Genomic DNA, 118,030 nt, shown 5'->3' on the forward strand with positions numbered 1-118,030 from the left:
TCTATCAGATCAGCCTTGACGAGATCAGCATCTAGCTCCTTCGGGATTCCACGTATGACAACGCGGAGTTCGCGCTCCTCCTGGAGCGTATAAGTGTGGAAGCTTATACGCTCCTTTCGGAGGTAACTTGAGAGGGCCCTATGGTCGTCGGGTGACGTTACTTTTATTTGAATCCCGTTAGCGAGATTACGGGCGCTGACAAAATTAATATTTTTGGCCTTAAGGGCCAGGGAAACTCGGTCCCAAGCTGCCTTCTCTTGAAGGATTACCGGGGGAGGGGTCTGAGTTTTAGATTGTGCCACTGGACGCGGCGACGGTGTTGCACGGACAGCGGGAGCGACGGGGGTTGGAGGGCGGGGACGCGACGCGTTCGCGGCTTTGCTTACTTTAGCGGCCGCGGAAGCTCGGGCCTCCGCAGCGCGCTTTTTACCTTTTTGGACTACTGTGAATCCATCAGTCGTGGCGGCGGGGGAAGGGTCGACCTCCATGTCCGACTCTGAATCGGATGAGGAGGGCGCGGGCGACCTGCGGGTGGGTGTTTTAGCGGGCGCAGTGGACGACGCGGGCACGACGGAGGCCGTGGACGAACGCACGGAAGCAACGTAGGTCGCCGACGAACGCACGGTTGAGGCGGAAGCTGCAACGGTCGACGCAGAAGTTTTGGGCGTGAGTATCGGGGACACGGGATCGGCGGGCGTGATGGAGGCCGCGATGGACGACGCAGGAGCGATGGGAGCGACAGAGACCGCCGGCGAGTTCGCTGCGTGATGGGTCTTGAATTCTAAAAATTCTGCCGATAGCGTTGGGTACCTAAGGCGAAGAAATTCTGCAAACAGATCGACCGTGGACTCCATTATAATAGACGAGTGCCCAGGGGGGGCTGCCCCGGGACTTTAAAAACACACTCGCCTTACGGCGAGGCCCCAAAAATTGTAATAATCGCAATTAATTACGGCACACAGCCGTCCGCTTGCAAACGGGCCACTAAGTTACCGAACGAATTCCTGGAATTTAGGGGTCCGGCCGCTCACAGATGGCGATGCGACGCAATTAGCACAGGTAGTCACTTCCGAGAAAAACACTTGGACGCCAGATGTGCCCCGAACCGAGGTCGGGCAATCGAACGGTCGATGAGCACGTCAGCACGCGACGGGTGCCTGAATCGGAATGATAGCGCTCTGACGCGCGCTAACTACGCGTTCTGTTTGACAAAGCCTTAAGTCCTCCTAAGCTCACAGTGTAATGCTTTTTCGCCTATGAGCAAAGCTGAGGGGATAAGTCGAGCCACGGCCCGTCTGGCGACTGTTGAGCCATCACATTGAAGTATCATTTGAATTGTGTAGTTACCATCCTATTCTTCAAATCCAAACGCATTACTGCTTCACGGCAGAAATTTGTAGGATTGTCAGACCAATCGTGGTGGCTTACAGTACGCATTTTTTTTACTAAAGATTATTTTATATTATTTTTTATTGCTTAGATGGGTGAACGAGCTCACCATCAACCTAGTGTTAAGTAGTTACCAGAGCCCGTGGGCCCGTCGGAAGAAAGAAAAATAATTTTGATATCAAAAATCACTGGCAGAGTAATTAATGTATGGAACATTTATGTTCGATAATATGTACACGTTCGTTCTCCTGCACTATTTGATAGAGTTATGAGCTCACAGCCCACCTGATGTTAAGTGGTTACTGGAGCCCATAGACATATAAAACGCAAATGCGCCACTCACCTTGAGAAATAAGTTCTAAGGTCTCAGTGTAGTTACAACGGCTGCCTCACCCTTCAAACAGAAACGCATTACTGCTTCACGGTAGAAATACGTATGGTATATAGGTATGGTAATGGTGCCTACCCGTGCGGACTCAAGAGGTCCTACCACCAGTAATTACGCAACTTATAATTTTGCGGCTTAAAACTGTATTTGCACTTAGAACACTTCACAAACACTTTAAGATTCTCAATTTGCTTCTTCCGCTTCGCTTCAGGTAATCCGTTCGCTGTTTCGCTTCGAGTAGTTCCGATTACTAACTGACTGCGTGCCATTTCTGCAACGCTTTTATAGCCACATTCCTAGAATTATCGAGAATATCCCACATAAGTTGAGTATTGTTTGTTTCCGCTGACAATAGATGGCGTTGTACTTCTCGAGCGTTCTAGATGCTACTAGATCCTTCGATTCTATTCGGCGATAGATGGCGTTACTCTTACCGGTGTAACGATAGTTTTATTCTTTCTGCAATACACGTACACTGTGTCAAAGCCAAGCCATACAAACCTGTCCTTAGGGGCGGCGACTTCTTCAAATATACATTACATTCTTAATTTTCACAATAAATAGCATTTTGTCTTTTTAGATACAGGGAGTTGCTTTTGTAAGCATCAATAAATTGGACGGTGTTACGCGTGAAGGAACCAGACGTGAAACCATTAAAAAAGTAACATGCTATGCTTGGTATCTTCACTGGTGGTAGGACCTCTTGTGAGTCCGCACGGGTAGGTACTACCGCCCCGCCTATTTCTGCCGTGAAGCAGTGATGCGTTTCGGTTAGAAGGGTGGGGCAGCCGTTGTAACTATACTGAGACCTTAGAACTTATATCTCAAGGTGTGTAGCGCATTTTTTTATTTTTTTATTGTTGAGGAAACTAAAGTACAGTACATGTATATGGAGGGGTGAAAGGCTATTAAAATTGGTTTAAGCGTCATTTTTGCAACTTTACAGAAGAGAGCCATTAAATTACTAAAATTGGAAAAAATATCATGACAAAAGAGATTCTTCAGTTATTCGAATTTAGGAAATATGAAGTTCGATATTCGAATATTGAATTGAAGTTCAATTAAAAACATCGATTTGTTGATACTAATAGCAAATCAAAAGGACCTTTAATTACAAAGATAAATGCCGCATTACTGAATAGCCATTTAAAATTTGGAAAAAATATCCAAACAACAATAGCTATTTGTATATAACAAAGTTTTTTTTTTTTTTTCCGCAGGAGAAAATCGCCTGATCCCCACCCGCGCGGCAGGTGGGGTATGTGGGAGTTGAACCTCACTAAAAACTCCTGCCGCTCACAACCGGCGCCCTACCTCGGATCGGGCCGGAGCCCAGTCGGGGCTATTAAAACGGCGGGACAGGGTTGACGCAGAGCACATTACATCCATCCCACCGTCCCACGGACGCCGGATCGGCGGCCGCCAGCGACACGACCACCGGTTCCCTCGTTCAGCGGGCCGAGAGCCCGCTTTGATGGCGCCGCGTTACACCTTCCCCCAGAGCGGTCGGGGGAACGTGGTCTACCATCACCCGGCTTCCTACTGCGGGTGAGCGTGCAAAGCACGCCACCCCACGTCTGGGTCTCTCCCCGCACAAAACGGGTGGGACCCCTAGCTCTTAGGGGGCCAGGTCACGGATACGACCCCGGTCCCGACCCCCTGCTCGGCGGCGGCGGGTTTCTGCGTAGTGAGGAGAGCTTTGCCTCACTCGCCCCGCCGCCTCCTTCTGCGAGATGGTGCACTCGCAGAAGTCGAGCATAGCCTTCCAGGACTCATCGCCGCCAAGCATCGATGCCACGACGCCAGGCAGCGACAAGTCAGGTCCTATCTTTGCGACCAGGACACGGCGCTGCACCTCCCACGCGGGGCAGACAGCGAGCGTATGCTCCGCCGTGTCCAGGTCGTGTCCACAATGGTGATATAATAAACTTAATTGAAGTTCAATTAAAAACATCGAACTGTTGATGTTTATGGCAAATAAAACACACTTTTGATTAATTACAAAGATAAATGTCATTTTTGATATATTTCATGAAAAGTGTCATTTTTCTGTTTACCTACCTATGCTGATAGCCTTGAGAGGCTATTTCAGCTTGTCCTTGACGTGTAGGTGAGCTCACGGGACTCAAACTGGGAGTGTCGCTAACACTAGAGCCCTAGCAAGAGCAGTGCTTCGCAGAATCTAATTACCGGTGGTAGGAGCTCTTGTGAGTCCGCGCGGGTAGGTATCACCACCCTGCCTATTTCTGTCGTCAAGCAGTAATGCGTTTAAGAAAATCCGGCGAGAAGCTCATCATTCTGCTGCCCTGCCATTCTTAAAGAAGAAAAAAATCTTAAAATTACCCTGCGTTGTTCGATAGTACAATCACGTATACAGAGTGTTAAGGTAAATCTAGACAAATATCTTTTGCGTCCGACTGTTTTCATTACGCCCGTCCGAGTGAAGAATCGTTTTGTTTTATTTACGTTTTTGATTAAAACACAATCCTGAATAAAACAAGGCCATGTTTTAATCATTGAGAGCATTTCTTTTTTAAATTCAAATGCAAAGATGAAACCTTTTAAGGCGCTGCCTAACCACGGTTCTTCTTCTTCTCAATTAATTTATCGGCTCGGCAAATTAGTTATTCAAACATTTAACACGGATAAGAAGAAAAAATAATTGGAAACTTACTTAAAACCACTATATTTGGAAACTGCCTACCTTCATTTTCTGCCACGTACCATCCGGCTTTGGAATGAGCTCCCCTCCACGGTGTTTTCCGAGCGCTATGACATGTCCTTCTTCAAACGAGGCTTGTGGAGAGTATTAAGCGGTAGGCAGCGGCTTGGCTCTGCCCCTGGCATTGCTGACGTGTATGAGCGACGATAACCACTTACCATCAGGTGGGCCGTATGCTCGTCTGCCTGCTCGGGCAAAAAAAAGACTAGAGAGGACATACAACACCGCCCCAAACGAACACTATAACAAAATACTGTTAAGCCGGTAAGCATAACGCCATCTATCGCCGAATAGTCGAACGAATATCGAAGGATCCAAAAATGTTCGAGAATTACAACGCCATCTATTGTCAGATAGCGGGAACTACAACTAGAGCTGTGTGGAATATTCTCGATGATTCTAGGGATGAGGTATCGGCTATAAAAGCATTGTAGGGATGGCGCGCAGTCAGTCAGTAATCGAAGCGAAACAGCGAACGGATCACCTGAAGCGAAACGGAACGAGCGAATTGAGAGTTTTAAGGTGTTCGTGAAGTGTTTAAATGTTTTAAGTGTTGAATACAGTTTTGAAGTTGTACTTTAGTGAAATTTTATTTATCCCGAACCCCAGCGCGTAACAATACTTTATTCGAAGTAGACATATTAAATTGATAGTACATTCTTGCAATTTCCAATGGAATTCCAGTGCAATATGCGTGAGGCAATATTAAATCTCGGATATGAAATTTATAACGTTTTTGAATGAAAGTATTTCGCTTATAATCCGAGCAGAGTTAAAGAAGATCAGTCGTTTGGGTTTTTATCGCCGGTTCTTTTAAGATTGTTTTTTTTTCTTACCCACTGGTACTTCACTGGTAGTCTAAGAGGTTATTCGATCTACGTGAGGCGGGTAGGTATCACCACCCTGCCTATTTCTGCCGTGAAGCAATTATTAATTAATGAGACCTCCTTTAGTCCACATAGTGTTCGTACGAAAAAGGTGGTCAAAGCAGTAAGGGAAAAAATTCGAAGAAATCCTGGCCTAAAGCAAAAGATTTTATTTCGGGAGATGAAGATAGCAACTAAAACCATGTCGCGTATTTTAAAAGATGACTTAGGACTTTCAGCCTATAAGAGACGTACTGGTAATTTCTTAACTGATAATTTAAAAGAGAATAGGGTGGTAAAATCGAAACAACTACTGAAGCGGTACGCAAAGGGAGGTCATAGCAAAATTTTGTTTACGGATGAGAAATTTTTTACAATTGAGCAACATTTGAACAAAAAAAATGACCGTATTTATGCTCAAAGCTCTAAGGAAGCTTCCCAATTAGTCGACAGAGTGCAACGTGGGCACTATCCGACTTCAGTGATGGTTTGGTGGGGTATTAGCCATGAAGGAGTGATTGAGCCATACTTTTGTGAAAAAGGTATCAAAACATCGGCACAAGTGTATCAAGACACCATTCTTGAGAAGGTAGTGAAGCCCCTTAACAACACCATGTTCAATAATCAAGAATGGTCCTTCCAGCAAGACTCGGCGCCAGGTCATAAAGCTCGGTCTACGCAGTCTTGGTTGGAAACGAACGTTTCGGACTTCATCAGAGCTGAAGACTGGCCGTCGTCTAGTCCCGATCTTAATCCGCTGGATTATGATTTATGGTCAGTTTTAGAGAGTACGGCTTGCTCTAAGCGCCATGATAATTTGGATTGGCAGTGAAAAATTTTCCCATGGAAAGAGTGCGTGCTTCTATTGATAACTGGCCTCAACGTTTAAAGGACTGTATTGCAGCCAATGGAGACCACTTCGAATAAGCTTTTTATACTTTAGATTGTTTTATATTTATGTATTAAACTAACACACTGTAAAAGTAATAAATGTTATTTGCAATAGAATTTTTTTTTCCTTTGTGTCAGTATTTATGGCAAGACTAGGTATATAACGTTCTGTTGATGCGACTTATATACCCCTACGTCTCTGATATGGGTACTGATGAGAGCACGATAAATACGAACTTTTCCGAAAAATTACGAAGGAAAATATTTTCTCACTATATCTGTACTGATTAGCCCGCGCACTGCGCAAGCGTAGTGAGCGAATGAGAAAAGGTCGAATTTACTAGCAAGTCATAATATATCGTACTTCTACAGTTTTATAGTGTGATTTTGTTTGAATGCAATCATTTAAATCTTTTAATCTTTGTTTATATTCTGTCAAGTATGAAGGGAAATCCAGACCGCTATTTACATTTTACAGAGTTAATATCACTTTATTAACCCATCTTGTCTGCAATTTTCACTATTCATTCACTATAAGATACAGAGTTAAAGATATAAAACAATGATATTTAATATCTAATATACATACATCTTTGTATCCAAAAGATATATATCTCTTGTCTTTTTGCCTCTTGGTGACTGATTTTGCCCAAGATTACTATTAATTGGCTTTTATTTAATGACAATTGACATGAGATCCTGATTCCTGAATAGTGTCACACTATTCGCCACGCTAATGCATCCTAGCTATTGCGAAACGACAAAAATTGATAAGAATTAGTAGGAGGAGTTATATTTTTAGAAAATAAGGTGGGGCGCGAGAGAAAGGCAGCTGATTATATATTTTGTTCAAACACAAATCTATGGCGCGATTCAGTAATGCATATAACGCCATCTGTCGAAGACAAAGGGAGTACATGCCTGGAATTCTTCCAACAGTGCCGTGAAAAATAAATAACAATGGCATCACAAGAAGCCGATTGTCATCCTAAAAAAAGAATGAATAGTGTAGTTTAGAAAAATTTTACAACAAGCTGAGTAATTTTGCTCATGAGTACCAACCCACGGGCATCCCGAATCGCGTATGTGATTCACTTCCAATGTCATCAATAGATGGCGCTACGTGTACACGACTGAATCGCGCTTTTGATTTATGACCTGAATATACACAAAAGCGGTTGCTGACGGAAATGAAGTTATTACTTTCAAACAATCGAGATTAGCTCGACATAAATCAATTTTTGGAGACCTCACGCCTCGCGATGAATGCGGGGGCCTTACAATTTATTCACGAATTAAGATGCTCAATAGAGATGTGAAACGTTTGCAAATTTTTAGCTGCGGTTTAAATCGATATAGTTTAGAAAAAAAAAAACGGTTTTTAATTGAACATAAAAAGGTACTAATAATAATAATAATTTTATTTATTTTGTCTCTTAAAGGTATATTACAAATACAAATAGAAATTAACCTTATAATTTATTTTGTGAGTATTTTATTTTGTAAGTAATATACAGTAAAAGCTCGTTATACGCCCTTCCTTCATTCGCATTGTCACTTTATGCGGATTAAAAAAATGCGACACAATTCCTCTATACGCGGCTAAAGATTTCTTTATTCGCAGATCTAATCGGTAAATCGGTAAATACACATTGTTAAAAAGGATTCTAATATGTAGGCATAGGATCGAATGTCCTTTGTAAACGCGCTTTTCCATACTCACGGTTTTTGTATTCGCGGCATAGAGCTTTTACTGTAATGAAATTTTATTAATCAATGGATATAAGTAATTTCTTTTTTTTTATTGCTTAGATGGGTGGACGAGCCCACAGCCCACTTTGTGTTAAGTGGTTTCTGGAGCCCATAGACATCTACGACGTAAATGCGCCATCCACCCACGGCAGGCTGGTTTTGACCCAGCGTGGTATCCCGGAACACCAGCGGCATCGAACGGGCAGCCGTACTGCGGAGGCCGGCGTCGCTGGTCGTCGACTATCGCCTCGATGACCCGTCGATTCTCCTAGGGATGGCACCGCGAGTCTGATTGTAGTGTTGACCGCGGGAAGCCACTACTCTGACCGGGTTCTGAACCCGGGCGGTGATCGGATGTCGGGTGTGAGAGTGCGAGGAGAGTCTCTAGTGGTGCGGTAGGGCCCTAAAAATATCTTTGTGACCGCGGTTTTCTCCCAGCATCTGCAGACCTTCAAGTCCGAAATACCCTGCGTGCGCTTTAGACGCGAATCGTCTAGGAAGTAAAGACACATTGTCCCAAAAAAAAAAGCCTATCAGTAATGCTATGGAATAAAGTAGCTATTTACTGCGAAAATGAATCTATATTGTTGAATTTTTGATACTCTTTTAATAGCTTGGTGTACGTGGTAACGGACACCCGTATCTTTAGTCGTTCACACGAGCACAACTCGACTCGACTCAACCTCCAACGCGCGTTTTGGTATGCTTAGTCGTAAAAATAAACTCCACTCAAACGTCCTTGGAAAATTTTCCTAACCGGAGTGAAGTGATCGAACTGTCAAGTTAAGGTACGTCGCGACGTACCTTGAACGTTCCTCAAGGCTGGTTTTCTATCAATGACAAATAGTATGTGGACCGCAAATGGAAATATATGATATTGTTGTGCAATGGCCTGGATCTGTGCATAATTCGCGCATATTTTGATAATTTAATTTTGATAATATTTATTAATAAAGTAAATAGTTCGAGGTTAGACATTTGAAACTCTTTATTTTATGTACCTACATAAGAGACATATTTTGCTTACTACCTGATAAATAAAGTCAATGCGATTATAAGTTTTATTTATATAATAATAAACTGGTGGTTGTGGAAAAGCACTTCAACAACACGATGCAACCAAAATCACACAAAAGCGGCGAATAAAAATACAAAGCCGGATCCGAAATCTAAAATAATATTAGGTTAGAAAATAAATAATACACTTTCAGATTTACCGCACGCACACATATTTACGAATAACTCAGCAACCAAAACATCAAACAAGTTCATCTAGTGTCAAACAGACAGCGGCAGCTTGACTTTGACATTAAACAATGACCATAGACTACAGAACTCTATAGGTTTGATGCTAGCTTGATAAAATTTTCATCATTATTACCTCACTCGAGGACAGTTGAGGAATATTGTAATGGTCGACTAAAAATACCAAACTCGAGTAAGTTTGGAGGGAATTCTTGAGCATCATCGGATGAGTTAAGAGTGGAGGACTATTTTACGAAACGTCTAAAGATACGGGCAGGAGTCTTTGAACCTAATTTTCATAGAAGCCACGACGTTAAGTTAAAAAAAAATATAGCACACGGATCAAAGACCGACAACAAAACAATAATTGAATAACATCGCTTCAATATCCTGAACGGGGGTACCGTCAACAAGATACAAAAAATTAATTGATTGTCAGTTCGCTTTCCTGTGTGAGCCTGTTTTCTTTTTAGTTTTTAAATTAAATTAATTTTAATATTTTTTATGTTGCGGATAGATTGTCACTGACCATAGAAGGCGGTGTGGAAAAGATTCGTGGCTTTATAGTAGAACTCGTCGAATGCGACCAAGGGATTGATGTGCAATGTAGCCCATAGACACAGCCCATTAGTTTCTCGCCGGATCTAATCTCACTGTACGTAGCTTCTCCTGTCATTTAATTCCAACCTAATTAATTAATTTCTGAAATTAATCAACTTCATTTCGTTCCTTTTTCATTCCTTTTATTTTTCACTAGCGGCCCGCTTCGGCTTCGCTCGGGTCTTAACAAAAATTCATAATAAACAATTATAAATGTTTATAAAAAAATTGTAAGAAGTTTGAATATTATTATTTTAATGAACTTTTATTTTCATTTAGATGATACATTTTTTATCTATTTTTTCTATTTTTTGTAAAAAGTTTATAGATACAAAAGAAAAGCCATTGAGTTTATCAATAAACTCAATGGTTGACTCAAGCAATATTTGACGTTGTTTCATTTAAAAAAATAAAAGGACACTTATAGTGGTATAACTATAATAGCTATACATATCGCACCCTTAAAACATAAATGGCACTATACAAAAAATGCTATTTTTTAGTTAAGTATAGTGCCAAAATGCGTAAGACGAAACGCGCCTAATGCAAAGACCCCTGTAGCTCTAATGCGCTTAATTTTCGCTAGATGTTGCTAGTGTCACTTATGAATTTGTAACAACTTGCACGGTCGGTAATTAATAAACCGGCACTATGCCAAATCGCGACAAGTCACCGGAGGGATCCCTTGTCGAGGTGAGTAAAAAACTGGCACATTTCGTAAAGTGTCACTTATTAAATAAATATACTTTCGAATATTTACAGTGAGTAAGTGCATAAGTGGCAGTTTGAGTTTAACGTCAGTTATTTAATAACTTTAATTAGGATTTTGTTTTCTGTCTTCTAGAAGTCAAAGATAAATTGTTTGAATTTTACCTCTCTGAGCTTGCAAGACATAATACTGAATGTTTTTTTCTGGGACGAATCGCAAGGTAACCGTGGAGCAAATGAAATAGGCAGTTATGTCTTGAAATACTTGCAAAGAAATCTTCTTTAGCTGACAAAAACAGATTTGTTTTCTATGCAGATAGCTGCTGCGGCCAGCAGAAAAATCAATTCATCATCGGTATGTACATCTTGCATAGATGTACATACCGATGATGTGAACTTAACTGGAAAGTAACATCTATAGCACAAAAGTTTTAAATCCGTGGACACACACAGAACGAAGGAGATGCAGCACATTCAACGATTGAGCAACAAATAAAAAGAACACTTAAATCTGGACCCATTTATGTGCCTTCCCAGTACATAACCGACATCAGAAGTGCAAAATAACATGGCACACCATTCAAAGTAAACGAAATGGCTTATAACGATTTCATTGACATCAAACAACTGCCCGTTCCTAGACTAAACAAAAGCGTTGAAAGTGAACTTTTAAAGGTGTCTGATATAAAAGTCATGAAAGTGGTGAAAGTTGAAGATGATAAGGTAAAATTTTGTTACAAAACATCCTACGTTGATGATTTCAAAAAACTTAACCTGGGATCTAAAAGAGCCAGTGCAAGGAACCAGAGGACTGAAGAATTGCAACATCTGTATAACCAAAAGTTAGATTTATCCGAAAGAAAAAAGAGTGACGTGAAAAGCCTTTTAGATGCTGGTTTGATACCCAACTTTTACAATTCCTACTTTGACAGAGTTTTGAACTAGGTGGGTAGTGTCCACCCTTTAAAAAAAATGTAGTTGATTAATTATTATTTGTAAGAAGAGGTTTTTGATAGGTTTTTTTTTGGGATCTATTTTACGGATTTTTGTGCGAAAATGTTTTTAAGTTACTGTTACTTTATTAATATTTTTCTCGGTTCTAGAACTTGATGCTTAAAAACCGAATTGCTAAAAGACCACAGGTTCTTACATAATTCAGTTTTAAATTCAGTTTTACAAGATTTTATAGGATGTACCTACATGATGTTGATACAATATTTTTTATAATTACTTACGGTGTTTTGTGAAAAACAATATTTTTAAGTTAAGTACCTACTGTAAGTTATAATAAATAATATTTTTGCTGACTCTTGTGATTCAGCCTTTAATACGCTTATTTATACATAACTTTTACAGTTCCTACTTTGAAAGACTTTTAACCTTGGTATTTAATTTGGAATACCTCTATTAATTTGTATTGATTAGTAAGTAGTAAGAACAAGATTCTAATATTATGTTAATTATAATAAAATTACGAATTTTATTCTAACACAAATCCTAAGTTTCTGTTTTTTTGACAATAACTTTGTCTAGATTTAGACAGATTTTTTAATATGATTATTTGCGGTAGTTTTGACCTAAAACTGTGAGCGTGTGTCAAATAAATAGTATTCTTTAATATTTCAGTAATTATATTGTTTTATTTGTCTCTTTTTTATCATTACAATGTAGGTAAAATAACGACTTAGAGGTCATTAAGCAAAAATTATTGAATAACTATCAAACTATAACCGACACTATACAAAACTTTTTTTTTTAAATGCTTCTCCATTGATAAATAATCAAAAATTTTATGGTATTCCACTGGATTCTGAAACAGCGTTAGTTAAACTGTTATTTTAAGCCGATCACGAAGCTTTATTTACATTTTTTATGTTCCATATCACCCATACAATACTTAAAAAAACTTAAAACGGCCATACTGTAAAATTAACATTTTCGTATAGTGTCATTTATATTTTAAGGGTGCGATATGCTATCGCAACACTATTTGTAAATAATAATGTGTTCTACAAAGTCATAGTACATTATTTCAATCTATCATCAATAGTTTTCGCATCGATGTAATGAATATTTTAGGTAATTTTTTTTACGCCTTGGGTCACATTATTGGATTTTCAGTAAGGATCCCAAATATTTTTTTTTAAGAGATTTTATGACCTGGTAACTGAGACCTTTAAGTCATGTCTTATTTTAATTTATATTATTCATATTTTTATGAAAAATGATATTATGGAGTGAAATGAAATGAAGATGATTAATTTGAGACACTAATCAACTGGGATGAAATTAAATGAAATAAGTTGAGATGATATGAGATGAAATATAATCTCAGTAAAATAGTGGTCATTTACTAAGATTTTTTCAGTGGACTTTTTGGAGGATCCCGAGAAGTTACGTCCAGCGGCTTTGTTTCATTTTCCCACATTTGTGCACTTTCACAGATTTTAAACAATTAATAAACCACCATTACTACACATTTAAACCCGAAGAAACACTAAATAGACAAAATAAAACAAATTACACAACTTCACTCCTCGCGTTCCCGCCAAAAAGTCCGGTCCCTAATTAAAAAAAAAAAAGAATATAGCCTATGTCACTCGAGGGATAGTGAGGCTTCCAAACAGTGAAAGAACTTTTCAAATCGGTTCAGTAGTTTCGGAGCCTCTCTAAAATATTATTTTTCATAAAACAGAATGATTAAGCTGTATCGATACTTTCACTCTTTCCGTTAGAAAAATAGAAATAATACGACTACTACTGTTATGTTTTAACTGATCCTGCAAAAAGTCCATTGAATAAGTCTATTAAATAAAACCACAATTTTACTGAGATTATATTTCATCCTATATCATCTCACCTCATCTCATTTTATATCATTTTATTTAATGCCAATTGACTAATGTTTCAAATTAATTAACTTCATTTCATTTCACGGCATATTAGTATTTTTTATAAAAAAAAGTATAAAAGATTAAGCTGTATGGTATGATACATTTGCCTTTACAGTTGGAAAAATAGAACTACTACTGTTGACAGTGACAGTTGATAAATTTTGATTAACTATAAACAACAAACTGGTAGGTATGAGCATAGATTAAACACTTAATATATTCGAGAGGTATGAGGTAAATAGCCTACTAAAATAGGTAAATGAAATAAATACAAAATGAGTAATATTTACATACAAGAACCGCCTGCACTAGGAAAGGTAAATAAAAACAGTTGGATTTCTGTCATCAGTAACAATTGTTTGTAACAATAGAATTTAAGCGATAATGACAGCGATACTTAAAAAATTAAAAAGGATTCGATGATTGAATGTATTCGATGAAAATGCTGGACGTTTTATCCTTTAGGCCGTGACAATATGTCCCACTATGTGCTCAGTTATATTGTACAACCACTGTGCTTCCCTTTAAACCGGAGTACATAAACAGTTTCTGGTAGAAATAGGATTACAATATTCCCTATCGGCTTATTGCTCTTTGTAACTGTATCAGTATTCCCTACCAAAAATACACATTTTTCTTCACCACAGCACAATGAAATACTTCAGTTTTTTATAAATTTATTTAGGTTTATTTACATGTATTTGTGTATTATGAGCACATTTTTTCATTTCATAGCAATTATTATGTCTGGTCGATCTCTCAGAACTACTTCATGCTCTCTCTCTTTCTTTCTTTGTATTGTTTCTCTTTAATAATGTATTTTTTGTTTAGACTCTTTGTTAACCTAGAATTAAATAAATCAAATAAACAAGTGCAAATAACATTGAATAAAGCTGTGATATAATTTAATATTTTCAGGTTCTTTTGAAGACCACAGCAGGAGAAATTGACATAGAATTATGGACAAAAGAAACCCCGAAAGCATGTCGTAACTTCATACAGCTATGTTTGGAAGGGTACTATAACGGTGGGTAATGAGTTTACTAAATTCTCAGCAGTCTCAAATACATCATGTCAAGCTTTAGAACCTGTGCAGGATGCTTGAAGATAAACAAAATCTGCCTTTGTTTTTTTTTTATTGCTTAGATGGGTGGACGAGCTCACAGCCCACCTGGTGTTAAGTGGTTACTGGAGCCCATAGACATCTACAACGTAAATGCGCCACCCACCTTGAGATATAAGTTCTAAGGTCTCAAGTATAGTTACAATGGCTACCCCACCCTTCAAACCGAAACGCATCACTGCTTCACGGCAGAAATAGGCAGGGTGGTGGTACCTACCCGCGCGGACTCATAAGAGGTCCTACCACCAGTAAGAAAGCCTGCCTGAAGCTCTCAATACTCCCATGAAGTATCCATGATTGATTATCACTGCAAGATTTTATTCTTTCACTATGGAAGTTCATTGTTTTGTTTCCACAGTTAAATTTTTTATAGCATAGAAATGTGTATATGACTTCACCAACCACCAGGTATAAAGTATTTAGTGAAACCATGAAATAGGCAGGATGTTGGTGCCTACATGTATGGATCCACAATACATTCTATCTATGGTAAATAGTGATTGGAACAATAGTCAGGGGATTCGGTTCAATTGACTGTTCTCTGGTAAATATCTTGGTCATCTGATATTATTTTGACACCCATGGGAAGAGATGAATTGGCTCTATTTTACAATACATTCAAGTTTTACAACCACACAGACAACTCGTACCATACTCTGTAATATGTTTAAATTTGTTTCAGGAACAATATTCCATCGTGTGGTGCCAGGTTTCATAGTACAGGGTGGTGATCCAAACGGTGATGGTACTGGAGGAGAATCAGTCTATGGTGCTCCGTTCAAAGTATGTAACCAATACATGCGTTTTCCCTGACTAGAGTTTCTGAGATAGTTGTGATGGAACCATTTTTATCAATAACTGTCTATTGAAGTGAAGATTGTAAAGATTTTGAATTGTTTTAATTTTGCGACCATAATGGCTTAGGATCATTCATGAAATTTATGTTAATAAAAATTGATTTATAAATGATGCTTTTAAGGTAAATCGAATAAGTTTTCAATGACTTTTCTAGTAGATGTTTAAAACCAAACCTGCAAAATTTTAATTTGTGTAATTACTGGTAGTAAGATCTCTTGTGAGTACGCCTCCACCACCCTGCCTATTTGTGCCGTGCAGCAGTAATGCATTTGAAGGGTGGGGCAGCTGTTGTAACTATACTTGAGACCTTAGAACTTGTGTCTCAAGGTGGATGGCGCATTTACGTTATAGATGTCTATGGGATCCAGTAACCACTTAACACCAGGTGGGCTGTGAGCACGTCCACCCGTCTAAGCAATAAAATAAATAATAGTTTTAAAAAACTGACAAAATACTCTTTTATAGAAAATCCAACTAAAAAATAGAATATTTTTTTTTCATAAATTTGAATTAAACATAGTGTAAGAAAAAATAATTTTATTGTAAAAAAAGCGTGGGGTGCTTTTGAGGATATTATCAAAATAACCCTTCTACTCATATCTGTTCTCAAAAATATTTATAACTACTGATACCATGCACCCCGCGGTTTTAGTTGGATTTTTTATAAAAGCGTATTTTGTTAGTTTTTTTAAACTATTATTTAATTTTTTATTTTTTAGTTGAATTTAAATTTATTTAACTTTTTCTTAATATTGAATTGTCATCGGTCCTTAATAAGTATACCAAATTTCGAGTTAATCCGACGTTTTGAAGGGGGTCAAAATCATGTTCAAAGATTCCGTTACATACGAACATACGTCTGAAGCCAATAAAAGCGTATTAAAAAGGGCTGTGTCTTTTATTGATCTTCTTATTTCTTAATTTGGTTTTAAAATTGCAAGAGTTATAATTAGTGTGCAAAATATGGGATGTTTGAATTAAAGGATGAGTTCCACTCCCGTCTGCGCTTCAGTCGGCGCGGTCTCGTCGCGATGGCGAACGCCGGCAAAGATGACAACGGCTCCCAGTTCTTCTTCACGCTGGCATCGGCCCCTGAGCTGCAGAACAAGCACACCATCTTCGGGAAGGTCACCGGTGAGAGAGAGTTTCGTTGATGCTCCATTCGAATTTAAATAAATAAAAATAACCGGGAACAAATCGTGCAGAGCCATCAGGCCCCAAATTGGGATTCCCTTTGCTATTTATTTATTTATTAAGTTGCACAACAAAGTGATCATCAATACAAAACGTTGATCAACCGACAAAAGTTCATGGCAGATGTCACCTCAATAGGTGCAATCGACAGTGCATTGGCAACAAAAATAAATAAAAAAAACTTCAGAGGTGTCAAGGGACACCCGGATGGAACGAAGTTCCTTTCGATTAATTAGTGAAGGAATTGTAATTTTTTTTTTAAGTTATAATAATAAATTACCGCATTATGAAGAAGAAAAAAACAATACTATGAACTAAATTACTATTGTTGAAACGCTATCTCGAGAAACTGTACTCATTACGCGGACCAATCGGATACGAGCAATGTCACGCGATAAGCGCCTACACGTTGATTGGTCAGAATGACGGATCTAAAAAGTGTCGTGACAACTTTTCGTAAGAATTTTTTCCGTCTAGCCCCCTTTCACAACGCGCGATAAGGAACTTCTTTCCAAAAAAATATATGTGTCCTTGATGCACTGATGCTGATGCACTGATTAGGGAGTGTTTGCGTTAATTAGTCAAGGTTCACTCATTGTTTAGCTAAGGGTGATTACGATTTTGGCTTCTTTTGACACCGCCCACTCTCCCTTACATAAGATTCGGCCTAGTTCGCCTCAATAGTTATATCTCATCGTAAAGGATCATGAACACTAATAATACTCATAATTTGACATAAAAGTTATAAAATTCATTACCATTCTCCACGTCAGTCCCCGACAAAACACTGCAGGATTTTGTATAGTAATTAAAGTTTAGTTTTTCTGCTAAATTATGGGGCGACACAACTTATAGGATCAAGGCGGTGCTGATTTGGTTTCAAATGCAAGAAATAATTACATCATCTAAATATACATTTGTTTCACCCTGTTTAGCGAGCGTCTTTCAGGCCAAGCAATTTCTGAATCTTTTTATTATTGTTCTAGGTGAGACAATATACAATGTACTGAAGCTAGCTGATGGTCTGATCGGTCCGGATGATAGACCGGAACACCCCCACAAGATTCAGAGCACCGAAGTTATTATCAACCCCTTCACTGATATAGTCCCGAGGCTGACGGAGACCAGGGTCGAGGAGTTGCCGAAGAAAAAGAAAAGGGAGCGTCAGGGTGTCAAGTGAGTTGTACGTGGTGATGGTAGAACGCGTCGGTCTACCGGAGCTCCTAGATTTCGATGCCTTTGCCCTAATTGTGATTCGAGGTCGAAGTCTCTTTAATTTTTTTTAGGTATGGCAATATTTTTTTTGTTTTTTATTTACGGTCAATCGTTACAAGACCATACAGCCTAGTTAAATTACAAAATGTTTAAATTAAAATGTAATGTAGTTTTGTTTGAATTTGAGTTTTTAATTAATTGAGATGACATTACATAAAATTGGTTGAGATGGGTTGAAATAAAATAAAGTTTCAGTAGGACAGTGAGACTTTACTGAGATTTTAGTGTTATTTTTTGAAGAATCCAAAAAGCCTCTTCCAGCGATTTAGTTTTATTTTTTCGCACTCATGCACACTCACAAATGCTAAGGTTTTTAAAAAATCCACTATTGTTTGAACCGAAACACGTGTCTGGTTTGCGATAGGGCGCTGGTACCTACCCGTCAGAGCTTAAAATACGTTATTAGTAAGTAATGTACTGAATAATGTAATCAAATGTGTGTTTGCCGGTACGATTTGCTATCTCGCTCGCACGCCCGTAAATTATTGCCGATGACGTCACGAACCGCAACGCATATTCGTTTTCGACAACTACCCTCCTCTCAATTAAAAATTTGAATTCCGAATTAATTCTGAACACAACTGTTTTTGATTTTCTATTTTAGATCTTAACATTAGGTGGTTAGGTTTAAAAAGCAGTGATGCTATGCTGTTCTTTTATTTCTAGAAATTTCGGTCTGCTCTCTTTCGGCGAAGAGGCAGAGGAAGACGAAGGCGAAGCCCTGGAGTATAGAGGCAAACCCAAGTCAACACACGATCTTCTAGAAGATCCTAAGCTTAGCAAAAAGACTGCTGCAGGTAGGTTTAATACTAGAAAATTTATTTATTTATTGTTTTTAGTGATTTGATGATCTTACTGCTCATTTAGTGTTAAGTTTTAACTTTATTCTATAGTAATTTTTTTTAAAGGGACTTTATGACTAGGTCACTACGACCTTTAGGTCATATCTTATTTTAATTTATATTATTATTTTTATGAAAAATTATAATATGGAGTGAAATGAAATGAAGATGATTAATTTGGGACATTAATTAACTGGTATGAAATTAAATGAAATGAGATTAGATGGATCTGGGATGAAATATAATCTCAGTAAAATGGTGGTCAATTACGGAGATTTTTTCAGTGGACTTTTTGAAGGGTCCCGTGAAATTACGTCCAGCGGCTTTATTCCATTTTATTATTTCATTTTCCCACATTTGTGCACTTTCACAGATATTAAACAGTTAATAATCCACCGTTATCACACATTTAAACCTGAAGAAGAAACACTAAATAGACAAAATAAAACAAATCACACAATTTCATTCCTCGCGTTCCCGCCAAAAAGTCTATTCTATAGTAATAATAATAATAGTGTGGGATTAGCTCAAAGTAAATAACAGTTTTTTGGAAAAGTAACAAAATTTAATATGATACTTGTTTGACTCACAAGAAGTCCTACCATTAATTACATGATCACAGAGCTGGAGACGCAAGTCGATAAAAAGACAAACGTGGAAATGGCTAAAGAAATTGAAGAGAAAAGACTGGAGACAGAGGCCACGGTCAGCAGCATACGAGACAAATTGAGTTCGAAGAGGGAGAGCAGCGTCGACAGGGAGACAAAGAGACAGAAACAGGAATGCGAGAGCGAGTCGGACGGAGAATATTACATAGGGAAAGACAGAGACATCGAGAGGAAGAAAGAGAGGTGAGATGAGTTAGAGTCGAGCTTGGGAGTTGAGTAGTTCGGGTCAGTGACTACGCCCCATTGGGTTCGAAGGATCAACAATGCTATAATAAGCCCCACATTTTTTTGTTGCTTAAATGCGTGAACGATTCCACTTGGTGTTAAGTGGTTACTGAAACCCATAGGACCTAAGTCGTTAATGCCGCCGCCCTCCTTGAGATATGAGTTATACGAGAGAGAAAGAGAGAGAGAGAATACACTTTATTGCACACCAAAACACAATTTACATTGAAAAAAGCAGATAGTATTGTACAATAGGAGGTCTTATCGCTAAAATCGTTTAGTTTAGATAAATTCTGGAAAATATAATAATATAGCAGGTATGTTGCGGTGTACTATTGACAATACATTATTATAGAAAATATATACATACAATAAACAGACATTAGGTCTCAATGTTCTAAGGTCTCAGTATAGTTACGACGGCTGCCCCACCCTTCAAACCGAAACGCATTACTGCTTCACGGCAGAAATAGGCAGGGTGGTAGCTACCCGTGCGGACTCACAAGACGTCCTACCATCAGTAAAGAATTATTATAAGAACTAGTGGTCCCCAGGTAGTCGAAATTCGACTATAATTAATTGAAATGTTGAGTTTGAACATTACTATGGTTCTATTAAACTATATAAAGAATAAATAAAAGAGATGCGTGTGTGCGTCAAATACATGTTAGTCTGTGTAATGTTTTTTTTAATTGATTTAATGTCTTTTTTTTGCATAATTTAAAAATGTACTAACATTGTGCACTCCTCTTATTCTCTATAAGTGTAGGTAATTTCATACTCCTCCGTCCGCGCAATTTTCGTAAAAAGGGGTACAAAAGTTTTTGCTTCACGTATATTAATATAATATAGATTAATCGAATTTGATATTTCATAGGGATAGAATAAGGAACGAAATTAAACAGCTGAAAAAAGAAATGAGAGGTACCAGGGAGACGGACAAGAACGAGAGCGAGACGAAAGATGTGAACGACGGCGAGTTAGAGCGAGACAACGAGATGTACAAACAGTACGTCGACGAGCAAGAGAAATATAAGAAGATAAAGGAGAAGATTCCTAAGAAAGGAGCAGAGAGGTGAGTTTGTTTTTGAGTTTGTTTGCGTTATGTGAGTGGACTAAATAAAAAAAACTAGATGACGGTCCAACTAATTTTTTTATTGCTTAGATGGGTGGACGAGCTCACAGCCCATCTGGTGTTAAGTGGTTACTGGAGCCCATAGACATCTACAACGTAAATGCGCCACCCACCTTGAGATATAAGTTCTAAGATCTCAGTATAGTTACAACGGCTGCCCTACCCTTCACACCGAAACGCCTTACAGCTTCACGGCAGGGTGGTGGTACCTACCCGCGCGGACTCACTAAAAAATACCATTCTGTATTCCTTCTCTGGTTAAACTTTAGGTGTGGAAAATTTCATACTCCTCCGTCCGCGCAATTTTCGTAAAAATGGGTACAAAGTTTTTGTTTTACGTATTAGTATATAGATTAACTAGCACACCCGGCCACGCGTTGCTGTGGCTAAGGTTTCTAGATAACACGTGGCCGGCTATGCAATACCAAAAATTAACAAAGTAAGAACAATTGAATTTCATGGTATTGCGTTTACTACGAAATAAATTTCACCTTATACTTTAGCCTCAGCAACACGTGGTGTTTATGCCAATAAATTGTAGCTTATGTGAAACGTTGTTATTTTTAACACAGCGCCATCTATGAGATATTAATGTCAGACAGTATTACGATTGTCTGTAAAAACCATGGAGTTAATAAGTACCTACAACTGGAGTGCTGTCTGATGCCGAGAAATCGGTCTCGAAAGAGAATACTTTTTGGTCGCGGTGTCCTTGTCTAATGTGGTGACCATATAAAATTTATTTATAGGATAAAATTATACACATGCATCAGTTTTGAATTTACCTTAAGTAATTCTGTGTAACCCTATGTAAATACAAAACACGTGCTTGCAACGTTTTATTTATGTAAATTCAATTCTAAACATTGCTTCGTCGTCATGGTGCCTTTTTTCGACGTTTTTTTTTGGAAGTTGCTGCGTTGTCGAAAATCTAGCACTGAGTTTTATTACAAACATCATTACCTCAGTGCTATTACTTAAACTTCCTCAAACTCATGTTTAACGTCCGAATACTCAACCGCGACTTAAATATTATGTTGAACTTAATTACGCAATTCCTACTTTAGTGTACTGGCTAAGTGGGCCGTGCAAATTAATATTTGACACACTGAGTGAGACACTGCAACACACATGGTCTGCGCGTATCGGGTGCTCTTTTCCTACATTCACATCTTCAATTGATTTAAAATTACTTGTATTTTTACTTCTGTGCTATTATCATGACACGTGTATATTAAGTCTACTAGTTACATTTTATGAAATAAAACACAATGGGTAATAAAATGAAATGAACTGAAATTCATTTATTTGTTATATGTAAACAATTAAATAACTCTTAAATGACAAGTCAATACACATAACACAATACACATAGTACTTGATCTCTATTTACAAAATATTGGTTATATTATTATTATTAAGTTCAGTAAATTTTCTGTAATCTTATAATATAACATTTCCTCTATTTATTTTTAAGTAAATTCTTTTTTTTCAACGAAATACATAATTTATTTTAATCAATATCTAAGTGGACCATGAGTATCATTAAAATTTCGCAATTTAAATTTCAATTCAATTAAAAATCGCCATTTTTCTTTAATAAATCTAAAATCGACTTTATATTTACAATCACTATTTCACGACTTTTAAGTTTTTGTTTCAATACCTTAACATCTTGTCGTAATTTTGCTTTTCTCGGGGTATTTTTTATTTCTTGCGTTTGAGTACTTGATTCTTCTTGTTTGACCTTTTTAAAGGACATTTTCCAGAAATTCCAAAGTCATATTTACTAGAAGATCCTCCTCGTTCGCTTAACGTCAGGCAAATGATATACATGCTTGCGTGCGACGCTATTCAATACAATAAAAAAAGTTCAAGAAATACCACGTGATGGCTCTTATAATATGAAAAATACATTGCAAAATTATAGTTTTCACGATTGTTTTTTCAAATTTAGTATATGACATAGATAAAGTACAATTTACAAGACAAATGGTATTAAATATTATAATGAGAAAATATATCTCACATTTTAAAAATATATGCTCACACTAGTAAAAATTTATCAATGAATCTGACATATGGAAGGATATTCCACAAACTGGAGAGGATTCTCGCTTAAAACCACTTATATTAAAAGTGTTCACCATGATTACACGGAAACTTTCACGATTTTCGAAAAAAAAACAAGCCACAAGCTGTATCAGTGCCATTTTAACTTCGCACTACAAACGTAAATAGACGCCATTTTTCTTTTAATCCATTCATAGCTCTTTTTCGGTGATGCCAACAATTAATCTGGCTTCCCACCAAATTCAACATGAAAACCATCAGAAATCTACGTACCTACCATAAAATTTTCCATTAAACAGAGTTCTTATTAATATAGAACAATATTTTTTTTGTTAATGAGCTTTATTAATATATGATGTTCTATTAAAAATCAATATATATCATATAATCAATACTTCTTATATAATTTATTTTAATAAATTGTCATCATCAGAAAATAAATTCACCATAACTTTGTACGTTTATGTTGAACCAATTTAATTTTTGACGTTGATGGAAATTCTAAATTGTCGCAATATTTTCTAGTTAAGTTTAAGTCACATCGTTTAAATAATATGTATTTAGATATATTATTGTCATAAAATGTTTAAAATCCTGTAAAGTGGATTGATTTTAACCTTTTCAATAATTTTCAACAACGCCCAAGCTACTAAAAAATCCACTAACCACTAAAAGCCATTTTTGATAACTAAGACGGGGGTCCAAATTCCGAGATTTTATGGAAAATCCTCTAAGCTAGCAACACTGCTTTTTGTTTGTAAAATGTGCGAGAGGGACACCACCACTTAATAATCATTCTCTTTTCAGACCGTTTTTCCTTACATCTTTTGCTATTTAAAAATAAACTTTAAGCCATAGAGATAAAGTATATTTTTAGTTTTTATGTCAAACGAAGTAAGCACTCCAGTTAGAATAGTAACTCTATGGTAAAAACTGATTTAAGGCGCCATCTGTTTTAGACTTGTGAAACTTACAATCAATAATAATAATTTATTTACTTAGACACACCAACAGCAATACACACAAAACATTCAAGCTTAAGATTAACATGTATAAAATTAGGTACTGGTATGTAAGCCAGTTACAGGCATGTACAGCGATCTCTTGTAACACACTATGACATATTACAGCAATTTTACAAACAGCGGAAGAATAGGCTAAATTTAAATGTTAACAGTACGACAAGAAAGTAAATAATTGAAAAGAACATGAAAACAAGGGTTAACTGCTTAACATTCTCTCATCAATTATAAACAAAGGAACTGGGATACTAGGTTGTTTTTGAGACCAGGACGCGTGTCGTTAAAAATGTCGATGCCGTCAATTAATGCATATTGGTTATAATAATCAACATAAGAAATCATTTTAGGACTCTTTGGCGGGAACGCGAGGAGTGAAGTTGTGTGATTTGTTTTATTTTGTCTATTTAGTGTTTCTTCGGGTTTAAATGTGTAATAATGGTGGTTTATTAACTGTTTAATATCTGTGAAAGTGCACAAATGTGGGAAAATGAAACAAATTCGCTGGACGTAACTTCTCGGGATCCTCCAAAAAGTCAACTGAAAAGATCTTAGTAAATTATAAAATAAACCCACCATTTTACTGAGATTATTTTTCATCTCATATAATCTCATTTAATTTCATCCCAGTTGATTAATGTATCAAATTAATCATCTTCATTTTATTTCACTCCATAATATCATTTTTCATAAAAATATGAATATACATTAAAATAAGACATGACTTAAAGGTCTCAGCTACCAGGTCATAAAATCCCTTAAAAGAAATTATTTTATTGTTAATTAATAAATATTGCGACCATTAATCGAAACAAAAACCATCCTATGGCCTAAGTTGGAACATAACACATATTTGAAAAAAAAAAGTTAAAAATCGGTTCAGTAGTTTAGGTGTCCATCGCGGACAAAAAACGTGACACGTTATCACGGTGATCGCTGTAGGCAGCGGCTTGGCTCTGCCCCTGGCATTGCTGAAATCCGTGGGCGACGGTGACCACTCACCATCAGGTGGGCCGGATGCTCGTCTGCCTACATTGAAGTATTGAGAACCTCCTCCTTTTTCGAAGTCGGTTAAAAACGAACAGAATCGTGTTTGGGACCGAGATTACTTATTCCTTTTATTGTTTTTACTTTATTCCTATTATTATTATTTTTTTTTATTATTTAAAAAAAAAGTACAGAATACTTTTTTTTCTCAGCAGACGCTGGTACGTCTTTATTATTTACGGGCCTTAGCCAAGTAAATAATAAGTAATAAATATTTTTAATGCCCGTTATTATTATTATTATTCCTTTTCCTTGAGAAATGTGTTAATATTTTATACTGATTTTTAAGGGTTAATTAGTGATGGTGTTGTTTAAAAGTTTTGCGTTTACCAAAGTAAGCTAAAAAAGTCGTTAGTTATTTATTATAGCTGCTGCTATTTAGCTGCGCTTAAAACGATGCTATTAGACGCGACGAAAAAAAAGCATTAACGACAGCAACGATTTCAGACAGCGCCCCCCGAAACCAGCACCGGGACAAACAAAAAGGAAACCCTGGGTCAAGAACTTATACGAGAACCGTGAATACCCGGACAATTACACCGACGTGAAATTCCTGGAAGAGCTACGCAAAAATATTAACGTAGAGAAAGTTAATTTGCGACAAGCCGTGTACGGTTCGTTGCGGGTCGCGCTCAGATTGTGTTTATGCACACTGTACGCCCTATTATACGTCTTCATGCACAACGATTGGATCCAAACGTACACGGTCATATATTTATTTATATTCATAACGTTAACCTGCTATATTCTGTACGTTATAATAGCAGGCAGCGATATTTTGAGGCACACCAAAACGGTCCTAATATATATAGTTATAGGTTATCTTTTGTCGCCGGTGCTGCACACGCTAACGGATACGGTGAGCACGGACACGATATACGCTTGGTCGGTTATAATGATGTTGATACATTTGATATTTTTCGATTACGACGTCCCGGCCGCCGTTGTATCCGAATCGCTATCTATAAACGCTGCGATATTCTCGTCTGTTTGTCTCGTGTCGCGTCTGTCGACGCCATTCGATGCCTTCGTTTTGCTGACCGTATCGGTACTGTTCTTCGTTCTGAGTCCGCACCTGTTCAAAGCTTATTCCGGTACAACACTATTTAACGGTATGTGTTTCGTTGCGTTATTTTTAACGCTTATAACGTTATATAGCGTTTCGAGTGTTTTGTTGTGCTATTTTAGCTTTTTTATTGTCGTTCTCTGCGTATATTGCCCGATGATGTTTGTTAAGTGGCAGCGTTACAAGGATAACATATACGGGCCTTGGGATGAAGCTATTATTAATAATTCGGACGACTTGGACGAGTGCTTGAAGGATTTGTGTTGATCGTTTTGTGATTTTTTTGAAGTGAAAACTTCTTTAGAATCGTTGTGATTTCAAACCGGATGCAACAGAAAAAACGACAGGTAAGAGACACAAATACAAAAATGTGTAGGATGAAGCCAGCAAAGAATGAGACAGAAATATACATACTATTTAATACAGCGCCATCTGTGAGATTTTTTAATACTAACGTGTGTATGAAAGCTCTTGTAGTGAATTTTAATTTAGGATTATACGTGAAATTAAAATATCAATTCACAGAGGGCGCTACCTTACAATTATTTACTAATGACAAAATTTTACATATACTTAAGACGTTTAGGATAATTGTATTTTAATTTTGGAAGGTTTCACTTCTACCACGTGTGAATTGCACACATTTTGTTTTTTTTTTTCTTATTGCTTAGATGGATGAGGTCACAGCTTGCCTGATGTTAAGTAGTTGCCGGAGCCCATGGACATCTACAACGTAAATGCCGTAACCTACCTTGAGATATGAGTTCTAAGGTCTCAAGTATAGTTGCAACGGCTGCGTCACCCTTCAAACCGAAACGCATTACTGCTTCACGGCAGAATTAGGCAAGGTGCTGGTACCTACCCGTTCGGACTCACAAGCCACCAGTAATTACGAAAACTATAATTTTGCGGGTTTTATTTTTATTACAGCATGTTATTCCTTCACCGTATGTGCGAAGCTTTAAATTATCTTTTTCTCCTACCTACGCCAAAAGTTCGGTTTTCCTCCCGCTGTACAGGGAAGAAAGTGTAACTTTTCCTCCCTGGGTACAAGTGCGCATGCGCGTTAGTGTTTACGTCTGCTCTCACGCACCTAAAATTCTCCGCCATTGTTGTGCTCGGGTAATTTGCAAAATCGTGTTTAGTATAAAAGTGGAATAAACAAAATGCAATAAAATTTAATAGTGAAGTATCAAACAAAGATGAGTTCATCAGACAATTCTCATTCAATTAGTTATTTAAAAATAAATAAAAACAGTTAAATTGTTTTTTAAGAGTATGGGGGTTTTCGCCCCCCCCTACCCCCGGCCAGGGCTTCGCCCCTGGACCCCGGCTTGGCACTCCACGAACTTTCGGCCTAGTAGGAGAAAAAATAGTATGTGGACCGCGGGAAAGAAGTAGGACATCTCATCCCGCGTATTTGCCAATTTTACACGCGGCAGGAAATGTCCTACTTTTCTCCCTTGGTGCACAATGTACTATAGTGTTGTACGATCCTAGTCTTGTATGAAATATTGTTTAGTGTAAGAGAATCGTGTACAAGCTTATTCGAATTCCGGATACTAAAAGTTTTTAAGAAATACTCTATCTGCGATCGGCTATCGCGTGCTGTGATACAACAACGAAATGACAGTATTTAAATAAATAAATAAACTAAATGAATAAAACCGTTTGTTTCCTTTTACAATATCGTAAGATCTATCACCGAATAAAATCTTTCACCGAGCGGGTGATATTGCTCGGTAGACCGACGATCAAATTGTTTTTCGCAGAATCTACACCGGATCGGAAACGCGACCCACTGAGAAGATCCGGCGAGAAACTCAGTGGGCTGTGTCTGTGGGTTAATTCGCTCGTCGAGCCCTTCGTCGCAAGCGACGGGTTCGACGAGGACGATGACCAGTGCTTGAGGTACCTAAAAGCAAAGTTAGTGGATCGGGGGGATCCGTAATGACGTGCTTGGGGCGACGTCGACTGTTTAACCATTCGGTCTACAGGATCGGGTATGTTGTTGTTCGGAGCTTGTATATATACAAGCTTATCTTGAAAATGTCGTAAGCGAGATTCAGACATCTGTCAAATACCTTGTGTTCTATTATAGCTACTGCCACACTATCAATCAAAATATGCACCGATGGTATCTGAAGATCTCTGTCAGTGCAGTGGTGATTTTCTAATGCCATACTTGAAGAAGAAGAACTAAGGGCTCGGCGAGTAAATTAACCCACAGACACAGCCCACTGAGTTTCTCGCCGGATCTTCTCAGTGGGTCGCGTTTCCGATCCGGTGATAGATTCTGCGAAGCGCTGCTCTTGCTAGGGCAAGTGTTAGCAACGTCGTCAGGTTTGAGCCCCGTGAGCTCACCTACTAGTTAAGGCGACGCTAATATAGCCTCTCAAGTCTACAAGTATAGGTAGGTTTAATAAAAAAAACAGAGGTACGGGAGCGAATAGATTCTTCAAAGGCATTTTGTACTGCCTATTTCGGCCATTGAATTTTTTCCCTGTCAAGAACTTGTTAAAATTTTTAAAAGAGCATACATCAGCATCATTTCTGGTGTGTATGATGAATGGCGAAAAACTTCCATCATGTAGCTTAGAGTCCGTCTGTTGTGCCGCATCAGGTCGAGCGTTATAGTGTAGGGGGATGAGCCGTTGACCAAGGCTTGCCATAGGTTCTCTACTGGTGGTAGGACCTCTTATGAGTCCGCGCGGGTAGGTACCACCGCCCTGCCTATTTCTGCCGTGAAGCAGTAATGCATTTCGGTCTGAAGGGCAGCCGTTGTAACTATACTGAGATCTTAGAACTTATATCTCAAGGTGGGTGGCGCATTTACGTTGTAGATGTCTATGGGCTCCAGTAACCACTTAACACCAGGTGGGCTGTGAGCTCTTCCACACATCTAAGAATAAAAAAATATATATAAAAAAAATGGCCAAACCTTCCATCATGTAGCTTAGACTCCATTTCTTGTGCCGCATCAGGTCGAGCTTTATAGTGTAGGATGAGCCGTTGACCAAGGCTTGCCATAGATTCGCGAACTCCTTCAGCATTGTGTCCAGTTCCACACAGTACGCATCCGCAATAATGCTGGTTCCATTTGGCAAGAAGCTGTAATTAATTACACCGATACTAGACCACCAAATAGTTACCATGAAGGGGTAAGTTTTGGTTTGGGACATTATCGATTACGACGAAGAGTCGAACTACCGAACTAACCCATAGACAGCCCGTTGAGTTTCTCGCTGGAACTTCTCGCGATTCCGATCCGGTGGTAGATTCTGCGAAACACTACTCTTGCTTGGGCTAGTGTTAGCAGATTCTCTCAGGCTTAGCCCGTGAGCTCATCTTCCTGTCCGGGCGTAGCTAGAATAGGCTCTTGGCTATCAGCGAATAGATAGGGAAAGTACTGAAATAGGGTCTAACCAATATGACCGTTAACGATTATTAAACATGATCCTTATCGCCAGTGACAATACGGTTCAAAATCCTTTCCTTTCTGTTAAGTAACGCAAGGTGTAACTTACCGCGTTTGTCGCGCTGGCGATCGTTGTTGGCTTTAGTTTTTGAGCGACCATGGGGTAAGTTTTTAGTGGAAACTTTTCCATGGCACGAGTTTTACGATCGGTTGTCTGTCTGACGTCATCCCTCCTTTGGTTAAAACTCTACCAATAAGCCGAGTGGTAACTATTTTGTGTGATAAGACGATAAGACGTCCGGTGCATTCGTGTTGAGCGATGCACCGGTGTTCGAATCCCGCAAGGACCAATTTATCTAATGAAATACGTACTTAACAAATGTTCACGATTGACTTCCACGGTGAAGGAATAACATCGTGTAATAAAAATCAAATCTGCAAAATTATAATTTGCGTCATTACTGGTGGCAGGACCTCTTGTGAGTCCGCGCGGGTAGGTAACACCACGCGGCCTATTTCTGCCATGAAGCAGTAGGTAATGCGTTTCGGTTTGAAAGCTGGGGCAGCCGCTCTACTCTAAAAACTGAGCTCTTCTCATGTCTCGAGGTAGGTGGTGGCATTTTACGTCATAGATTTTTATAGGTTCTGGTAACTACTTAACATCAGGTGGGCCGTGAACTCATCCACCACTTTAAGCAATAAAAAAGTCTTTTTTTGGAATTAAATTCAATAATTATGTGCTTTTAGTAGCCGCCACGTGGTACCTGGAGTCATCGTCTGCGTTTTTTCCCAAATAAATCAGTACTTATCTCCCTGAGTCATTAGAGGAGCTTCAAAAAATTACATTCTATTACAGCCCGACTGTCGAAATAAAACGATCCAAGACGTTTATCTTAAATTTAAACGACATTAACATCTTAATGTATTCGTTGTGCATGTACATAATAATATATTTTGTTGTAAACTTAACGCCATTTCAAAGCTAAAGCGTTCGCTCGGTGGTGAACGCATTCATTCAGCGGCGGCATGATGTCGTATCTTTCCTATAACTTCATTCAATGCCCGGACTATAATGTTTCCTATAAAGCAATTGTTCATTCAGTGGTCGGACTATAATCTTTCCCATTGCTTCATTCAGTGGCCGGACTATAATCTTTCCCATTGCTTCTTTCAGCGGCTGGACTATAATCTATCCCGTTGCTTCTTTCAGCGGCTGGACTATAATCTTTCCCATTGCTTCATTCAGTGGCCGGACTATAATATTTCCCATTGCTTCTTTCAGCGGCTGGACTATAATCTTTCCCATTGCTTCATTCAGTGGCCGGACTATAATATTTCCCATTGCTTCTTTCAGCGGCTGGACTATAATCTTTCCCATTGCTTCTTTCAGCGGCTGGACTATAATCTTTCCCATTGCTTCATTCAGCAGCCGGACTATACTCTTTCCCATTGTTTCATACATCGGCTGGACTATCATCTTTCCTGTTGCTTCGTTCAATAGCCGAACTATAATTTTGCCTATTCCTGAGGTGGGCTATTGAACTCATAGTCTCCATTTCCAGGGAGAACTTCACGCTGCAGCTCCTGGCTAAATTCAAAACGAAACTTCACGCCATTAAGGAGAAACCACAGACCGGTGACGAGATGGAATCGAAGGACGACGAGAACCTAAACAGTGATGATTGGTAAGGATAGCGTTTCCTTTTTTTAAAGATCATTCCGCCTCACCCCAATATCCTAGTGTTCAGTTCAAAATTCAGGTCTTTAGGTACTAGCCAAGCGGCGGGTTTTTTATACCCATAATCAATATCATCAACCCACAGTCTTACACTGCGGAACATAGGCCTCTATCAATCCACACATCAAAATACCAAAGCGATGGTACAGATTTATTCGCGAGACAGAGAAAGTTTTGCGGCCATCTCTCTCAAAGGTGAATGAGGATTTTCGATCACTATTTCCTTAACTTTAGCGATGTTAACTTCAGAAGTTGTTGGCCTACCAAAGCGAGGCCAATCTTCCATCACATCTCGACAGCTCTTAAATGCTTTTTATTTTACCGACCAATGTACGTGAGCACGTGTTTTAGGTAAAGTCGATTCATTGTAATCGATTCTTAATATATTCAGTGACTCCAAACACGAAATCCCATTTGCGATGCAAAATTTAAGACGAACTCTTAGTTCGATGTTCTTGTCCTAGACTAGACTATAAGAGTTCCGTTTTTGATTATATACATCTATCTAAATCACCGATTCAACTTTAACTCCGCGCCAAAATGGAAAACAGTTGGGCCAATCTAGCAAATCGTCCATTCCCGTTTCTTGACTGAATTTATTACCTTTTTTTACTGCTTAGATGGGTGGACGAGTTCACAGCCCACCTGGTGTTAAATGGTTATTTGAGCCCACAGACATCTAGAACGTAAATGCGCCACCCACCTTGAGATATAAGTTCTAAGGTCTCAGTATAGTTACAACGGCTGCCCCACCCTTCAAACCGAAACGCATTACTGCTTTACGGGTTTTAAGGGTTTGATTTTTATTACACGACGTTATTCCTTCACCGTGGAAGTCAATCGTGAACATTTGTGAAGTACGTATTTCATTAGAAAAATTGGTACCCGCCTGCGGGATTCGAACACCGGCGCCTCGCAAGATACGAATGCACCGTACGTCTTATCCTTTAGGCCACGACGACCTTTGAAAAAATGGTAGCTGCGTCAGCGTTGGTGCACGTGCTCACGGGCCACCTGGTCTTAACTGGTCACTGAAGCCCATAGACATATGTAATGTGAATGCCGCCACCCATATTAATACACAAAGTCGTATTTTGCGAAGAAAAAAAGCGTTACCTGCCTCATGGATTTGAACCTTGATATAGCCGTCAGATGTACTAGGCCAAGAAAACTACTAGTACAACAAATCATATCAAAATATCGTATTGTCTCTAACTCCACTCGCCAAAAACTTCAAGTCCAATACCAAGCAAAACAAACAAGAAAATTAATCATGCATGTGTCTTTGTGTAAAACTCTACATGAATTAATATTTCATTAGGCTAGCACACAAATTGAGGTTTGAGGATAAAGGCGCTGTTCTGGCTAAAGACGCGTCGACTAAAGGGGACGACTGGTTCGACATTTACGACCCCAGGAATCCGATTAACAAGAGGAAGAGGGAGAAAAATGAGAAAAGCGCTAAGAAATAAAGTTGATTTTTAAAATAACCGCCTTTTGATGTTGCTACTTTTGTTTTCGCCCATTTCTTGGCCTGCACGGTTTGTGCGTCAGCCACGCAAAAAGGTTAGGAAGTGTGTTAATGGATTTATTTTATTGGATTACAAATTGGAACGAAATTTGGAAAAGGATCAAGTAAATTTAGTATATAAATACATAAATGGTTACAAATTTATATTGTTATGAAAAATTAATCTGGCTAAAATTCTATATATATGACGGAGGAGAAACGCTGACGGAATGTTTTTAAAAACTGTGACGTCAGCATTGCCGACGTCACTGTTATTAAGTTCTCGACGATGACTCATGTTTGGGCTTCCGAAACAAAACTTCACGAGAACTTGGTGAGCTGCGTATAATTCACGGGGAGCGTAACAATGTTCCAGATGTATCCGTACTGTACGACGGCTCGGACACGAATGACCAAGCGCTTCTTTTTTTTTCTACCTAAACTGATAGCCTTGAGAGGCTATTTCACCGGAACCTTAACTAGTAGGTGAGCTCACGGGGCTCAAACCTGACGAAGTTGCTAACGCGAACCCTAGCAAGAGCCGTGCTTCGCAGAATTTACCACCGGATCGGAAACGCGACCCACTGAGAAGATCCGGCGAGAAACTCAGTGGGTTGTCTGAGGATTAATTTACTCGTCGAGCCCTTCGTCGCAAGAGACGGGTTCGACGAGAACGGTGACCGGTGCTTGAGGTACCTAAAAGCACCGTTAGTGGATCGGGAGGATCCGAAATGACGTGCTTGGGGCGACGTCGACTGCTTTCCATTCTTTCCGCATTTTTGTTTTTATTTTTTTATGATACAGCATACAAAATTACATACAACCCTAAATTTTCACCCCTCTACGAGCAACCCTTATTTTTTATATGTTAATTAAAAACTTTAATATTTTGGCAAGATTTTTTTCGTTTTGTCATGACTTAAAATAAAAAATTTCATATTACTCTCAATTTTCAGTCTTATACCATCAACCCCTATTTTTTCATCTCGATTTTTATTTTTTTATTCTATGCACAGATCGGCAATAAGGTTGCAAGATGGCAATCAAATATTATAATTGTAGGAAGATAAATTCTTATTCAGAGTTTATAATTGAAAGTTCCTTTAATTATGATTTTTTCTTTAATTCAATTTGATCTCCCGCCCTCGCCGGTCGACTACTGATCAACTATCAATCGATCAGCTATCCCCGCCAGGTGTCACCACTCATCCAGCAAACATCACGTAGTAGGGATGAGGACGAAGCCGGTCTCCTGTCTTACTCACTATACATTTTTCAGCAGTGTTTTTTTGGTTTTATTTGTGTATCAATAGTATGTTCAGTAGGTCTGAGAATCAGCTACTATCTATCTATTTTTCATATCCCTAAGTGATATGGGTTGTCCACCCAAAACATTTATTTTTATTTTTTTTGTTATAATGAGGTAATATGTGGTTGAATGAGGTTTTTTTTCTACACTAGAATTTCCCTAGAAATCTTATTTAAGGCAACACAACGTTTGCCGGGTTAGCTAGTTGATCTATACTAATATTATAAAGAGGAAAGATTTGGTTGTTTGTTTGTATTGAATAGGCTCCGAAACCACTGAACCGATTTGAAAAATTCTTTCACACTTGCTTGTTGACTGTTTTTTTTAAATGTTAATCGTGTTCTCTCTCTCTCTCTCTCTCTCTCTCTCTCTCTCTCTCTCTCTCTCTCTAAAAATTAACGCGAGATTTCATTATTGAAAACATTCCGAAACTTGTATTTCTTGTTCAGTCAATAAATAGTCTCTTTGAACAACAGTTAGCGATGACTCATAATCTGCAGGGCAAGCGTTACAAGACAATGAAGATTTTTACAACGCACGCTAATCTCATCTGATTTCCATAATACAATTAAAACCAACGGATATTAGGTGCATTCACCTTTTTCCTTCGCGACGGGGACTACTCCAAGTTTTTTTTTTTCTCTAATAAAGAATGAAGAACCATTCATATGTTTTAATCGATTTCAAAGAAGGAGTTTCTCAAGGCGGAGCGTGTCATTTAATTATTGTTTTATGAAGTCGCACTATTTGACGACCGATAGAGGAAAGTAGTCTAAGAGGCTATTCCAGTTACGCGCAGACGGGTAGGTGAGCTCACGGGCTCAACTTGAGAGAATTTGTTAACATTAGCCCTAACAAGAGCAGTGCTTCGCTTAATCTACCGTCTTTTTTTCTTACCTTTTTTTTATTCCTTATATGGGTGGACGAGCTCACAGCCCACCTAGTGTTAAGTGGTTACTGGAGCCCATAGACATCTACAACGTAAATGCGCCACCCAACTTGAGATAAAAGTTCTAAGATCTCAGTATAGTTACAACGGCTGCCCCACCCTTCAAACCGAAACGCATTACTCCTTCACGGCAGAAACAGGCAGGGCGGTGGTACCCACCCTACCGGTTTCCTGGTAGCCTAAGAGGCTATTCCAGCTACGCGCAGACGGGTAGGTGAGCTCGCGGGTTTGACCTGAGAGAATTTGTTAACATTAGCCCTAACAAGGGCAGTGCTTCGCTTAATCTACCGTATCTTTTCTTAGCTAGCAAGAGCAGCGCTATATATAACACCGGATCGGAATCTCGACCCACTGAAAAGATCCGGCCAAAAAACTCAGTGGGCTATGTCAGTGGGATCAGGAGAAACTAACTCCCGTTACGCTAAGCTCTTAAGAGTAATTAATTAAGTAATTCTTACGTATTAACATTTCCATTGTCCTTACGCAAAAGATTTTCTGATTTTTTTCACACCCTTATTATACAGCTCCGGACTTTAGTGTCCCTGAATCCTAAATAATCTATTTTTGAGGGTCACTTTTCAACCAACCGTCCCACTCTGACACTCTTTATTTATAAACCTACCCACTAACTCGAATGCGATTCGCGTTTAAATCAATTTAATGTTGACCCATAGTAGCACCCATTTGACATCGCTAACAAGGTTTTAGACATGCTGCTGCAATCTCGGATCTTTAACACCACCAGTTCGTTATACATAAATAAAAGCCACGGGCCAGTGAAATCGATGTTTCGATGGAAAATCGATCAGATATCGATTTCGAACCGATACAAACTTAGTGTTACAGAGGCGACGGCTTGTTTATGTACGAAAGATAAGCTTGGAACTTTTGGTTATACGATCCCTCAAAATATTTAAGAATTACCTATAACTAGTAAGCTGAAGTGGAAATGGGCCGGCCTTATTAACCGGAAAACCTATAACCGTTGGAGTAAGCGTGTACTTGAGTGGAGACCTCGAATTCGCAAAGGCAGTGTTGGACGCCCTCAGGCTCGGTGGAATTATGGTACGGTGCCTATTTCTGCCGTGAAGCAGTAATACGTTTCGGTTTGAAGGGTGGGGTAGCCGTTGTATCTAAACTGAGACCTTAGAACTTATATATCAAGGTGGGTGGCGCATTTACGTTGTAGATGTCTATGGGCTCCGGTAACCGCTTAAGACCAGGTGGGCTGTGAGCTCTATGCAGGGTGGCTGGCAAGACCTGGATGAAAGAAGCCAAGGGTCGTGTTCAGTGGCGTGCTATTGGACAGGCCTATGTCGACAATCGACTGGTATAGGCTAATGATGATAATGAATTCGCTTTAAAAACTAAGATGGAACTTTTATGCAGTAAAGAGTAATTTAAAATCAATGACTAACTAACATGAAACGGAATAGCGATACTAAAGAGAGACAAACAAATAATACCTACAGGATTGTGCATTCTGAGATATCGCAACTTTAGAATTGAAATGGCTTAACTAGAAACTATAAGAAAATGAGTTTTATATATAATACTTCGAACGACTTTTAAAATTAAACAGTCTCTTTTAGTCGAGAAAGGACAAATGTACTCTTTCCATTTATAAAGAGCATATCTCAAAGTATTAGATATAATCAGGGACGTCTTAAACTAGGATGGGGCCCTTGGGCACACAAGAATTTGAGGCCCTTTTGGAAAGTAAAAAAAGCGAGTTATAATAACATTTTTTACTGAGTATGAGACCATTTATTATAGGTAATCAAATACAGTATGATATTAGATGTCATTAATGATATTAGAATGCTGCTGGTTTTTTGGTTACGATTTCGATAAGGGTTTCTTTCGGGATGTCTGTTGAGCAAAATCTTCTATCATAGTCATAGTATATGCCTTGTAAATACCTTCTGATTTCTGATTTGTGAAAAAAGTGTAATGTGCTCGACAAAAATGTTTTGAGAATAGGTAAACGTGTGAGAGAAATTGTCGGTCTTTCGGGGCCCCCTGAGAATTGGGGCCATGGGCACGAGCCCCGTGTGCTCATATGGTAAAGACGGTATTGGGTATAATCGAAAAACAAAAAAAATACAATAAAAAAAGAGTGCGTGTACTTATGTACGCGCTTAAGAAGTTATACTTTATTTTTATTAAATTTATTTCTTTTTTTTTAAATATTAAATAATTAATAATAAATATTTAACGTTAAAAAATTAATGCTAATAACACATTTTTTTTACAAGTGTACATGCGCAAAAGTTCACCTGCGGCTATATTCAGGCTCGCCAAGTTACGTCGGTCGTATTGTAATGAGCGATTTAGTGGGCAACTTCATTTCTGTTAATTTTGTGTCACGGTGCGCCCGCATCGTAAAATTTTACTCTCATCAATTTTTCATTACGCGCATATGGAAGTATAACTTCAAAAATAAATATTTTTGGCGCTTATCAATAAATAAGAATTTTGGATTAAGCCACTTCAATTCTGAAGGTAAGCGTAGCCTTGGGCGTCCCCCTGCCGGGTGGACCGATGACTTGAGCGATATGCTGGAGAAGATTGGATGCGGAAGGCACAGAATCGTACCTACATACATTGTGGCGGACTATTGGAGAGGTCTACATCCAACAGTGGAGATATACAGGCTGATGATGAATTCTGAAATTGCGATATATAGAGGACAATTATTATGCATCTCACTGCTACTAGAATTGTTCGTATGATTTATCTCTCCAAATATAAGCGTTGTGAGAAAAATGAGTGAGCTATACGCATTTAATGCATGGACATTCAGAGATGAAGAACACTATCGGAAATATACGTATGATTAACCCTTTGAGCGCGTCGTTAGATCGACTCTCTATTAATGCGTATAAAATGCGAAGCATCGGAATACCGACTATTGCCGGTACATGGCTCAGCGCGCGCATGTACTTAAACGTTTTTAATAAATTACTAACCATTTGATATTTTTTTTGCTGTGCTGTTAGCATTGATTTTTTCATAATCATTTTTTTTGTGTTAAACTTTTCTATGTCACTTTTTTTTTCAAAAATTCCTTCTCTGCAAAATATTTGAAAATAAGCTTAAACTAACTGAGTAGCACTAAATGAGGGTTTTAAGAAAATAATCATCGAATAAAAGGAGCTTCAGTTCGGGCAGAAGATGTCTGTTAATAAGCTGAATTCGAGACGGTACAGTTATTTCTAAAATGCACTTTTTTATAATTCTAGTTTTTTTCCCTACCTATGCTGATAGCCTTGAGAGGCTATTTCAGCTTCGCCCTAACGTTTGTAGATGAGCTCACGGGGCTCAAACCGGAGAGATGCTAACACTGACCCTAGAAAAGGCAGTGCTTCGCAAAATCTACCACCGGATCGGAAACGCGACCCACTGAGTAGATCCGGCGAGAAACTCAGTGGGCAGTGTCTGTGGGTTAATTCGCTCGACGAGCCCTTCGTCGCAAGCGACGGGTTCGACGAGGACGGTGACCGGTGCTTGTGGTGCCTAAAAGCACCGTTCATGGATCAGGAGGATCCGTAATGACGTCCTTTGGGCGACGTCGACGGTTTACCATTCAGCCTACTGGGTCGGGTATGTAGTTTCCAGCGGCCTCGATGAGAGGGTTCTCATGTCGTGCCGCCTTCTCAAAATGGCGCAGCGATGCCGACTGTAGATACTTACTAACGGAAAATTCTAGTAATATTGCGTATGTGTTGTTTCTGTATGGACTAACCGTGTTTCCGTGGTTCGTTAGAATCAGTTTAAATTTGTCGTTGAAACGCAAATCGATTTGAAATATCGATTTAATTCGCAAAACGTTATCTCTCCCCTAGTCAACAACTAGCAATTATTAAATTTATAATGATTTTTGCGAACGTCGGCAGATAGAAAGATAACAGTGTAATTACATGCGTTACGATACTCTTTGTTCTCCGATTACGTTGTCTTAACATGGATAATATTTTAGTGTGAAGCCTGCCCAATATAGCTGGAGTCTGTGCACTGTGTTTTTGAAGTCGGTGGTCAAACTACTTTGAATCAATTTAACCTTATATAATAAAACTTCTATTGGTTTAAAATGCGATGAAAACACATCGTTTCCCTTATCGCTGAGAGTCGCGAAAATCCCAAGAGAGATTAATTTCTTTTTGATTAAGTTCCATCTGTATCTTGCCTTGGCGTGATGTGTCATGCATCTTGGTGGTGGAAGTCGAGAGAAACTGGACCATTGCTTAGGCTGTGATTGGTTTTCTCCTTTCAAACTTCCCAGCCACCATTAGCTGCTGCTGTTGCCGTCTTTTTGTCCCTGTATTTATGCTTATCAAAATAAATTCAAGATATAACCAAGCTATTACGATATGACCTTCCGTTATCATATCGAGAATCATACGTCCCGTATAGTTTTCGAATACGGAGACTGATGGAAGTACTAATGTTAAACGGAACATAAATATACCTCGATTTATGAAATATAATAACTCAGTACTGTTTATGTTAAGCTCCACCTTATGTTAGGGTTTTATTGGCATTTAATTTAGCTTAGGAATTTCAAACTTGTCTTTTGTTACAAAGTTGACGATTTATTTTAATGTCACCATTGTCGAACTATAACTATTGCTAAATAACATCAGTTGGATCATATTTTTGTTTTTTTATGCCTATTAAGAAAGTTGGTAATGTAATTGTGATTTTTTAAGTCTAGTGGTAGGTTCCACTGTGAGCCTAGAACAAGCACCGTGTAATAATTTGTGTTGCATCATGCCAACGTCCATTAGAATATGTCATTCATACTTCGGTCTCATGTATCAAGGTGATCGGCAGTATTCACATTGTGATCACAATGCTTCAAGTGTTCTAATGTCTTCTGACGGGGGTATGGCAAGGGCCTCGGGGAGACCCATATGCCCGGACTTCAGCTGCCCGCCCTCTCGGCGGCGATGGTGTTTCTGCTTAACGGATTAGCGATGAATCGGTGTTGGTTGGATGATCGATGTAAGATGAAACGAAGAAATGATTAACATGTAGATGGCATACATTTGAGGCAGCTTGCTTTTACTGGTGTGTCCGTCCAGATCCCGGTCCTCTTCTTCTACCTCTTTACCGACGCTCGTTGCCGAAGAGAAGAGCCGCCATCCGTTTTTTTCCCTTGTGGTTTTACCCGCAGGCATGATTCCTATGGATTTGGGTAACCACTTAAAGACGATTTGGACCGTGGCTCACATTTAGGCAACTACAAAAAAAACAAACGGTACATCCATACTAAGCGAACGTTATGCGCAATATATAAAGGTACGTTGACCCGCTGAATTTCAAAGTTTTTAAACTAGGTTTTACAGATTTATTGTGGGAACGGATCCCCCTGCTGTATTCACACACAAAGACTTATTGTGTAAGTGACCGTTAGGATTGAGAGGAAAGATGATGAACCCAAATCGGGTTTCGCAATTTTTGATGATAACGTAAACCGATATGATAAAGCAGTTATTCTAGTTTTTTTTTTTTATTTATTTTTTGCTTAGATATTTAAAGTTAAGTGGTTACTGGAGCCCATAGAAATCTACAACGTAAATGCGCCGCCCACCTTGAGATATAAGTTCTAAGGTCTCAAGTATAGTTACAACGGCTGCCCCACCTTTGAAACAGAAAGGCATTATTACCTCACGGCAGAAATAGGCAGGGTGGTGGTACCTACCCGTGCGGACTCACAAGATGTCCTACCATCAGTGACATTTTATATTATAAGAACCACTAGTGTCCCGATTTTAGATCTCCCTGCATCCTAGCCGCAATCTTTAGTCTATAAATTTTATATTAGGTATGTTATTCCATGTGAAAAACATGGACAGAACCCATTTCAAGACTTTTGCTTTTTTTTTTAATACACTAATACTGGAGTCGAGAAGCCATCTGACCTAAGTCAATAATAATTGAATTATCAGAAAGAATGTGTGCATGCTGGAACTTAAAACTGATTTCGACATTTCATATTTCAAGGCAACTGATTACCCGCCATTACGAACGTCAAACGTCAAGGCAAAGGCTTACTCTGTAATCTTCGAGTAAGTACAAAAAAAGAATCCGGCGATAAAAAAAGCTTTAAGGTTCACATGAGACGCTAAGGAGGTTTACACAGGACTCGCCGGACCGTGAAGTTGTTAGCCACACCTAAAGATCCAAGCCACATTTTATTTGCTAATACAAAACAGTGTGCACGTCTTGAAATAGAAAAAAAATTAGATGTATCTTTATCTGTGCGAATTTAAAATTTGAATTTCAATAGAAAATTATTCGAATTTCGAATTGTTTTCATTTCCGCGTTTTGTTTACGAACCGCTGGTGTACCATTGTGATAAATGGCGGGAATATAATGACAATTATCAATTTAAATTCATTCTTGATTAAAATGTCAATTTTAATAATTCTGTGTCCGGTTCTGTTGGCTGGTGTCCAAACGCTGACTATTGATTCACAATTGGGAACATCCATTGAAGGTGAGTGACGACATAATCCCGCCACCGATAGATGGCGTTGCTTTATTTTGAGTATTGCATGTAGGGTTGGAACATATACTAACTTTTTTATCTAACCGAAGAATCAAAGAATACGTAATGTTTATTTTAAATCTGAAATCCTCGCCACTAACTAGGGTTGCCTAATAACAAAATAGGGCCTTTGATTGCCGTAAAGCAGTAATGCGTTTCGGTTTGAAGGGTGCGGCAGCCGTTGTGACTATACTGAAACCTTAGTACTTATATTTCAAGGTGGGTAGCGCATTTACGTTGTAGATGTCTATGGGCTCCAGTAACCACTTAACAACAGGTGGGCTGCGAGCTCGTCCACCCATCTAAGCAACAAAAAAAATACTAGCTTCATAATTAGCGACGTAACTAATTGTACAGTGTTGATAAAAATCGTGATCTCTATAATACAAGTTCCTATAAATATATTTGTTAGTAGTAATTAAATACGTTTTTATGTATGTATGAAGTCATCGAGTAGGTTTTGGTGAATCATCGAAAAAGTTTAATTTTATTTATTTATTTATTTAAGGATTACCGACAGGGTTTACAGTAAGACATAAAATAATATTGACATGTATAGAGCAATTGATAACTGCAACTCTAATTAGAGGAAATCACAGCATGCATTACATTAATATATCAATAGAGATTTAACAATACTATTAATAATAATAAAAAATTAAAAACAAAAGAAAGACAACAAGGACAGTAATACCCGAGCACTCAGACCAAGACTGAGGCTGAGGTTCAACAACAACCTTGCTACTGTAATAACTAGCAGAGTAATTAGGATAGTGGTTTCAAATTCTCGTCGGGTCAACGTGACCCCAAAAAGGGGCAACCCTATCTGCCCGGAATTGATCTCCCAGTACAGCAGAGGAGATCTTCGTGGCAAATAAATACGTAAATTTAATAATAAGGGAATAATTAAATCGACTGGTGAAAGGTTATTTGGTCTATGCGACATTTTTGCAAATCGTTAGCGTGGTATGGACATGTGATGCGTAGAGAGAAGATGCATGTGACTAAATAGATGTATGGAAATAGTAGTGCAAGGTAGAAGGGGAAGAGGTCGACCGAAGAAGATATGGATGGATTGTGTGAATGACGATATGAGAGAGAGAGAGGAGTGAGTGTTTTTTTAATTTTTTTTATTGCTTAGTTGGATGGACGAGCTCACAGCCCACCTGGTGTTAAGTGGTTACTGGAGCCCATAGACATCTACAACGTAAATGCGCCACCCACCTCGAGATATAAGTTCTAAGGTCTCAGTATAGTTACAGCAGTTACAGCTGTTGAGCTGCGGCTGATAGAAGAGAATGGAAAACTATTGAAGAATTTAAAAATTAGCTGTGCCGACCCTACCTGGTGAGATAAGGTGAAGAAAAAGCGACATTTTTGCAAATTTACAGGAAAGCCAAAAAAAAATTCAAATTTGGAAAAAGTATCATAACAAAAAAATTTCTTCAGCTATCTCAATAAAATAACTAAAGTTATTTGAAGTTCAATTAAAAAAATCGAACTGTTTCACTATTTGGGTCGGAGCATAATGACATAGGTCAGCAGCATCATCTCTGCACTCACACCCTTCTCTCGCACATCCTCTGTCATGCGGCACGTCCAAGTCTTTTTCCAGTCAAATCCAAGCCAGTCAAGTTGCTGTTATTCCTACATTTTGAAATTTATCCGTTTAAATGAGCAAAGTACGTAGTACACACTACTGGTGGTAGGACCTCTTGGGAGTCCGCACGGGTAGGTACCACCACTCCGCCTAATTCTGCCATGAAACAGTAATGCGCTTCGGTTTGAAGGTTGGGGCAGCCGTTGTATCTATACTGAGACCTTAGAAGTTATATATCAAGGTGGGTGGCGCATTTACATTGTAGATGTCTATGGGCTCCAGTAACCACTTAACACCAGGTGGGCTGTGAGCTCGTCCACCCATCTAAGCAACTAAGCAATAAAAAAAAACTTTAGCATCGTACGATACGTTTACACCGGACGATTTATCCTTTAGGCTACGATAACTTCCATCGAATTTTGATTGTCCCATCCCTCATCCCTCATCCCTGCTTAGTGCGAGTTTTTTAACGTTCTCGATAGCGTAAAAGTTAACTCAAATTTGTATGGAGTTGGAACAGCGCCCCTAGCGGCAAACGTAAGCAAACGTTCCAACTCCATACAATTTTGATTTAACTTTTACGTTATCGAGAACGTTAAAGAATTCGCACTAAGCACACTGGTAAGTACGACTGCTTCGACCAGTACGCACTCATCATCATCATCATCATCATCATCAGCCTTTATCTGCCCACTGCTGGACATAGGCCTTCCCCAATGCCTTCCACATAATGCGGTCCTCCGCCTTCCGCATCCAACGACTTCCCGCCGTGCGCACTAAGTCGTCAGTCCACCTGGTTGGAGGACGCCCCACGCTACTTATACCCATCTTATATCATATTATTATATCTTATATATTATATCTTATATCTTATTATTATAGTACGCACTCGCATACAAAAAAATCATAGTTTCAACATAGGAAATTGTGTAAACAGATAATTTCGAAAATTATATTAATAATGACTACATTAGATAGCGGATCTTGCGAATAGAAAATGACCAATGACGTAATATAGTGATTAATTAGCATTAATTATTTATGGTTCAGAGGATTCGTGCGCTTTTTTATTGCACAGATGAGTGCACGAGCTCACAGTCCACCTGGTGTTAAGTGGTTACCGGAGCCCATAGACGTCTACAACGTAAATGCCGCCACCCACCTTGAGATACGAGTTCTAAGGTCTCAGTATAGTTACAACGGCTGCCTTCAAACCCAAACGCTTCACGGCATAAATAGGTAGGTTGGTGGTACCTACCCGTGCGGACTCACAAGAGGACCTACTACCAGTACATTGGGATGTCTTCTTTAAACAGGTATTCAAATAGGCAAGGTCAATGCAGTTCAGTGTCTTATGCTTGTTAGCCGATTTTCACGTTAGCAAACCCTGTGTTTGCTTGGCCCGTTAGGAATGGAATCTTTGGGCGTAATTTTAATAGACTTCATGAAGTCTGATTAACACATTAATGACAATTCACACACGCTCCAAGGACCAACGACGATACCATTTTGATTTGTGGTAGGACGTCTTGTGAGTCCGCACGGGTAGGTATGACCACCCTGCCTTCTTCTGCCGTGAAGCAGTAATGCGTCTCAGTTGGAACGGTAGGGCAGCCGTTGTACTTTAAAAACTGAGACATTAGAACTCATATCTCAAGGTGGGTGGTGCATTTACGTTGTAGACGTTTATGTGCTCCAGTAACCACTTAACACCAGGTGGGCCGTGAGCTCGTATACCTGCAAGGGCAATAAAAAAACCGCCAATTGCCGACTTGACTTGGTCGGATGGTCATAGCTTACTTACGTACTTATATCTATTCATTAATATGCCTAAGTAATCATGGCTTTAAGTTATAGATTTTGACAACGTAACATTTTATTACTTGCACTACTGATTACTTTAAACTGTACGAAAGACGAACAAAAACAGCTTTTATTACTCTACGTAATTTATTCATTCGGTTTTTAGCTTTAGTTTTTTTTTTCTTTCAGATTGCTTCATCAGGCTGTCGATAGGTGAACAATTGCCAAGTACCGCCATCTATCGAAACGTCACCGAACTAATGACGCGAGAATGCGAACAAATTTGCAAACAGGATAAACAATGCCAAGCTTACGATTATGGGTAAATTATTTAATAATGAGAATTAGTATTTTGATTTATCTAAACATCTATCCTTAGTAAGAAGTTAACAGACTTAATTTCAAGAAAATATAACCCTTTAAACATTAAAAACAGATTAGAAATTGACTTGTTAGGATTTAAGTTGTTAATGTGACATTGATTGAATTAAATCGGTTGTCTGATTGATAGTTAAGCATAGCCAATAGTGCCCAATAGTATGCTATTTAATAGAGTAGTACACAATCGTTCCTAATATAATAACATCGTGTTTTCTATTCCAAAAAGAAAATATATTACATCATCGACTATGCCTATATATTGTAGACCTCAAGTTGTTTGTAACTAATATAATTATTGTGTCGCGTGTCGCGAAATGATTTTGATTTGTTGAGTTGTTGGTCGCTAATAAGTTCTGAAATACAGACGTTAAAATGTTATTAAAGCGCCCTCTCTTATTCCCTTTTCGCATTATTAAAATCTAAAATTTAATGAATTGACTACATATAGATGGCGCTGTTAAAAATTAAACTTTAAAGTCGGACATCAGTGATTTCTTCAGTTTTTCGAATTTTTTAATGCAGATTATCGAGTAATTTACATAAGCAATTGAAAATTAATTTCGTAAGCTTTTAAACATAAGAATTCTTTAGATTTCCCATAAGTTAACAGAATTAAATGAAAACCCACTCAGAATTCACAAGACGTTCGCTGGTTGTCAAATTTTTTAATTTATCTTTCGCAGTGTTGGAGCTAAAGGCAACGCCACATGCAACCTGAGTAATATAGACGAGAAAGAGATCAAAGAAAAATCGATACTGGGCCGCCACCCCGACTACGACGTGTACGTGCGGAGGTTCCAATGCGAGCAGTCGCCGCCTTCACCGATGCCGCTGCACGACGACCCAGGTCCTGACGAACAGAAGCGCCCAGATAACCCAGACCGGCCCGAAGGTCCCCTTCAACGCCCAGTCTTCAGACCGGACGACGAAATTTTCAACGATGATTACCTCATCTCCGCTGACTTGAGGCCTTTCGAATCTGGTAAACCGTACAGGCCTGATGATTATTCCAATTCGAAACCGGATAACGATGTTCCTCCGAGTTACGGGTCACACAGACCGCAAGAAATACCATATGAACCTATTAGGCCTGATCACGGTTTCAGTAGACCTCAAGATACGCAGTACAGACCCGAAAGACCAATTAAAAATCAGTCATATAACCAAAAACCATCGGATGAACTAAACTTTCAAGGGTATGGACAACCTAATAGACCAGAAAAACCGGATTATAATTACATAATTAGACCGAACAGGAAGCCTTATCAGAACTCTCAAGACGAAGGTTACGGAAGGCCAGATAGGCCAAGTGATATTGGACATCCTTCAGGACCAATCGGACCTCCAAGTAGACCGTATAGGTTCGACAGACCGAATCGTCCTAGACCGGACAACGCCGGACAATATGCAAGCAATTTCGATCATAGTAGTCAAAATGACAACTCAATTCACGTTGAAATATATGATCCACCACGACCATACAGACCCATCCGTGGTTCCTATTATGGTCATCAAGGATACGGCTATTTAACCCAAAATAGCTACGCTCAAAATCATGGAACTATTACGGAAATCGGTGGCTACAGCCAAAACCCGCCGCTTGATGATAATAGACCCGATCCGACTACTAAACCTTACGGCCAATACGGATATAATGGTTATCGACCTCAAAATTCCAAACCAAACGACCCAACCTGGAACCAGGATTACGATAAACCTGTCAAAGGGTACACAAATCAAAACTCATTTACAGGACAAACCGGTTATGGTTCAAACCAATCCATTAAAGGTAATCAATACGGCAGTCAAAACGAGTATTATCAAAGCCAGAGTGATCAGTCGTCATATAATAGCCATAATCATCATATTGGTTACGGGGACCCCGGGCAAAATGAGCCATACAAACCATCGAAACCGGATAGGCCGAACGATTATCATCAAAGCCAGAGTGATCAGTCGTCATATAATAGCCATAATGATCATATTGGTTACGGGGACCCCGGGCAAAATCAGCCATACAAACCATCGAAACCGGATAGGCCGAACGATTATCAAAGCCAGAGTGATCAGTTGTCATATAATAGCCAAAATCATCATATTGGTTACGGGGACCCCGGGCAAAATGAGCCATACAAACCATCGAAACCGAATAGACCGAACGATTATCATCAAAGCCAGAGCGATCAGCCGTCATATAACACTCAAAATTATCATAACGGTTACGGAGATACCGGGCAAAATCGTCCAAACAAACCTTTGAAACCGGACAGACCAAACGATTATGGCCCAGCTGATTATGGACAGAATTCGTATCAAAGCCAACATTCATACAGTTCTAGTCAAAGCAATTATCACAGCAACCAACATGTCTACGAAAGCCAAGTGTATGGTAGGCCAGATCAAAGCTATAGCAATAGACCAAACTACAAACCTTCTTATAACGACTATGGGTCTTACGGGCAAACGAATGGTCAAAATCATGATCAGGGCAATCACTATGGCGAAACCAACCATGGCTCATATGGTTCTACTCAAAGCTCTCATGGTCAGCAAGATTTTTATAATTCCAATCAAAACTCTTATGGGAACACCCAAAATGCATATCAGGATGATAGGTATAAAGGTAGCAAAGGGTCGTATGGGGGTTCGCAAAGCTCATACCACGGAGTTTCCCAAGGTATAAGTCATGATTATCATTTATCAAATGGAAACAAAGGTTCATATGATGCATATCCCCCTAGTCAAAGTGGTTATGGAGGCCAAAACTATGGTACCCAATTTGACCAGGGTACTAAGGGCAGCTATTCAAATCAAAGCTCGTATGGAAACAAAGGGTCTTATGGAACAAATCAGGACTATAGCAATAGTCAGAATGTTTATGGAACCAGCCTGAATGACGACAGCTACACGACACCGAGCTATGGCTCAAACCAAAACGCAGAGACCAGCCACAAAGGACGGCCCCAAAGACCTAATAACAAAAAACCCAACGATTCACCAGCTTATTATAAACCAAATACAGAGTCGGAGAACCCTGGATATAACGTGAAACCGGTTTACGAGAATGAAATGGATCGGCCCCATGCTCCTGGCTATACAGCTGGGCCGGGGGGTGAGGTGGTGACTTCGCGACCGGTAGCTGTCGGGGATTACGGAGCCGGATACAGGGAACCGGGTAAAGAAGATTCCACCAAAGGTGAGTTTTGTAGCACATATCTTTTTATAACACTCGGCGATAAATATTGCACATCGGCTTTTGGAAGAAGAGACTTTTCGAGTTTTTGAGGGAGAGAGAGTACAGTCGTACTGGTTTCATGAGTCGCACGCATGTATCTCTTAAAACCGCACCCACCGCTCTTGAACAATGTCTGCGAAGCCGAAGTTAGCCGATTCTCTCATACCAAAGGTCGATATGTAATATTTATTGCCGGGCACTGTACGCGCCCATTTTATTTTGAGCGTTATGTATATAGGATGGAGCGAGTGAGATGAGATGAAAGCCTATTTTCCTCAGAATAAACTTGGATCAGCAGTAGCATATGAATACAGTTTTCCGTATTCCTATTTCAACATCGGCAATGTTTATACAGGGTGTGTGCAAAAGGGGTGTCAGGAAACTGATTACTGGACGACGCGCTTTTAGTATCCGGTCCGATCACATGAAGAACAAAGATTAGATCCTCCATGGAATGGGTCTCATTGCTTAGTAGGCCGAAGGACGTTTTTGTTCTTGGAACTTGTCTACAACAAAATCTTGAAAATGTCGTTAGCGTTATTTTTTGTCTATTGCATAGATGCGTTTGATTTTTACTTCAATTTCGAAAAGTTAATGGTCACTGATAAAATGAATGGAAAAAGCGCTTGAGGTAGAAATCTGACAGGTTGGACTCATCAGATCCGTACTACTCCACGATGCTCCACACTCAGCGGCAGATAGGAGCAAATGGCGTCGAGTGATCCACAACACTCTTGTTGCGAGGAAGTGGTCACGACCATTTCTTGGGACTGCGTCCTCTGAAGTTTGCTCTGCATATTGCCTGTCGTAACGTAAACTTTAAAATATTCGATAAGTCGATAAAAATAAAACGCTAGATTAAGCTTCGAAAGTGCTCTGAGGAATTGTTTGAGATGATCGCCTCATCTCCTTTTTATCATCGCACCTCCCGCCATCGGAGCAGAGTTCATCCACATTATCTGGAACCGCTGCGTTCATCGACAGTGCGTTTCCAGAGGTCTTTTTTGCCACGTACCATTCGGCTTTGGAATGTGCTCCCCTCCACGGTGTTTCCCTAACGCTATGACATGTCCTTCTTCAAACGAGGCTTGTGGAGAGTATTAAGCGATAGGCAGCGGCTTGGCTCTGTCCCTAGCATTGCTGAAGTCCATGGGCGACGGTAACCACTCACCATCGGGTGGGCCGTATGCTCGTCTGCCTACAAGGGCAAAAAATAGTGTTTTTAATGATTGTGAATAACGAAATGCACACGTACAGGAAGCCCGATGGTATGTCTCTGTCTGCGGATACGCTGTCGGAAAACTGCCGAACATTTTCCCGTGAAATCAACATGACCTTTAATAACCGGACACAGAGCAGCTGAACCGGACTCGGTCTATTGTTTTAAATCATTGTACTGATTTGTTTGGTATTCGACATTCACATTGCTACGTCTGATGGCCACTCGCTTTGGTTACGTGTTTTAATTCGGTTTTGTTCGGTCAAACTTTAATGCGATCAGAGATAGAAAAGCTTTGCTATTGGTAGAGGATCATACAGGATTGCTGTGAGCCATTATGGGCGATACAAACCATCCGTAATCATGATACTTATTATCCAAATTATTTAAAAAAAATTTTTTTCCTATCTAGCTGAGAGCTTTGGGAGGCTATATCAGCGTAACCTTAACTAGTAGGTGAGCTCACGGCGCTCAAACCTGACGACGTTGCCAACACGAATCCTAGCAAGAGCCGTGCTTCGCAGAATCTACCAACGGATCGGAAACGCGACCCACTGAAACTCAGTGGGCTGTGTCTGAGGCTTAATTTACTCGTCGAGCCCTTCGTCGCCGGGTTCGACGAGAACGATGACCGGTGGTTGAGGTACCTAAAAGCACCGTTAGTGGATCGGGAGGATCCGAAATGACGTGCTTTTTAAAGAGAGTAATCTCCAAAGAGCTTCTCGCCGGATCTTCTCAGTGGGTCGCGTTTCTGATCCGGTGGTAGATTTTGCGAATTACTGTCCTTGCTAGGGCTAATGTTATCACGTCCTAGCACAAGCTAGAGCCCCGAGAGCCCACTTACTCACTCGGTGACGCTGACATAGCCTCTAAGGCTACCAGCTTAGGTAAGATAAAAAAATATTGAAAATGACATTCAAAAATTTCGTTACATACATATCGTTTTCTCGCATTACAACTGTATAATCTCAAAACTTACTAATTTTACAGGAGAGTGTTTTAAAGGTTTAACATGTGATATTTTTAATATTAATCTTCTTTGCAACATTTATTTTTTATTTTTTACCAGATACATTATCTCTCTTTTAAAGTAAGATAAATAAATAAATAAAATAAAATAAAAAAGCCTGTATTTCCATATCCTTAACTTTCATTTCCAATGTGGTATTTATTTGTTAATGTTTAGTTACTTTTTGTTATTGGATATAGACTCCTCCTCGGGTGAAGGCCTCCCCCAGTCCTTTTCACTGATCTCTGTCCTTGCCGATAGTTTGCCAGTCCTTTCCTATTATTTCGGTTATGTCGTCATCCCATCGTTTTTTTCGGTCTCCCTACCCTTCTTTTGTCAATTGGCCCTTTCCAGATTGTAGTGTTGACTGTCCACCTGGTGTCTGTGTATCTCAATACGTGACCTGCCCACTGCCATTTCAATTTTAGAGCTTGTGTGAGGGCATCTGTTATCTTTGTTTTTTGTCTAATTACTTTGCTCCTGACTTTTTGAATTTTTCTTATGTTTAGGGTACTTCTCTTCATAGCTCTTTGTGTTGCTGTGATTCTTTGTTTTGCTCTTGTCGTGTATACCCAAGTTTGGCAGCCATACAGTAGACAAGGCAGTATACACATAGATTATACACTTAATATATTTGTATACAGGTATGTTTGTTCTTCTTTCAATTTAGTCTTCATTGTGCGTTTTTAAAAATGACTAGAGGTCCCGCAGTAGTCGAAATTCGACTATAATTAATTGGAATTGTAAGTTTGTACACTATTATGATTGTATTTTATACTTCTATAATCACAAATTTCGCCAAGACTACACTATAAAAAATATTAACAAAGACAAACAATATTTAATCTATTTTCAATTTGACAACAGACGCCAAGAATAAAAGTTTGTCAATAAATAGTATGCATGCGTGTGTGCATCAAAGACATGGTATGTAGTGTGTGTAATGTTTTCTTTATTGATTTAGTGCATCTTTTATGCATTATTTAAAAAAAAAATTAGCATTGTGCACTTCTTCTCTATATTCTCTATAAGTGTGGAAAATTTCATACTCCTCCGTCCGCGCAATTTTCGTAAAAAGGGATGCAAAGTTTTTGCTTCACGTATTAATATATAGATATTTGTTTGCCTAGATAGATGTAGCTGTGTACATATTCTATAGTTTTTCCTTTTACATTGACGGGTCGTTCTATTCTAAAGTAAGATAAAATGATGTAATAATTTTGATAATAGTAGTCAAAATATAGGAAAACTAAAAAAAAAACAAAAACTTCGCTCTTTTGACAGTATTTATGAGAAAAATACTGGTGATACCAAATGATTCCGCATATTAACTCAGTTTCGAATATTTTTGGAAATTGTACACTTTTAATGCGAAAAGACGATATGTACCTAGCCAATGAGAGCGCGTTAAAAATATTCATTTTTTAAACTAGTTAGTGTAGTTATTACTACTTAACTTAGGAGCTAGTAAGACAAATTGCGACTCGAGAAATAATTTGTCTACGTTTTAATGCGAAACAATTCTATATGCTTTGATGACATAATTCGTGGGCAGCCTTCGGAGCGGCCATCACGCCTCAAAGCACAATCGAAACATTAGTACGTAACGATGTGCTTAGTGCGAGTTTTTTAACGTTCTCGATAGCGTAAAAGTTAACTCATATTTGTATGCAGTTGGAACAGCGCCCTCTAGCGGCAAACGCATTTTTTTCTTCTTTTTCTTACCTAAGCTACCTTGAGAGGCTATTCCAGCGTAACCTTAACTAGTAGGTGAGCTCACGGGGCTCAAACCCGACGCCGTTGCTAACACGAACCCTAGCAAGAGCAGCGCTTCGCAGAATCTACCACCGGATCGGAAACGCGACGCGAAGATCCGGCGAGAAACTCGGCGAGCCAATTCATGGGTTAGGTTGCACGTCGAACTCTTTGTCGAGTTCGACGAGTACGGTTACCGGGGTCCCTAAGCCTGCTCCTAGTGTTAGAGCTGAAGGCGTCTAATGCAAAGGTTATTGGATCTGATGGATCCGTAAGGACGTGGAATTCAGAGTTTCGTTCACTAAAGAGTGTGTGTGTCTTTGAATTGTATGTGTGGGTTTTTAAAACTGAGCGTATAATGGAAGGCCAAGCTTTAGAGAACCATGTCCCTGCCACGATTTGCGTACTAAGCCTATTGTGGTCCAATTGATTAGATTCATACTCTGTTGTAAGATGTGATTTTTTTATTGGCGTTTTGAGGTGGTTGGTTGGCCTTAAGCAACTTGCAGCTTACCAGGTGGTAAAGAATATTCAAAACAGATCATACGTGAAGCAGTGTACGGTAGATTGACAATGGCGAGGTTTTTATCACTTATATTGGTCAGGTCGATTTTACATAGCACAGCTTACAAAGTAGCATTTCTAATGACGTTTTTTTACTGGTGGTAGGACCACTTGTGAGCCCGCACGGGTAGGTACCACCGCCCCGCCTATTTCTGCCGTGAAGCAGTAATGCGTTTCGGTTTGAAGGGTGGGGCAGCCGTTGTAACTATACTGAGACCTTAGAATTTATATCTCAAGGTGTGTGGCGCATTTACGTTGTAGATGTCTATGGGTTCCAGTAACCACTTAAGACCAGGTGGGCTGTGAGCTCGTCTACACATATAGGCAATAAAAAAAAAGTGCATACTTCATTACTTCACACACATTCACAAATGACTTCCATGATGAAGGAATCAAACATTGTGTATTAAAAATCTAACATGTAGAAATTATAATTTACGTAATTACCAGTGGTAGGGCGACTTACGAGTCCGCATGGGTAGGTTCCACCTCCTCTTCCTCCTGGCGTCGCTCTCCTCATTTCTGAGGGCCGTGACTCCCCCGCTGCATCATCCTCTCATGTACAATTGTCCTCCATCTGTTCCAATTCTTGATTTCGTGGAAGGCATCGTGAAGCTTGATGTCCAAGCAAGATCTACTGTAATGGGAAATTTGTTAGGTACCACCACCCTGCATACTTCGCGAAGCAGTAATGACTTTAAAAGGACATCTGTTTTATCATAAAATTATGACATCCACCTCGTCTTCCAAGATAGCTAGGCAAGTCCATCCATCATGCTCCTTCAATGTTCGTTGAACAAAGGCCCGTCTACAACAGTAAAAGATCACACAATTTTGACCCGCTGGTGCTACACGTCACCATGAAGGTTACCTATCCATTCGTTTATAGTTTATTCAGTTGATTAAAATCCAAACTGCGAAGGCAGCTGGTAGACGTGGTACAATGTTAACTGCCAATAATTTAAGACTTTTGAGTGTTTAAGACGTTTGAGGCCAAGACTTTTGAGCAGTTAATCACAATTGAAAATCGTTTGACGTATGGAAGCTGCAGTCTCGGCGATTCAAGGGAGCTTAGGAAGAGCTTGGCTTCTTGGGATATCTGCTCACAACTCTCACTGTAACTTGGAACAAAATTTGGAAAAGGATCAGGCAAATTTAGTGTATATAAATACATAAATGGTTACAATTTTATATTGTTATCTTAGGTTTTTAATATTTTTTACTGGTGGTAGGACCTCTTGTGAGTCCGCACGGGTAGGTACCACCACCCCGCCTAATTCTGCCGTGAAGCAGTAATGCGTTTCGGTTTGAAGGGTGGGACAGCCGTTGTAACTATACTGAAATCTTAGAACTTATATCTCAAGGTGGGCGGCGCATTTATGTTGTAGATGTCTATGAGCTCCAGCAACCACTTAACATCAGGCGTGCATCCATGGTGGCGATCACATGAAAAGACCGATGTGGTAAATATAAATCAAGGATGCTAATTTGTCTTGGATGCAATAAGGCTAACCGGATAACAATAGGGAGCTTAAGAAACTGTGCTTTACTCGGTAAGCTTGGCGCCCATGGATTCACATCGCACCTTTAGATCGAAATCTCTATTGTTTAATGACTACCCCACACTTCAAAGTGAAACGCATTACTGTTTTTATTATTATTGCATAGATCGATGGACGACCTCACAGCCCACCTGGCGTTAAGTGGTTACTGGTCACCGGAGCCCATAGACATCTACAACGTAAATGCCGCCACCCACCTTGAGACATGAGTTCTAAGGTCTCACTTTTAACAGTACAACAGTTGCTCCGCCTTTCAAATCGAAACGCATTACTGCTCCACGGCCGAAATAGACAGGGCGGTGGTACCTACCCGTACTGAGAGGTCCCACCAGTAACGGAATATAAACTAAACTCGCCCTGTCCCACTAATCCAGTGGTTACCAAACTTATTTTTTCTACTGCTCACTTTGAGAATAAATTATTTTTTAGCGTCCCCATTTTTTCACCAACTTCAAAACCACTATAGCGAGAGCTCAGCCGGTGTCTAAGAGTCCTTTCCTAGATGAAATTAAAAATCGCCTCTCAAGCCTCTACACAACGCCCCCATTTTCTTCTGGGTCTCTTACCGCCCCCCACTAGGCCTACAGCCCCCACAAGGGGGCGTTATCGCCCACTCTGGGAAAGGCTGCACTAATCGAATCAGAAAACGCTTCCCGTTCATAGCTTAGACCCAATAGATAGATATCTGTTATCGGACAGATCTTTCACGAAACTTATTGTTGAAGTTATATAATATGTTTTGACCTTCGCTATCGTAAAACAAGAAGATTTATGTTTGGATTAGTAATTTTCTTAATGGATTTTGTTTACTATGTTTTTGTTAAGTCAAACGGTACGGTATAAACCGGTCATCGTTCTCGTCGAGCCCGTCGCTTGCGATGAAGGGCTCGACGAGTAAATTAACCCTCAGACAGCCCACTGAGTTTCTCGCCGGATCTTCTCAGTGGGTCGCGTTTCCGATCCGGTGGTAGATTCTGCGAAGCATAGCTCTTGCTAGCGCTCGTGTTAGTAACGTCATCAGGCTTGAGCCCCGTAAGCTCACCTACATGTTAGGGCGAAGCTAAAATAGCCTCTCAAGGCTATCAATGCTCAAGGCATAGGTAGGGAAAAAAAAAATGTAGGCAGCGGCTTGGCTCTGCCCCTGGCATTGCTAACGTCCATGGGCGACCTTAAAGAAAACGATATGTTTGTTACGGAATTTTTCAACGTCATTTTCAATATTTTTTTTATCTTACCTAAGCTGGATAGCCTTAGAGGCTATGCCAGCTTTACCGAGTGAGTAAGTGAGCTCCCGGGGCTCTAGCTTAAGGACGTTGATAACACTAGCTCTAGCAAGGACAGTGATTCGCAAAATCCCGAGCGCCATGACATGTCCTTCTTCAAACGAGGCTTGTGGAGAATATTAAACGGTAGGCAGCGGCGTGGCTCCTGTCCCTGGCATTGCTGACGTCCATGAGCGACGGTAACCACTCACTATCAGGTGGCCGTATGCTCTTCTACATACAAAGGCAATAAAAAATTAATATATGTCGATGCGTACATGTTCCCTGTAGACTCCGACACGGATTTACCAATGTCGATGAAAATTTCAGGAGGTATTTTAATTAGTGTTTGATTCCGGTAACAATTGGAGGCAAGGTCAGATTAAAGATCGGACAGCAACCCGGCCTGTTTGACTAGTAAGCTATATCTTCAAAGAAAATTCAAATTGGCGTGACTGCTGACCACGGAATTACTTTAAAAACCCTAGCATGGCATAGTAGACGTTTATCAAGCACTAGGTACGGCAGAATTATTATAATTTTTTTTTATTGCCCTTGTAGGCAGACGAGCATACGGCCCACCTGATGGTGAGTGGTTACCGTCGCCCATGGACTTCAGCAATGCCAGGGGCAGAGTCAAGCCGCTGCCTACCGCTTAATACTGGTAGAGTATTTTGTAAGGTTGCATGTATTGGCCAAGCATAGTTTCGAAGTTCGGTTTGAAGTTTGAGACAGCCGATATACGATGTAATTGTGTTTCCTGGTGGTAGGACGTCTTATGAGTCCGCGCGGGTAGGTACCATCGCCCTGCCTATTTCTGGTGTGAAGCAGTAATGCGTTTCGGTTTGAAGGGTGGGGCAGCCGTTGTACTGTAAAACTGAGACTAGAACTCATGTCTCAAGGAGGGTGGCGGTATTTACATTCTAGATGTCTAGGGATTCCGGTAACCACTTAACACCAGGTGCGCCGTGAGCTCGTTCATACATATAATAAAATAAAAAATCGATCTCACAACTTAACTCAGTCTCGACTTTAGAACAGGAGGGCCGTGAGCTTGTTAATCCGTCTCCCCAATTTGGTTACCTTGGCAACGTAGCCTGGTTCGTCGCCATCATCACCACCGCTGGAAGCCAGTTATTACCATAACAGCGGATGGCCCAAGGTCGAAATCGTTAAGACAGAAAACCACTGTCGTTTTTTGTGCTCGACTGAGTACTGAATTAATCCAAAAGAGGGTTCTGTCCATTTTTTAAAACGCTTTTATTAGCTTCAGACGTATAATAATGTTATATGTAACGGAATATTTGAACATGATTTTGACCCCCTTCAAAACGTCGATTTAAACGTCGGATTAACTCGAAATTTAGCGTACTTATTAAGGATCGATGACAACTCAATATTTAAAAAAAACGAATTGATAACTAATAAAACTAATAAAATACGCTTTTATAGATTCTTATATAATAATATATATTTTTTTAAATAATCTCCCTTTTTAAGTTGGATTTTCTATAAAAGCGTATTTTGTTAGTTTTTTTAAACTATTATTTATTTTAATAGTAGCTTGTAAAAATCGCCTCTTATATTCATTATACGCACGGGCTCCTCGTTGTTAAGAGGTTATTAAGTCGGTCGGCAGTAAAAATTGGCGCGAATTATCAAATTAATTAAACTATTTAAAAAAAAAGGGTGGACATGTTTTTTTCATGAGCTCATCCAAGAGGAAGCATGTCATCTGGGTTTCTCCTTCTTCTTTTAACTTCTTGACGAAACGTAGGGACACTGTTCCAATTCCATATAAATTTGAGTTAAGTTTTACTTGTAGGTATAGTACTAATTTACTTGGATCCTTTATATTCTCAATAAAAAACGCAAGATTAATTTGTAAAAGTAGGTATTTATTATTAAACTAGCTGACCCGGCAGACTTCGTAGTGCCTCAATAGATAAATAAAAGACCCATTTGTTCTTGGCGTCTGTTGTCAAATTGAGAATACATTAAATATTGTTTGCCTTTGTTAATATTTTTTATAGTGTAGTCTAGGCGAAATTAGTGATTATAGAAGTATAAAATACAATCAAATAGTGTACAAACTTACAATTCCAATTAATTATAGTCGAATTTCGACTATTTTTTTTTTTTTTTTATGATTGAAAGTTTACTGGTGGCCCGAAGGCCTTTCCAGTTTCACCAGGACAGGTGGGCGAGCAAAGGCTCAGCCAAGAGGGGTGGGATTTGCTAACAACTGCCCGAGCGCCTCCGAAGGAGACCTAACAACTCAAGAGCAATTGTTTCGCGAATGAATCTACTACCGGATCGGAATTGCGACCCGCTGAGAAGATCCGGCGAGAAACTCAGCGGGCTGATGCATGGGTTAGGTTGCACGTCGACCTCTTTGTCGAGTTCGACGAGTACGGTTACCGGGGTCCCTAAGCCTGCCCCTAGTATTAGAGCTGAAGGCATCTAATGCAACGGTTATTGGATCTGATGGATCCGTAAGGACGTGTCTAGGGCGTCGACGGTGACTGGCTCCTGCATGATCAGGATTCGGGGAGTAGTCAGCGGCGGCAACGATAAGGCGATTATCATGACGCATAGCCTTATCGAAGTATCGTTCCGACGCTGACTTCATGTATTTCCGAATTGATTCGAGGCCCAGGTCGTCGTGTAGGTCAACGTTCCTCACGAACCACGGAGCCCCGACAGCTAACCTGCAAAAGCGGGATTGTAGGGATTGGAGGGTGTCTATGTGTGTGCGGGCCGCGTGAGCGAACACCACACTCGCGTAAGTCATGACGGGCCTTATGCAAGTTTTGTAAAGTGTCACCTTGTTCCGAAGGGACATTTTACTCCGCTTACAGATCATGGGGTAGAGTCTACCGAGAATAAACGCGGCACGGTCACGGACTGATTTTATATGCGGGCGGAATGTCATCGATGCATCCAGGGTAACGCCCAGGTACTTGACCTTCCTGGCCCAGGGTATGGGTTGTCTAAAGAGAGTAATCGGGGGTGTGAGATTCCTCCTCCTAATCCGGGAGGAAATCCGTGTGGAGCTTCCCCTCTGAAATAGCACCGCAGTACTTTTCGCTGGGTTGATGTCTATGCGCCATTTTCGGAACCACTGTCCTAGGGCTAGGGCTGCGCTCTGAAGCTTCTTCGCGATTAGGGACTTATTTCTACTAGAATAGTAAACAGTCGTGTCGTCGGCGAATAAAGCTAAATGGGTCGGCGGCGACCGGGGAATATCGTTGACGAATAAGCTAAATAGGAGGGGTGAGAGGACAGAGCCTTGCGGGACTCCAGCTGTGAGAGGTCGTGGGGAGGAGCGGGTTCCCTCGACTCGATATCGAAAAGAGCGGTTCGACAAGAAGTCCCGTATGATGAGCACGAGACTATCCGGCACGCCCATGTTGAATAGTTTGAAAATCAAACCATTGTGCCAGACTTTGTCGAACGCTTTTGCGACGTCGAAGAAGAGAGCTCCCGTGTATAACGGTTTTGGTCGATTAAGCCCCACAAGAATGTGCTCCGTGAGGCGGTGCACCTGTTGAACGCATGAGTGATTTGTACGGAATCCGAATTGTTCATCGATAAGAATGCCCTTGGATGAGACGAAGTCTCTGAGGCGTTTGTAGAGCAGACGCTCATACAGTTTGCCTAGAGACATGAGGAGGCTAATCGGGCGGTAGCTCGTCGGATGATTTTTTGGTTTACCGGGTTTATGTATGCCGATAACGTCCGCTTCTTTCCACACCGCGGGAAAGATACAGTTCGCCATAGCGGCATTGAAAATAGATGCCAACATCACGATGAGTTGGACGGGTAGAAGTTTAATAACGCGGTTGGATATACCGTCGGAACCGGGAGCCTTGCGAGGACGTAGGTCTTTGATCAAGTCTTTAACTTCCATCGGGGTGACGGGTGGTAGCGCATCAGAGGGTGGCAAGGAGGCTCTGCGTTCTACCTCACTGTCTACTAATTCTACATGAACAGGGTCCACGGATTGAGTGCTGGGCGTGCACTGGGTTTGCAATGTATCGGCCAGCAGCTCTGCTTTTTCGTCATCATCGAACGCCGCGAGTCGGCCTGAGGGGCCTACGAGGGGGGGCATAGTTACTACCGTATCCGATTTGAGAGTACGAGCTAAGCGGTAGTAAGACCTTTGGGAGGGCGCGAGTCCTTCTAAGAAATCAGACCATCTGGCATCTCGGACTTCGGCGATGCGAGACTTTACGTCGCGTTGTAGGGCACGCATTCGAATACGATTTTCCGCGGTAGGATACCTGTCGTAGGCGCGTATCGAGGCGTTCTTAGCTCTAAGGAGTTCCCTAATATCGTCGGACAATTTGAAGCGGTGAAGGAAGTCCTCCGCTACAACTTGTTTCGATGACCTATCTAATGTCGAGGTGATGTGTGACGTTAAGATGTCTATGGCTTCAGCGGTATCCTGAGGAGACGGGATAGAGTCCGGGTTAAACGGGAGCGATGGTGGATCAGATTCAGCCAGGCTGATGCCCAGCGTGTGCCAATCCACCACAGTCCTCGTGACGGGAACGGAATCGGGAGCGCGACCGAGCTTCATAACGACGGGACGGTGGTCTGAATCTAACTCTGAAACTACTTCGATCGAGTGTAAGCGCAGAGTTACGTTTTTTAATAACGCTATGTCGAGTATATCCGGGCGATGCGCGATATTTAGCGGGTAGTGAGTCGGGGTTAGCGGAGCGACGATATCGAAGGCGAGATCATCGACTAACGCGTCAAGCCGCCTGCCATTCGGGGTTGTGGTGTGTGAGTTCCACCTGATGTGTTTACAATTTAGGTCGCCCGCCAGAATGACAGAGCTCCCCATACCGAGCAGCGCCTCGATATCACTGCTTAGAACGATCTTATCCGGTGGAAGATAAACGGACGCGATAACGATCGGCGCGTGTCCCGTCAGTGAGATTCGGCACACTGATGCTTCGATATTAGCGAGCGCGGGAGGATCGAGCGGGACGCAATGCAGGGCTCTTCTATAGTAAATGACGGTACCACCACCACGGGCAGAGAGCCTGTCGTTCCTGACCATGTTATAGTTCGCGATTTTAGGGTCACGGCGCGCGGGCTTAAGTAGGGTCTCCTGCACTAAAAAGATATCAATTTGGTGGTCACGCAAAAAGTCAGAAACCTGATCACGTTGATTTGCGAGACCGTAAGCGTTAAAAAATCCTATCGTTACGGATAGGGGCTTTATTCTACTTATATACGCCATTGATTACCGGCGGAGTGAGGGGAGGACGTACGTATTTAATGACGCGTATACGTCGGCGTATTCCTGCACAACGGCGATAAAGTGTTGTGCAGTGGAGGCAGCGCGAATGGCGTCGCCCAAAGCGTTAACGCGCTCAAAGTTGATCGACTGAAAGAAGTCGATCGCTAAAGCGAGATTGTCGGACGCGGTCGGAGGGCAAGTCGCGGGAGAGGGACGAGTCGCGGGGGCGGGACGAATCGCGGAGGAGGGAGTTGTAGCCGTGTTCGTGTACGGCAGCGGTTTTGCCCAGGCCGAGACACTGGGCACCGCCGCCGGAACGAACGCTGGCTTAGCCTGCGACGCAGAGGGTGCCGAGGCTTTGATGTCTGGGCCGGAAGCTCGGAGGCGGTTTTGGCGGGCGACGCGGCGATTTATTTTAGGGGCTCGGGGGCAACCACGGTAATTCGCGGGGTGACCCTGTGTTCGACACAGGACGCAGCTAGGCGGTTCCGTCGCGGTTTTTTGGTCGCGAGCGCAGAGGGCCGTGGCGTGATCGCCCAAACACTTAACACATCGGGGGCGCGCGTGACAGTTACGGGAAGAGTGCCCGTACAATTGACAGTTATGGCACTGGCTAGGAGTGCCTTTTTTATGGGGGGCTTCGACAGCGATACCAGAGAGCCTACAGACGGTCTGTGTGTTAAAGATTTTCTTACCCTCGGGGGTAGGCTGGAGAGCGACTAGAACCATATTATATGGCTCCCTACCGCGACCGGTGTGCATACGGTGCACAGAATTCACTGGTAGGCCTTGTTCTAACAGGTCGGCTTTTACGAGCTCTACATCTAACTCTTTAGGGATTCCGCGTATTACAACGCGGAGTTCGCGCTCCTCCTGGAGCGTATACGTATGGAAACTTATACGCTCCTTACGGAGGTAAGAAGAGAGGGCCCTATGGTCGTCGGGTGTTTGAACTTTAATTTGAATGCCGTTCGCGAGGTTACGGGCATTCGTGAAATTTATATTTTTGGCCTTAAGGGCCAGGCAAACTCGATCCCAAGCTGCCTTCTCCTGAAGGATAACCGGGGGAGGGGTCTGGGTTTTATTTTGTGCCACCGGACGCGGCGACGGAGTGGCACGGGCTGGGGGCGCAACGGGAGTCTGAGGGCGGGGGCGCGACGCGTTCACGGCTTTGCTAATTTTAGCGGCCGCGGGAGCTCGAGACTCCGCGGCACGCTTCTTACCCTTCTGTACCAGGGTGAATCCATCCGTCGATGAGGCGGGGGCGAGGTCGACCTCCATGTCCGAGTCAGAGTCGGAGCACGAGGAGGCGGGTGCAGGCGACCTACGAGCAAGTGTAGGTGTTTTAGAGGGCGCGACGGAGGCCGCGGATGATCGCTCAGCTGAAACGATGGTCACGGCGGACGACGCAGCAGTTTTTCTCGCCAGTATAGGCGACACGGGAGCGGCAGGCACGACAGAGGCTGCGGTGCTCAATGCAGAAGCTCTGCACGCAGGTACAGGCGACGCAGGAGCAGCGAGCGCGGCGGAGTCCTCGAGAGGGCTCGCAGTGTGATTGGCCTTGAAGGCCAAAAACTCCGAGGCGAGCTGTGGGTGGCGAAGTCGGAGGAATTCCGCGAATACAGCGTCCATGATCGCTGAGTACCCAGGTGGGGCGGCCCCGGGTCTTGAAAACACTCGCCTTGCGGCGAGGCCCCAACTTCTCGGACCTGAGCGGTTCTATTGAACACAGGTGGCAATGCGGCGCGATTACTACAGGACAAAGAAAAAGCACAACAAAACAGAAATTACGAAAAGAAACAAAACAAATAAATACTTGCAGGAAACCACTTTGTCGGCAGATGTACCACGAACACAGAAACAACAAAAGGAAACAAAACAAATAAAAACTTCCAGAAAGAGCACTTAGTCGGCAGATGTACCACAAACACAGGCCGCGCGAACAATAGCCGGGCTAACAAAAGCCGGGCGAACAAAGACCGGGCGATCGAGTGGACGATGAGCACGTCCGCACGTGACGGGTGCCTCTATCGGAATGAATTTCGACTACTGCGGGACCTCTAGTATGGATAAATACATACTATACTATTTGGATTCATTGTAACGAATGTGGAACTCCGATCAGTTCGCTTAAATCACAGACTTTGTTTTATTACGTGTAGCGGAAAATGCTGATTTTGTGAATTACACGGAAGAGACGCGTTTATTTTTGGCCCCATTAAGTTTATCTGCGAATGTGTGTCAGGCGAGGACACGACCGAAAAGTGTGCTTAGTGCGAGTTTTTTAACGTTATCGCTAGCGTAAAAGTTAACTCAAATTTGTATGGAGTGAGAACAGCGCCCCTAGCGGCAAACGAAGGGAAGCTGTTCCAACTCCATACAAATTCGAGTTAACTTTTACGCTAGCGAGAACGTTAAAAAACTCTCACTAAGCACACTTGGTAGCGGTCAGGGCCCGTTGATATCATGACAATACCGACAACCTCCTGTTGTACTAAATAGACTGTCTTAATATTGAGAGGTAAAAGGCTATTAGGTTCATGCGATATTTTTACAACTTTACTGGGGACCCATTTAAAGCTTTTTGGAATACATATCCATATTAAATAAAAAACTTCTTCAGATATTTGAACGGGGTAAACTTAATTGAAGTTCAATTAAAAACATCGGACTGTTGATATTAATACCAAATAAATGGGCCTTTAATTACAAAGATAATTGTCGCGTATTAAGCGAAATGTCGCTTAAACCGCTTGTAGGTCGTGTTCCTATCTACCCTAAAACAATGTCAGCGTTAAGATACATTTGCATAGTACTTGAGCATAGTTCACAATAGTAGGATGCATTAGGTATTAACAGCGAAAAATACATTTAAGTTCAACAATGGGACGGCTTGTTTATCAGCTTAGATCAATTCAACGTAAGAATAGTGTGGATATGTCGCTTCTTAACATTTATTTTGAACTGTCCAATCCGACTTTGATTTTGACTGTGGTATACTTTTTTATTTGTTTTAATGTTTGGGCGGGTAAACGAATTTACACCCCATCTAGTCTTCAGTGGCTGCCGGAGCCAAGAGAAATCACGATTTGAATGCTGCCGCCCATCTTGAGCTATCTGTCTTATGTCTCAATTGAATAGTATAATGGTTGTGCTATCCCACGCGTTACTACTTCACGGCAGGAATAGGTAGGATGGTGTTGCCTATTGGGCCTCCAGAAAGCCCTGACATCGACGCATCCTGTGGTATCAGCGGCGTTACTTATGAAATTCGGAAAGAATTAAACCAGTCACCAGTAGACTGTTAGATCCATTACTCCGTATTATATCATCGCGAATCTGCGAACAGTACAAATTTTCACAGCAAACATACCCGATATTCCCTCATGTCATTATTACAATATATTATGTAAGTCCGTGTTGAGCTTGTGCGAAATTTTAACCGATCAGTCATTTTCGCGTAGCAAACATCCAAACGTGCAAGCACAATATTAGCATACGTATAATCTATGTTTTGAGGCTAAATTTGAAGTATTAAAAATAAATAATAATAAAGATCATTTATTGCCTTTCACATCATAAAATGAAATACAAAAAAAAAAGAAAAGCAAAAAAAAGAGAAAAAGGCAAAAGGAGGTGGCTCAGCTATTGCTGTTCAAGGTTGATAAATTGAACAGCGCTGATTTTCAGTCACCCCCGTTTCCCTTTGGTTCTTTGCGGGAATGAAGACTCCGTACGTGTGTACATACTCAGAATATGATATAAATTAGTAAAATAAAAAAATAGTAAATTAGTAAAAAGTGTATTTTTTTATTGAATCCTATCCACATTATTATCTCTTCGTTGCTCTGTTCTCATATAAGCTTACGACTGATACGAACTCTGTTCAGTCGTGCCATGACACGCGACGTGACCCCATTGACACACATACGAAATTAATTCAGTTGAAAAAATATCTCTTTAAAAATCTCTCAAAATAAATAAAATACGTTCGTTTGTAATTGGTATTTAATTGAAGAGATCAGTGTTTATGTTCAAGTTATAAAAAAAATAGACCAGTGAATAATGTTAATGGTGAACAGTGAAAATGCGTGTTTATGTGACGTTGCTTGCGTGCCTGTTTGTTCATAACACTTTCGGGACCCGGGTTATCCTCGTGGAAAACGCACCGAGTACGTAACGACTGAACTTCATTAACTTCACAGGGAAAAGCAGGCAGCGGCCTAACTCACAGACACAGCCCACTGAGTTTCTCGCCGGATCTTACCAGTGGGTCCTGACTCCGATCCGGTGGTAGATTCTGCGAAGCACTGCTCTTGCTAGGGCTAGTGTTAGCAAATTTCATCAGGTCGAACCCGTGAGCTCACCTTCCCGTCCGGACGTAGTTGGATTAATCCCTTAGGCTATCAGCTAATAGGTAGGGGAAAAAAAGCGGCGATTAGGCTTTGTCCCTGGTATTGCTGGCGTCCATGAGCGATGGTAACCGCTGACCATTAGATGGGTTATACGCAGCCGGGCCTACAAGGCCGATAATGAAGAACAGACATTGCCTGGAGTATACAAATCGGTTAATGAGCCAATATTTTTGTTGCAAAAGGTTTATAATCTCTTGGCTTTTTGTATGGCGGTGCTCTGCTGACTGGAGGTGGAATTAAAAATGTTTTTTTTTCCAATTAATCAAGATGAATACAGCAACTAAATAAGAAACCCATCAATTTGATTCTTTCAAAGATAATTGATTGATCTAATGTTCTTTGAATTCATCTGGTGTGAACTGATTGAGCCAATCCTCGTCCTCCTCCTTGGGTCAAGTTCGTCAGTGCTGAGAGTCGTGACCTTTACGGAGCACTTTTGTTTGGACTATGTTCTTCCATTTCTTCCTGTTCTATGCGCGATGGATAGCGACATTGATGCCAGCATCAAATTAAGCATTGAAATTAAGACATTAGAAATTTTTAGAATATATTATTAAGGTAGCTCGAACAGTAATAAATAAAAATAAGATCTGAGAAAACTGGGATGTTAAATATATAACCAATATATATTTGGAACCCCCCAAAACCCCCTAAGGACAGCTTTTCTTTGGAAATGGAATTACCTTTTTGGATATTAACTTAATAAAAATTTTGTATTTAAAAGAAATTGAAACACCTTTGATAACATTTGATCAATAAATAATATAACCACATTAATTTGATAATTTGATACCAAGAGCTCTGACTACATTAGAGGACAAGTTGTTTTATTTTTCTATAAAAAATATAATAATTAATGTCTTAATTTGATCGGACCAGCGCATGGGACCAATAAGCCCATAGGCACCATAAAGTGAGAGAAGAAGGGTCGTCGTACCCCCTTACGGGGGTACGGAACGGGCCTCGGGGCGAACCCCACTGCCCGGGCAGAAGCTCCCTACCACATAGGGCAGGGGTGAGTTGATGCAGGGGAGAGTGGGAAGAGGGTTCGTATGCGCGTTCGGCGCACTCCACATCGACAAAATATATACATATACATAATACGATGAGCTTGATGTAAGCGACGGATTGATGCCCGCGGAGGTGGCACCCCGGCGCCGGCTGCTGTCCTTGGCTTCGGTTTTTTTTTTTTTTTTTTTTTTTTTTTCCCCCTTACAATCTAACTAATTCTAACTAAACTAACTACAACTAACTATACTACTATATACATCTATATACAAGAAACCAGGGCAACAGACAGCAGACGAGGGGCCCGCCACCGGCCCCATGCCGCGGCCCCACCTCTACAATTCAGAGGGGGGGCCGCGGCACTAGTTTGGCGCTCACCCGCTAAGAACTCCCCAAAAGGGGAAGGCCGTCGCGGGGAGGGACCGACGTATAGTCACTCCCCATAAGGGGGAGTGGTCCACCCAACGGGGTGGGAAATGGGTCCCCATAAGGGGGCACCCCAACAATGTGGGGGGAACTGACGAGTGTGGACAGCTCAGTCCCATGGGGGCACTCATTATGAGCACTCCCATATCACTCCGGTTAAGCCGACTATCTTACCATAGAAGGGGGTTCTAGTAGCTCCCTTGGTAGCGCCCGACCATCAGGTGGTCTGGCGTGCAAGGGAGCTAAATTGTGGAGATGCTCGTGGGGTCCACCGTCAGCCCGCTCGTAAAGATTACGAGCTAGCCTCCGGATGAACTCCTCGAGCGACTCCACATCCAGATCCCGGGCGATTACGGCATTACTGACGTAACGCCCTGCTCCGACTATCGTGCGAAGAGCCAGATTCTGCTGGGCCTGTAACTTCACCCGCATGACCTGCGGGATGAGGTGATACCAGGCCGCAGCTGCGTACGTGATACGGGAACGGACATACGTCTTATAAATGCCGAGCTTAGTCCTGACCGGCAACCCGGAGGCTAACACCGGCCGGAGGAGGAATCTCGCATAGCGAGCGGCCGCCAACGCCGATTTGGCGTGGGCGGTCATCCTCAAACTCCGGTCGATATCGACCCCCAAGTACCGGACGCTGGATCTAAACTCGACATTAGCGCCACGGAGACTGAGCTGTCCCGGGACGACTGTTGTGCGGACTGGACCGAAGAGGATAGCCGCAGTCTTCCCCACGTTGACCGCGACCCTCCATCGGTCCAGCCACTGGGGCAGTAAGTCCAATAGCCTCTGCATCCTCGAAATGGCCGCAGAGGGGAAGTTGGATGACGCGAAGTAGGCGCTGTCGTCGGCAAACAGCGCCAACTTCACGTCGGCTTCCCACGCTTGGAGGTTGCCCTCAAGCGTGGGAATGTCGTTGGTGTAGAGAGCGTAGAGGACTGGTGCCAGGACGCTTCCCTGGGGAACTCCGGCCGTGACTGGGCGCACCGACGACTTTGCGCCCTCGACCGCGACAAGGAAGGATCTTCCCTCCAGGTACGACCCCAGCAGTCGCACATAGGCGTGCTGGAGGTCCGTGTTCTGCAACAGCTTGTAGATCAGTCCCGCATGCCAGACACGGTCGAAGGCCTTCTCGATATCGAGAAAGACTGCGGCCGTGTACTGGCGCGCGTTGGACCGATCCGCCAAGTGATGCATAACTCGGACCAATTGCAGCGTTGTCGAGTGACCGCTGCGAAACCCGAATTGCTCGGGTCTGAGAAGGATGTGCGGCGACACCCTTCTCAGCAGCAGCCGCTCGAACAACTTGCCCACATGCGACAGCAAGGTGATCGGACGGTAACTGGAGGGATTTCTCCTATCCTTGCCGGGCTTGGGCAAGGCAATGACCTTGCCCAATTTCCAAATTCCCGGGAAGTGTCCTGTGGACAGAATGGAATTGAACAGCCGTGTCATGTATGACACGACCGTTTCAGGGAAGTGGAAGAATGCGAGGGAGGGAATACCGTCCTCACCCGGCGCCTTGCGCCTCTTCATCCGCTTGATGGAGAGGCGCAATTCGCTGGGAGTGATGAAATCATCATCTCCCAACGGTGGCACCGGGGAGGAGAGTAGGTTCGCTACGCTCTCTTCCACCGATTGGTGGAATGCGGCCTCTGAGGATACAGAGTCATTTGGAGCGAACTGCCGCTCCAGCATTGCGGCCAGGACATCGGCGCGGGCCTGAGCCGAGAAGCATCGGTTGCCCCTCTCGTCCACAAGTGGACAAGTGGGGGCAGGCCGATTTGAGAGCTGGCGGCAAAGTCGGTGGAGGGACACGGAAAAGGGGTCCTCACGGGCCTCCTCAATCCTTTCCTCCCACGCATAGCCCCGAAAGGAGCTAATCTTCGCCGCCAACTCCGCTTCCAACTCATTAAGCTCGCGCTTGATCCTGGGACAACGAGTTGTCGCCCAGAGCCTCCTCAGGCCCCTCTTCCGGCGAATGATCGCTTTCAGATGGGCCGGGAGTATACCTCTGGGCCCGCCGCTGGGCACAAGAGTCGTCGCCTGGTCGATCGCTCCCCTGATGGAGTCGACAAGGCGGACCGCCGCGTCGTCGACCCCATCAGGGGTGTTGGGGTCCTGAATTACGGGAAGGTCGACCAGTCGTCTCTTAAAGAGCTCCCAGTCGACCTTCGGTCGTAGGGGCGAGGTCGCAACCCGGGTGAGCCCCATACCCAGTGTCACCAGGATAGGGAGATGGGGGGTACCCAGGTCGTACAGTGCCTCGATCGTTACGGGGCACCGTAGCCCCTTATGAACACACACGTCCAGTACATCGGGCTGATATCGCGCGGCGGACGGGACGTGCGTGGGTTCGTCGGGGCCGACCACGGAGTAGTCGCCCCTATCGGCATCTTCTAACAGCCGCCTGCCCACTGCTGTGTTAAGTCGGGAGCCCCACGCGACGTGTTTCGCGTTGAGGTCCCCGACCAGCAGAGCTGGGCGGCTGTCGTAATTCAGGGCCCGTCTTATATCCTCAGGGTGGAACTCAGGCCCCGGGGGTCTATACGCGGCGTAAATCCGCATATCTCCCCCCGAGGTGTGTACCCTCACACCGACTGACCTTGTCGATGTGAAGGACAGCAAATCCAACTGATCATGCACCACGTCCCGCCTGACGAGGGCCGCAGTGCCCCTGAACGGCCGCCCGGCAGGGGTAAGCTCGTCACGTCGGTACATGAAGTAGTTGGGAATCCTGAACGCATCCTGAGGACGTAGCTTGGTCTCGCCCAGGAGCACAACCTCAGGGTTGTACTCCCGGGCGAGAATCAAGAGGTCGTTCTTACGGGATTTAATCCCGTCGGGGTTCCAGTAGATGATGCGCAACTCCTGGCTAGCCATTGAGCCGCGCAATCATCTGGTAGAACCCCGACAGGAGCGCCCCGAAAGGGCTAGCTCCCGAGGCGATCTCACGGATCACTCCGGAGATCACCTCGGACAATTTCTCCCACAGTGCGAGGAGCCATGCAGCAAAGCCAGCAGGTTGTGAGGCCTGCCGACCGCTGCGCCGCTCACGCTGAGGGCGGGGAGGGAGGGAATGAATATTTGGGCCCGAGGCCGTTGGGTCTACGGGCTTTTCAGTTGAAGGTTTTGTTGTTGGCCTGAATATAGAGGAGGTGGAGGCTACTGCCTCTTCCGGCTCCACATACTCCACCTCCATTTGTTGAGGCGCCTCTTTTTGTGGCTTGGGTTGGGCAGTTGAAGTACTGCCTGTGGCTTGGGTTTGCAAGGCTTGTTCTTGGGCCTTTGCCGCAAGTTTCTTCTCCTTTTTTTTGATCTTTTTATTTTTGTTTTTCTTTGCGTTTCTTGCAGCTTTCCCTCCGGTAGTGCGTACTTGCTTAGAAGACGCAACAGCTGGAGCTCTTGGGACGGGAGCAGAAGATGTGGAAGGACGTGGTGGGTTAGCCTCCGCCATCAGCGTTGCCGCTGCGGCGTGGGCCTCCACATTCGTAGGAAGGAGTGTGGGTTGGGAAGGAGGAAGGGAAGATTTTCCCTTCCCCTTACCCTTCCCTTGGGGGATCGGTAAAGGGGCAGCGGTGGGAGTAGGAACTGGGTTCGCCCTTGGCCGCGGCACCGGTGGTAATGGAGGGGGAGCGGTTACCCCCATCATCCTCAGCCTCCTGCGGTAGGTTACACACCGTCTGTCGACGGCGGCATGATCCTTACCACAGTTTGCACAGGTGAAGGGGCCCTCCCTCGGCCTCGGGCAGTCCGCCACGACGTGCTCACCTGCACATCGCACGCAGCGGACCGCTCGATGACAATTGTAGGAGGCGTGACCAAAGGCCTGGCAGCGGTGACACTGCGCAGGACCCTTGCCGGGACGCCAACCTTCAACCGTCACCCCCGGCAAGTATAGCAGTTCACTGACTGCATACAAGCGGGCGAGGTCGACCTTCGAGAGGTGGTCTAGAGCTACATGAAAAATGCAGCTCGGCCTACCCCTCTTGGCCTCTATACACCGGGCATAGCGCGCCGGGAATCCCAGTTCTTTGAGGGCGTTGATGACTGCTGCCGAGTCCGTGTCGGCAGGGAGGCCCCGAATCGCTACCTTAGTGGGGATGTCCTCCGACATTGCGTAACAGTACCACTTAATGGTACTGTCCGCGGCGGAGGCCCCCGACAGGTACGACTGGACCGCCCTGTATTCCTCCACGGACGTAGGCAGGAATCGAAAACCGGACCCATGGGGCCTCACCGAAGGAGCTCGGCCTAGTCGCTCCCTAATGGCGGCCATGTGGCTAGGCCAATTAGGGAGCACCTCCACCAATATAGGTGGGTGGCGTTTGAGCTCTGCGGCGCGGCCCCTAGTGCCTGGGGTAGGAGTGGCTGATGTAGTTGGGACTGTAACTCTTGGAGGGATGGAACGGATTGGAGGACGAACTGCGGCTTTGGCCGCGTACGATGTTCTTGGGACGGTAGCTGGAGCAGCTGGGATTGAAGGAGACTGCGTATGCGTACGCAACTGCGTGGCCTCTAAGTCCATATACCTCGTGGATTCGAGGTTGCCTGCCGTGCTGCTTAGGGCAGGGGCACCTCGAGGCCGAACAGAAGGGATGGGAGATATAGGAGGAGAAGGGGAACCATAAAGTGAAAAAAAATAAAAATCATCATCATAAATCATCACAAAGTGAGCACGCTTCTAGCGACGTGGACTCCAAGTTTCAATTTATGTTTAATGACTCTCTCGCCTTTTATTGTTTGACCAGAGCTGAAGGTGACGACATTCTACTTTTGTTGTGGAAGTCATCAATGAACTCGATCTAGGTACGCACAGTTCTACACGCCGCGAGGTAGATACGTTCTCGCCTTAAAGGCCGAAAATTCGTTATTATCATTGACAATAACTGCTAGGCTACGTGATTACCCACGAGGTTGAAGTGTCTATATGAGAAAATGATTCTCCCGCTGTTCGAATAGGGACGAGTGTTGGTTTAGCGACAGAAATAGACTGGAACAACCGCCAGGTCCAGTCCTTCCCCTACCTAATCGATTATAGCCTAAGAGGCTGTTCCAGTTACGCTCAGACGGGTAGGTGAGCTCACGGGCTCGACTTGAGAGAATTTGCTAACACTACCCCTAGCTAGAGCAGTGCTTCGCAGAGTCTACCATCGGAATCGCAACCCACTGAGAAGATCCGACGAGAAACTCACTGGACTCAAGTCCAGTGTGCTTAGTGCGAGTTTCTTAACGTCCTCGATAGCGTAAAAGTTAACGCAATTTTGTATGGAGGTGGAACAGCGCCCCTAGAGGCAAACGTACGCAAACGATCCCATTTCATACAAATATGAGGTAACTTTTATATCGAGAACATTAAAAAACTAGCCCTTAACACATTGATGCCTATAAAATCTACCTATAAAATCAAAGGCAGCTAAATCCAAGTCTGTCAAATATTCAGGTAAACTACAAAAATCGGCCTTAAACACGTCATTACGGATCCTCCCGATCCATTGAAGTACTGCTCTTGCTAGGGTTAGCAACACTCCCAGTTTGAGAAGCTGAAATAACTGTTCGTATAGCTACGAGATTCTTTATTTTAAAGCAGATTTATAAAGAATGAGAATATTACTAATAATCTGAATTTTAAATGATAAAGCTTCGTTTATTTAGTACCTTAGTACAGAGTAAAAATAAAATTTTGGAACTGAATTTGTTAGAGATTTAGCTGCATTTGTTATAACATGAAAACACTAAAGCGTGTCCAACCAACTAAACAAGATAGCGCCATTGTTAATCCATTTTACAACATTAAGGCGTTTTTTTTTTTTCCCAACCTAAGCTGATAGCCTTGAGAGGCTATGTCAGCGTAACCCTAACTTTAGTAGGTGAGCTCACGGGGCTCAAACCTGACTATGTTGCTAACACGAACCCTAGCAAGAGCCGTGCTTCGCAGAATCTACCACCGGATCGGAAACGCGACCCACTGAGAAGATCCGGCGAGAAACTCAGTGGGCTGTGTCTGAGAGTTAGTTTACTCGTCGAGCCCTTCGTCGCAAGCGACGGGTTCGACGAGAACGGTGACCGGTGCTTGAAGTACCTAAAAGCACCGTTAGTGGATCGGGAGGATCCGAAATGACGTGTTTTGGGCGACGTCGACTGCTTTCCATTCTGTCCGCAGGATCGGGAATGTAGTTACCGGCGGCCACGATGAGAGGGTTCTCGTGTCGTGCCGCTTTATCGAAGTGGCGCATGGACGCCGACTGCAGATACTTACTGATGGACTCTAAGTCCAGGTCGTCATGGAGGTCGACATTCCTGACGAACCACGGGGCTCCGACGGCTATCCTGCAAAAACGGGATTGGATTATTTGAAATGATTTTAAGTGTATGCGGGCCGCGTGAGCGAACACTACACTTGCATAGGTCATGACGGGGCGTATGCAAGTTTTGTAGAGTGTCACCTTATTTCTAAGGGACATTTTACTTCGTAGCAGCCTTTGATTTTATAGGCCTCAATTATTGTTCGTTTTTAACAGCATGCTTTCGTCGTGTATTGGTTGGAAGGAGGGCGCTTCGGAGTCACGTCAGGAGGGTCGTGTCTGGACAGTCGCTGGAGGATTGCAAAACGGAGTGCGCTGTAGAACACAGGTTCCCGTGCGAGAGTTTTAATTACAGGTACGCACTATTCATTTTTTTTTATTTATTTATTTTTTTTTTTTTTATTGCTTAGATGAATAGACGAGCTCACAGCCCACCTGGTGTTAAGTGGCCACCGGAGCCCATAGACATCTACAACGTAGATGCGCCACCCACCTCGAAAATGACATTATTATAATTTTTTTTTGTATTAGATTACTTTGGTATAAGGTCCAAGCTTCAAGATCATATATACGTACCGCTTGCAAAAAAAACGATATTAAACGTGTTGTTAAAAAGTACTATGATGTTGCCAGATGAATTAAAATAACTGATGTCTGAGTAAACAGGAACTTTATTCGTTCATGTAACAAATTATACAAAACACACGGATACGTAGATATTACAGTAAACGTACAATTCCTAAGGGTGGTTCTTGGAACGGGCTGCGGGGCTACCGCGTTCCTTAACCTCCTAGCTGATGCTTTTCCTGAGGGCTGCGGGGCTACCGCTCAGATCAAACTTGGGCAGACGAGTGGACTGCGGGGCTATCGCACTCGTTGCCGTCTAGCTATCGAATGTCATAACTGGCGTGCTGCGGCCTCTTAAATAGCGATCGTTGACGTCGTAGTGGGGTGGCGATGCGTAGATTACTCATGGTTATCGTTGTGTGAGTGAGCGCGTCACAGTGCAGCGTTGTAGGTAAAATGTAGCATTGCTATATCCTCCCCCTCTGGTACTCTAAAGTCGTCTCGACAGAGTATCAGCACCTTAGGTTTTACGTGGTCGTCCTCGACGACGTATTGGATAAGTCGGCTGGACTATGCTATCATCTCTCTTCTCAAATTTTGTTATTGCGGAGGAGTGGTATTTTCCAATTGATATAACTGGTGAATCTGGGTGTGCAACATCATAGGTAGAAGTACCGTGTTTCTTCATTATCACATAAGGACCATCTCGCTTTGGTGCAAATTTGGCAGAAAATTGCTTGTTAAGATTACTAATAGGATGGGATTCTATTAAGACTAGGTCTCCAACTTTATGTCCTGGGTCCGGTCTTCTCTTATAATTTGATTTATGCCGAGCTTCATCCATGTTGATCTCTGCATTTTCTCTTGCTAGCTTCAAATCCTGGGCTAGTTGTTTTAGCTTAGGTGTGATTTCTGCCAGAAAATTTTCAGATGCTACTATCGAACTAAGGTCATGAGTCAATTCGTACGGTGTCCGTAGTTCTCTTCCAAACGTTAAGTAGGCTGGTGAAAAGCATGTAGATCGACAACGAGCTGTATTCATTGCAAATCGTATAGCTGGAAGTGTTGACGGCCACAAATGGTGTTTGTCTTTAACCATTATAGCTATTTGTGTTTTCATGTCTCTATTCTTTCTTTCAACTACATTTGGTTCAGGATGATATACTGGAGTGAAAACTTGTTGGATTTCTAAGCAGTATGTAAGTTTTTGCATTACTGCCGATATAAACTGTACTCCATTATCACAAACAATTTTTCGTGGTAATCCGTATCGGAGAAATATTTCATTTAGCAAAATCAAAGCGCAGCTTTTACCTGTAGCTTCTCTCAACGGAAACATTTCAACCCATCGTGAAGCCATGTCTTCTATTATAAATATCCATTTTTCACCAGAAAGGCCTTTTGGTAACGGACCAAACAAGTCTACTGATAATACTTCAAACCTCTGGGTATTTGGAGTAGATTGATATAAACCTGCTGGTTTCTGATTTGAAGGTTTATATTTCTGACATTCTTCACACGTTTTCACGTATTTTATGACATCTTTTCGTTGCCCTTTCCAATAAAATTTATTTATGATTCGCTGAAGAGTTCTTTCTGCTCCCATATGTCCAGCAGTATGGGAATCGTGAAACGCTTTAAGGACGTTAGTTATTTCGTGACAAGGGACTACTAACTTTGCATTTTCGTCGTCTTGTTCTGGAGTGTAAAGATACAAAACACCTTTATGTAGTATATATCCTTTTTTAACATATTCAGCATAGTTTATGGAATGTCCCCCTTCTTCTAAGGTTTCAATTATATTTTTTAGAACTTCATCTTTTAATTGTTCGTCTCTTAAATGTTTTTCATTAAGTTTCGGCATCTCGAGATCTATTCGACAAATGTTACAATCGTCATCATGATCCTGACATGGTGGTCGAGATAGAGTGTCGGCCACGACATTAGTTCGTCCTGGAGAATACTTAATTTGGAAATCATAGGGTTGTAACTGGAGTGCCCAACGTGCTAGACGACCCGTTGGAGTTTTTAGATTCATTAACCACTTCAGCGCTTGGTGATCTGTTATAGTCACAAATTTTGTTCCTTCTATGTATCCTCGGAACTTTGAAATAGCCCAAACTATGGCTAATGCTTCTTTCTCAGTTACAGTGTAATTGCATTCAGCTGTGTTCAGGAGTCTACTTGCGTATTCTACTGGGTGTTCTTCTTCTCCCTCCCCCTGCACTAAAGCTGCTCCTATAGCATACTGGCTTGCATCTGTTTTAATTGTGAAAGGTAAATTAGTGTTAGCTTGTCTTAAGACTGGGGCAGTCGTCAAGGCGAGCTTTAATTTGTCGAAAGCTTCTTGTTGTTTTGACTCCCATTTCCAACTTACTTTCTTCTTTGTTAGATTGGTCAAAGGTTGTGCAATTTGTGCAAAATTTCTTATGAATCTTCGATACCATGACGCAGTTTGGAGAAATGACATTAATTGTTTCATTGTTTTGGGTTTGTTGAGTTTCATAATTGCTGATACCTTTTCTGGGTCAGACTTTATTCCCTCAGGTACAATAATATGTCCTAGGTATTTTATTTCTGTGCACCCAAATTTACATTTGTTTCTGTTAGCTCTGAGATTGTACTCACGTAGCTTATTAAATATTTCTCGCAGATTCTCTACATGCTCTTTAAAGGAGTATGCTCTTGTTATGCACTCATCTAAGTATGCTAGTGTGTACTTTGTCTTTAAGCCTTGTATAAATTTATCCATTAGCCTTTGAAAAGTTGCTGGAGCATTTCGTAATCCAAATGGCATTCTTTTAAAACGAAAATTTCCAAACGGTGATATAAAGCTTGTTTTGTCTTGATCGTCTGGATTTACCACTATTTGATAGTATCCTGATTGTAAGTCGAGTGTAGACATATATGGCAACCCCTTTGCTTGATGAAGCAGGTCATCAATACGTGGTAATGGATACCTATCTGGTTTTGTGATTTCATTTAGTTTTCTATAATCTATGCAAACTCGAACGTCGTTATCCCCTTTTGGTACTAGAATAACGGGTGCTGCCCATGGTGAATCACTCTCTTCGATTATATCATTACTAATCATTTCATCAAGTTTTTCCCTAAGTTGTGTTTGTCGAGCTGGTGACAATCTGTAGGGCTTAACACTAATAGGCGGATGTGTTCCCGTGTCTATTCTATGTACTGCGAACGGTGTGGGATTTCCGTTTTTATTAAATATGTCCCTATATTCATGAAGTAGATCATTGAATACTACTCGTTCTTCATTTTTGAATACAGAGCCTTCGTGAGGTTTCAAATAAATGTCCAAAGAATACATGTTTATAGGATTTATTGGTAAATAAGTAATGCGAGGATCAACACAAGATGCTGCATCGGCTGGTTCACGTGGTCGCACTGGTCGTGGCGGTGTGTCCAATTTTACCAATGCATAACGGGCTTTCTTGGTTGGGATGGGACTGATATCACCGTGTTCGCTGTGAAGTGGTGAAGGAGTATTTTTCATTGGTGAAAGCATCTTTAACTCCTTTGCGTATTTTAGAAAATCGCTCAAACCTGCTTCACCGCTGTCAATCTTGCAAGGTCTCTCATTAAAGGTCAGCGATCTAGCTGCCTTTAACGGAACTATGTCGCTTGACAATCTTATAAACTGAAATTTTTCTTTTGTGTCATCCAAGAAGTACCACACTCGTTGGGGTAAATTTAGAACAATTCCAAACTTCTCCAAGAAATCTATACCCAGCAGGGTTCTGTTGTCTTCTGCTTCTGGCATTGCAGAAAATGTGACAGGTAAAAGTCGACCTCCTACCACAACATCCACTGTAGCAGTCAGTAGCTTCGTTATTCGTTTGGTACCATCAGCGAGGATGACGTCAGCTGGCTTTTCGTCAAATTTAGTACCTTGACATACTAGTGTCTTGTACAAATGTGTACCTGCCATACTAGTTCTAGCTGCGGTATCAATGTGTGCGTAGCCATGTTCGCCTTTCACGTTGATTTCAATGGTTGGTATTTTGGCATTATTAATGGTAGTTTGTAGTGCGTAAAATGACACTGGTTTTGGCGGCGTTTCATTGTTTTTACACGTTTCGCAGTTGCTGCGAAATACCCCCGGTGCTCCACAACCATAACAGCTTATCTGTACTCTTTCGCTTGAGGACTTATTTTTTCCCATTGCTTCCTCTGACAATCTTTTACGGCAAACTTCTTGAAAATGGCCTTTCTTGCCACAGTACGAACATCTTTTCGGCTGCTTCCTCTCAATACCCGTGCGCAGGCTAGTTTCTGCAATTTCTTCGGCTTCTTTGGCAAGGTTTTCAATATGTCGACCTCGTTCCAATAGCTCTGAGAACGATTTGATCTCATAGCGAGGAATTTCTTTTTTGAAGCGGATATTGAGGAGTCCGTATACGAAATCCAGTTCCTCTTCTTCCTTGTGCCTTTTTGCTGGAAGATGCGATAGCAAGGCACGTTTGTCACAAACGAATGCATCAATAGTTTCGTTTGTTTGCTTCTTCGCAAACAATTCCAGATAAACTTCATGCGGTTGCATTTTTGGGGCAAATGCACTTCTGATCGCGTCTAAAGCTGGATTCCACTTTTTTATCTCACCTTTGACGCCACTCCACCACGTAGCTGCTTGTCCTGTTAGTAACAACGTTAATCCTTCGAGAGCGTCTTCGTCGGTGATTTTTTCAATTTTCTTGTAGATAGTAATATTTGTGATAAATTCTTCTACTTTATTATGATTTCTTTCTCCGTCGTACCTTTTTGTGCAACGAGCGAAACTGCTTTTGTGTTGGCTACCTTCGTTTATAATTGATAACTTGTTAATGAGTGTCGTGAATTGCTCCTGCGTCATAACCATCAGTTCAGGTTTTTCTTCTGACATTTTGTGTGGGTAGATTACAATTCTTCCAAATCCAATTTATTCAGGGTAGATCCTTGGTAGATTTTTTCTTTGCCGTTGGGCGCCAATATGATGTTGCCAGATGAATTAAAATAACTGATGTCTGAGTAAACAGGAACTTTATTCGTTCATGTAACAAATTATACAAAACACACGGATACGTAGATATTACAGTAAACGTACAATTCCTAAGGGTGGTTCTTGGAACGGGCTGCGGGGCTACCGCGTTCCTTAACCTCCTAGCTGATGCTTTTCCTGAGGGCTGCGGGGCTACCGCTCAGATCAAACTTGGGCAGACGAGTGGACTGCGGGGCTATCGCACTCGTTGCCGTCTAGCTATCGAATGTCATAACTGGCGTGCTGCGGCCTCTTAAATAGCGATCGTTGACGTCGTAGTGGGGTGGCGATGCGTAGATTACTCATGGTTATCGTTGTGTGAGTGAGCGCGTCACAGTGCAGCGTTGTAGGTAAAATGTAGCATTGCTATATCCTCCCCCTCTGGTACTCTAAAGTCGTCTCGACAGAGTATCAGCACCTTAGGTTTTACGTGGTCGTCCTCGACGACGTATTGGATAAGTCGGCTGGACTATGCTATCATCTCTCTTCTCAAATTTTGTTATTGCGGAGGAGTGGTATTTTCCAATTGATATAACTGGTGAATCTGGGTGTGCAACATCATAGGTAGAAGTACCGTGTTTCTTCATTATCACATAAGGACCATCTCGCTTTGGTGCAAATTTGGCAGAAAATTGCTTGTTAAGATTACTAATAGGATGGGATTCTATTAAGACTAGGTCTCCAACTTTATGTCCTGGGTCCGGTCTTCTCTTATAATTTGATTTATGCCGAGCTTCATCCATGTTGATCTCTGCATTTTCTCTTGCTAGCTTCAAATCCTGGGCTAGTTGTTTTAGCTTAGGTGTGATTTCTGCCAGAAAATTTTCAGATGCTACTATCGAACTAAGGTCATGAGTCAATTCGTACGGTGTCCGTAGTTCTCTTCCAAACGTTAAGTAGGCTGGTGAAAAGCATGTAGATCGACAACGAGCTGTATTCATTGCAAATCGTATAGCTGGAAGTGTTGACGGCCACAAATGGTGTTTGTCTTTAACCATTATAGCTATTTGTGTTTTCATGTCTCTATTCTTTCTTTCAACTACATTTGGTTCAGGATGATATACTGGAGTGAAAACTTGTTGGATTTCTAAGCAGTATGTAAGTTTTTGCATTACTGCCGATATAAACTGTACTCCATTATCACAAACAATTTTTCGTGGTAATCCGTATCGGAGAAATATTTCATTTAGCAAAATCAAAGCGCAGCTTTTACCTGTAGCTTCTCTCAACGGAAACATTTCAACCCATCGTGAAGCCATGTCTTCTATTATAAATATCCATTTTTCACCAGAAAGGCCTTTTGGTAACGGACCAAACAAGTCTACTGATAATACTTCAAACCTCTGGGTATTTGGAGTAGATTGATATAAACCTGCTGGTTTCTGATTTGAAGGTTTATATTTCTGACATTCTTCACACGTTTTCACGTATTTTATGACATCTTTTCGTTGCCCTTTCCAATAAAATTTATTTATGATTCGCTGAAGAGTTCTTTCTGCTCCCATATGTCCAGCAGTATGGGAATCGTGAAACGCTTTAAGGACGTTAGTTATTTCGTGACAAGGGACTACTAACTTTGCATTTTCGTCGTCTTGTTCTGGAGTGTAAAGATACAAAACACCTTTATGTAGTATATATCCTTTTTTAACATATTCAGCATAGTTTATGGAATGTCCCCCTTCTTCTAAGGTTTCAATTATATTTTTTAGAACTTCATCTTTTAATTGTTCGTCTCTTAAATGTTTTTCATTAAGTTTCGGCATCTCGAGATCTATTCGACAAATGTTACAATCGTCATCATGATCCTGACATGGTGGTCGAGATAGAGTGTCGGCCACGACATTAGTTCGTCCTGGAGAATACTTAATTTGGAAATCATAGGGTTGTAACTGGAGTGCCCAACGTGCTAGACGACCCGTTGGAGTTTTTAGATTCATTAACCACTTCAGCGCTTGGTGATCTGTTATAGTCACAAATTTTGTTCCTTCTATGTATCCTCGGAACTTTGAAATAGCCCAAACTATGGCTAATGCTTCTTTCTCAGTTACAGTGTAATTGCATTCAGCTGTGTTCAGGAGTCTACTTGCGTATTCTACTGGGTGTTCTTCTTCTCCCTCCCCCTGCACTAAAGCTGCTCCTATAGCATACTGGCTTGCATCTGTTTTAATTGTGAAAGGTAAATTAGTGTTAGCTTGTCTTAAGACTGGGGCAGTCGTCAAGGCGAGCTTTAATTTGTCGAAAGCTTCTTGTTGTTTTGACTCCCATTTCCAACTTACTTTCTTCTTTGTTAGATTGGTCAAAGGTTGTGCAATTTGTGCAAAATTTCTTATGAATCTTCGATACCATGACGCAGTTTGGAGAAATGACATTAATTGTTTCATTGTTTTGGGTTTGTTGAGTTTCATAATTGCTGATACCTTTTCTGGGTCAGACTTTATTCCCTCAGGTACAATAATATGTCCTAGGTATTTTATTTCTGTGCACCCAAATTTACATTTGTTTCTGTTAGCTCTGAGATTGTACTCACGTAGCTTATTAAATATTTCTCGCAGATTCTCTACATGCTCTTTAAAGGAGTATGCTCTTGTTATGCACTCATCTAAGTATGCTAGTGTGTACTTTGTCTTTAAGCCTTGTATAAATTTATCCATTAGCCTTTGAAAAGTTGCTGGAGCATTTCGTAATCCAAATGGCATTCTTTTAAAACGAAAATTTCCAAACGGTGATATAAAGCTTGTTTTGTCTTGATCGTCTGGATTTACCACTATTTGATAGTATCCTGATTGTAAGTCGAGTGTAGACATATATGGCAACCCCTTTGCTTGATGAAGCAGGTCATCAATACGTGGTAATGGATACCTATCTGGTTTTGTGATTTCATTTAGTTTTCTATAATCTATGCAAACTCGAACGTCGTTATCCCCTTTTGGTACTAGAATAACGGGTGCTGCCCATGGTGAATCACTCTCTTCGATTATATCATTACTAATCATTTCATCAAGTTTTTCCCTAAGTTGTGTTTGTCGAGCTGGTGACAATCTGTAGGGCTTAACACTAATAGGCGGATGTGTTCCCGTGTCTATTCTATGTACTGCGAACGGTGTGGGATTTCCGTTTTTATTAAATATGTCCCTATATTCATGAAGTAGATCATTGAATACTACTCGTTCTTCATTTTTGAATACAGAGCCTTCGTGAGGTTTCAAATAAATGTCCAAAGAATACATGTTTATAGGATTTATTGGTAAATAAGTAATGCGAGGATCAACACAAGATGCTGCATCGGCTGGTTCACGTGGTCGCACTGGTCGTGGCGGTGTGTCCAATTTTACCAATGCATAACGGGCTTTCTTGGTTGGGATGGGACTGATATCACCGTGTTCGCTGTGAAGTGGTGAAGGAGTATTTTTCATTGGTGAAAGCATCTTTAACTCCTTTGCGTATTTTAGAAAATCGCTCAAACCTGCTTCACCGCTGTCAATCTTGCAAGGTCTCTCATTAAAGGTCAGCGATCTAGCTGCCTTTAACGGAACTATGTCGCTTGACAATCTTATAAACTGAAATTTTTCTTTTGTGTCATCCAAGAAGTACCACACTCGTTGGGGTAAATTTAGAACAATTCCAAACTTCTCCAAGAAATCTATACCCAGCAGGGTTCTGTTGTCTTCTGCTTCTGGCATTGCAGAAAATGTGACAGGTAAAAGTCGACCTCCTACCACAACATCCACTGTAGCAGTCAGTAGCTTCGTTATTCGTTTGGTACCATCAGCGAGGATGACGTCAGCTGGCTTTTCGTCAAATTTAGTACCTTGACATACTAGTGTCTTGTACAAATGTGTACCTGCCATACTAGTTCTAGCTGCGGTATCAATGTGTGCGTAGCCATGTTCGCCTTTCACGTTGATTTCAATGGTTGGTATTTTGGCATTATTAATGGTAGTTTGTAGTGCGTAAAATGACACTGGTTTTGGCGGCGTTTCATTGTTTTTACACGTTTCGCAGTTGCTGCGAAATACCCCCGGTGCTCCACAACCATAACAGCTTATCTGTACTCTTTCGCTTGAGGACTTATTTTTTCCCATTGCTTCCTCTGACAATCTTTTACGGCAAACTTCTTGAAAATGGCCTTTCTTGCCACAGTACGAACATCTTTTCGGCTGCTTCCTCTCAATACCCGTGCGCAGGCTAGTTTCTGCAATTTCTTCGGCTTCTTTGGCAAGGTTTTCAATATGTCGACCTCGTTCCAATAGCTCTGAGAACGATTTGATCTCATAGCGAGGAATTTCTTTTTTGAAGCGGATATTGAGGAGTCCGTATACGAAATCCAGTTCCTCTTCTTCCTTGTGCCTTTTTGCTGGAAGATGCGATAGCAAGGCACGTTTGTCACAAACGAATGCATCAATAGTTTCGTTTGTTTGCTTCTTCGCAAACAATTCCAGATAAACTTCATGCGGTTGCATTTTTGGGGCAAATGCACTTCTGATCGCGTCTAAAGCTGGATTCCACTTTTTTATCTCACCTTTGACGCCACTCCACCACGTAGCTGCTTGTCCTGTTAGTAACAACGTTAATCCTTCGAGAGCGTCTTCGTCGGTGATTTTTTCAATTTTCTTGTAGATAGTAATATTTGTGATAAATTCTTCTACTTTATTATGATTTCTTTCTCCGTCGTACCTTTTTGTGCAACGAGCGAAACTGCTTTTGTGTTGGCTACCTTCGTTTATAATTGATAACTTGTTAATGAGTGTCGTGAATTGCTCCTGCGTCATAACCATCAGTTCAGGTTTTTCTTCTGACATTTTGTGTGGGTAGATTACAATTCTTCCAAATCCAATTTATTCAGGGTAGATCCTTGGTAGATTTTTTCTTTGCCGTTGGGCGCCAATATGATGTTGCCAGATGAATTAAAATAACTGATGTCTGAGTAAACAGGAACTTTATTCGTTCATGTAACAAATTATACAAAACACACGGATACGTAGATATTACAGTAAACGTACAATTCCTAAGGGTGGTTCTTGGAACGGGCTGCGGGGCTACCGCGTTCCTTAACCTCCTAGCTGATGCTTTTCCTGAGGGCTGCGGGGCTACCGCTCAGATCAAACTTGGGCAGACGAGTGGACTGCGGGGCTATCGCACTCGTTGCCGTCTAGCTATCGAATGTCATAACTGGCGTGCTGCGGCCTCTTAAATAGCGATCGTTGACGTCGTAGTGGGGTGGCGATGCGTAGATTACTCATGGTTATCGTTGTGTGAGTGAGCGCGTCACAGTGCAGCGTTGTAGGTAAAATGTAGCATTGCTATAGTACGCATTTTTTTGATATCAGTACCAATTATCGTTTGACATTATCAATTTGAATTTTTGATGAAGTGGATGTCCGACTTTGTTCTTTGAATGTCGAGAAATACGTTGTTAAAATGCTATGGGCTATGGAAGTGTTTTGGGTCTTTCTTTTATTCTATATTTTATTTAAGATACGGTCCAGCGTCCCGTGTTAAATAGAATGAGCTACAGCAGTTCTTGTGTAGTTTTTTTGTTTTTTGTTTTTGTGGGATTACCGCTATGTCATTCTTATCAATAACCAGCAAAAGCCCGTTCCGTTGTGACTACCCGTACCGACGGCAGAGTGCCACCATTGTGATTGCGACTTGGACACGGCAGAGCATACGCTCGTCGCCTGCCCCGCATGGGAGGGGTGGCGCCGTGTCCTCGTCGCAAAAGTAGGAAACGACTTGTCGTTGCCGAGTGTTGTGGCATCGATGCTCGGCGACGACGAGTCGTGGAAGGCGATGCTCGACTTCTGCGAGTGCACCATCTCGCAGAAGGAGGCGGCGAGGCGCGTGAGAGACGCACAATCCCGCCGCCGCCGAGCGGGGGCCAGGGAGGCGGATCTCGCCCAAGCCCTGGCCCTCTAAGTGTTTCGGGTCCCCCCTCATATGTCGGTCTGGGGACCGGCGAGGGGGGCCTAAGAAGACGACGTGCAAGCTGCTCTGCACGCGTTTTACGCAAGAGCATCCGGGTGATGGAAGGCCGGCTATCCTCGACCCACGCTGGTTCTGGTCCAGCGGGGTATTCCGTAGGATAGCTCACTCTAACCGGCGCCATCTAGGCGGGCTTCGGATAGCCTGCCGACCGAGAGGGCTGGTGGTCGTGGCGCCGACGACCGCCGGTCCGGCGTCCCGAGGGGGAGGGTGATGGGAGAGATGTGCTCCGCACTAAACGCTTCACTTTCCCCCCTCTGCCTCTTCATGAGTTCTGTCTCATGCGAGGTTTGGACGTTGGTTGTTTAGCGACAGGAGGTTTTAGTCAGTTCGACTCTGACATGCTCCGCCCTCTATCCCCAGTGGAGGGCGGAAGTCCGGCGATTTCCTCCTGACCAAAAAAAAAAAAAAACCCGCTAAACGTAAGAAAAACATTGGTTGAAAACTAATCATACTGTTATATCCCTAAATAGCATATAATAATGCTTACCAAACATCAACATCAGCATTTATTCCCGATGATGATTTCTAGCTAGCTTTTTAAAGCAGTTCGGGTCAGACTTTCATCGGAGTGGGGCGTATACCGAGTTTTCCCCATTTTCCCTATAAATAACATAAACTTAGTCTAGGGAGTATTAAAAGTGTTTTTTTTTTAAATAAGTTCCTAGTTTCAATTCTAACAGTACGCTACCTAACGTGCCTTTGTGGTACAATGAAAATAACCTTTCCTGAAATATCAATGTAATGATTTTCGGTTTGATGGGGCAATTGTTGTTCTGTAAAAACGGATACTTTAGTACTCATGTTTCAAGGTGATTAGCGACATTTAGGTTATAGATGTCTATGGACTCCGTTAACCATTTAATTAATTGAAAGCAATAAAAAAATTAAAAAAATTTTATTAATTCCCTTTATAACTGCTTTATAGCATGCTTATTCGTCTCCCGACGCTAATTACCTGCAAGCTTTCCGAGATTACTTCATTGGTGTTGTGTGATAAATAAAACTAGATGATGACCTAGATGAAGAAAAATAGTATTATTATTCGCCAATAGATGTCGGGAAGAGTTGATTATTGAAAACACGAATAAAACAACATTTTCTGAAAATAATTCGTAGCTAGATCGATTTATCGCCTCCGAAATGCCCTGTATACTAAATTTTATGAAAATCGTTGGAGCCGTTTCCGAGATTCAGATAATATATATATATACAAAAATTGCTCGTTTAAAGGTATAAGATAATAATAAAAAAATATATATCCTACGGTGTAAACATGAGTGCGTAGAGCACAAAGCACTGTGTTGTAATAATTCGCACGGTATTTCACACGATTGTCAGACGGTTTCCTGATTTTGGAGGATATATTTGATAGCCTTTAGCTGATAAATGTTACAAAACGCTGAATTCGTGTGGTTCGTTCTATGAATTTGGTCACATTAGGGCGTGATCATTGTGCGGAAGCGGGTATAAAGTACCCAAGCACAACAACTCTGTTTGCGAAGCTGGTTACGAAGCTACCGGTGGCCGTAATCAAAGGAGAAGTCGACGTACAGGTTTTTTTTATTTTTTTATTGTTTAAATCGGTGGACGAGCTCACAGCCCACCTGGTGTTAAGTGGTTACTGGAGCCCATAGACATCTACAAGGTAAATGCGCCATCCACGTTGAGATATAAGTTGTAAGGTCTCAGTATAGTCGCAACGGCTGCCCCACCCTTCAAACCGAAACGCATACTGCTTCACGGCACCACCAGTGAACGTCTTCTTCGCGCTCAACGTGGACTTAAACCCGCAGTATCAGCCTGCTGAGTATTTCACGCGTTCCTTTGGATAGATCGTGATTCTCGTGATACATACATTCGTGCTGTTAGGCCGATAACGTAAAAGTTAATTCAAATTTGTATGGAGTTTGAACGTTTGCATACGTTTGCCATTAGGGACGTTGTTCTAACTGCATACTAGTTTGAGTTAACTTTTACGCTATCGAGAACGTTAAAAAACTCGCACTAAACACACTGGTCAAAAGCAATCCTTCCGTCCTAAAACAAAACACCATAACATTAGAGTGTGTATTATGAGAACCCACTGCTAGATAGCATTCAGATATAATAATTTTAAATCACCAAAAGTTACAGTAAGAAATGGGGTCTAAAATTTCATAGGTGCTCTCTCTCTCTCACCCCCCCCCTCTCGCCATCGCTATCTCTATATCTCTGTCTCTCTCTCCCTCTCTATCTTTCTCTATTACAGAATTAAAACACATATTATCTTACTTTTGCTCCTGTTTGATATTAGGTATGAAATAACTGTCTCAGTTTCGTGGTAGTGTTAAGTATTGATCCAAGTAGAGATCTGGTAGTAGGACCTCTTGTGAGTCCGCGCGGGTGGATACCACCGCCCTGCCTATTTCTGCCGTGAAGCAGTAATGCGTATCGGTTTGAAGGGTGGGGCAGCCGTTGTAACTATACGGAGACCTTAGAACTTATATCTCAAGGTGGGTGGCGTATTTACGTTGTGGATGTCTATGGGCTCCAGTAACCACTTAACACCAGGTGGGCTGTGTGCTCATCCACCCAACAAGCAATAAAAAAATAAAAAAAACCAGTTGGACCTAACTAGGCTACTCGGCTAATGCAATAAAAACAGTTTTATTATCACACGTATTACGCACAGAAGCTATATAACACAAAAATAAAAAAAATGAATATCTGTATGTAAAAAATTCGGTAAAACTTAAAACCTTGAGAGCATTATCTCGGTACGCGATCAGCATTGTCCGCCTCACCTTGCGCTCACTGACACAGGGCCGCACTAGGAAGCGTGACGTTAGGACCAGCCCGTGGGAGGTCCGGAATCTAAATAAATAGATCAATTCAAAAGCTATGAAAAACAGACGAGCGGTTACTGGAGCCCATAGACATCTGCGACGTGAATGCGACACCCGCATTGAGATATAAGTTCTTAGATCTCAAGTATAGTTACAACGGCTGTCCCACCCTTCAAACCGAAACGCATTACTGCTTCACGGCGGAAATAGGCAGGGTGGTGGTACCTACCCGCGGGCTCACAAGAGGTCCTATCACCAGTAATTACGCGAAGTAAAATTTTCGGGTTTGATTTTTATTACACGATGTTATTGAAGTGAAACTTCTTTATCGGCGTTGGAAAAAAATTTACCGTCACATTTTTCGGTTACGCGTCACATTTTTCCGTTACGCGCCATCTTTTTTGTATTCATGTCTATGATAATAAAATCCTTTTGTTTAAACTTTATCTAATTTAACTTTATTTAACCAATTTCTAGAAAGTTGCATGTAGATCATTTTTCGAAAAATAAGGCCATAAAGAAGTTTCACTTCTTACGTGTGTACACTAGTACACGCACACATTTTTTCCTTCACCGTGTTAACCTTCCATAGATACTCGGTCTATTGAAGAGAGCGAAATAGTTATGTGATATTTTGGCTTAATAAGGCCACAGCTTCTGTAATGCAATTGGTTGGGGACCAGGGACTGCCGAAGCGTCCCACTAAATAGTTTTTCTTCACTCTCGTCTGAACTTCGCCTATGGAGAATAGGCAGCGGCTTGGTTGGGTAGGCAGAGGCTTGACTTTGCCCCTGGCATTGCTGAAGTCCATAGGCGACGGTAACCATTCACCATCAGGTGGCCGGTATACTCTTCTGCCTACAAGGGTAATAAAGAAAAACCAGACACGCGACTACCTCCAGAACGCATGATCAACAGGGCAATATCCCCTGTTATTAAATCTATACTAATATTATAAAGCAGAAGAGTTTATATATTTGAAAATGCTAATCTCAGGAACTACTAGTCCGATTTGAAAAAATCTTTTAGTGTTAGATAGGCCATTTATTGAGGAAGGCTTATAGGCTATATAACATCACAGTAAGACCAATACAAGTGGAGCAGCAATAAAGAATGTTTCAAAATAGGGGTTTCAATAGCTCCTTAACATTCTGTAATTCAAAGATATTTTCACTTTCTACCTAAGTGGGAGATAAAATTTAGCGTTATGTCAAAGTAACTATTCCACGCAGACGGAGTCGCTAATAAGCTAGTAACCAAATACGTCCCTGATTCTGAGTAATTTGCATAATACATAAACAGGTAGTTAGGTAGGGTATCTACAGGGCTTATAATAGACAGAATAATAGCGTTAATACTTATTGCTGGTGGCATAGGTATCTGGGCCAGACTCAAGGACGCTTGTATTAGGAGCATTTCGCTTGGTCGTATATTGTACATATTGTGTGTTCGCTACACAAATCTCTGCACATTTTTAATACGCTTTTATAAGCTTCAGACGTATGTATGTTTGTAACGGAATCTTTGAACATGATTTTGATGCCCTTCAAAACGTCGGATTAACTCGAAATTTGGTATACTTGTTAAGGACCGATAATATTTCAAAATTGTCCAACACAAAAATAGAAAAAAAAATTAAATTCAACAAAAAAATAAAAATAAATAATATTTAAAAAAAAAACTAACAAAATACGCTTTTATCGAAAATCCAACTAAAAATAGAAAAAAAATTGAATTAAAAATAGTGTAAGAAAAAAAAATTTACTGTAAAAAAAGCGTGGGGTGCATGGTATCAGTAGTTATAAATATTTTATGAACAGGTATGAGTAGAAGGGCTATTTTGATAATATCCTGAAAAGCCCCTTACGCTTTTTTACAATAAAATCATTTTTTCTTACACTATTTTTAATTCAAATTTATTAAAAATTATTTTCAATTTTTTAGTTGGATTTTCGATAAAAGCGTATTTTGTTAGTTTTTTTAAACTATTATTTATTTTTCTGGTAGCATATTGTTCGTTCAATTTTAGTATGTTAGTAAAAGTATGATGTTAAGTTTAAGTAGAGTAGAGAGTTGATTTTCTACCCCTCAAGTAAGTCGCAAGGGATATATGCCTAAGCGATATTCGATAAGGGTTTTTTTTAATGCCTAAATGGGTGGACGAGTTCACGGCCCCCCTGTTGTTGTTGTTGTGGCTACCAGAGCCCATAGACATCTACAATGTAAATGCTGCCACCCAACTCGAGACATGAGTTCTGAGGTCTCTCAGTTTTTACATTACAACGTCTGCCCCGATCCTTCAAACCGAAACGCATTACTGCTTCACGGTAGAAAAAGGCAGGGTGGTGGTACCAACCCGTGGAAACTCTCAAGACATTTTACCAACAGTAATTTCTTTAATTAAATAATTTCAGTAATTTCCATCCCATAGGCGTGAAGTCTTATTAATTTTCGCGACTAAGTCATCTTTTTAATCGTTTCAATCATTTAATTGTTTCGAGGCTTGCGGAAAGTATTAAACGGTAGGCAGCGACTTGGCTCTGCCCCTGGCATTGCTGATGTCCGTGGGCGACGGTACTCACTCGACATCAGGTGGGCCGTATGATCGTCAGCACACAAAGGCAATAAAAAAAGTCTTGACGGCGTGGTCGTGATCATCGTGGTGGGATATCATAGTGCTGGGGGCAGACTTGACGCGTCTCACGATGTATGGAGTATATAGTAACAGCTTAAAACACGCTCTGCTACCAGTAAGTGGCGATTGATTATCGTATCAGATCGTATCTCAAAGAACGCTCTTGGTCATTGAATTGGGCAGTTCTATTTAATACTGCTTAACCATATTTAACTATCTCCGTTTGGTAGATTGGACCCCTCGTTCCGAGGCAAAAGCCTCTGCGAGCTCATGACAAAACCGATAGAAGCTTTCGATCTCCGAAGAGACTTCGCTGAAGACAAAGACTATGATTTTTACGAAAGCGACCGGAATAGTTTGGAGCCTTATTGCCCTGATAGTCTGCGCGGGCAAGGATTGCTGCATTCTGGTTATCTGACCACTCAGAATCGGGCCGAAGACAGATGGGGTGGAGGATACGTCGGTTCTTATGGACAGAGAAAACATGATGATACGAACTTCATTCCTTATCAGATTGGTGAGTTTATTTTTTAATTGCTTAGATGTTTGACAATATATATGAATACAGTACCTTTGTGTTGAACGTTGGGTACGCAGATATCGCAGCTCGGTATGAAACTGGGAGGTTGCTTTTATCAAAATTGTATATTATGACGTCATTTGAGGCCAATTTGATAAGCTATCTAACAAATTTTAAAATGTAACTACCATTCGCAGTCCCAGCTGTAGTAAACCACGGTCATTCTTCAAATCGGAATGCGCGACTGCTTTGCAGCAGAATTAGGCAGGCGGGTGGTACCTACCTATGCGGATTTAGGTACATGTGACCGTAGCAACCTGGCATAATAATCAGAAAATTCCCATTCTCCGGGGAATATCTTAAGATCCTCACGACACCCTCTGGCAATGATGGGTGGTACTATTCTAGGTCGAGACAACAAAACAGAATCGGGTTTCATCAATGGTTTCACAAATTTTTGTCAATCTTCTTATAGCCTCTTTATAAACCTCCGATAACTCTATAATAAAAGGACATTAATATTAAAGTGTTTCTCTAAATACGTGCGCAAATCATACAGGTATAAGAAGGAAGAACGATCCCAGAGAACACGAGAACTGGGGACAATATGGAGGCTATTATGGGGGCTACGACTATTACAAGGACAGGTAAAAATCTTGAAGAGCCAGACCTTCATTGTACAGACATGATAAATTATTAGTTAGATATTTAAGAAATCAATTAATAAATATACATATCTATAAAATTTTAGAGGTTACCCAGTCTGTACCATGTTTTGGACTATTGAATCGATTTTGCCGAAATTCAATATGAATGTAGTCTTTAACAGGAAAATAATAAAGGGCACTTTTCATTCCATTTCTGAGCCTCGATCAGTGTGGAAACCGGAAACGGTGGGCGGAAAGCTATCTCTATTGTGATCGGTACAAAGGCGTTTTTGTCTGGTCGCTTTAGCTACGGCGATCTTAATAGAGCTCATCGTATCTACCTCCACTTTTAGAAACGACTACTACAAATCGCAGAGCCATTGGAACTTAAACAACGCGATCGACAGAGCCTACAGCTCTGAGGGAGTCAGGCCATTGACTACCATCATCAGGCCCCATAAATCGATGGCGGATTTCGACTATAACAAACTAGCGAAGGATACCCCGTGGAACGAAAGATACGGGTCTTGGAAAAGAGAGAAATGGAACAGCTCAGGATCGTCATTTAATAGCTTCGATTACGGGGGCTACCATCATTACGGACCCACGTTTGAGCTGGAAGGCAGAAGCGACGAAAATGATCCGAAAGGTCAGTGTTATCTGGTTTTTATTGTTCTACTTAGAAGTGGCATTTTTATATGAAAGTAAGTCTCTCAGTGCTGATAGTAGGACGTATTTGGATAGGTATGACCATCTTGTATTTTATTGTTTTTGTTTATTTATGGCTTATATGGGTGGACGAGCCTGTAAATATCTACAACGTAAATGCACCACCCACCTTGAGATATAAGTTCTAAGGTCTCAGTATAGTTACAACGGCTGCCCCACGTTTCAAACCGAAACACATTACTGCTTCACGGTAGAAATAGGCAGGGTGGTGGTACCTACTCGTTCGGAGTCCTACCATCAGTAATTACGCAAATTATAATTTTGCGGCTTTGATTTTTATTACACGACGTTATTCCTTCACGTTGGAAGTCAATCGTGAAGATTTACGTTAAGTACGTATTTAATTAGAAAAATTGATACCTGCCTGCGGTATTCCAACACCTTTGCATCGCTACATACGAATGCGCCGGACGTCTTATCCTGCCCTAGACACGTCCTTACGGATCCATCAGATCCAATAACCTTTGCATTAGATGCCTTCAGCTCTAATACTAGGAGCAGGCTTAGGGACCCCAGTAACCGTACTCGTCGAACTCGACAAAGAGGTCGACGTGCAACCTAGCCCATGCATCAGCCCGCTGAGTTTCTCGCCGGATCTTCTCAGCGAGTCGCGATTCCGATCCGGTAGTTGATTCATTCGCGAAGCAATTGCTCTTGAGTTGTTAGGTCTCCTTCGGAGGCGCTCGGGCAGCTGTTAGCAAATCCCACCCCTCCTGGCTGAGCCTTTGCTCGCCTACCTGTCCTGGTGAAACTGGAAAGGCCTTCGGGCCACCAGTAATCTCTCAATCATAAAAAAAAAAAAAAAAAAAGTCTTATCCTTTAGGCCACAACGACTTTTTTTTAAGATATTGTATTGTATATTAGAGCAGAGCATTTTTGCCTTATAGGTGACGGTATTGTTAGCCTAACTAATAGCCAGATATGCCACATGCCTGTCTATTACTGCCGCAATGCTATCACATGTTACTGCTTAAAGAAGACAACATTTGTCATACAGTGCAATTTCGACCTGATAGGTGACGATTTGAAGCTGGGGTTTGATATTCATGTCGTGATGTCCATGAACTCTTGTATCCACTTCTATTATTGCAGATTGCTCGTCTCGGAGAAGCGCCGGTATGTCTCTGAGTAGTGGTTCGATAAGGAGGTCGTTGTACGCCAAGAATGTGGTGGAATGCGAGGCATCGTGCTTTGAGGAGAGGGAGTTTAAATGCGTCTCCTACAGCTACAGGTATGGTGGCTAGGGTTGATACTCCACTTTTTTTTAATTATTGCTCAGATGGGTGGACGAGCTCACAGCCCACCTGGTGTTAAGTGGTTACTGGAGCCCATAGATATCCACAACGTAAATGCGCCACCCACCTTGAGATGTAAGTGCTAAGGTCTCAAGTATAGTTACAACGGCTGCCCCACCCTTCAAACCGAAATGCATTACTGCTTCACGGCAGAAATAGGCAGGGTGGTGGTACCCTACCCGCGCGTACTCACAAGAGGTCTTACCACCAGTAAGTACGCAAATTATAATTTTGCGGGTTTGGTTTTTATTACACGATGTTATTCCTTCACCGTGGAAGTCAATCGTGAACATTTGTTGAGTACGTATTTCATTAGAAAAATTGGTACCCGCCTGAGATTCGAACATCGGTGCATCGCTCAACACGAATGCACCGGACGTCTTATCCATTAGGCTACGAAGACTTCCGTAACACTAGACGTGTTCCGCGGTTCCGTTTGTCTAGAATATGCTCTTTAGGGATGAATGGAACACATTTACCCGGGATAAGGGGTTTATTATTATATATTCCAGAGCTTAAGTACTACACGTGTGGTCTTCGGATCCCATAGACATCACAGCATCAATGTTGATACCATGCATGACGTCATAAGTGGGTAATCATTGAGAGTGTGATATATGCTTTGTTCGGTATTTATTTTGGCCCTAAATCAAATCAAATCAAATCAAAAATTTTTTATTGAACATAAATGAAAGTACATACTTGTTGAACGTCAAAAGAACTACCGCCAATTCACAAGAACTAGCCTCCGTCCTGAGAAGAATTGGCAAGAAACTCAGCGGGCATGTTTTTTTTACATAAAATTTTTTTTTTACAATTTTTTTTTTTTTTTTGTTTTTTTTTTTTTTTAGGTACGCAAGTTGTATTTAACCGGGTCCTGTAAAGTTTTTTTTTCAAGTATGAAGACATAGCTTTGGGAATTAGAAATCAAACATCTTAATATCAATTTGATTAAAACTATGTACTAACTGTCACAGATACTCAAATTCGCGCGGCTCCGACAACTGCTTTTTGAGCGAAAGGCCGTACAGAGGCTTGGAGATGTCCGCGGACAGCAGCTCCGATGTGTACGCGATGCCACAAAGCCACGACTGTGTCAACGTAAATTATGACCCTTGGGTTGAAAGTGGTAAGGGCTTATTTCAGGACCTACGTATAATGACTGGTCTGAAGACCAGTATCCTTCAGAACATTCTCTGGTATGAGGTATAGGCTGGATAAAGAAGATCAGAAGTGTGCTTCTAAGTGGAACATTTCCTATGATATTGATTCTATTGAACAAATACAAAAAAAACCCGAGGTTAAGTATAGCGACTCCAATAAAACATGACTCTGCTTTATAGTTCTAATACAAAAATTGGTTTCCGGGAAGATGCCAGATTCCCGGGCCGTGCTGGGATCATCGATATCAAGAGTGGTAATGCATCACGTGGAAGAAATTCTTCATTTCTCTACACGAATGAACGAGCTCAATTGGTTTTTAAAAGTTACCATGGCTTATGGGCATCCCAACGCCACCATTCCACTAAGTATCATTAACAAATTGGCTGGCGGTATCCATCGATTCCAACACAACTAACCATTTACAGCTAGGTCGGCGCTGAACTCCTTTTTCTTCTCGGCCTATTAATGAGTCCTTTCAAAACGGCCTTTTACAGAGTGCTTCTGGCATGTGAGGTCTGGAGCTGCGGTCACCGGGGCCGCAGTGAGGGCCGCCCTCACCGTGGCCGGTCTGGGAGCGTGCGAGGCGGAGTGCATTCGGGCCTCCGGGTTTTTCTGCAGAGGTTTTAGTTTCAGGTGAGGGCGTTACGTTTTCGCAGCGGACCAAACGTTCAGTTTGCGTCAGGAGACGAATTATTCGTGAACAAATTGGGCTTAAAGGTTCCATAATTGAGCCTGATGGTAGCTAAAGTAAATTCTTCAATATAGCCTATATAATTATTCTCCATAAGTATTCTCTAGTATATAAGCGACTATCCTCCATCGTTCAGGGTCGCATTCTCACTTTCTTCGGGCATGTGTCACGGCGGAATGACGACTTAGTTGAGCGCCTTGTGGTGCAGGGCATGATAGAGGGTACAAGACCGCGCGGCAGATTACCGTTACGATGGACCGACCAAAAAAAGGCAGCTCTAAACGGTTCCGTTAACAAGTGCACAAGAAGGGCCGCGATACGCGAGGAATGGCGACGTCTGGTGAAGCAAATCCACCACCCGAAGTGATGACCACGACTACTCTGCCAAGAGTGTATACGACTGAGAAGAAATATATAAGACCTAAGCGACAGTTTTACTGGTTCGCTCACTAGGCCTAGGGGACTCTGATGAGCTTGACATAGGACGTATTGTGGAGCCACTAATGCTACTTCCTGATGATCTAATAAAGCGCAAATTGGCTCTAGGTTCGAGGCCCCGATTACAGGAGAGGACTTAGAGAACTGTATCCTGACTTCGTCCCCTCCCGCCTCGCTGCCCCCAAGCCGTGCGGCCCACCACGAGCTGTACGCGCGGGGGCGCGCGGGGCGGGGCTGCCAGCCCGCGCTGCACGACGCCCACCCCGAGCCCGGGACACGTGAGTGCTATAGCTAGCCTCTCTCCCTTTTCTTTCTGTGTGTAACCTCAAACATTCTTTTCTAGGTGAACCGATTCTGATTTTAAAGCTATTGTTTCTCACGTATCTCATTTAAATTTTATCAAGGTCTGATCGGGAGTTTTCGGGTTGTGTATAATAATGCATTTTAATCGACTTCGACTACATTGATGGTATACTCATTTTATGTTCTTGAAGTGAGTTTTCGTCTTTCGCATTGTAGGGTTAGTTTGCAAAATAAATAAATAAAATCAGTAGCATGGCATTTTCGGATCATGGTGGTAGGACCTCTTGTGAATCCGCACGGGTAGGTACCACCACCCAGCCTCTTTCTGTCGTGATGCAGTAATGCGTTTCGGTTTGAAGGGTTGGGTAGCCGTTGTAACCATACTGAGACCTTAGAACATAATAATATATCTCTCAAGATGATTGGCGGCAGTTACGTTGTAGATGTCTATGAGCTCCGGTAATCACTGAAAACCAGGTGAGCTGTGAGCTTGTCCACCTATCTAAGCAAAAAAAAAACTCCGCCAGAATGCTACCTCCAGTACGACAGCGCGGCTCAGCTATCCCCCTCGGCCGTGCGGGGGCGCGCGAGGGTCCGGGACGAGGGGGCGTGCGGGGTGGCGTGCACCGACGCGCCCTTCCGGTGCCTGAGCTACTCCTTCAAGTAAGTGCACCGGAAACTGTCCAACAACTACATGTACCAGGCTCTCAGGAACTCAGCATCCATACGTATCTTCTATACGATGAAGAATTATGATATCCATTGGAAAGTCTTATCGAACTAAATGTTTAATTGTATCACGTGTAAGAACTCACAGAAAACATAAGCTAATTTTGTAGTTTTCAGCATCGAAGTGTCCCTTTCGGCAAACGTGGGCAAACGCTCCAACTCCAAACAAATTTGGGTTAACTTTTACGCTATCGAGAACGTTAAAAAACTCGCACAAAGGACACTGACCGCCGATACGTTCGTAAACGGAGTCGTAGCGTTTGTCCCTCGGTAGATAGATGGCGTTGCTTAATACGACTTTTGATTACACTATCCGTGCCTTTTATTAACAACTAGCGACCCGCCCTCGCTTCGCTTCGGAAACATTAAAACACACATGAAACCAAAACAAAAAAAATAAAAAAAAAATAAAAAAAGTAGCCTATGTTCATCAGGGACAATGTCGGCTTCTAATGGAAAAAGAATTTTTCAAATCGGTCCAGTAGTTTCGGAGCCTATTCGAAACAAACAAACAAACCTTTCCTCTTTATAATATTAAGTATAGATTTAAAAAATCGAAATCTTATTTAAAGTTATATATACTTGTCAGGTCTAGTGTAATAACGTACAAATTAATTGCTTAGATGGGTATATGAACGGCTCGTAATCAATAAATCGCTATCTCACTTGCACATGATTGATGAAGACTTCATAACCGATGTCTTGATTTTAGATATTTGATAATTACTCCATCGCCAAATTATCTCTTAGTAATTTCTGAAGGGATTTATAATTCGTTAGCTATATTATTTATTACGATTATTTAGAAAAGTTGAGTAAGCTTTTTTGTTCTTCCAACAGAAATAACGCACCACCGGACCGCGATAACTGCTTCCTCTCCGAGATAAGACTGTTCGATCTTCAAAGGGGAGTGGACTACGTACATTCCACTGACGACTGGCTCTTCGCTTTCGATCTATTCAACGGGCAGTGCTGGAGGAAGATCCACGGACCGGATTATGAGTAACTTGTTTTTATTATATGTCTGATAGGAGACCTGCAATATTTGCTCCATTTGTATTTGGTCAAGGTAGGCAGCGGCTTGGCTCTGCCTCTGGCTGCTGATGGCCATGGGTGACGATAACTATTCATCATTAGGAAGGCCGTATGGCTCGTCTGCCTAAAAAGGCTTCTTCTTCTTTGTCTCCACCTTATCACACTAGTAGGGGTCGGCATAGCGAATTTTTCTATTCCATTCTTTTCTATCAGCCGTCATTTCAACACTCACTCCTCTCTCTCTCATATCGTCAGTCACACACTCCATCCATGTCTTCTTCGGTCGACCTATAAAGGTAATAAAAAAAATTGCTTTAATGCTCTTCGCTCCTCGTGCTATTATTATTATTTATTAGTTGCATCGGCATGTCAAAGAACCCGCGTCTGGTTTTAAAAAATTCATCCAGTCCATCAGAAGCGTATAGATATCACGAAAGCCTAGTTTGAAAAACTAGTGATGAGCTCACTGGTACACGACATAAATAATTAGGACGGTGGTATATATCCGAACACGTCACAACACAGTACGGGTAACCTAAGCTATAAGCCTAAGCGACTAGGACCTTATTTATCTCATCTCAACATTGTATACACAATGTGGCCTATGTAAGATTGCGAAGCAAGTTAACGATGGCGTCTTTCTGAAACACTGTACAGTGCCCATCTATCGGGCGCAATATTAAACTTTACTAGACTAGTACAATGTTACAGTGAACAGCATTGCTATCGTCATAAAAATCTCTGGCCTAGATTCAGTTTAATCCTCAATCCATAGCAGTTAACAAAACAAGTTTCTTCCAGTGAGCCTACACACGAACTTCCGAGACCGATCCTGACATCTGGTTCTGAAGAGTCCTTCCCAGTGTCAGGTCCCTCTGGTCCTGGTTACTCTGAATCAGGTAATCAAAAATTATCATAACGCATTTCAAGTAATTTACTTATGAAATTAATTAGAATAAAGATTGTTACTTTTGTGCATTTCAGATCCTCCTTACATATCTGAAGGACACATAAAGCCGTTTAAACCAACAATATACAAACCGATATATCCTGAACCAAACGGTCCCGATTTCGAACCACATTACGAAACTAGTGGACATTTTTATAAACCAACGTATTCTATTGAACCAAGTGGACCTTACAAACCGGGTTTTGCTGAACCAAGTGGTCCAGATTTCAAACCACATTTCGAACCAGTTGGGCCGGTACTCAAACCGGTATACCCTTTAAACGAACCTCCATTTGAATCCACCAGGCCCGGTCTTAAACCTCTCTATCCGGTGCAGCCAAATTTCAAACCGCGTCCGGTCGAACCTAGTGTCTATAGACCCGAGTATCCGGTTCAGAAACCAGGATACGTGCCCAAACCGGCGTACCGACCTCCAGAACACGATAGACCCTTTGTCCCTACCAGTCCACCCGGGTACCGACCTGGACGACCTGGGTTCAATCCTGGCTCAAAACCGGGCTTTGAAGGAGACAGGGAAGATGGAAGTAAGTCATTTTTCAAAATTACATTACCTTAACCCCAGTCGTGATGATTATGTTTTATGCAGTAGTACTACAATATGTTAGGATAATTAATTACCTTTCCGAATTTAGATTTACATATATTTTGATATGAGCAAGTTTTAATTCTCAGATGTTTCTCAATATATTCCGCATCGGTAATAAAGTCAGACTCAAAGGAGCATGGAAGGGGTCATTTAGGAAAAAAAAATTTTTGGTGCACAATTCATTCTTGGTCGTATGCACTTTATCATTGAACCGTTCACACATGGTCGATAAAGGCAAGATAGTGTTTATAGTTTATGTTATTTGCATTGATGAGGCTTCGTATGAAGAATTAGACTTTAATAATGTTTCGTTCTATTTTATTGGCTAGATCACGATCCACTTGATCATAAATGGTTACCAGAGCTCATAGACATCAACTAAGTTAATGCCGCCGCCTACCTTCAGATAGGAGGCCTAATTTTCATTTAACGATTGTTCCACCCCAAAGCATTTCCTACCCGTGAGAGCTCATAAAAAGCTTATACCACGGGTAAAATTTTCCAATAACGCTTCATAAATGAACTAACGCAGAAAATTGAATAAAAACATTTATTATTGTAAGTACCGAATCTAAATTGAGGGTAGTTGCTTCGTCGCCCGAGGTGCCGGTTCATTGACCCCGCGCATCATTATTGCATCAGCTGTTCTAAAGTAATGTTTCGGTCGCAGTTGCCGTATCTTGGCGCCACTACACGGTGTCCGGGTTCCCCTGCCGAGCGGGGACTTCCTGCGCGCAGAACCACGTCGCCGGCCACTGGGCTTGCGAACCGGAGGGTGGAGAAATCGGTGAGGAATAACCTCCTACCTCCCCGTAGCAGCTCGACACACGAGCAGACTATGCCACTTGCCATCTACTGGACGGATAGTAGATTCTTAAAATTTGTCGAATTTCTTCCTTTCCAGGATCGTGGGATTACTGCTGTGCGCCAACGCATCGCTGTGGGTACAGCGAAGGTTTCAATAAACCCTGGTAAGTGTGGTAGCTATTAGACTAATTAAAGGGACATTTCGGTCAGGAAGCAGTTACGTGTACCGACAGCAAAGCAATTTCGATCTTATATCTCAAGGTGGTTAGTAGCTATTATGACGGACTACAGACTGCCACTCACGGCCAAGTGCTAACTTGATGGTGTGGGTACCGTAATCCTAGACATTGATGGTTTTGGATGCACCAGTAATTAAACAAATTAATGAATTTAGTACTCAATTTTTCTTTTCACTGCACTATGTTGTTTGTTCATCGTAGCATCAGATACGTATTTCATTATAATTGAGACTTTTCTAAGGGATATGAATTGTTGCATCGCGCCACGGTCATTAAGAATAATATCGTTCGTGCCGCCATAAATAAATAGGTAAATTATTCTGTAAGGTGCTACGTGGGCCCAGAGAGCGACCAATGGCGCCCGTGTAGTGAAAAATACTACCCTTACCATCAACACAACGTGCCGCATCCCTCTCAAGCAAACAGAGGTCAGTACCGTGATTTTTAAAACATTTTTAGAATTTAGATAAGTTTTTTAACCGAAGCTGTATCTAACGCCAGTTTTCTAGGGCTTACTCTACTTAAAGAGTTCTCGCCAATGTTTTTTGACCCTTATATCAGTTGAACCACATACGGACTCAAAGTCTTGGTTGTGGTTGTCACAACCTAATATGTATCACACGGAAGAACCCTAGTTTGAGGATAATAAAAAAAATCAATCATTGCCTAGACATTCACTTCTTGATTTGACATTCAAGGATTGGTGTTAGATCTTTAGAAACTTCTATAGGCTTTTCTCTGTAGTATATACAATTATGTACATATAATTATGAGCCCCGCATAATGCGATCCATTGAGAGTGTCCATGGGCCGCTAGTTTCTATTCGGCTCAAAGGAACAAATCGACCTGTTCTTCTTAGTTCTAAGCTAGCGATTATTATCTATGACTCAACAAATAATATAGCGCCTACAAAAAACATGTCTTCCAGATGAAACCTCTCGACCTTCGGGTTCGAGCCATCCACACACAAATAGACCTGGTCCGTACCTATCTGAAGCTGATAGAAGATACTGGGATGAATTATACAAAAACGGTCCTCAGGCGTATTACGATAGATACGGGAATCCCTTACCAGGTATTTTTTGATTTACTACTTAGCGGTAGTTTGTGAACCATTATATATATTTATGACTCGAAGCAGGCATACATTTCATTGAAAATTGGACCTCATATCTCAAGGCGGATTGTGCCACGCCGTAATAGCCCACGTGAGAACTATCAACTGCGGTGACCATTGACATATCAAGTTAGCCCCGAGCTTATCCCCCACTTGAAGCTGTAACACAAGCGCTGCGCATTAAAACACTTCTTATTTCAAGGGTCGTCGGGTGGAAGGTAACCCTTGACCTTGATGGGTAAACCGCGTTCAATTACCTCCCTAATGTAGTTAGTACCGACTTTTTAACTCGAACATTCCAGGGTATACAAGAGTACCGACATCAGATCCGCCGCATATAAAACCAGAATATTCTCGACCTGCTTCCGGATCCTGGGCGCCAGCACAGGGAGGAGGTACGCGTGATGGACTCGGTGTGCCGAGGTATGGGTCAACCATCAATCTAAGCCTACTTTCAAAGTAAATAAGATGTGTGTCCAAAGTCACTCGAGCATACCTCAAAATCATCCAGATAAAATAAAATAAACAGGATTTAAGTATAAATATTGAATATTGCACTTATAATATTTTTCAATTCAAACCTAATGCCCTTTCGATTTCAGGTACTGGCCGGTGGCCTACCTACACAAAGGTCCTCCACCAAACATGACTTATTTTAGATACAACGAAACGACAACTACTGAAATGCCAAAACCCGCGGAATCCAGAGACCTACCAGACGATAGGGACTCGCCAGATCAACAGACACTTATCGACAAACCAAAAATCATCGACAACCATAGAGGCGAGAAGAAACGTAATATTAGCGATCATGACGAAGAACTTCATATCGACATCGACAAAACGACAACAGCTAAAACTGTTAGCGAAGTCACTGAGATTATTGAAAGAGTAAATAAGAGCGAGACAGAAAGCACAACTTCTGACAAGGACGTAGATAAAATGGATCTTATCGATGGAATTGATGATAAACTATTAGATTTCTCTAAGTCTATTGAAGTATTTGATATAGAAGACGCTAAGAAGAGTGCGAAGGCAGATCTTAAAACTCTACGAGCGGAAGAGAGACAGATAGAAGAAATAGGACGACTGTTGGCTTCAAGGCGCGACGGGAAAGTTGTCTTGGAAAAGCGATCGCAGAAAGAATTGGCCTCAAAGAATATTGCGGTCGACGAAGATTTGCTGGACTTCAATTTCGGGAATAAATTCCCAGTAGAAAGGAGAGGAGTCGTACGGAAAGTGACAAAAGACGAAATAGAGAGGGACAGGAATACCGATAGAAGCCTAGAAGTGAGCGAGACAACGTTCGTTAGACCACCAAGAGTACTAGCTACAACTGAAAACATACGCAAAGCAATTGTCAACGGTAAAATATTTTATGACGCCACAATCAGAGAGCAGAGAGATGTGCTAACGAATGCCACTCGAAGATCCAAATCTCTGAGGCCTCTGGAAGACAGAGCCCCATCAGTGATTAATTCTGCTAATTTCGGAAAGAAGAAAATTATAAAAACTAGAAACGTAAATCCTGTGAGGAGAGTCAGAAGAGTTTACAGGAAAAGATATAACCCGGAGGAAGTTAGAAGGAGACTGTTGGAGAGAGATAGAGCTAAAGAGAGTTCTGTTGATAGCAGTAGGAAAATTTAAGCTTAAAGACATATGATTAATAAAATTGATCATAACAATGAATACGTTTATTATATATGTATATAAAAACGTTTAGGACAGAGCCATTAGGTCAGATGAAAATATTTCAATTTCAATTTTATTTATCACGTTTATCCATAATAGTTCAGGATCCCTGGTACACTTTTCATCATTTATTACTAACAAGCTGATTTTTCGTGCGTAGCTTCCTTTTGACTAGACGCCCAACTTTTTTCCTTACAGTAACGTTGGTAAATGGTAGCTTACTAGGGATAGCAAGGATAAATTATGTTAATTTCACGAATTTTCAAAATTTGTTACTAACCGAATTTTTCTTTGTTAATTATCGAGATAATTATCTAAATAGCATGAAAATATATTTGACCTACAAAATATAAGGTTTTGTTAGGGAGTCCCCCCCCTCTTCAACATGTATTATTATAAACAAGGTCATGAAAAATAATTACTAACCAGCTGATTTTTTTTTATTGGTTAGCATTTTTTGTCATTTGCATACTTTACCACCTACATTGTCCTACAAATTGCGTAGTATGTCATCTTGGTCCTACGCTCAAAAGTTCTCAATACCACCGGACTTGTTGTTTTATTAGTAACTGTAGGACAAAGGTACACGTGATAGGTTAATAATATATTTTTTGTCCAAATAAAACAATGTCCTACAAAAAAAGGTATGCTTTATTAGTCCTACAAGATTTGTAATTTTTGAGTATACAAAATGAAATGAAATTTATATATATCAACGCTTGAAAGGAAAACGTGACTAAGCGACAATGCGTGAACTTTACAGTAGACTAATTTAAAGTTGAAATACCTGAAAACAAAATTTATTTTAACGAATCTAGCTGTAGTAGAATCTAGCTAGTAGCTGTAGGATTGAAATGATTTTAATACACCTAGAAATATATTTTTTTTACGCATCGAATATGGTTATTGCCTATCATTTATGTACAATGCAGTTATTGACGCTTAGTCACGTTTGCCTTTCAAGCGTCGATATATATATATATATATATATATAGATTAGAGGCTATAATCCTAAACATAGGACTAGCAATTAACAAAAGCAAGACAAACACCCAATATGTCGAAATAAAATAAAGATATTAGCCCATTCTGCAACGTATATATTTATATTTTAAATAAAAATAAATTTTCTCGGTTTGATTTCGATTCTGCTTCTGTGCAATGGACCCTTACTGCCGCATATTCCTATGTATCAATATAACAATAAGTTTTGCTTAGTGAAAATTGTCAGTTTGACACAAAATTTAATATATTTGGGTCAAAATGACGACGCAGAGTTTCGAATTAATCCTAATTTAGTTTTAATAAATTACTCGCGCTTAAGATTCGAATTTACAAATGTATCTAAATATATCTTTTGTTTATTTTAAGTTACTAAGAATAATAGCTTTGTAATATGTAAAGCATTGACAAAATATCTTGTTCCTTTCTAATGTTACATTTAAAATCAACAAAGCATCAAATGTGATAAAATTAAACTTTTTAATACCTTTTGTTGAATGTTTGGTGCATCAGAATACTCCGTATCGATGCCTGAGCTTCAGATACGACACAAAGAAATATCTTTAAGATTCATTTTAAATGTAACTTAACTTAAGTAGCAATATATATATTTTTTTATATTCTATCTTTTGTTTCATTTCATATCTACGTCTCTGAGCCCCTTCTTCATCTATCCTCATCCGTTTAGGACGTTTTTTAATTAAATGAATGAACATATGAAAAAATGTCCTGGTTACTATTGCCACTATTAAGAAAAACCACAAGACACCGGTCACCGTTCTCGTCGAACCCGTCGCTTGCGACGAAGAGCTCGACGAGCGAATTAACCCATAGACACAGCCCACTGAGTTTCTCGCCGGATCTTCTCAGTGGGTCGCGTTTCCGATCCGGCGGTAGATTCTGCGAAGCACTGCTCTTGCTAGGGTCAGTGTTAGCAACACTCCGGCATGAGCCCCGTGAGCTCACCTACACACGTTAGGGCGAAGCTGAAATAGCCTCTCAAGGCTATCAGTACAGGTAGGAAAAAAAAACGGTGTTCAACGCCATCTAGTGATCCGGCAACAGACATGTATATCTTATTTACTACTCACAGATCGCGCTGACAACACAAAATAAAATGCACGCAAATCACAAATGACCGTGTGTCATGTAATTCGATTTGTATTGACTGGCGATTAATTTCTTTATTAGTGTCACGAATTTTTGAAATTGGGTAGAAAAAAAAAACGCTCGTATTGTGATTGTATCAAAATGAGACTGCTTATTTTGTTTGCATACGACCAAACGACAGTCGCGTTCCGTCGCCGGTGTAACGTGACGTACTATAATTAGGTACTAAAATATATTTCTTAGACAATTAGCACAAAAAAAAAATATACAATTTATTTTCAATATGGTATCATCGTATCCTCTCAGGGCCCTGAAACTGTGATACTTTAAAACAAATATTTTTTTGTATGGAAACTAGCGACATCTTGTAGCGGATGCCCTAAACTTATATGTTGTTAAAGTTAAGGTATTTAATTATTGTATAACTAAACACACAAAATAAAACATTAATAAATCATACAAGTCCTTATATTTTTTTGTGTGGAAACTAGCGACATCTTGTAGCCCATGCCCTAAACTTATATGTTGTTAAAGTTAAGGCATTTAATTATTGTATAACTAAACAAATAAAATAAAACATTAATAAATCATACAAGTCCTTATATGTTATAGACAAATTGATTAAATTTTATCAATTTGTGATTTCTGAAAATTTACAAAAAAATCCTTAATTAAAAATAAAATATAGGATAGGTAATATGTTACTGCCACCTACAAGAGCAATTAGTTAGAAACTAATCGAAGCGACGCCATCTAGTGGCCGACGCCCGTAAACATTTTTGTTGAGTGCTTGAGTTGGTTATCTATAACTAATTTAGGTGTATTATCTATGGTCGAGGTCGTAATTCAGTATCATTGCTGTGGGTAGATGTTGTGTGTAACTCACGAGTAATCGCCACTTCTCCCGGCTTGGCTTATGGTATTTTGTCAATGTCTTTGTAACTGTGTTTTTTTTATTGCCTTTGTAGGCAGACGAGCATACGGCCCACTTGATGGTAAATGGTCACCGGCGCTCGTGGACGTCAGCAATGCCAGGGGCAGAGCCAAGCCGCTGCCTACCAAAGCCAAGCCGCTGCCTACCATAGCCAAGCCGCTGCCTACCATAGCCAAGCCACTGCCTACCATAGCCAAGCCGCTACCTACCATAACCAAGCCGCTGCCTACCATAGCCAAGCCGCTGCCTACCATAGCCAAGCCGCTGCCTACCATAGCCAAGCCGCTGCCTACCATAGCCAAGCCGCTGCCTACCATAGCCAAGCCGCTGCCTACCATAGCCAAGCCGCTGCCTACCATAGCCAAGCCGCTGCCTACCATAGCCAAGCCGCTGCCTACCATAGCCAAGCCGCTGCCTACCATAGCCAAGCCGCTGCCTGCCATAGCCAAGCCACTGCCTGCCAAAAATGTGTATTTCTTTTAAAAAATCATAGTATTCAGTTTCAAAGTAACACACATGTTTCACAGTAAATTCGACCTCAGGCAACAAATGCCTACTCCCAGGAAACTTCGACCATCAGATTGTTCATTCAAGTATGCACTCCGTGAAAGTGAAGTGAAAACAGCTTAGAGTTTGTCTGAGCGCTCCCTTGGGCTCGAATTCGCAATGTCGGAACGCTTACTGAATTATTATGGTACATTAACTATCATGATGGTCGTTTGCAACAGAAAATGATTTCTATTTCGAACCAAATCGAATTTTTAGAGTGCTGATAAATTGCTCTTAAGCATTGGACAGGGTGAGCGTAGAAATGGAATAGTCACAAATATAACAGGTTCATCGAGAATGCCGAGGCTGGTGACCCCTGACACCGCTGCCCTGTACCATAAGTAAAGCCAGCTCTCAAGGGTGTAAAAGAGCTCACATCCCTAATTTTAGTGCTAAACAAGCCAAAGCCCATAGATAAATTGTACGTGAAAGCTACCCCTTATGTCAGCCAAGTCTCTGAATTATAGTGTAAAAACTGCTCCAACTTTAGAATCGAAAGGCATGACAATTCCGTTGTAGAAATAGGCAGGATGGTGGTCCCTACCCGCGCGCGCTCCAGTGATTAAGGAAACTATAATTTTAGTGGGTCCGATTTTTATAAAACACAGTTCGTCTTTTCGCATTAAAAGTGTACAACTTCCAAAAATATTCGAAATTGAGTCAACTAATATGCGGAATCATTTGGTATCACTAGTATTTTTCTCATAAATACCTACAGTCAAAAGAGCGTTGTTTAGTTTTAGATTTATTATTTATTTAGTTTTTCTATATTTTGACTACTATTAACAAAATTAATACATAGTTTTATCTTACTTTAAAAGACAAGTAATGTCATTGGTAAAAAATAAAAAATAAATGTTGCAAAGATGATTAATATTAAAAATATCACATGTTAAACCTTTAAAACACTCTCCTGTAAAATTAGTAAATTTTGAGATTATACAGTTTTAATGCGAGAAGATGAGTTATTGCTTCGTCGTGGAAGACGTATGTACGTGTCTACTTAGATTTTTTTTTTTTACCTGCTTGCGAGTTTCGAACCCTGGTACAGCCGCATCGCTCGATATGAGTGCACCGGGCGTCTTAACCTCTCGACTACCAGGACGTCTAAGACTAATGTTGCAAACTAAATCACCACTGATTCGTTATACCAAAAAAAAATCTTTATTTACGGGTTTAAATCTCCACGATAACAAATAAATAAAGGCACTTCGTTAAATAAATCAAACAAACACTTGAAAATTTTATTGCTTTACGTAAGTTTTCTCAATCTTTCAACACGAAAGATTGTTTCCATAAAAATAAACAAACTTTTAAACATTCTTGCGTGATTTCTAGCGAAAGCCATTACGGTTTACGCCAATTGCATTAGTTACACCATCACTTTTACTTTAGTATCTCTCGATTTGACCGCTAATTTGTTTCAAGTTTTTTTTTGGCAATCATTAAAATATTTTATTTAATATTTTTTATTGTCAGATTTTTTGTTTTTGCTTAGATTGATGAACGAGCTCACAGCCCACCTGGTGTTAAGTGGTTACTGAAGCCCATAGACATCTACAACGTATATGCGCCACTCACCTTGAGATATAAGTTCTAAGGTCTCAGTATAGTCTCAGCGGCTGCCTCACCCTTCAAACAGAAACGCATTACTGTTTCACGGCAGAAATAGGTGGGGTGGTGGTACCTACCCGCGCAGACTCACAAGAGGCCTTACCACCAGTAAACATATATTAGGAACACTTCCATAAGCTCAGCTCGCGTTGAAGCCGAATGCGGTTTTAACAGGTTAAATTCGTGAGCTTAAAAGCGCCTCTCAAAGCGCCCAAGTTCAATGAACTGCACAATGAAAGCGATAGACGTAACAGCTGCAAACGCTTCGTGCAATTCAGTGAAAGTGCGCTCATGAGTCGTCGAGCCAATCATTTGACATTGGGCCCACCCGTGGTAAATGTTTTTGACGGGTTCCCACATTGAAATTAAACTGTATATTTAAATAGATTAGAGGTCCCGCAGTAGTCGAAATTCGACTATAATTAATTGGAATTGTAGGTTTGTACACTCTTATGATTGTATTTTATACTTCTATAATAAAAAATTTCGCCAAAACAACACTATAAAAAATATTAACAAAGGCAAACCATATTCTATTCTCAATTTGACAACAGACGTCAAGAACAAAAGTTTGACAATAAATAGTATGCATGCGTGTGTGCGTCAAATACATGGTATGTAGTGTGTGTAATGTTTTCTTTATCGATTTAATGTATCTTTTATGCATTATTTTAAAATAATATTAGCATTGTGCACTTCTTCTCTATATTTTCTATAAGTGTGAGAAATTTCATACTCCTCCGTCCGCGCAATTTTCATAAAAAGGGGTACAAAGTTTTGCTTCACGTATTAATATATAGATTTATTTTTTTAATTTACATTTTTAAAGAAACGATATAGTTATCGAGGAATAAGAGAAATAAATAAATAAATCAAAGCTAAGAAAAAAGTTCTTAACCGGCAAGACAAGTCACTGGTAAAATTCAACCTAGAAATTAGAAAACGCATGAAAACACATCAACTTTTTGTTCTTTACGTATGTGGTCAAATTGAGAATAGATTAAATACACATTAAATATTGTTTCTCTTTATTATTATTTTTCTATAGTGTAGTCTTGGCGAAATTTGTGATTATTGTGGTTCGAAGGGTGAGGTAGCCGTTGTAACTATACTGAGACCTTAGAACTTATATCTCGAGGTGGTTGGTGCATTTACGTTGTAGATGTCTATGGGTTCCAGTAACCACTTAACATCAGGTGGGCTGTGAGCTCGTCCATCCATCTGAGCAATAAAAAAAAAATATAGAAGTATAATAGTATTTGAAAATAGAATCATAATAGTGTACAAACTTACGATTTCAATGAATTATAGTCGAATTTCGTCTACTGAGGGACCATAGTTGTAATAAATACCTCACCAAGAGGTTTTTTTGTTTGTAATTCTATCTCATTTATTTAATTAATTTTAAAAATAAGAAATGGAATTGATAATCTGGTGCTTATGCTAAGAAGAAATACGAAAATACATAATGTATTAACAAAATAAATAAATATTATACATTAAACACTTACGAATTATGTTACTTTTTTTTATTGCTTTGATTGGTGGACAAGCTCACAGCCCACCTGGTCTTAAATGGTTACTGGAGCCCATAAACATCTACAACGTGAGATTATAAGTTCTAAGGTCTCAGTATAGTTCCAACGGCTGCCCCCACTTCAAAGCGAAACGCATTACTGCTTCACGGCAGAAATAGGCGGGGCGGTGGTACCTACCCGTGCGGACTCACAAGTGGTTCTACCACCAGTAAACTTTCCCCACTTTTCAATTTAAGCCTCACTGATTCCTTTCCATAGTAACCTATGCGGCCCAAGACTTATCATTCTCTCTGTTCAGATTTGAAGAAATTGCATTACCCTTTGCTTATCCCAAGGTAGAATCAATGGATTACAAAACTAGCATTAACTCTGACTATGCCTATCCCAGGTCAAGCGATCTATGGTTTCTAAAACCAGAATGCCCAAAAGGAGGACAGATGCAAATTTTAAACTCGAGAAACGAACCTGGATGATTTCAAATGAGAAACCCGTTTGATAACTCGCTGACATCCGTTCGAAGCACGCTCGGAGAATCGCTAAGTTATAGGTCGTCATGACTTAGATTTCACTTGAATCTTACTTGACTTTAAGACCAGTTTTTTTTGGCACCAGCCGTTTCGCGGTAAGCGGAAAATTGACACTACAATTATCGAAATTCGTGCCGAGACGTAGATACTTAAAGTAGTTTTAATTCCTTCAAAAGGGAATACTTCGCGGCAGAAATAGGGAAAGCTATGCTTTATTTAACGGTAGGCAGCGGCTTGGCTCTGCCCCTGGCATTGCTGCAGTCCATGGGCGACGGTAATCACTCACCATCAGGTGGGCTGTATGCTCGTCTGCCTACAAGGGCATTAAAAAGGTACGTGATCACTTGATAACTTGATATAATGTGATGATAATATCTTGTTGGTCGACAGAGAACGGTGATGAGTCTTAATGCTCCATGCACCATTACTGGTGGTAGGACCTCTTGAGAGTCCGGATGGGTAGGTACCACCACCCTGCCTATTTCTGCCGCGAAGCAGTAATGCATTTCGGTTTGAAGGGTGGGGCAGCCGTTGTAACTATACTGAGACCTTAGAACTTATATCTCAAGGTGTATGGCGCATTTACGTTGTAAATGTCTATGGGCTTCAGTAAACAATTAACACCAGGTGGGCTGTGAGCTCGTCCACCCTTCTAAGCAATTAAAAAAAAAGCGTGGTATCCATAGCGTGATGTTATACTAATTAGCCATCAGAGATGATTAAAAGAATCTGGGGACGCCTTAACAGCAGAACAGTTTTTGTAAAACCACAGTATGCTCTTGCTTTTTGCTATGCTCTTCTTAAAAAGGGTGGATCAATTAAGTAATTGAATTAATTAATCTTCGCGGCTTGATCTAGTGCTGTGTCTCCGAATGTTGGCCATTTAAAATCAGTCGGGCCATGATTCGGTCTATCAAAAGTACAGTACTTAGGCAGTACTCGCGTCTTGTGCATCGCATGTAAATTGTAGCTCTCTCTCTCTCTCTATATCCGTTTTTTTTCTACCTATGCTGATAGCCTTGAGAGGCTATTTCAGCTTCACCCTAACGTGTGTAGGTGAGCTCACGGGTCTCAAACCGGAGTGTTGCTAACATTGACCCTAGCAAGAGCAGTGCTTCGCAGAATCTACCACTGGATCGGAAACGCGATCCACAGAGAAGATCCGGCGAGAAACTCAGTGAGCTGTGTCTATGGGTTAATTCGCTCGTCGAGCCCTTCGTCGCAAGCGACGTCTTCGGAGAGGACGGTGACTGGTGAAATATATCCGTGTACGACAAAGGATCAAATAAGTTAATTAATAAGTTTAGCATTTGTATCGAAATAATACAAAAACAAATATCCTCCTCGACTAAGCCAATAAAAGCTTACAAACATTACGGACAAACAATATTTTTATCGTGCAAATATTAAATCTTTCTCTTTGGCTTTCCTATTTTAATCGTAATCTGTGTTCAATTAAATTCTAAACTGACTTGTCTGTCAGTTTGTCTGTTGAAGTTTTATTTTTAAGAAGATCTACACATTTTTTTAATGTTATTAAAACAAATTTTACTTTATTTTTGTGTTCGGAGGCGAATTGTAGACTGAAAGTATTCGAAATAGCACAAATATGACGAGATAATGACAATTATAAATGCTAGATTAAATCGCAAAAGGACTTATGATCGTGTCTAAGATTCGCGTAAATCGAAGTCACAACTTTTATTACTTTTTTTTTATGTACATAATTCGTTCTGTGTCGTATTGATATATAAGGGAAAATAAAGAGGCAGAAAAGAAAAAAACTTTTGTTTGTTTATACGTGGGTTTAATTTTTTTTTCCTACCTATTCGCCTAACCTATTCTAGATACGTACGGACTAGTATTTCGTTACCACTGTTCTCAAATAGACACGTGATTTTTAATCTTCACCAAGGCATGATGATTGGGTGACAGCTGGTATCGCTACGCATTAAGCTAATATTGTGCCTTCACCAGTACCAGTGTGAGCTAACTACTACATACCCAGTGAACAAAACAATAACATCGGTATTGCATCAAAAACTAATATTTTTCTCTTATAACAAAGATAACTATGGACATAAGTAAAACGAACTAATTCTATGTAAATAAAAAAAAACGTGTGGCACTCGGGAGCTGCCGCGGTAAAGCTATTGCATAGCATTTCTTATCAACTTATGCAATTATAATTAGACAATGATAATGAATGACAAATGATAATTTAATATTAAAACAGTAATAAAACAAGAGCACGCTATATTAAACATTAATAAAAGCAAAATCTTAATTGTCCCCTTCACACTCATAAGCTAGACCGCGCGAGAAAGAGATGGGCACACTTTTCATGATGCGCATGCAGTGTGACGTTACGCCACGCGCTTATTCACAAACACTACACAAACGCAACGTGTGAATGTGTTGAACGCGAGCTACATGGTAGGCGGAGTGAAGGCTGTAAGGTTTTTTTCGTTACGGAATTTCATGATTCGATCGCCGCGCTCAATGCCCGCGATAAAAGCGATGCAATAGCTTAACAATACATACAAGCACAAACGATAGTGTAATAGTTTACGTCATTTTGAAATCAGACTATGGACTATGGAACTGGGAACAAATCTCGTATGGTCGTCGGGCCTTGATCACTGGTGGTAGGACCTCTCGTGTGTCCGCACGGGTAGGTACCACCAACCCACCTATTTCTGCCGTGAAGCAGTAATGCGTTTCGGTTTGAAGGGTGGGGCAGCCGTTGTAACTATACTTGAGACCTTATTTATTTATTTATTTATTTATTACCTTAGAACTTATATCTCATGGTGGGTGGCGCATTTACGTCGTAGATGTCCATGGGCTCCAGTAACCACTTAACACCAGGTGGGCTGTGAGCTCGTCCACGCATCTAAGCCATAAAGAAAAAAAAAGAAAAAAAAGTATATTAAAAAATATATAAACCAAACCGGGTGCGTTTACTAGTTTTCTAAAAAAATCCGTTTGCCTCTCCGTCTCGAGTACAAATAAACTTTCTATTGTGTTGACCGCTGTTGAATATTTTATCGATAATCGATAGTGATGCGGTAACGTCGTTGGTTTGTTATCGATACTTATTATTATTGCGATATATTTTTTGGACTACACACACATTAACTCACCGCTCGTCTAGTATTAAATGTTCAACGTACCAATCAATCAATTGTATGGTGTAACGCCATTCCTACCCATTAAACAGGCAAGGAGGGAAATAGCCGGTATCTTTTTTTTGTTTGTTTTATTACTTACATGTGTGAACGAGCTCACGGCCACCTGGTGTTAAGTGGTTACCGTTTCACAGAAATCTACAACGGAAATACCGCCACCCACCTCGAGATATGAGTTCTAAGGACTCAGTATAGTTACAACGGCTGCTCCACCCTTCAAACAGAAGCGTATTACTGCTTCACGGCAGAAATAGGTAGGGTGGTGGTACCTACCCGTGCGGACTCACAAGAGGTCCTACCACCAGTAACCACCTATTCGGCGCTGTCTTACAATATGACTTTAATCAGTAATTACGTCAATTTATTTTTTGCAGTGTTAAATTTAATATACGGCATTATTCATTTATTATGAAAATATCTCATAGATAGGATATATTGAATACATGTCAGACCTTAGAAATTGGTTTGGAATAGGTATAAATAATCTAAAGAATTAATAAACAGAAATACGATTTTATTAACAAACTTTAGGAACAAGAAACCGTTACTGTTAAAATAATTAAAGACGTTCGCAAAAAAGGTTTAATTTTAATACGCTTTTATTAGCTTCAGACGTATGTATGTTATAATGTAACGGAATCTTTGAACATGATTTTGAACCCTTCAAAACGTCGGATTAACTCGAAATTTGGTTATACCTATTAAGGACCAATGGCAATTCAATATTTAAAAAAAATTTGAAAAAAACATAATTTTTTCTTACACTATTTTTAATTCGAATTTATTAAAACTTATTTTCTATTTTTTAGTTGGATTTTCTATAAAAGCGTTTTGTTTTTTGTTTTTTTAAACTATTATTTTTTATTTCCGAAAACATTTTTACTAAAAACGTAAAAAAATAATGTATTACATATTTATATATATTATATCGATAACGTACGCAGGACATCTCTAGTCTACAAACATGACCTCTAAGCGAAAGTCCGGCACTTCGCCGCTCTACCTTACAAGTTAGAGTTGAGATGCATAATCGATAAGGCGTTCTTATGACATCAAAGCCTATAAATTATCTATGGTCTAGTTTCGTAGAGATCATTGTTTGAAAGAAAAAGCCATTGTTTTTTTAATCACAAATAAGTAATTTACCAGATCAATTTGATGTTTGTGTTCCCTAAATTTTTTAACTTTAATGTATTTAAACTGATCTCGCTCCGCAGGTATTCAGATTGTGTGGTCCGTGGACCACTCGTCTAGCGGACATTAGCAAAAGACAGAACTAAATTAATATGATTTTATCTCGATTAAGTGAACATTAATAAAAAAAAAACTTTAAATTATATTTTTAATATGAATAAGGTGAATTGAAATGAAATAGTTCTAATTTTTTTTTTATTGCTTATATGGGTGGACGATCTTACAGCCCACCTGGTGTTAAGTGGTTACTGGAGCCCATAGACATCCACAACGTAAATGCGCCACCCACCTTGTGATACAAATTCTAAGGTCTCAAGTATAGTTACAACGGCTGCTCCACCCTTCAAACCGAAACGCATTACTGCTTCACGGCAGAAATAGGCAGGGTGATGGTACCACCCGCGCGGACTCACAAAAGGTCCTACCACCAGTTAAACTGTGAATTCTGTAACGTATTGAACAATAAGAATAATTTTCGAAGTTTGGCATTACGATTCGACATTCGTTTAAATAGTTGTCACAACTGAACATCGCCAGCTATTGACATCGCCAATGACAGGAACTATCTATATATTAATACGTGAAGCAAAAACTTTGTATCCCTTTTTACGAAGGGGGAGGGTGATGGGAGAGATGTGCTCCGCACTAAACGCTTCACTTTCCCCCCTTTGCCTAAAAAAAAAAAAAAACCCTTTTTACGAAAATTGCGCGGACGCCGGAGTATGAAATTTTTCAGACTTATAGAGAATATAGAGAAGAAGTGCAGAATGATAATTTTTTTTTTTAAATTATGGATTAAAAATACATTACATCAATAAAGAAAACATTACACACACACTTATACTCTTTGTTTATTGTCAAACTTTTGTTATTGCTTAAAGTCTGTAGTCAAATTGAGAATAGGTTAATATTGTTTATCTTTCATATTACGAGTATTTGTCTATAGTGTAGTCTTAGCGAAATCTGTAATAATAGAACCATAATAATGTTGAAACTTATAATTTCAATTAATTATAATCGAATTTCGACTACTGCGGGACCACTAGTAGTTGTAATAATAGCTATAAAATTTGCATGTAGTTGACTGCATCGTAAACTTTGCGAAGTTTTACTGGTGGTGGAAAGTCTTATGAGTCTGCGCAGGTTGGTACTACCACCCTGCCTATTACTGCCGTGAAGCAGTGATGCGTTTAGATTTAAAGAGTGGGACAGTCGTTAGTAAAAAAACTGGGGCTTAGAACTAATGTCTCAAGGCGGGTTGTGGCTTTGACGTTGTTGATGTCCATGGGCCACTTAGCTGAGTCGTGAGCTCGTCCGCCTTATCTAATCAATAAAAATAAAATTATATTGTGGCTTTTAGTTGTGCTTCAATTAATAAATATTTTGTGTAAATTCGAAGGAATCGATTTTTATATCTATGAGGATCATATCCCTCGCCATGACGTTAAGTCTTTAATGTGAATGTACCCGATAATTAGGGACTTGGGTATTTTTTTTTGTTTTGTCTGATTAGTAAATTAAATTAACTTTTATTATATTAGTTAATATTGGTACTGTATTATGAGAACGCAGTCCAATTAAAAGCATAATAGTTACATACTAGTGGTCCCGCAGTAGTCGAAATTCGACTATAATTAATTGAAATTATAAGTTTCAACATTATTATGGTCATATTGTTACAGATTTCACCAAGACTACACTATAGACAATTTTTTTTTTTTTTATTGCTTACCTGTTTGGACGAGCTCACAGCCCACCTGATGTTAAGTGGTTACTGGAGCCCATAGACATCTACAACGTAAATGCGCCACACACCTTCCAGATATAGTTCTAAGGTCTCAGTATAGTCACAACGGCTGCCCCACCCTGCAAACCGAAACGCATTACTGCTTCACGGCAGAAATAGGCGGGGCGGTGGTACCTACCCGTGCGGACTCACAAGAGGTCCTACCAACAAATACGCGTAATATTAAAGATAAACAATACTAACCTGTTTTCAATTTGACTACAGACTTTAAGCAATAACAAAAGTTTGACAGTACTTCAGTGCAATAAACAAAGAGTATATGTGTGTGTGTGTGTCAAATACATGGTAGTGTGTGTAATGTTTTCTTTATTGATTTAATGTATCTTTTATGAATATTTTTTTTAAAATATTTGCATTGTGCACTTCTTCTCTATATTCTCTATAAGAGTGGAAAATTTCACACTCCTCCGTCCGCGCAATTTTCGTAAAAAGGAAACAAAGTTTTTGCTTCACGTATTAATATATAGATAACATACTTGACTGCTCCTTACGTATCAAGGTGAGCGACGATTTGCACGTCGTGATGTCCACGGACCCCATTCATCACTTAGCATGATCGTTAAATGACCGTTTGAAGTTATCTGTACAGATTAAATTCGATATATTTTTAGGAATTCCTCATTCGACAACGAATTTTGGTCGTGTTTTTTATACGTATCGGAAATATACGAGATCTTAACAGTTGCAGTAATAAAATATTAACCAGGAATTGATCACACGTCACAGTAGAACGCGCATATTATAATACGTACCTAAAATAGTGGTAAAATAATTGGATGTAAATTGGATTTTAGTATGGAAATCTGAGTAGCACCTTCATTAATTAGCGTATTCAGAATACAAATCTCTCAGCTCGAATGAAAATTTTAACATAATATATGTATGAGGCTCATCGAAGCATCACAGTGGAGTGCAGAGAAACCTTTACGTGAAAATGTCCGGTCATCGTTCTCGTCGAACCCGTCTCTTGCGACGAAGGGCTCGGCGGGCAAATTAACCCTCAGACACAGCCCACTGAGTTTCTCGCCGGATCATCTCAGTGGGTCGCGTTTCCGATCCGGCGGTAGATTCTGCGAAGCACGGCTCTTGTTAAAGTTCGTGTTGGCAACGTCGTCAGGTTTGAGCCCCGTGAGCTCACCTACTACTAGCTTGGTGACGCTGACATGGTCTCTACAAATATGTAGAACAAAAATATGTACAATTTTATGATGCAATAAAATTCCTTCGCGTGCTTCTTGGATGTTCGTTCCCGTATAGTTTGGCACTCGATGAGTGAAAAATGG

The 118,030-nt window shown here is 41.0% G+C and overlaps 2 protein-coding genes across 4 annotated transcripts; both read left to right on the forward strand.

Annotated features, from left to right (window-relative positions):
- The first annotated feature begins 13,601 nt into the window (after positions 1–13,601).
- LOC101744679 (spliceosome-associated protein CWC27 homolog) lies at positions 13,602–32,623 on the forward strand. Of its 3 annotated transcripts, XM_062672867.1 has the most exons (11): positions 13,602–13,645; positions 13,683–13,772; positions 14,374–14,482; positions 15,261–15,361; positions 16,420–16,570; positions 17,617–17,806; positions 18,572–18,702; positions 19,370–19,598; positions 20,518–20,715; positions 30,961–31,083; positions 32,458–32,623. In XM_062672867.1, the coding sequence occupies exons 2-11, from the start codon at positions 13,731–13,733 to the stop codon at positions 32,606–32,608; spliced, it is 1,425 nt and encodes a 474-aa protein (XP_062528851.1). In that variant the 5' UTR covers positions 13,602–13,645; positions 13,683–13,730; the 3' UTR covers positions 32,609–32,623. The 3 variants fall into 3 exon arrangements, with proteins under 3 accessions (XP_062528851.1, XP_062528849.1, XP_004933268.1); XM_004933211.5 differs by having other exon boundaries at positions 13,633–13,772; XM_062672865.1 differs by lacking the exons at positions 30,961–31,083; positions 32,458–32,623 and adding an exon at positions 25,362–27,647 and having other exon boundaries at positions 13,602–13,772.
- Positions 32,624–41,050: 8,427 nt separating this feature from the next.
- Positions 41,051–104,908, forward strand: LOC105842585 (uncharacterized). The gene is made up of 21 exons (XM_038015527.2): positions 41,051–41,410; positions 45,054–45,186; positions 45,929–48,441; positions 73,488–73,626; positions 90,549–90,835; positions 91,398–91,485; positions 91,839–92,134; positions 93,307–93,445; positions 94,487–94,638; positions 95,168–95,306; positions 95,911–96,080; positions 96,633–96,768; positions 97,675–97,836; positions 98,671–98,768; positions 98,854–99,363; positions 100,096–100,212; positions 100,330–100,396; positions 100,799–100,899; positions 101,401–101,547; positions 101,892–102,012; positions 102,192–104,908. The coding sequence occupies exons 1-21, from the start codon at positions 41,287–41,289 to the stop codon at positions 103,234–103,236; spliced, it is 6,684 nt and encodes a 2,227-aa protein (XP_037871455.2). The 5' UTR covers positions 41,051–41,286; the 3' UTR covers positions 103,237–104,908.
- Positions 104,909–118,030: the final 13,122 nt, after the last annotated feature.

Source organism: Bombyx mori, chromosome 2 (genome assembly GCF_030269925.1).
Source record: "Bombyx mori chromosome 2, ASM3026992v2".
Taxonomy (NCBI): domain Eukaryota; kingdom Metazoa; phylum Arthropoda; class Insecta; order Lepidoptera; family Bombycidae; genus Bombyx; species Bombyx mori.

Excerpts from the sequence above, each read along its gene's own strand:
- LOC105842585 (XM_038015527.2), top strand. The coding sequence starts at position 41,287 with ATGACAATTATCAATTTAAATTCATTCTTGATTAAAATGTCAATTTTA. Across the intron at positions 48,442-73,487 it reads TAAAGAAGATTCCACCAAAG|CATGCTTTCGTCGTGTATTG; the intron begins GTGAGTTTTGTA and ends CGTTTTTAACAG. Across the intron at positions 92,135-93,306 it reads CGACGAAAATGATCCGAAAG|ATTGCTCGTCTCGGAGAAGC; the intron begins GTCAGTGTTATC and ends CTATTATTGCAG.
- LOC101744679 (XM_062672865.1), top strand. The coding sequence starts at position 13,731 with ATGAGTAATATTTACATACAAGAACCGCCTGCACTAGGAAAG. Across the intron at positions 14,483-15,260 it reads TTTGGAAGGGTACTATAACG|GAACAATATTCCATCGTGTG; the intron begins GTGGGTAATGAG and ends AATTTGTTTCAG. Across the intron at positions 19,599-20,517 it reads ATCGAGAGGAAGAAAGAGAG|GGATAGAATAAGGAACGAAA; the intron begins GTGAGATGAGTT and ends GATATTTCATAG.